The sequence below is a fragment of the Rana temporaria genome, chromosome 10 (assembly GCF_905171775.1).
Source record: "Rana temporaria chromosome 10, aRanTem1.1, whole genome shotgun sequence".
Classification (NCBI taxonomy): domain Eukaryota; kingdom Metazoa; phylum Chordata; class Amphibia; order Anura; family Ranidae; genus Rana; species Rana temporaria.
The window spans coordinates 98,145,322-98,289,500 of record NC_053498.1 but is presented as its reverse complement, the minus strand read 5'-3'; the positions used below and the strand labels follow the sequence as shown (position 1 = coordinate 98,289,500).

Here is a 144,179-nt window from a genome sequence, read left to right as displayed (position 1 = left end):
CACTATCTTACGTCGGCGTAGTGCAAATGGGATGCGCTACGCCGACCTAAAGAAGCGCCCGCCGTACGTGAATCTACCTCTATGTGTTTAAAGAAATTAAAGTGTGACAAATGGATGAATGGAGGGTCCGACAACAAGGTGATGTGTGGATCTTTTGAACTAGTGCCCAGAGTGCACCGCTACAAATGGAGGTCCCACCGAGATCTACTTGCCATCTGTTGCCCCTAGCAACCGTCATTAGAAATTGCTGGAAGCCCGGGGAAACCTTGCTTCTCTCGCCAACTTGGGGATTAATGAGGAAAGGACTGTATATTCGCTTGTAAAATTTACTTTATTACATGTTGTTGCCCATAGCAACCAAAACTCACCTTGTTGCCAAGTGGCGTTACCCCTAGAAACCGCCAGGATCGGCGCTGCCTGCCCGCTCCCTGTATTCAGTTGTACTAATGGACACTTACTATGGTGAAAAGCCCTGCATTCAGTGACTGTAACCAATGTGCTATTACCCGTGGCAACCACGGCGAGCGATCGCGCTCATTGGATTTACAAGTGTGTCCTGCGCGGACACTTTTCACTGTTTGCAGTAAGCTTTATCAATCCTGCTTCCACAGTGAAGGACTATAAATGTACTTGTGGATGTCTACTGTGGCCCTTGGTAACTTAAAGAAACAAGGGGGTGTTCCCTTACAGTAGGACATTGCAAGGAGACTTCACTGTGTTAAACGGTGACTACTGTAAGTTTGCCTGCCTTCAGTCTCAGTTGTGACGCAGTTTTAAAAGACTAAAATGTGTCTGAGCTGTGTCTGCAGTTCATCGGCACCTGCCACCATGTGTCGCTACAATGTCCACGGCCACGAACCTGCATACAGTTCCTCGCACGCTGAACTTACTAGTGAAGGGGTAGAGCTACACCCTGGCGGAGGATCGTTACGGAGACCAGCGAGCTGCGCGCCAGACACAAGGCAGGTGAAGATGGCGGAAGGACGACGGAGAATGCCCGCTACCCATTGGTCACCTGATATGCAGGATCGGGTGCTGGTAGACACCGTCATCTGGCTGAAACTAACTGGAGGACTTGCTTTAGGAGTAGTAGCAGGAGTGGAGTGGCTATGTATGTTGTGCCCTGGATGTCGCATCCCCACAGTCAGAGTAAGCGCCTGGGCCTGGTGCGGCCCCTGTGGAGACCCACTCACCCGCCTAGGACCTGTACAGCAAGAGGCAACCTACTACTCCTTCAATCTACTCACTGGGCTATGTACGCCCCAGCTGCAGGTGCATCAGAGGGCCGTGCATTTCCAACCCCAGCAGTGAGAGAACTTTCCCCAGGCTCGTCCATTCCTGAGTTCCAGGACAAAGTTGATGAAGAGGATGTCGGGAAGACCGTGGCCTGGTCAGGGGCCAGGAGGTGGCTAGTGCTGTTGTGCAGCCTCCGGTTGATATCCCTGAAAAGCCGGCTCCAAGTAAGACCCTTGCTGTGCCCATCTGGAAGGAGCCCATGCTGTCGGAGGGGGATCCCTCAGGTGAGCTGGATGAGGAAAGCGAGGGCCGGGTCATTGACTGGGGTTCGCCCAGTGTGCTGGGAAAATTTGGGTCCCTTGAAAATCTGTTGGTCCTTGGTCCTCCCCGGAGGAAGTCTCTTCTAGTGATGAGGAGCCCTGGTTTACAGAGGAATCTCCTTCAACAGAAACCCCGACCAAAGTGACAGAGGAACCACTACACCCAGCATACTCTCAGGAAAAGTCCCACAGACTCTTCATCAGTCCAACCCTCCACTACAAAAACTAAGGTACCCACCTACCGTCAGTGGGTCAGTAAGGACCCTGACCCCTGTGTCTTGCCCGGCCGGGGGAAGCCTAAGGAGTTGCCCAGGTTTTCACAGATTCAACGGGGGAGGTACAGAGGAGGGTTGACTTAGAGTGGGGCCTGGACTATCCCTATGTCTTCTCCCAAGTTATGGACATTGTTGAGAGCTCCCGGGAGAGATGGGAGAATTACCTAATTTGGGACTACCTCCATGTAACTAAGCCTAAAAGAGTGCCAGAGGGTGAGGCTTTGACTCATTTTAAAGGGGAGTTCCACCCACAATTTCACTTTTTAAATATAAATACCCCTGTAATACACAAGCTTAATGTAGTCTAGTAAAATTAGTCTGTAAACTAAGGTCCGTTTTGTTAGGTTGTTAGAGCATTTAGTTAGTTTATAATCTAGAAATAGACCGTGACCATCTTAAGTGTGGGCATCATGAAGCCAGACTGTATGACTTCCTGGATTTCAGCCTTGCAGATCTCGCACATGCTCAGTGCTGCACAAGCGATGTAATAGGTTTCAGTCAGGTTTCCATAGCAACTAGATTGTCAGAGGAAGTTGCCGCCCCTTCTCTATGCAAATAGGTTATTTGCAAGGACTACTGGGATACATGATGCCTATCCCAGAAAACCTTGCGAATAGCCTTGTGACTTAATAGCCTAGGCTAATAAGGAGGAGGAAGTAATGAAGGACTACAAAATAAAGGTATTTACAAGCAACAAAATAAATAAAAATTGTCCATTCTGAACACTATGAGATTAGGGCATGCAGCACAGACAAACATAAAAAAATGGGTGGAACTCCACTTTAAGGACATCTACAAGTCCTGGTTATGAAGGCGGGTCGGCCTACCAGGAACCACTCTGTCGTCGTCAGAGGGGAGGGGGACGTCCGAAGGAGGTTGCCGGATCCCAGCTTTAACTTGTAGTTGGACTGCTGTGTAAAGTAGCCACAAGTGAGAGCACCTACCAGGACTGCCAGTGATAGCAGGGTTAGGGGTCTCCCCAAAGACAAAACCATGCAGAGATAGCCACTTCTGCCATCCAGGGTGCCTGAGGGGAAGGACGCTGTCATGGACACCAGGATGTGCTGTCTCTGCTCAAGTACCTTTGTTAGTGCCTCTGTGAGAACTCTTTGTGTAAGAACTCGCTATCTGCTTCCAACAGGGACTTTCTTGTTCAAAGCCAGTTGCTAAGTTAATAGACTCATTTGCTCAGGAGTCCCACACATTTATTTTGCTTCTGGGTACTGTGTCTCACAGTGCCCATCAAGAGACATCACCTTCTACTATCTCCGGCCAGAGAGAAGAAGGAGAGAATGTGCTATTTGAATGCTATTCTGTCACCAGGCAGAGGATCATAACCCCCTCTTCACGGTGAAGTGCTAAAATGTGTAGTCAGCATAAAGTTAGTCATTGTGTTTGTTTATGTCTTCTTTTAGGTACCTTTGGGATGGGACGGCTGTCCATCTCCATTGCTGGAACAAATGAATACCTGTGGTAGGCAGAGTATTCCTCCTAAGGGAGCAGTGCTCTGGCTCCACTTATGTCATGTTAGTACAGGGACCTTTAAAGCGGTTGTAAACCTTAATTTTTCACTTTTACCTACAGGTAAGCCTATAACAAGGCTTACCTGTAGGTAAAAAGAATATCTCCTAAACCTGTACGGTTTAGGAGATATTCCCCTCGCAATGCGGGCGGCGCATGCGCAGGAGGGATCCACGGTGGAAGATCCGGCAGCCGCCGGACCTTGCCGATTTTAAATCTCCCGCGCGCGTGACGTCATCGCCGCTCCAGCCAATCACAGCGCTGGAGCGGCGCCGCTCCAGCCAATCACAGCGCTGGAGCGGCGATACCCGGAAGACACGCCGGAGCAAGATGACATCTCGCTCGGCGTGAACCAGGTAAGTGTTGTTCACCTCGTTTTGAGGTAAGTATTTCATAATCGGCTATTATGCGGTGCATACTAGCTGATTATGCATTTTGCCTTGCAGGTAAAAAAAAAAAAAAAAAAAATTGTATATGCGGTTTACAACCGCTTTAAGTCAGGATGTATAAAGTGTACAAATATATATGTAGCACTACACCTGAAGGAGCTGCTGGTTTGTTTTGGGTCTACACTCTGGTTGTCAACCCCTGAAATTTGTCTCAAAACCCTCCCTTGGCACACCTGGTATAGTGGGAATTGTGGACCCCAATAAACTGTGAGAGGGCACAATTCCTGTCACACTACAGTAAATTATGTAAATTTAAGGGTTACCTCGAGTTGAATGGATCCCGCAGGATGATAGAGAGACTGTACACAACTGTCAGCTTAACCAATATAACTCTTTACATGATAAAGGATAAAGCTAAAGAAACACAGATAAAACAATAAAAGACAGCTTGCAGAGCCCTGCAAGAATCAGGAACAGAAATAACAAATAAATACACTTTAATTTATAATGGCCAGAGCTTTTTTTCTCAGAAAATAGTTGCAGGAACTCAACCACGACCCCGTTCAGATTTCAAAAACAGTAGAAGGGTCTTAAAGGGGCATTAAATACCAGGATTGCATTACATAGAGAGTGCAGAGTTCAGGGGGTTACACACAGAGTGCAGAGCTGTCACTTGTAAACACAAAAAACGGACTTCTGTGTTTACAAGTGATTGTGGTGAGCAGGCACCAAAGGGTCTGAGCCAGAGGTGGTGGAACTGAGTTCCCCCAAGTTCCCCCTGAAAAAAAGCCCTGATAATGGCTATGCAGACCTGTGTAAGCATGCAGCAAGGGGATTCCCTCAATAAGGTATACACACTGAAGTACCTCCTTGCCAAGCCTCACCCAGCTCTCACTACTAACAATACTCAGTGTAATAGAACCAATTACTTGATCAACGAGTAAAATGAATATCAACAGTATGCAACAACTAAATAGGTAGTCTTTGAGTAATATAGCTAACTAACGTGGTTTGGCGGGCCAGGCCAAACCTCAATATAAATTATCTTAACAGTTCGTGCACGTATGCGTTGGCGTGCAAAGAAAAAAAACACAATTTGTAATCCAAGGGGAAAAATAGTAACTGGTGGAAATTTCCTGAACAGTCAAATCACAGTGATGAATATCAACAATCCACCCTCCTGCAAGGCAGTCGGTATGCTTGGGCAGGTGCCTGTCTCACCCAACCAGTTCAGGCCTTGTCCTACAGAATCACTCCGTCCACAATCTCTGATCGCAGTCCTTCAAGATGACAGCCTCTGATTCTCAGACAAGTCGCAGGGGTACTGGAGTCCCGTCCGATCACTCCGTCAGAGGTTCTGTCTCTCCTTCTCAATGGCGCTCCGTCCAGTCGTAGATAGGCCGCAATTCCAGCCTAGACTTCCGGGAAGACACCTCGCACAGGTGTCCTGAGTTGAAGAGGCAGTCCAGAGAGCGCGTGCCAAACACGTTCTCTCCCTTAAATTTCCTCTCCCAGCAGGCCGTGCGGGGAGCAAAGTGCTCTGGGATTGTACAGTTGCTCTCTCGGTAATGTAATCTATAACAAGCCAGGGCAAATGGATTCTCTTTTCTTCCTGCACTGAATTTCCCAACATTCTCTGCAGTATCAGGACAAAAGTAAGCAGCAGGTGGTTATAACAAAATTCGGCCACAGGAGGAGCTGAGATCATTCCTGATCAGCAGATGGTAGTCTTTTTATATCACATAAAAAAGGTGATATCCCGCTACACATATATGGTCATTGTGTACATATGATAATTTGCACTTTTGTGCAATTCCATTTTGTTACCTTTCTTTTCCCCCTTGTTTCAAATATTCGATATGGGATGCCTTTCCTCCTGAATTCAGGAGGTATTTTTGTAAATTATTTACTCACCACAGCTGAGGACAGCTGTGATTTTGGTGTGGGGTGAGTGTAGCGCCCACTACCTTTTTGGTATGTGCTAAAATAGTGTTTATTCGCTTTAAACTGTCAGTGCAGGCAAAAATCTAGTCAGGCCTATGCCTTATGCTAGGCCTGGTTGTTTTGATCTGGGACTGGGCGTGTCAGAGTAGCAGTGGGTGTGGCCGCCTGTGCTCAAGCTCTGGAACTCCTCCCCTGCCTTCAGGAGAATCTTCTGGAAGGGGGCAGAGCTGGAGGCTCTCAGTGACAGGCAGCTTGTGTGGCAGCTCTTCCAATCCCCAACTAGGGTTGGCAGGAGGCGGACCTGCTATATAAGCTGAGGTAACATGCCACTGGGGAGGAGTCGTGAGAGAGAAGAATTTTTTTTTTATTAGTGGAAATGCTAAATAGCATTCCCAGTATTGTTATTAGTGGGAATGCTCAATAGCATTCCCAGTGTTGATATTTAGTGGGAATGCTCTATAGCATTCCCAGTATTGTTATTCGTTTAATATTTTTAATTTTTATTTTATTCCGTATGTTTTTTGGCTCTGCGTAACTTCTGCATACTTTCAGCTATTAAGACCATTCAACTTTTAAAATGTTCAGATCTTTCAGCTTATCGTGGGACTTCAACTTTTTTTCTACTATTTATACTTTTTAAAATATTAAGCTTTTAGACACTTTTTTTAACATTGAAGTCAATGAGGGCATGCTTCAAATCCTTAAAACATTCAACCCGCTACAAAAAGTTTCAGCTCCTTCATACTTTCACCTACAGACACCAAACAAACTTTAAAATGTTCACAACATGTTCACAAAATATTCAGCTATCCGGCTATGACTTTTCAGTTTGATATCTTTTACAGTTTTTGTGAAAAAGCAGTTTAAGTTTAGTGAGTTTTTCAGAAAATGTTATCGATTATACAGTGTTTCTATGGAGCTGTTTAGAGTGGATGATGTCATCGCTAGAGCAGAGAGCTTTAAAAAAATGATCTTTATAGAGAGGGAACAAATTGCTCTCACGCTCACAAGATCTACTTGTCATACACATTTATACATCAAAACGTAGGAATTTTTGTCTGGTTTCAGGCAATGTGCTCAGTTTTGTGATATGCCTTTTACTTTTGGCTGTTTGAGCTTCCAAATGACAAAAGTTCCACACTTTCTTCCATTGACTGTCATGTAAAAAATTATTCAGATTTCCCAGTGAAACGCACAGATAACTTATTTTGCTTTATTTGCCCACATTTTTAAGTTTATCAACATAAATTGTATACCAATATGTTCACAAAGGCTGTATGTCTCTAACGGTGAAGTCGCTGTTTCGATAGCATGTACTGTTGTGGATTTATTAAGGTTTGTTTGAAGGGTTCTCTCACTCATTAGGTGTGGGAATTAAAGGGGTTGTAAAGGTAATTTTTTTCCCTAAATAGCTCCCTTTACCTCAGTGCAGTCCTCCTTCACTTACCTTTTGTGGATAAAACCTCTTGAGGGGGAGGGGACGAGCAGACAAGTCAGGACACTCTCTACTTTGCAGATAGAGAAAGGAGCTGTGTGTTAGTGGGCATCCTGCTCGCCCCCTCCCCACTCAAGAGGCTTTCTCCACACCAGGGAGAAAGCCTCGCATTACTGTTTGTAGTTACAGACAGACGAACAGGAAGTGAGGATTTCTCAGAAGAAATAAGGACATTTAAAAGCAAAATCGAAGGATGAGGTAAGTGAAGGAGGACTGCACTAAGTAAAGGAAGCTATTTAGGGATAAATTGTTTTACCATTACAACCCCTTTAATGATCAAAGAGAGGCTTTATAAGTACTGTAGGAACACTGCTTGTATGTCCTAAAGATAGTGTAGTGGTTATGGTGAATGGCTTTGGTGTGGGCATAGCAATTTAGCTATTCAGCATTCCCACGCATTTTCTGTAGGAAATGCATTTCCTAGTAACCTTTAAAATGAGCACTTTAGATTCCTCCCATAGACTTTTAAAGGGTGTTCCACGGCTTTTTGAATTTGCTGCAAACACCTCAAATTGTTTGCTGTTTGCCGAACGGGCAAACAGCCAATGTTTGAGTCAAACTCATGTTCGACTTGAATATAAAGCTCACCCCTACTAGTGATATGCATCTGAAAACTACTAGATGTACTGTAAAATTCCTCAGAATTTTAAACAGAAATAATATATATATATATATATATATATATATATATATATATATACAGGGCTCGACAAATCCCGGGCGCAAGGTCGCCGAGGCGACTAGAAATATGGTCCTGGCGACTTGGCTTGGAAGGGGGGGCAAAAAAGCTGGCACCATCTGGTGGTGAGCCGTTGGTATTACAAGTTATTACCACCAGATGTGTAAGCTGGCGCCATCTGGTGGTGGCCGTTGGTATTACAAGTTAAGCATTACAAGTTAAACAGCAATTCTAATGTAATTTTTCACTATTTTCACTGCCATCTTCTTCCCTCTAATTAGAACCCCCAAACATTATATATATTTTTTATCCTAACACCCTAGAGAATAAAATGGCGATCGTTGCAATACTTTCTGTCATGCCGTATTTGCGCAGCGGTCTTGCAAGCGCACTTTTTTGGGGAAAAAATTACACTTTTTTTAATTAAAAAATAAGACAACAGTAAAATTATCCCCATTTTTTTTAATATTATGAAAGATAATGTTACGCCGAGTAAATTGATACCCAACATGTCACGCTTCAAAATTACGTCCGCTCGTGGAATGGCGTCAAACTTTTACCCTTTAAAATCTCCATAGGCGACGTTTAAAAAAATCTACAGGTTGCATGTTTTGAGTTAGAGGAGGTCTAGGGCTAGAATTATTGCTCTCGCTCTACCAATCGCGGCGATACCTTACATGTGTGGTTTGAACACCGTTTACATATGCGGTCGCTGCTCACGTATGTGTTCGCTTCTGCGCGCAAGCTCTTTGGGATGTGGGCGCGTTTTCTGGCTCCTAACTTTTTTAGCTGGCTCCTAGATTCCAAGCAAATTTGTCAACCCCTGTATATATATATATATATATATATATATATATATATATATATATACACATACACACACACACATATATATATATACACATACACACGCACACAGTATATATAATCTAAATAATTGTGTATATACACTATATAGGGTGAAAGAAATAATAAATAAATGCATCGTCGTCTCCACCTCCCCTGGTCTCGCCATTCAACAGACTTCAGCCCTGCTCTGGGTCTTCTCCAGACCCTGCACTTTCTGCTTCCCAGCTCCACCCCCCAGCTTTTTCCCAGCAGCAGCACAAGATAAGGGGAGTGTACTGTGATGTAAGGGAGGGTGGGGGGCTCTTGGCTACTGATGAGGGGGTTGACATCTGAGGTAAGGGTGGGGTGCTTGAACATCTAGTCTCACAGATAGGATACAACCAGCCATTTGAGGGCAACCATAATGCTGGTGCAGCCCGCAATGAAATTAAGTTTGACACCCGTGGTCTAGGCTGTCTAGATTTGTCAGGTGACTTAGCCGCCTGACAAGTGGCGCTCCGTTCTGTACTATGAAACCGTTCTAATAGGAGCGACTTAAGTTGCTCCGACTTAGAAAAAGATTCCTGTACTACTTTGGCACAACTCCAGGGCGACTTGCATTTACTTCTATACATTCGTGTGCAGATCGCTTTGCAGAGTCGTGCTGCCCCAGTGTGAACCGGCACTCAGTGATCAGACTGTACATTGTAACTTTGTAGCAAGTCACAAGGTGGAGGGCTGCAGCAGATTTGTATCAGACATTTGTAAAGACAGCCAATAATTGCGCAGGTGTGGATTTTCAAGACTTTGACACTTCTGCTTCAGTTACTAAAATATTTTTTTTTTAAAAACAACTAGATAAATAGCGAAGGGTTGCACCCTATATATCCTGCATAATAATAGTAATAATAGATCAGCTTTAACTGTCACTCCCAGTTTGTTTCAGACTGCATTGTCTATTAAGTCGCTATTATTGCTCCCTTCCTTATGGCCACAGCCTTTAACACGCCGTGTGACAATAAAAATGTCATAAATTAGCATTCTATCTTCATAAAAAATGTCCGCGCTCACACCCACTCTGATTACACACAGGTAGATACAAAGTGTTCCTGATGAGCTCTGCCATTTGCATGAGGCCCCGTACACACGACAGAGTTTCTCGGCAGAATTCACCGAGAAACTCGGTCAAAACCCGGATTCTGCCGAGAAACTCTGTCGTCTGTACAGTTTTGGCTCGATGGAGCCGCCGAGAAGCTCGACGAGAAAATAGAGAACATGTTCTCTATTTTCTCGTTGTTCTATGGGAGAAGGCGTCCCGCCGAGCTTCTCGGCGGCTTCATCCCAGAACTCGACGAGGAACTCGACGTGCTTGGCACGTCGAGTTTCTCTGTCGTGTGTACGGGGCCTGAGAGGTGAATGAACCCAAGGACATTGAAGTACTGAGTTTTTATTTTTTATTTAGCCTCTATCTTCTCCTAGGGGCTCTTCTATTATTCTAGAATAGGGGTTCTTAACCATTTCTGATTACAAGCCACAAGTGGATTGCCCAATATATCCCCTGTCCCCCTTCACCAGACTGTCCAAATCACCATTATTATTATCAGTCATATTGGGTACCAAAATAACTTTAAAAAATTGTCAATAACTTTACATATGGATAGCTAGGAACAGAACAGCTGAAAGAAAGTCATAACGATTTTATCATATTTAAATCAGAACTAAAGTTCTATCTTTATTCACTGTGAGCAGGTCCCTTCTTCAATAAAACACACCTACCTGCCTGCTCATAGTGATCCCCAGCATGAGCTTTGCATGAGCAGTTCAGCTTACAGTGGCTGACCCAATCCCTGTGTGCCAGGATGACCAGCTCCTGTGCATGTGTAAGAGCAACATCATCTCATGCCGTCCAATGATGATGGCTGAAAACTGTAACACAGAAGAAAATGTCGGTGCTGCTGAGGGTCTAGTCAGTAAATTGACATATCTGCACAAGTTGGAAGGCGGACCGCAGGTCCGCCTGAATTTGTAGGAGGAGTCGGGAGGTATTTAAACCCGCTCGCTATCCTCCTTCCTGTCGGCAGTTTCTCTCGTGCTGACACGCGTCATTTCCAGGGGCGACCATGTGAGTGAGTGAGAAACTTATATAGCGCAACACATGCAAACTGAATCGCCTCTGGGCGCTTGGTATCCGTTCACTGGGCCCTCAGAAAAGATGGGTCTTGATCTTTCTCCTGAAGGCCAGGTGGTTTACCTCCAATCGGATGCTGGTTGGTAGAGCTTTCCATAGTCGGGGTCCTTGGACCACAAATCTTCGTTCTCCTTTGGACTTGTATCTGGCTTTGGGTATCTGGAGTAGATTTTGGTTGGTGGATCGCAGAATGCGATTGGTGTTGTGAGCTTTTCGTTTTTCGCAAAGATTTTGGGGGGCATTTCCCAGAATACACTTATGCGTTAGACAGAGTGCCTTGAAAGTGATTCTGTCTTTCACTGGCAACCAATGAAGGGATCTCAGAGAAGATGAGATTGATTCCCATGTTTTTTTCCCAGTCACAAGTCGAGCGGCCGTATTTTGAACGACTTGCAGACGAGTGATTTGGTACTTTGGGAGTCCAAGATAGAGGGCATTTGCATAGTCAAGTCTGGAGTTGATAATTGTTCCCACCACGACTGCTATGTCTTTTTTTGGGATGAAGGGAGTGAGTCTGCGTAGTAGGCGCAGCAGATGGTGAGATCCGCTGACTACTGACCCTATTTGTGCATCCATTGTCATGTTGGTGTCGAAGATGACTCCAAGACTTTTGACTTTGCTGCTAGGGGTGATGGTTTGACCCAGAATGGGCGGGGGCGTCCATGTTGTTGTGGGATGAATCTTTCGATTGGCCTGAAACAGGAGAAGTTCTGTTTTTGAGCCATTGAGTTTAAGATAACTCTTAGTCATCCAATTTTCTATCAAAGAAAGGCATTTCTCTAGTCCGAGATAATGATCCTTTTTGTTGCAGTTGCGAAAATATAGTTGTGTGTCGTCTGCATAAGAGTGGTAGAGTAACTTCTGGTTACTGATGATTTCAAAAAGAGGGCAGAGATAGATATTGAACAGAACAGGCGACAATGGGGATCCCTGGGGGACTCCGCATGACACCGTGCGTTTTTCAGAAGTGAAAGGACCAAGTTTTATTATTTGTGATCGGTTTTCCAAGAAGGAGGAGAACCAAGATAAATCACATTCCGCAACTTTGGCTACTTCAGCTAGCCGTGTCAGCAATAATTGGTGGTCAATCGTATCAAAATCTGCGCTTAGGTCCAGCAGTACTAGAAGACGATATACTCCTTCGTCTGACATCACTCCTGCATTTTCGTTTCCTCCGGGTGGCTGTACGGCTGTAGCAGGCTCCGCTTCTCCCCGCTCTCACGTGCGGGGTTCAGGTTTCATTCAGGGGGGCTGAGGGGGGGGAGCGGCCGGCTGCTTATCTGGTTTCTACGGGCCTTGGTGCTGGCCACTGGGGGTGCCGATGAGGGGGTGCGGGGTTCTGGTTTTCGTTCAGGGGGGAATTTGGGTGGGGGAGGTGGCGGCAATCTGGTACCACTGGCCGCTGGGGTGCAGAGTCAGGCACCGAAGTTGGGCTTCAGTGGCATGTGTGGCTGGCCGCATGTGCTGGCATTGGGGGGCCTGCTTCCCCCCCCCCCCCCCGTACAGTAGATAGATGCGGTAGCACCTCCTTCTTTCCCTGCAGTCAGTACTGGCAGTGTTCGGACTCCCCCCCCCGGAAGTGTGCTGAAGGAATCGTTATGTGATCTTCCACTTCATTATCTCACCAGCTTCAAGCATGAATGCTTTGCATTTATTTATTTCAGTGGTAGACCTCACAGTAAGTATGCTGGAGGGAATTTACAATATACGACATTTTCATTCTTCAGGAAATCCCCAGCTGGGGATTTCGCTAGACTGAGATAATACCATCAGTGCTGTAGGTTGGGGGAAGCATTTCCTCAGTTTTCTGCATGGGTTTCCTCCAACGCTCCATACAAGCGGCTTTTACGTTCAATCTCCCCTGTCTCAGGTACTCTTATCTTAGGGAGTTTCACCATCTTGCTAAGACTCTTTACTTTTTTTTTCAGGATTCTGGTTGGAGTCATGATCAATGTTCGGTTAGTGTGTGGTTCAGTCAGATACGGTAGGCTATTCAATTCATTTTTCTCATGTTTATGTTTCCCATGCGTTGCCTTCTCATACGTTTCTCAGGCTAGGTATGTTCTCATGCGACTACGTTTCTCATGCGACTACTATTATGTTCCCATGGTTTTAGGCTCGCATACGATTAAGTTTCCCATGGTTTTATGTTCCCATGGTATCATATTCCCATGGTTATGGTCCCATGTGTTATGTTTCTCATGGTATTATGTTTCTCATAGTATTACGTTTCTAATGCAATTACGTTTCTCAGGCTAGTCATTTTGTCATGCGGTTACATTTCTCATGCAGTCACGTTTCTCAGGCTAGTCATGTTCTCATGTGTTCACGTTCCTCATGCCATTCGTGTGCTCATGCGATCATGTTTTTCACGCCATTACGTTTTTCAGGCTAGTCATGTTCTCATGCGATCACGTTTCTCAGGCCAGTTATGTTCTCAGGGGTTTCGTTTCTCATGCGATTATGTTTCTCATACTAGTCATGTTCTCATGCGATTATGTTTCTCATGCGATTACGGTTCTCAGGCTAGTCATGTTCTCATGGCAGTGGTATAGGGTTAAGTGGAAGGATCTGGGTCCTTAAGCAGCCATTGGATACCTACACACTGGCACTCAGCTGGATGCTCTCCCATGTAGTAGGCTGTCAGGTCCACAGTCAGGTCAATTTCTTCCTCGTGGAAGTTTCCAAATGGGGTCCTGCCGAGCTACGGGAACTGGCGTCACCTTTATCTGTGCTCAACGTCCTGACGGCTAGGGATATGATAGGCCCGGTTATGGCACGAGTAATCGGTCTACCTCAGGGGTTGTTTTAAAACAGTTCTAGGACTTAACTCTTTGTTGCGTCTTGGCTGGTTGGCTGCCCCTTTTCAGTTCCTCTTTCATTGTCATCACATGTCGTCAGTGGGGTAGAGAATATAGCAGGGGATGCTCTGTCCTGTTTAGTTGCCCACCTTTTTCCAGCAGGTCCCAGGCTCATACACCAGTTCCACACCGTCCCGATTTTCCTGCTACAGATGAAGCTGGATCAACTAGTCATGTTCATTTTAGCCTAGGAAGCTTGTGACTCCTGGGATACCTTCCAGGTTTTTCCATCTCGGTATCTCAGGTTCTTTTGCCCATTCAATATCTACTTGTGTTCATTGTCTTTTTTTTGCCACTCTCGGCTCAAGCGATCCTACAAACTGGTGCTCGGTCAGTCTTAGGCCTCGTACAGACGGACGGACTGTTCGCTGAAAACGGTCCGCCGGACCGTTTTCAACAGACATGTCCGCCCAGAGATTTCTGTCTGATGGTTGTACACACCATCAGACAGAAATCCGCGCGTACACGATACGCGGTGACGAGGCCGCGACGATGACGCGGCGACGTGCGCGGCCCTGGAAGTTCAATGCTTCCACGCATGCGTCAAAGTGATTCGACGCATGCGAGGGATGGCGGCCAATCGGACATGTACGGTGACTCTGTACAGACGACCGAACATGTCCGACGGACAGGCTTCCAGCGGACATGTTTCTTAGGCCTAGTACACACGAGAGGATTTATCCGCGGAAACAGTCCGGGGGACCGTTTCCGTGGATAAATCCTCTGGCGGATTTTGATCTCATGGTTGTACTAACCATGAGATCAAAATCCCTGCGGAATTCCGTCCACGGTGACGTGTCGCGCCGTCGCCGCGATGATGACGCGGCGACGTGCGCGACGCTGTCATATAAGGAATTCCACGCATGCGTCGAATGATTACGACGCATGCGGGGGATGGATTCGGACGGATTGATCCGGTGAGTCTGTACAGACCAGCAGATCAATCCGTTGGAATGGATTCCAGCGGATCGATTTCTTAGCATGTCAAGAAATTTTGATCCGCTGGAAATCCATCCCCGGGGACAAAAATCCGCGGAAACAGATCCGCTGGATCGTACACACCAGGGGATTTATCCGCTGGAACCGGTCCGCGGATCAATTCCAGCGGATCGATCCTCTCGTGTGTACGGGGCCTTAGCATGCTAAGAAACATTTGTCCGCTGCAAAACGGTCGGCTGGACAAATGTCCACTGGAAACCTGTCCGGTCGGCCATACACACGACCGAACATGTCTGCTGAAACTGGTCCGCGGACCAGTTTCAGCAGACATGTTCGGTCGTGTGTACGGGGCCTTAGACCGTCTCTTTGTGGCTACTGCGGATGTACCCAGGGATAGGCCACTTTCCTTTCCCTAGTGCTCCCTTTTTCGCTAGCACAGTTCATGTCACATTGCCGTTCCCTGCTGCCTAGATTAGGGTTGCACTTAATGCTTGTACCGGCCGTGTTTTCAGTATAGACGCAGTTTCGGCTGCTTTTCCCCGGGGGGTCTGCATACACGTTGTTGAAGAGTTAGGTTGGTGGGTTTGCATCCATTTCTGAACATATCCCGGATCCACATATTGGGGTTGTCACAGGCTTCCTTGCATTGGCTGATCAAGGTTATATACGGCTACTTTAATTTTAATCTCTTACGAGCTCATCCTACCGTCTTATTTTTGCCCCCTTTTGGGCATATCGACCACGTGACCGCGGCACACCCCAGGTCACTTTCAGTGTTTTCATCCCAGACCTTTCCTTAGCACGATTACCTGAGACTCTGAGTACAAATACATTCCTGACTTGTCACAATATGGAGTAGCAGGATGCTTTTTACATGAATAAATTATGTCTTTTATCAATAAAAAGTCAAGTGAAATTGCCTAGATTAAAGAATTTATAAAACCATTTCATATTGTACCTGCTGTACCATGTACCTGTACCTGTATGAATAAGTATCCGGTTCTCATTGTATTGCTGCCTTTGTGTGAAATCCCTGGTTTTCCTGCCAGCCCCCCTGCTTTCTTATTGAAAACTGACCACACTAGGCAGGAGAACACAGCGTGGTCAGTTTTCTAGCTGTGCTGGGAACTCAGTCTGTTCTCCTCCAATGATCATTTGTCCTGACACCATTCGCTGGGACTATTCACCAGTGTCCTGCTGTTTCTCCTCCCCCAGCTCTCTAAGCTGCTTATGATCACCTATAAAAAAAAAAAAGGGGGAAAAAAGTACTTAATTTTTTTTAAATGTTTGGTCTTTATTTCTATTTTAAATTTAATGAGTTTTTTTTTTTTTACAAGGTAAGGGTTCACATATACTTTAAGACAATATCGTCCTCAATTTTTTTCAGTCTACTCCAGTGAACATTGTAACCTTATACAAGTCACAGGGTGAGAGGCTGCAGCAGGAGCTGAGTTGTGTCAGTTATTTGTGTACATGATTGTGTTATCTATGAGCTGTCATCTCAATCCAGGAAGTACATACTCATCCTGGATGATGCCTGAACAAAGATAATGCTGTCTTTTCGGAGACAATGGCAAATGAAGACATTGTCAGGAGGCGCTCTCTAGGAGAGTTTATAAATACATGGAAGTCTTAGGCCGCGTACACACGATCGGTTAAACCGATGAGAACGTTCTGATGGACCTTTTTCATCGGTCCAAACCGATCGTGTGTGGGCGCCATCGGTTATTTATCCATCGGTTAAAAAAAAAGCCAACTTGTTTTAAATTCAACCGATGGATTCCTAACCGATAGAAAAAAAAAAACGATCGTTTGTAGGCACGTCCATCGGTTAAAAATCCACGCATGCTCAGAATCATGTCTACGCGTGCTTGGAAGCATTGAACTTCGTTTTTTTCAGCACGTCGTTGTGTTTTACATCACCGCGTTTTGACACGATCGTTTTTTTAACTGATGGTGTGTAGGCACAACTGACCATCAGTCAGCTTCATCGGTTAACCGATGGAAAAATCCATCAGACCCTTCTCATCGGATGGACCGATCGTGTGTACAGGGCTTTACATTTGTACATTGCTGATCAAGTATACACTTAACATGAAAAAATATACTGTATCTGATGCTAGGTCCACTTTAATTACACTCACCGAGCACTTTATTAGGAAAACCTAAACGCCCTCTCGTTCATGGAATTATCTAATTAATTTATATAATCTAATAATCACGTAGTAGCAGTTTAGTGTATAAATTATTCAGGAACAGGTCAGGACAGTTTCAGCTGTATCTGAATCTAAAAATATAAATGCAAAATATTACAGATGACTAGTCCTTGGCTGTGGTGACTGCATTTGTTTTCTGTTTTACCACTTGCTTACTGGGCACTTACACCCCCTTCCTGCCCAGACCAATTTTCAGCTTTCAGCCCTGTCAACTTTGCATGACAAATGCGCGGTCATGCAACACTGTACCCACATGACATTTTTATAATTTTTTCCCTACAAATAGATCTTTCTTTTGGTGTTTTCTTTTTAAATTTCGGTCTTTTTTCGTTTATCTTTTTAGCAAAAAATAAAAAACCCAGCAGTGATTAAATCGGTTGCGGTGTGTCCATAAGGGGCGCCCCTCTATCCTGCCACTTCACTATCACCATAGATAGATTCATGCATTGCATGAATCTATCTATGGTCTCAGCTGCCACCCCCAATTCAGGTGCCCGACCCCTTTTCGGGCGCTGGGCACTGGAATTACAGAGACGGGGTATTTTTTGGAAGCACCCAATTAGAGCCATAGGTTCTAATAGGCGTCCAAAAAGGTGAACAGCGGACGCCATGCTGGGCGCTCGCAGTTCACTCAGCATTGTGTTAGGAAAGTAAATATTCAACTTTCCTAACACTGAACTGCCTCTCAGCCAATCAGGTGCTCGGGTCTGTTACCTGTCACCTGTTTGGCTGAAACGACAGGCGTTGTTATTGGACACCACCTATCAGGCATCCAATCATAGCAGAGGACTGGAAGGGAGAAGACATCTAGGAGAGTGGAGGACATCGCCGTGACCCGTTGCCCCACGAGACAAGGTAAGTGCCGGGCGGGGGATGCACACTGGCAGCATTTGATGGGCACACTGGCGGCAGTTGATGGGCACAGTAGCGGCAATTGATGGGCACAGTAGCGGCAATTGATGGGCACAGTAGTGGCGGCAATTGATGGGCACAGTAGTGGCGGCAATTGATGGGCACAGTAGTGGCGGCAATTGATGGGCACAGTAGTGGCTACGTTTGATGGCACAGTGGCTGTGTTTGATGGCACAGTGGATGTGTTTGTATGGCACAGTGGCTGTGTTTGTATGGCACAGTGGCTACGTTTGATGGCACAGTGGTGGCAATTGATGGGCACAGTAGCTGTGTTTGATGGGCACAGTGGCTGAAATTTATGTTTTTTGTTTTTTCAGTTTGTTTGCGCCCCCCCCAAAAATTTTGAGCACCAGCCGCCACTAGATTAAATACCATATTTTGCACAGGGAGCAATGGGCCACTATTCCCCTGTCCAACCACTTTCTCCCTCGAATCCATCTCCATCCCATGAATCACAACATTATCCTCCCCAGAACCACCACCTACAACAGCAGTGCCAAGCTGCCCCTCTCTCCGCTGATCTCTGCTGAGCCGGCGGATGACAGGTTCCTCTCTGTTTACTGAGCGAGGAGAGGCTTGTCCAGTGCCGCTGTCTCCTATGGAGAGATCGGACAAAAATGGACAGCATGTCAGTTTTCATCAGATCTCACCCGATTCGATTTGCCATGGACTGATGGCAACGTATCGCCATCCGTCTGATTTTAGTGGATCGGGTTGGATGTCAGCGGGCATGTCGCAGAGAAGAATTAAGCGGCCGTTTAGGTCCGCCGTAAAAACTGACAGGCGGACATGAACGGTCCAGCAGTGTAAAAGGGGCCTTAGACCTCAGGATGCATTTGTGTCTGTGCACCCGCACCCACATGCATGTCTCATTGGGAGCAGCAGCTGTGTCCATGCAGCCGCTGCATCCCAATTGACAGCTATGGGACTTCTGGCACAGAAATGCACGCAACACTTGTGGACGAGGCCAGGGCAGAACAGTCCCACACAGTGTGCTCGTCCAAGGTATCTCCGATTTGTACCAGCAGATCACACAGCAACAGTACAGTTGTAGAACCCTCTAGCATGCTACTAGTGGTAGTGTAGGTAAAATATAGTTTGGTTCAGGGCTAAGCCTGAGCCATGGAATCTGGGTCAGTGTTCAGTGCTGGATGACTCATCCAGACAGCTCTCTGGTTCCTCTCCCTGGATCTAGAATGTATGAGAATATTCTAGAAATTAGTGGGTGGAAGCTAGAAGGGTTGTGTTGCATATTTAGTAGCCCTTGGCCAATCCCCAGGAAGTGGGCCTGGCAGGGAACTAAGGAGCCCTTAAATAGTCATGAGTCATGCCAGCAAGGGAGTTGGGTGGAAGATGGAGATGCAGTGCTGAGGAAGTCTGTCCGTGGCCCCTGCTGGGGAGGGGGTCTACCTCGAGCGGGGCTCAGGTGGCTGACCTGGAAGGATCCTACCACAGAACAAGTTGGAGGAAGCTTTTCAGAGAGGCAGCGGGATCAAGGAGAGACAGAGTGAGAAGATCAGCATGGTGCAGGTACAGACAAGGGGAGAGACTGCCACATGCAGCAGGTCTCTCTTGAAGACCGCAGTGAGCTTAAGTCTTCAGCCTAGCCCTGGGAGGTCTCCAGTGTGTCAGTCAGGAGGAGTGGGAAGAAGAATCTGCCAGGGGGGCTGATGAAACGGCAGCCAAGAGTAGAGCTGGGATCAAGGTCTACAGGGAAGCAGAAGGTGTTGCAGGAAGCAGTTCACTTCATGTGTGCTACTTTTCCAAGAGAGGTCTATTCAACTGTATTTGTGTAGTGGTCACCTTCCAATAAATTACTAGGTAAACCAGTTTTTTTTTTAAAATAGGGTTTATGTGCAGCTTCTGTTATTTTAGTTAACCCTGTCCCTTCTGGTCTGGGATTCTATAGCAATTTTTAGCTAATGGTTCAATAACCAGCATAGGCTAGAGCTGGGTTAGGCATCTGATGGCTACTTGGTAGTTAGAGGTCAGGTTGCATGGCAGATTAGAAGCTACAAGGAAGTAAGGCACAGAGTAGAATGGGGTGACTCTGAATTTTATTACCCCACCACAGTATCTGCTGGTGAGAAGCTGCGTTCCAGGCTGATTGGGCAGTGGTTGGAGGATCTCCCTATCACCACTGCTCTATATACACCCAAGTATATTTGCACAATTCCGTCAGACTCTTGTTGGGCTCTTTGCTGATAATACCTGTTGGATGTATGTACTGTAAGGTGACCAGATTTTTAAAATGAAATCCAGGGACATATTTTTTTTTTTACTAGTAATGGCGGCAATCAGCGATTCTCTGCCCATAGCTATCGCCACCCGCCTCACAGCCTGGACGGAGGAAGATCACTCCGCCAGAGGAGGCAAGGAGATAAGCAGGCAGGCAGCTGGCTGGAACTTGAGCCAAGGCAGAAGAACATGCAAGCAGAGCTGGATGGGCATGCACCCAAAACTGAAGAAATATTCCCTCCACTCCAACCAGCACATGATCATCAGAAAGGGGCACAGATAATGGAAAAATATTGACCCCCCCCCCCCCCCAAGCAAGTAGGAGCGGCGGAGCACTGACTTTTTGAAGTTGCCCCAGCCCCTGTTCAAAACCAGGGACAGACCTGGTTCAGGGACTGTCCCCGGAAACCATATGGTATAATGTACTGGTATTAATCTTTTCTTGAATAAAGTTTGTATTATTCCCACACTGGTGTGTTTCTTTATTAATGTTATGTTCTGGTTGCAGCAGTTCTTCTGCTCCCAATTACTTTAAATATATTCCTTGTTAATTTTCCAGGAAGGGAATCCCCTGCTTACACAGGCCCTGTCCTGGGTGGAGGTACTGCCAACTTCATTATTAATCACATTCTTCCACTTAGCGAATGTTCTGGTTCTCTTATTTACATACAACTTTAGTGTATTATCCTGTTTGGGGAGGGACATTTTAACCACTTTCATACCAGGCCTATTTTGGCACTTCTCTCTGCAAAAAATCATAATTTTTTTTGCTAGAAAATTACTCAGAACCCCCAAACACTATGGGCTGGATTCAGATACATCGGCGTATCTGTCCGCCCGGCGTAACGTATCTGAGATACGTTACCCCACTCTAACTTTGGGCGCGAGTTCTTTATTCATAAAGAACTTGCGCCCTTAGTTACGGCGGCGTAACATATCTGTTGCGGCGTAAGGCCGCGTAATTCAAATGTGGAAGGGGGGGGCGTGTTTTATGTTAATGTGTGTTGACCTGACGTGATTGACGTTTTTTACAAACGGCGCATGCGCCGTCCGTGTACATATCCCAGTGTGCATTGCTCTGATCATTGGTTTCGACGTGAACGTAAATTATGTCCATCCGTATTCGCGAACATCTTACGCAAACAACGTAAAATTTCAAAACTCGGCGCGGGAACGACGGCCATAATTAACATTAGCTACGCCTCATATAGCAGGGGTAACTATACACCGGAAAAAGCCGAACGCAAACGACGTAAAAAAAAAAAAGCACCGATCGGTCGTTCGTTTCTGAATCGGCATTAATCCTCATTTGCATATTCCTCGCGTAAAAATACGGAAGCGCCACCTAGCGGCTAGCCTGGAATTGCAGCCTAAGATCCGACGGTGTAAAACACTTACTCCTGGCGGATCTTAGGGATATCTATGCGTAACTGATTCTCTGAATCAGTCGCATAGATACGACCGTCGGAACTCAGAGATACGACGGCGTATCAGTTGATACGCCGTCGTATCTCTTTCTGAATCCGGCCCCGTATATGTTTTTTTTAGCAGACATACTAGGGAATAAAATGGTGGTCATTGCAACTTTTTATCTCGTACGGTATTTGCGCAATCATCTTTCAAACATCTTATTTTCTGGAAAAAACGGTTTCATTAATTAAAAAAAAAAAAAAAACAGTAAAGTTAGCCCAAATTTTTTGTATAATGTGAAAGATGAAGTTACGCAGAGTAAATGGATACCTAACATGTCACGCTTTAAAATTGCGCACACTCATGGAATAGCGTCAGTACTTAAAAATCTCTATAGGCGTCGCTTATTTTTTTTTTACAGGTTACCAGTTTAGAGTTACAGAGGATGTCTAGTGCTAGAATTGTTGCTGGTGCTCTAACGCACGCGGCGATACCTCACATGTGTGGTTTGAACAGCGTTTACATATGTGGGCGGGACTTGCGTGTGTGTTCGCTTCTGAGCACGAGCTACTGGGGATAGGGGCGTTTAAAAAATAATAAAATGTTATTTTTTATTTAACGTAATTTATTTTATTTTTACACTTTTTAAAAAAAAATATATATTTTTCACTTTTATTCCTATTACAAGGAATGTAAACATCCCTTGGAATGGTTTGTGACAGGTCCTCTTTATGGAGAGATGCAGGGTCAATAAGACCCCGCATCTCTCCTCCAGGCTGGAAAGGATGAGATTGTGAAAAAAAATCACGGAGCTCATGCTTTCAGCTACGATTGCAGCTTTGTTTACATTCCGGTACCTGAGCGTGACGTCATAACATCACGCCCGGGCCTCAGACGATCATAGAGATGAAGGGTGACCATCTGGTCACCAGTCATCTCTATGCCTCCCATCCGGCGCCGGCAGATCGTTTCTCCGGGTCTCCGATGACACGGGAGAGCCCAGAGAAGCACCGGATGGCGGTGGGAGGGGACGTCTCCACCCATCGCCTATAAGAACGATCAATCGGTGGAACTGCCGCTATGATCATTCTTATAGTGCACCAAATCGCCGGCTAAAGAGATGGATATCTGAATGATGCCTGTAGCTGCAGGCATCTTTCAGATATCCCCACTGAAAGTCCAGGACGTCATATGACGTCCTTGGGTGGGAAGTGGTTAAATAATCCCCCAACCCCCCCAAAAGGGGGCTACACGCTGAACAAATAATAATAAATAATGAATACCTAGACAAACAATAGCAATGGTAGATAATGTTAATTGCTTCCAATACCATCCTATTTTCATCTGTCAACTGAGATTACACATAAGCCTTATGTAACATCAGTTGTATGCTATATTTAAAATCAAATTAGCATGTTGGTGATTTATCACTACAATATGCAAGAGTTGCTCCTCCTATTAAGTTTAGTAATAAAAACACAGTGTAAATGTAATGTACAGTATTATTTCTGAAAATAGAAGAAGGACATGGAGATGTTTGGTAAGTGTTTGCTCTTTTCGTCAATTTTATATTGTTTTGTTATTGAGAATGAAGACAATATTCAGTTTTTGCTTTTTTTCTGCAATTTTTTTTTTTTTTTACATTTAACTGAAATGTTACCATTTTATTGAAGTTCTTTGTCAATGTGTAAAACAAAATTAAGGTAGTTTAAAGTGTTAACTAGTTGTTTTTATAGGTGCAATGGACTTTAAATGGCTCCTGGTGAGCATATTTTACTTGTGTGTTTTTTTTACTTTTTGTATAGTGTACCTAAGGCTCCATTCACATCTAGGCGGACGAAATCGCGGCGTTTTGTCGCCGCAAATCGCGGTACAAATATCGGCGTTTTGTACCGCAATTTGCGGAGACAAAACGCCGGTATTGTCCGCCTAGATGTGCCCCAGATTGACCCCCTCTATGGAGATGCTTCCCATCTCCTAGCCGAACGCCGAAAGACGCCTGAAAAAAAGGTCCGGGACCTTTTTTCAGGCGGCAGGCATCAGGCGTCCGGCGTTCGGCGTGGAGATGTGAACCATCTCCATAGAGGGAAATGTGTTTCCAGCCCTCTGGCGGCAGCGGCGTAGCGCTACAGGCGTAAAAACGCCTAGATGTGAATGGGGGCTTAGTGTTTTTAAACCTTTCCTTTTTTTATATATACAAATATGCATTTTCGGTGCACACTGCGGCTGGATTCACACGTGTTCTATTTAAATAAATGTAAACACTTCAAAACATACCTAAACGTGTATTTACTAATTTTTGTTTTTAACATTTATTATTTTTTATGTATACTTGTTTACAAAAGTATTACTACACATTGAGGCTGGACTCATGCATATGTGTTTTCCCACTGATGCGTTTTCTATATAAATCAAAAGAAAAGCATCAAAATGCATCTCAACACATGCATTAAGACTTACGTTGTTGGGCATTTTCAACATGTGAACTACTATAATACTAAAATCAATTAGTGCAACCACAATATACACACACAAATCCTGTGCTCAAATATATGAAATAAAAATAATAATAATGCTGCCAGCTGAAAATAATTACGTGAAAATAGGCCCCGTACACACACGTCCGAGGAACTCGACGTGCCAAACACATCGAGTTCCTCGTCGAGTTCTGTGTTGAAGCTGCCGAGGATCTCGGCGAGCCAACTTTCCTCATTGAACAACGAGGAAATCGGTGAAAAGTGTACAGACGACCGAGTTTCTCGGCAGAATCCAGCTCCGATCGAGTTTCTGGCTGAATTCTGCCGAGAAACTTGGTCGTGTGTACGGGGCCTCACACTTATCACTACCATAAATAGATAGAAAATGCAGCAGAAATAAAGTATTTTGTACTGAATATCAACACCAAAATATAAAAAAAAAGAAAGAGCTATAGACATCTAATACAATTATAATGAACAAATATAATTCACATATAGTGTAAATTACAGTCCAAACAGTATATGCAATCATCATGTGATACTGTGATCCAAAAAAGTGCTCCATGCTCCATACAAACTAGCCACTCACCTCAAAGTCATGCATTGAATTACCCATGGCCATGGCCATTACCTGAAGGTCAAAATAAGCAGTATTCCCTCAGTGATAATAGCTCTGACAGACTCTTGGCAGATCCTCTTTTCCCATAGGATGGGTACACAGGTTTTCAGGCACTCAGGAACACTTGATGTATATGGGAAGAATAGGAAAGCACACACGATCTAATGCTCTGTTTAAAAGGTTTATTAAATAAAAGAAGAATATTGCACTTACAAAATAGAGCACTAGCTCAAATCAAATACATATATCGACTCTCGGCTCAATGGTAGGATGGCCACGAGATGTTGTGAAACCCAAGGCTCCTATACACGTTAAGTTCAGAGGCAAGGACTACTTCAGTACAACTTCTACTAAAGAAGTCCTTGCCTTTGGACGTAACGCGTATAGGAACTTTGGGTGTCACAACATCTCATGGCCAACTTACCATTAAACCAAGAGTCCGCATATTTGTTTCATACGTGTATTTGAGCTAGCACTGGTGGCAGTGCTCTATTTTGGAAGTGCAATATTCTTATTTTATTTATTGAAACTTTTAAACAGGGAGCATTAGATCTTGTGTGCTTTCCTTTTCTCATATACGGTGGCTGTTCCTGAGTGCCTGAGGACCTGTCTGCCATTTCTATGGGAAAAAGAGGAGTGATGATCTGCCAAAAGCCTACCAGATCTACTCTCCCTGAGGGGAACCCAGCTTATATTGACCTTCTGCTAAAACAGGGGTCATGGCTTTGAGGTCAGTTGCCATTGTGTATGGTAGTAGAAATCTGAGTTATTTGGATTACAGTATCAAATGGTGATTGCATATATTTATTGGACTTTATTATACACCGTTTGTGAACTATCAAATTTGTTGCACATTATAATTTTATTAGATGTGTATAGCACTTTTTGATATTTTGGTGTTGACATTTTGGTACAAGAGACTTATTTCTGCTGCACTGCTCTGTTTTCTATTTATTTGCAATATGTATGGACACATGCATTGAAATGCGTTTTGATGTATTTCAATTGAAAATGTATCAGTGAAGATGGTACATGCTACCTGCAAAAATAGCTTATGTCCCAGCTTCCTGCCCTAAGAAAATCACATATGTTGGCCCCTTAAATCAGATGGTTTTGGATTAGCGTATATAACTTTATATACTCTCCAATTCAGACCAGCCTCAAAAAAAAAAAAAAGAAAAAAAAAAAACAGTCTGCAAAGTCTTATTAGGTCGACCAATAGAGGATGTACTGAGAGAAAATGAAAAAATTGCTAGGATAGCAATCACCAGATCATGGATTGAGGTCTTCATCTATCCCATTCACACAAAATTATTGTGGATCATGATGAAAAAAGAAAACAATAGCACTGTATGCTGGACTTACAGGACAGATGAAGAGGTGGGGAACACCCAGTGCTGGGACAAAGTAATCTGGTGTCTAGGGTAAAAATGGTAAACTGCACCCTCCACCATGACCCGTTTATTAGAAATTAGTTAAGCTGGCCATGGATGTTTAGAATCTTGGCCGGTTCATCTTGGACAGGCCGAGATTTGATCCATGTATGGTTAGGTTGATGGCTCGACTTGGGTTCAACCAGCATGTCGGATTTCTAGCATGTGATTATTGCCAGCAGCTATAACACACTGACTGTGTTGATGGGGATATCAAGTGATTTTCACATCATCGATGGCATGCCTTAGTGTCTTTTTAAGTCAAGAAAATCTTTAACACAATACAAATTAAATTAGGATGAATTCTATCAATCTAGAGTTCACTCACACATTTTAACTGGAATTCTTTTATTAGAGAAACTGAACAAAGTGCTTTGAAATGTTACAAACTTTACATTTACCATACAAATTGATGCCAGTTTACACAAAATTAACTCCCAGGATCAGTGCTAGTTTATATATTATTATCCCCCAGCATTGGTACCAGATTGTGCAATAATAACCTCCAGTATTGGTGCCAGTTTCTGCATTAATAACCTCCAGTATTGGTGCCAGAAAAAAAATATATTTTCATTTCAAATATATGAAGAAAAACTCTTTACTGATCGTCAGTGTAAGCCAAGTGACCCTAGTCACTTTTTCTTAAAGCTGAATACAAGCAAAAATGTTCATTTTAGTTTGGTATAGAGTGGGGAAGGGTTAGAAACACATTAGTATTTGTTGATGGCCCCTTTGGAAAGATTTTGTACAACTTCCTGTCCAGATATATGTCAATAAGGAAATCTTAAGCTGACCATAGATAGTTCCTCCATCCACACAAATGAATGGAGGCATCCCTCCAGCCAAAACATTGTATTCTGACAGTGGGACCCTCCACTGTCGGAATACAATAATCAGTGACTGCAGCCACTGATCACCAATCGTTTTCCAACATTACCGATTGACAAAAGTCTATAACTCAAAAAAGTGTTTCACCAAAAGTGGACTAAAATGTTGCCACCATCCCGTACATGTAAAGAGGGGTCCCCCAAGAAGGGTTGGGATTTTGAAGGCAACTGAATATAGGTACGAAACCAATTTAATAATATAATTTATTAAATATTGTAAAAAAAAGTTAATGTGATAAGCACTAAAATTGCCTGGTCTAAGAACAATATCAATTGGGGTGTGGCCTGGCAGTGGAGAAAGATGGATGCTATCTAGCTGAGCTCTGCAGCACTGACTTTCCCTGAAGCGGCACACGGCAACTAAAAGGTATTAAAGGCACAAAAAGATACTGGAATATCTGGAGTAATAGAGTATCACAATGGGGAAAAGGAAAGTCCGTGGAAGACCCAGGAAATTGGGGTAATTTAAGAATCACTATAGTGATTCTGTGAGGGAAAAATGGCACAGCTTTACCTCAGATCACCACAGGAATCAGGCCCAAGTAACAATGTTTACTCTAAATCCCGTCTCCCTGGATGCCACTAAAAATATCATCTGCACTCTGCGAAATAGCACAGCGCCCTAACGATATTATCCCCACCAAACTGCTGAAGGAATGTGCCGATATTTTGGCACCACCCATCAAGCAGCTGATTAACCAGTCATTCAGGGAAGGCATAGTCCCCTCTCTGTTGAAACAAGGGATAATCAAACCCATCTTAAAGAAACCGACCCTTGACCCCAAAGACCCTGAACATTGTCGTCCCATAACAGGGCTGAACGTTTTCTCCAAGGTAATGGAGAAAGTGGTGGTACAACAGCTGCAACAGCATTTAGACACCCATAATTTGCTTGTGGAACGGCGCCTGTAACGAGACCCTTGCTCGCTCGGTTCCACTCTCCCGACACTCCTCTGCTGCTATTGAATCAGATTGCAGATCGCAACGTCTGATGGTTCGGTCATCCAAGGCTCTGGGATTCGAACTACAGCTATGTGCCGTTCGAAATCCATCAGAACAAACACCAGGCAGGCTGTATGTAAGTTCAAACAGGAAACTCTTTTATTGGATGCACACAACACACTTTTATACAGCAGTTTGAACAATCGCTTTCCTATTGGTCAATTGTAAAGTACATTGTAGTTCTCAATTAGGTCCTGTTAGCCATGCAAATGAGGATTTGAAACAGGGTTAGCAGGGATTGGTCCGATAGCTTGAATAGGAGGACTGATATGTGTAATGAGCAATCACAGTACACAAACAGCCAGACACAGAACAATGCTTTTCCTCCAGACCATGGAGCCGTCTGGGGGGGGGGGTTAGCCTTAAGACAGGGAAGAAGACCCCCCCACTGTGTAACAGATTTCAAAGAGATACACTTCAGCATTCCAAGGTCCATGACAGTGCCAAACTTCGGTACTTAAAAGTCCCAATAGGCGACGCTTTAATTTTTTTTACTGGGTACATCTTTTGAGTTACAGAGAAGATCTAGGACTAGAATTATTGCTCTCGCTCTAACGTTCGCGGCGACACCTCACGTGTGGTTTGAACACTATTTTCATATGTGGGTGGGACTTATGTATGCGTTCACTTCTGTGTGCGAGTACACGGGAACAGGGGCACTTTAAATAAATTTATTGTTAATTTTACAAAAATAAAAAAAAATATTTTGACACTTTAAGCCTAGGTTCACACTGCTGCGAATTAAAAATCGCGGTAAAATGCGCGATTTTACCGCGATTTTGCCGCGATTTCGGCCGCAATTTAATGTAAATCGCGGCCCGAAATCGCAAAAAGTAGTACAGGAACTACTTTTTGAAATCGCAGATGCGGCGTCGCACTGATTAGGACAGTGCCATTGCCGACAATTGCCGCTGATTTGAGATGCGATTTGACATGTCAAATCGCATCTCAAATCGTTCCAAATCGTACCCAGTGTGAACCAGGGCTCAAGAAAAAACATTTTGATCACTTTTATTCCTATTACAAGGAATGTCTGATTTCAGCACAACACATTATCACTTATTCACTAGCGCAACTTTTTTTTCTTTTTGCTTATTAAGGAATGTAAACATGCCTTGTAATAGGAATATGACATGATCGGACCTCTTTACAGTGAGATATGGGGTCAATAAGACTCCACATCTCACCTCTAGACTGGGAAGCCTAAAATAAAAGAAAATTTTTTTTGGAATGCAGAGGCCGGGCGTGACGTCATAACATTGCGCCTGGCCTCCGACGATCATAGAGACTCCGGCGACCATCTGGTCCGCTGGAAATCTCTATGGTCAAGGACCAGGGCCGGCAGATCCATTCTCCGATCGCTCAGGTGAGTCGGTAGAAACACTAAAGGGCGGTGGGAGGGGGGGACGTTGCCTCTCGCCACCCGTAAGAACAGCCACTATGATTGTTGTTATTGTGTAGGGAATCGTCGTCTGAAAACGACAATATCTGAATGATGCCTGTAGCTGCAGGCATCGTTCAGATATAGCCCCACAAAGCCGAGGACGTCTTTAGAAGTCTAGCCGTCGGCAAGAGGTTAATTGCATAGCTACAGCCAAATGTTGCCCGAAAGAACTATTAGAAGCGGTACTAATTACTCTCCCGAAATGTGACAAAGACTTGACATCTTCTTTAAACTATCGACCAATCTCATTTCTCAATTCGGATATTAAAATTTATACCAAAATATTGGCCAATCGTTTGTTAGAAATAACCCCTTACCTGGTCGACTCTGACCAAGTAGGCTTCGTTAAGGGTTGTCAAGCCCCAGACAACACGAGAAGGATGATGTCACGATCAGGCATCAGGCTCAGAGGCCAATAGCTATAGCAGTGGCAGGACAGGTATACAGACAGTCACTTCTGGCAGATAATACAGGCTCCCCTGAGGTGCGGAGTCTAAGTACTAGCTGGTTTTCCCCAGAGCTCCTGATAGTGGAGATGGATTTAGCTGCAAGCAAGTACTAGGTCGCGGTCCTCAAGTTTGCCCCACCAGGGTGTGAGCAAGCCGGTGGAACAGTAGCGGATGAGCAGACAAGGATGAAACAGCAGCGTGGTCAGTAAACAAGCCAAGGGATCAATCACAAGTGGCTGCAGGTTGGTATCAGGCAGAAGAGTAGTCCAGGAACAGGCTGAGGGTCAAACACAGGTGGTTGTAGGTACAAATGGCAGCAGAGCAGACAAATCGCAAGGCACTGGCTGGGAAGGCACAATAACCTAGCAATGGGGAAGTGCTGAGACAAGGCTTTTATAGGAAGTTCATGGGAGGAGCAAGGGGTTCAAGGTTCAACAACAACCAAGACACAAGGCAGAGTATTCCAATGGATCAGGTAGGTTTGTCCAGCAGATCAGACAGGGAGCTGTCCAGCATCCCAGATAGCTCAAAGGGAAGCGTTAATGCCAGACACAGAAGATGTCACAGGTTCAAGTCCAGGTCCTGACAGATGATCAATTTGATTAACTACTTTGAGAACACACCAACGCCTTCTATGCTCCTAGGTCTGGATGCAGAGAAGGCATTCAATAAAGTGCATTGGAAATGTATCTGCAGGACTCTTGAGAAGTTTGGATTTTCAGGATTTATCCATGAAGCAATTATGCTACTTTATACACAACCATCAGCAAAAGTTTCCACTTTAAGAATGTTGTCTAAGACTTTTAACCTCACGAACGGCACCAGACAGGGTTGCCCACTCTCACCCATTATATTTTCTTTGGTAATTGAACCCTTAGCGGAAACCATTAGGTCCAATGAAAATATTTCAGGAATAAAGATAGGTGATAGAATGCATAAAATTGGGCTATTTGCCGATGACATCATTCTATCTTTAATCCCAACAAATCCCTGAACGTGCTACAATCAGTACTTAACTCCTTTAGTAAAGTATCTTATTACAAAATTAAAGAGGAGTTCCACCCAAATTTGGAACTTCCTCTTAACCCACTCCTCTCCCCCTTACATGCCACATTTGGCATGTAATTTTTTTTGGGGGGGAGTGGGGGCTTCAGGAAGAGTGGGACTTCCTGTCCCACTTCCTCCTTCCTGTAGGCGACTAAGCTTAATCGCCTACAGGAAGGGGCTGCTGTAGGCGATCGCCTACGTCACAGGTCCTAGGCGATCTCCTGGCCAATTACACGGCGCAGTGCCGCTCGCGCATGCGCAGTGGGTGCCCGGCCGTGAAGCCGAAAGCTGTCACGGCCGGGTGCCCACACTGAGAACGAAGACGCCGGCCGGGGAGGGTGGGAGAGGAGCGGAGCCCCGGCCGGGCGTCGCTGGAGCAGGTAAGTGTCTGTTTATTAAAAGCCAGCAGCTACACTTTTTGTTGCTGCTGACTTTTAATAAACATACAAATGGCTGGAACTCCCCTTTAACAATCAGAAAAGCATTGCCCTACCTATTAATATATCTAACGATACCTTTACCATCCTCAAAGAAAAATATAATTATAATTTGGATGCATCTTTGTTCACCTATCTAGATATCAACCTTACATTTCCCACAAAAAAACTATATGCAGCTAATTTTCCTAAGTTATTAGACTTGGTTTCTAAAGATTTTCAAAATATAAAACAAACGCGCCTATCCTGGATAGGCAAAATTGCAGCATTTAAAATGAAAACCCTACCCAAGATTCTCTACCTTTTTTAGATCCATACCTATTCCAATACCTTCAAGCTTTTTCAAGATTCTAAATACTAAATTGAGAAACCTGGTCTGGAATAACAAAAAAAACAAGGGTAGCTTTCTCTATTTTAACATCTTCTAAAAACGAAGGGGGTATGAACTTACCTGATATGTATAAATACTACTACACAACACTTTTGGATCAAATGAAATACTGGTTTTTCCCAAATGACGATAAGCTGTGGTTATCCATTGAAAGAGAAATCACCAAGGCAAATTATTTATTTGCCCTGTCAGTGGCTTACATGATATTCCCTGAGGTCATAGTTCCTAAATTGCTTTCCATTAAAGCTACCCTGTTAGCCTGGAAGTTTCTTGTCTCAAACTTCCATGCTCTAGGGCATTTACAAAAGATACCTATACCGCTCAGAACCCTTGACTACTGTAGAGGCCGACTCTCGATGAACAAATGGATTGCTGAGGGCTTTAACTTTTAGGTACACCTTTCCTCAGGATACAAAACCACGATTGATGATAAGTTAAATAAGCTTAACCGTCTGCAAAGCTTTAATCCACATCAGGATTTTGAAGTTCCATCTTTAATTTGGTCACACCTCACCCTTAATAAACCTGTAAAACATAAAAGTATAGCTTTTTTCTATTAAGTTTTTTTCTCAGTATCCTAAATATGAGAAAAACCCTAATATGTATAAATGGGAAAAAGATTTAGGACAATCCTTTTCGGATAAATGTTGGTACAATGCTATGAGAATAAACCAAACTGCAACATCCTGCTTAGAGCATTGGGACAACTCCCAGAAAATATTGAATAGATGGTACCTAACTCCTTACAAATTAGCTAAAATATATCCATCTACATCACCACTATGCTGGCGTTGTACGGATCAAGTTGGTTCCTTATTCCACATTTTATGAAGTTTTAAAAACCTGACCAGTTTCTGGAACTCAATATCCACCTTTATTGCCTCTCTCACAGGCAACTTGTTAAAACTATCACCTGCTATGGCCCTTGACACTTTCCAATTTCAATACAGAATATTAGTGGCAAATATTCTTATAGCGGCTAGACTTACCATAACAAAAATGTGGAAATCAATTGAGGCCCCTAACCTGTGTGATGTCATTCTTAGGCCGGGTACACACGGACAAACATGTATGGTGAAAGCGGTCCGTCGGACCGTTTTCACCATACATGTCTGCCAGAGGGCTTCTGTACGATGGTTGTACACACCATCGTACAGAAGTCCGCGCGTAAACAATACGCGGGGCGTGTCCGCGGTGTCGCCGCGTCGATGACGCGGTGTCGCCGCGACAATGATGCGGCGACGTGGGCGGCCCGCCTTTAAAATGCTTCCACGCATGCGTCGAAGTCATTCGACGCATGCGAGGGACGGCGGGCGCCTGGACATGTACGGTAGGTCTGTACTGACGACCGTACATGTCCGAGCGGGCAGAATTCCAGCGGACTGTTTTAAAACAAGTCCAGGAATATTTGTCTGCTGGGAAAAGGCCCGGCGGGCAAATGTTTGCTGGAATTCGGCCCGCTCGCGCCCACACACGACCAAACATGTCTGCTGAAACTGGCCTGCGGGCCAGTTTCAGCAGACATGTTTGGTCGTGAGTATGGGGCCTTAGAGTCAACACCCAGGCATACTACGAATTACTGTCAGCACTTAAAAATTATAACGTAATTCACTTTAACCACTTGCTTACTGGGCACTTAAACCACCTTCGTTCCCGGAGCAATTTTCAGCTTTCAGCACTCTCACACTTTGAATGTTAATTACTCAGTCATACAACATTGTATCCAAATGATTTTTTTGTCCTTTTTTTTCATACAAACAGAGCTTTCTTTTGGTGGTATTTGATCACCTCTGGACTTTTTATTTTTTGCGCTATAAATGAAAAAAGGCGGAAAATTTTGAAAAAAAAATGGATTTTTCTTAGTTTATGCGATAAAATTTAGCAAAATATTAATTTTTCTTCATAAATTTTGGCCACAATTTATACTGCTACATGTCTTTGGTAAAAATAACCCAAATTAGTGGATATTATTTGCTCTTTGTGAAAGTTAGAGAGTCTACAAGCTATGGTGCAAATCATAAAAAAATTATCACACCTGTTGTACCGGTGCCTATCTCATTTCTTGGGGCCCTGAACACGCCAGGAAAGTACAAATACCCCCCAAATGACCCCTTTTTAGAAAGTAGACATTCCAAGGTATTTAGTAAGATGCATGATGAGGTTTTTGATGTTGTAATTTTTTCCCACAATTCTTTGCAAAATGAATATTTTTTTTATTTATTTTTTCCCCCTCACAAAATTGTCATTGTAATAGGTTATTTCTCTCACATGGCATGTGTATACCACAAATGATACCCAAAAATACATTCTGCTACTCCTCCTGAGTATGGCGATACCACATCTGTGGGACTTTTTCACAGTCTGACCACATACAGAGCCCCAATATGCAGGGAGCACCATCAGGTGTTCTAGGAGCATAAATTACACATCTAACTTGTTGACTACCTATTACACTTTTGAAGGCCCTGGAGCACCTGGACAATGGAAATGCCCACAAAGTGACCCCATTTTGGAAAGCTAACACCCCAACGTATAATCTATGAGGCATAATGAGTCTTTTGAACGATTCATTTTTTTCCAAACGTTTCTGGAAAATGTGGAAAAAAAATGAAAACGCATTTTTTTTATGCAAAGTTGTCCATTTATAAGATATTGCCAACACATAGCCTATACATAGCAAAAATTACACCCCAAAATACATTCTGCTACTCCTCCTGAGTATGGCGATACCACATGTGTGGGACTTTTTCACAGCCTGACCACATACAGAGCCCCAATATGCAGGGAGCACCATCAGGTGTTCTAGGAGCATAAATTACACATCTAACTTGTTGACTACCTATTACACTTTTGAAGGCCCTGGAGCACCTGGACAATGGAAATGCCCACAAAGTGACCCCATTTTGGAAAGCTAACACCCCAACGTATAATCTATGAGGCATAATGAGTCTTTTGAACGATTCATTTTTTTCCAAAAGTTTTTGGAAAATGTGGAAAAAAAATGAAAACGCAATTTTTTTATGCAAAGTTGTCCATTTATAAGATATTGCCAACACATAGCCTGTACATAGCAAAAATTACACCCAAAAATACATTCTGCTACTCCTCCTGAGTATGGCGATACCACATGTGTGAGACTTTTTCACAGCCTGACCACATACAGAGGCCCAACATGCAAGGAAGACCAACAGGTGTTCTAGGGACACATAGCATACACATGACAAGAATTACACCCCAAAATACATTATGCTAAGCAAAGGGTAAACAAAAAATGTACCTGTGGTTTTAGTAGCGCAGTTGTCCACGGGACGATAGCACTGGTCCAGGCAGCAGGCAGGGACTTGGTCAGCAAAAGAAAATGCAATTGTCCAGGCAACAGGCATGATGGCATAGGTCCTACAGGCAGCAGGCAGAAGTAGGGCCTCGTTCAGGACAGAATGGGGACAGGGGTAGAGGCTTCTCCCACCCAAATCTCTTTGAAGCCTCCGGGCAACCAGACCCTAATCTAGAATGAGAAAACAAAAACAATAGTTTTCTTCATCCAGAAAAACAATTCTGGAGCCCCTCACATGTGAGACCCCTGTGCTATGAATCCCACTAGTCCACTGGCAGGGTAAAAGATCAGTCCAAGAGGCAGGCAAAAAGAATGGTCAAACGGTCCAGGGTCAGTTCCAGATCAGGCAGAGGTATAAACAGAATCGGTAGGCATAAGCGTGGTCAAATAACAGTCCAGGGTCAGTTCCATATCAGGCAGAGGTATAAACAGAATCGGTAGGCATAAGCGTGGTCAAATAACAGTCCAGGGTCAGTTCCATACCAGGCAGAGGTATAAACAAAATCGGTAGGCAGAAACGTGGTCAAATAACAAGCCAGGGTCAAATACAGAGCAAGCAGAGGCATAAGGGGTGTAAAGGTAAATGGCAGGAAGTGACTAATAATTTAGTAAGGAATGATAACGGCGGAAACAGCCAACTACGCAGAGGCCTGGTTGGGAAGGGCATTGGGCACAATAAAAACGGGTGTCTCTTCTCACTCCATCTTTGGAGCACACCCGGCATTTTTTTGGGGAATTTCGGCCTGTTGGTCCGGGAGGGATTTTATCTGGGAAGTGGCGCTCGTAGAGTCGGCTTACCACATCGGATCGAATGGTTGCTGGTGGGTTGCTGGGGTATAAAAGGGCAGTGGTGATTTCCTCCTGGTAATAAAGGTAGGATTTGGGTCTTGGAGTGGATTTTCGATATAATACGTAGGTGTTGTATATGGCCAAATTGAATAAGTAAATGGAAACTTTTTTATACCACTGGTATGATCGTCTTGTGGAAAGGTAGGGCTCGATCATTTGATCATTGAAATCGACACCCCCCATGAACTTATTGTATTCGTGGATACATTTAGGTTTCTGGATTTGCCCATTCCTCCTTCTGATGGTAACGCATGTATTGTTGTGGATGGTAGAAAGCACGTACACATCCCTTTTGTCCCTCCATTTCACGGCCAGAACTTCCTCATTGCGTGCACTCGCCGTCTCCCCTTTTCTTAGCTTCTTGGTGACGAGGCTTTGAGGAAAGCCCTTCCGGTTCCACCGTACGGTGCCGCATGCGGGTGTCTTCTTTCTATACAGGTTTCGGAAAAGGGGCAAACTTGTATAGAAATTGTCCACATACAAGTGGTAGCCATTCTCCATGAGCGGGTTTAGGAGTTGCCAAACAATTTTCCCGCTGGTTCCTACATAGTCTGGGCAATTAGGGGGGTGTAGCTGGCTGTCCTTTCCTTCATATACGTTGAAGGCATACGTATATCCGGTGGCTCGGTCACACAATTTATAGAGCTTCACTCCATAGCGGGCCCTTTTGGAGGGAATAAATTGCTTTATGCCGAGCCTGCCAGAAAATTTTACAAGGGACTCGTCAACACAGATGTTTTGGTCCGGGGTAAACAACTGGGGGAAAATTTGGGAAAAATAATCTAGTAGTGGCCGAATTTTATAAAGTTTGTCAAAATTTGGGTCATCTCGGGGAGGGCACTGGGTATTGTCACTATAGTGTAGGAATCGCATGATCATTTGATATCTGGACCTGGGCATTTTTGAGGAAAAGACGGGCATGTGGTAGATGGGGCGTTTTGACCAATATGAACGTATTTCGTTTTTGTGGTTTAGTCCCATACAGAATACGAGGCCCAAAATTTTTTTAAACTCTTCCACTGTAAGGGGTCTCCATTGGAAGGGACGGGCATAATAGGATGTGGGGTGACTGGAAATAAATTGTTGGGCATAGACATTGGACTGGGAAACAATTGAGGCAAGCATGTCCTCAGTAAAAATTAAATTGAAAAAATCTATTGGGGCAAAATTTTCTGTGTCCACTTGGACTCCTGGCTGGGCAGTGAAAGGGGGAATGTTGGCTTCTCCTGAATTAGGAAGCCACAAGGGGTACTGAAGGGAATAGGGAAGGCTGGCATGGGACCTACTGGTACGTGACCTTGCTTGACGAGGTGTTGCGGTTCTGGTGGATGGCACAGCGGTGCTGGTGGATGGCACAGCAGTGCTGGTGGATGGCACAGCAGTGCTGGTGGATGGCACTGCCTCCTTAGCAATACGCCTTCGTCTGGCGGGCGGACCCTCTTCCTCCTCTTCTTCCTCTTCTTCTTCCTCTTCCTCCTCTTCTTCCTCTTCTTCCTCTTCCTCCTCTTCTTCCTCTTCCTCCTCTTTCTCCTCTTCCTCTTCACTGCTAACTACCGGCTCATAGTCAACATCAGATCCGGCGTCTGACCTTGCGGAGGAATCCGAATCGCAGAGCTCCCCGTTGCTCTCGTCGGCCGCAATAATTTCGTATGCCTCCGTAAGTGAAAAAGATCTTTTAGCCATCGTTGGCAATGACAAAAGATGGCACGTGGCACTGATGACACTGACAGGTGGCACTGACGGCAAATGGGACTGGCAGATGGCACGGGCAGATGGCACTGATGGCAGGTAGCACTGATGGCAGGTGGCACTGATGGCAGGTGGCACTGATGGCACTGATGGCACTGATGGCTGACGGCACTGATTGCACGGGCAGATGGCACGGGCAGATGGCACGGGCAGGTGGCACGGGCAGGTGGCACTGGCAGGTGGCACTGGCAGGTGGCACTGATGGCAGGTGGCACTGATGGCAGGTGGCACTGATGGCACTGATGGCTGACGGCACTGATGGCACGGGCAGATGGCACGGGCAGATGGCACGGGCAGGTGGCACTGGCAGGTGGCACTGGCAGGTGGCACTGATGGCAGATTGCACTTATGGCAGATTGCACTGATGGCAGATGGCACGAGCAGGCGGCACTGGCAGGTGGCACTGATGGCAGGGGCAGGTGGCACTGATGGCAGGGGCAGGTGGCACTGATGGCAGGGGCAGGTGGCTCTGATGGCAGGGGCAGGTGGCTCTGATGAGAATGCACTGGCTGGTGGCACTGGCTGATGGCACTGGAAGGTGGCACTGGCAGGGACTGTGGGTAGTGTTTGTGTCACTCACTTTTTTTTTTTTTCACTGTAACGATCGCTGTAACGAGCACTGTAATCTTTCTCTCCTCACACGCGGTCTGTGTGTAAGGAGAGAAAGCCGGCGATGAGAGATGATCTCATTTGTTTACATTCGAGATCATCTCTCATTGGACGGCTAGATCGAATGCTGAATGGCCGCTGTGATTGGCCATTCAGCACGATCTGTGATTGGCTGTGTCCGAGGGACACGGCCAACACAGTTTTCTGCAGAAGCGCGCTCGCGGGGACGCGCTTTCAGCAGAGAAACGGCAGGCCGTTTAAACACGGCCACTTGGCACTTCAGGTCCGCGCTGCAGACGTATTTTTACTATAGCGCGGATCTGAAGTGGTTAAGAAGCACTGGCATGTATGGATCATGCATCCTAAAGCATCCACAGCACTAAAAGACTTGTACGCTCATTTTTAACTACCACTAGGTAGCCTGTTGGTATCACTTATTCCTTGTAGAGACTTATGCTGATTTCATTTCCTGATTTGCTTTGGTTTGACTCGCTAGAATACATTGATTTACTTGATGACATCCTGTTTTCTCTTTTTTTTATTCATGTTAGAATAGACCTGTTCACAGTTTGTTCCCCTAGGGGTGAATAGGTTTATTCTTGGAGGTTTACTAGCTAGAAACTGAATTTAAAGATATGAAATTAAAGAATTCTTTACGATTATTATACTGACTTATTGTATTTATTAAATATGCTTTCTCTATTCCATGTAACTGTAATAGTGTGAATCATGTTATACTTTTCATAATGTCTTTACTTGTTGTTTTATGTTCTGATAACTAAATAAAAAATTGAATGTTAAAAAAAAAGAAAACCAAAAAAAGAAGAACAATATCAAATAACATAAAAGTTACAATAATTCCAAATTGACACTGATGTTGTCTCCTAAATAGAGATTACGCCCGACGTGTTTCAGGATCTTGTCCTTTCCTCAGGGGCATTCCCTTGTGGAGAACAGTGTGCATCTATAACAAAAACATACATTAACGTTGGAAACATAGAGACAGGGGACATGTAGTGATCATTGTTGAAGACAGGAAAGTAATGCTGAACCAACCCACAAGTCATGCGATCAACACCATCAAATATGAAAAATAAAACAAATATAACCTGATGTCAGAGTGATAGTAGATTTACTGCTGTCTGTAGGCCAAGAATAGAGGCAAAAGATCCAAGCGTCAGATTACAGTGATCCTTATTGGGACCCAAAACAGGGGTAAATGACAAATGGCCTCAAGTCTCAACTTTCAATGGACACCCATACTCAGATGTATCATTTAGCGGAGGTTCACCCTCAAATTTTTTTTGCTAACCTATCTCCAGCCTTAATAAAGGCTTGTAGCGTTGTCATTTTTTTTTAATGTGTACACTTTATTCAGCCGCACTTTCGGGTCTTCTTCCTTGCGGGGAGTGGGCGTGTCGCTCTTTTTCCCCGACGGGGAGCTCTGCGCAATGTCTCCTGTGAGTGACTGTTGATCCTCCCAGGAGACAATTGACGTGCGGGTAAAGCGTGTCATTGCCTTCCGAAACTATCCGACGGGAACTCGGCTCTTTACGGCGCTATACGGCACCTGCCATGTAGAGCTGACTGCGCAGGCGCCGTAAAGTGCAGAGTGGGGTTTCCACAGAAAAAAAAGGAAAATAAAATAAAATTCAAAAATTGATACAGGAAAAATCTAACGACTACTATTGTTGAACTGGGACGACCACACATACATTGACATTCGGCTAGTCCCTTCTGAAATTAATACATTTTGATTAATCTATGGCCAGCTTTACTGACAGCAATTCAGACAATACAATACAGTCACCCACAGTCGATCACCAGACTCCAGACTCTCTCTCTGAATGCTTTCTCGATGATTTTCATCAATGAAATACAGCCAGCCTGGTGACCTTTGGCCCCCATTTATCTTAGACGCACTCTCCAAATTTTATGGGACAGTTGTTTCTCTTATGGTCTTGGTTTTTTACCATCCTCATACATTCATTTTACCCGGGCCATGGTCTTATTCCCTCCTAGCTGACAATTAGATGCGCTACATCTCAAATACCCACGAGACATTTTGTGAAGTTCCGAGAATATCCTACTAATCATCACAATTCTATATCTGTTCGAAACTATCCATTTTTGAAATCCTATCCAGTATCTTGGATGAAATATTATTAGCTCCCGAAGCGGTCTCCGCGAAACATGTCGAGCTTGTTTGCGATCTACTATGTATGATAGTCATTATATCTCCTACGAGATTTGATGCTTCCTGTGGATCATTATTGGATAATAGATATGTGCATTCCCGTTCGTACGAATGTTATTTTCGTACGAAAATGTTCATTTTCGTACTCGCAGAATAATGTGTACATACGAAAAAAATAAAGCACCAAAATACGAAAACGACAGGATTACGAATGAGCCGCATAACGAACAACCGCAAATACGAATGAACGATCTGACGAAAATACGACAAAACGAAAACGGCAAAAGAACAAAAATTACATCTATAACAAAATATTTGCATGGGATAACAGACAGCAATTCCAATGACCTCCAGACATTTAATTAAATAATGACCCAACACTCCAGATTATGTGGAATAATATATGGCCCCGGCCTTTATTATTGGTTTTAATATTATTAATAACTTAACAACTCACTTAAAATTCACCATAGGAATTTCATTTAAAACGACTTAAATATATAAATATAACGACCATTTATTCAGCTCAGCTATTAAAGCTCGAGCTGCATTACAAAACCACAACAGGATTTATTAAACTGTCCCCCTTTCATAATAAAATATACATAATTTTTTTTTTTTTTTTTTTTGAAAGGTGACCCACCACATATAAAGGCCGCGACAAAAGGAAAAAGGGGAGGGAGGGTTGGGGAGCTCCTACAGCTGAGGTGTTCCTACGGCGACTGGTACAATTCCAGTCAGGAGCTTCTATAAATAGATTTCCTCTGGGGTCCTTGAAACTCCTCACTCCCAGTTTCAAGGCACCCCAAGGATTCAGTCACAGGTTCTCTGACACCTGCACTTTTAACCTGCAGAAATAAGGGGGAGCCTGAAAACTCCTATGCTGCCGTGATCCCATGAGGAAAAGGGGGGGCATAGAAACCCCTATTCCCTTTTCCCACATGGGATAACAGACAGCAATTCCAATGACCTCCAGACATTTAATTAAATAATGACCCAACACTCCAGATTATGTGGAATAATATATGGCCCCGGCCTTTATTATTGGTTTTAATATTATTAATAACTTAACAACTCACTTAAAATTCACCATAGGAATTTCATTTAAAACGACTTAAATATATAAATATAACGACCATTTATTCAGCTCAGCTATTAAAGCTCGAGCTGCATTACAAAACCACAACAGGATTTATTAAACTGTCCCACATAGCCAGACCGGGCTAAAAGCCCCCCTGGCTACCCCAGACCGCGGCCTGCTCAACACATGTCTGGAGGTCATTGTTCAGAATATCAAGCCCGATATCGGAAAGATGAATACCATCGTCCCGATAAAGGCCCGGGAAACCTCCTTCCAACTCCCAATGACGACAAGAGAACCCGTATCCCAGGGACATGAACTTCTCTACCATCCTATTAATGCGCTTTCTAATTTTTTCAAAAGGACGAAAAACCTCTGACTTCAACCATTTTAGCCTAGGGATGATTTCGGAAAAAACTATAACCGAGTCGGGATACATAGCCTTAATGAAACGAATGACGTGTTTAATTTGAAAAATCAAATTCAAAGTGTTTTGCTTGCCTATGTCGTTACCTCCCAAATGAATGATTAAAATGTTTGGAAGATGATGACTATAAGACATAGATCCCAATTCGGACAAAAGTTCACTCCAAACCATACCTCTTTTACCATGCCAACAGATAGAAAACATGTTAGGATCCAGACCCAAAAACTCAGAATAAACTCGGGTTGATGCTCTTCTTTGTGCCCAAAAGATAAAGGAATGTCCAATGATCCATACCGTACGTTGAACATCTGTAATCAAGTCAAAACAAATTGTTAGGCCTCACATATGATTTGAACGCGTCAGATTTCCACCTACCCAGCTGCCTAATCCTACTGTTGTCCAAACCCAGCCTAGCTGCTTCTGTAGCTGCTCCAATCCGAAATGAATGTGAAGATATTTTCATATCCCCCAAATTTAGCTGACGCAAAGATTTACTGAGAACAGCCTGAAATTGAAAGATTGTCAACGGGGAACCGTTCTGATGTAAAAATAAAAATTCACCTTTTTCGGGCCTATCATGAAGGAATGACTTCATTAGCAACACTGGACATATGAGCTTATTGGAGCACGCTGCCAGCGTGACCCAAGAGCCCTTACCTAACTGATCAGTTTTAGATTGATTAATAAATAACTGCATACTATCCGAGTTCAAAATGACATCCTTCCACCTCAGACCTGTTCTACTACATAGATTTCTAGGAACTAGTTCCGACACTCTAAGGGCCGCAAAAAAACAAACAGAGAATGCGGCTTTAAAAAGGTTGGCCTCATAAGGGGAAAAACAAACCCGATCAGAAACATTACATAAATTCAACAAAATTTCAGGCGTAATAGGCCTTCTTTTGTCCAGCGAATGCGTCGCCCTTCTATAACCCTTCAGAGCTTGACGAACCGAGAAAAAATGAAAACAGGAAGGAAGAGAATTCATTTTCAGAAAAAAGGATATACCCGATAATGTTTTGTTTAAATGGGACCAAGAGTAATTTCTGGCCATTAGACCGTTCAAAAACGCTAGAACCAGCTGTTCAGAAAAATCCCACATATTGTGGTTCACCGACGTGAGGAAGGATTGCCATTGCCACCATGCAGTCTTGTAACCACACCAAGTCGACTGAGCCAAGGATTTAACTATGCTTTCCGAAACTAGAGAATGCTCCAAAGCTGCTGAGGAAATGCAGTCCCAATCCTGTCCGCTTCCGGAAAAAGCTGAAAAAAAAAAACGATCAAATTTAAATCTAGAAAGAGCATCGGCTACTACATTTTCCTTTCCTGGAACATATCTAGCTTTAACCCATAGATTTAAAAACAGACACTTGTAAACTAAATAGCGCAACAAAATTATTACTGGCTTGGATTTTGATGATAGACAGTTAATTGCATATAGAACGCCTTTGTTATCTGTACTACACAGAAGTCTCTTGTTTCGAAAATGCTCACCCCAAATCTCTATGGCCACAATTATCGGAAATAACTCTAGTAAAACACTGTTTTTTAAGAAGCCTTTCCCCTCCCAATCCGTCGGCCATGGATTTGCACACCAGTGAGTCTGCCATATGGCAGCAAAACCTACAGACCCAGCAGAATCAGTAAATAACTGAAAATCCTGGTCTAAAATGAATTCTTCCTGCCATACCGATCGGCCATTAAAATCAACTAGAAATTTTTTCCAGACTAATAGGTCTTCTTTAATTTCACTGGATATCCTAACATGGGAATACGGGGTTTTAAAGCCTGAGATTGCCATATAAAGTCTCCTGGAAAAAATACGACCCATAGGGAGAATTCTACTGGCAAAAGCGAGCAAACCCAATAAGGACTGAATGGTTTTTAAATACACTTTTTTTGACTGTAGAATACTAGAAATTAAATTACACATCTTTTTGATCTTTTCTTGGGGCAACCTAAATTCCATTTTTTCCGTATCGATCGTGATGCCTAAGAATTCAAGACATGTAGTAGGGAAAACTGTCTTGTCATGCGCTAAAGGGATTCCAAAATGTTTGCATATTGTAAAAAAGAAATTTAGCAACGATGAACACTGCTCCGATCCAGCTGGACCCAGGAACACAAAGTCATCAAGGTAATGTAGAACATGCTTCTTGCGCGCTGATTCTACCACTACCCATTCAATAAATGATGAGAAGCTCTCAAAGTAGTAACACGAAAGAGAGCACCCCATCGGAAGGCATCTATCAAAAAAATATTTACCTTCAAATTGAAAGCCTAGCGAATTAAAGCTATCAGGGTGTATTGGAAGAAGCCTAAAGGCAGATTGTATGTCTGCTTTAGCTATCAAAGCAGAACGACCTACCTCCCGTAACATACTAACTGCTTCCTCAAAAGACGTATAGGAGACTGAGCACAACTCATCCCCAATCTGATCATTAAGAGAATGATCCTGAGGGTATGATAGGTGATGAATCAACCTATAACTTCCCACCTCTTTTTTTGGTACGATACCTAAAGGGGACAAACGAAAATTCTCAAAAGGCGGGGAATCAAAGGGGCCAGATATCCTACCTTCCTGAAGTTCTTTTTCTAACTTAACCTGTACTACCGAAGCTAACTCTTCAACTGATTTCAGATTTTTTGTAAACGTGCACCCAAAACCAAGATAGGTAGGTAATTTAAAACCGACCCTAAAACCCTCAATGAGCATTTGAGCCGTCTCCTGGTCGGGATACAACCGTAGCCACGGTTCCATGTTTTGTAGTATCACCGGGGTGATAGCTTTTGAGAAAGGAATCCCTGCCCGATTGTTGAGGAACTACAGCGGGTTTCTTAAAACATTTAGTGACCGGATGCGGGCCCGAACAAAAAGCGCATTCATGCCTAAATCTGCAGGAATTAGGCCATTTGCATTGCGTATCGTTAAACGAAAAACAAATGCCTTTTCTATATGAACCGGTCGAAGAGGAGGGCAGAGTATTATTCAAGCGAGGTGCCATTGGTCTTTGAGGTACGAACAAATTCAGCCAAAGACCCACGTCTTTTTGACCCCACTGGATCGAGGGGTGCACTGACTTTTTTTGTCTAAAGGATTCGTCGTAAAAATACCACGACAAACCTCCAAAAGTTCTGTACGCCTCCAGTATAACATCTACATGCTGAAAAAGTCCCGGGCTTTGCTCCGGAAACCTTTCGCATGTGACGCTCGCATATATAGAGAACGCTTGAAGCCAATTATTAAAAGTCCTCGCAATCGACCTCTTTTTCTCATCGTCATTTTTATCTTTTTCAAAACGTGAATAATATTCCTTTTGAGAAGGCAATAGAGTTAACAAATCGATAAACTCACCACGCCATATCTTGTCTTTTGTACTACCGTTTAAATGGAAACCTAACGGTGACAATGTGCAAGGCATTGCTTCCTTACCAAAACAATCAGGGATTTTTTGAGGTAAAACATTACTTTGAGATGGCTGTAGTAAAACATTACTTTGATGTGACTGTGGCAACACATTACTCTGATGTGACTGTGGAAAAACATTACTTTGAAGTGACTGTGGTAAAACACTACTCTGAGATGAAACAGCTGTATTCATACGTGCATTGAACTGGTCACTTACTGTACTTGAATTAGACCAAACAGAAGCTGCTGCTGCTGCAGAATCACCTGTATTTGGAACCACTTTTGACAGGCTAGAAGCCAGCTGTAAAAGAGCAGATAAGGAAGATAAAACAGATAATTGTTCAAACTCACCAGTATTGACAAACTGTCCTGTCATGGGTACCTGACCGCTCGACAGACTGACATTACATGACCCCCCAGCTGTGACCAAGCCTGGGGACTTGTTTGCTGAAACAGGCGCATTATATTGCCCTGATGTGGACTGCTGAGGAACTGGCAGCTGCCCAGTTCCTGTCGCAGAGCGAGACCTGGTTTGTCGTGCCTCAGCCCTGACAGGACTGACATGTTCTTCTCCTTTCCTCCCAGAAGATGGCGCCGTCTTACCACTCCCTCGCTTGCAGCCAGAGGGTGCCGCTGGGCTGTAAGATCTCTTTCCTGTCTTCTTCCTTGCAGACCGCCCCTCAGTCTCGATGGCCTCTCCCATGTCAGCTCCGCTGTGTTGTGCTGACCCGGAACCTCTCGCGACTCCTTCCTTCCGTCCTCCCGGAGCTTCGATACAGGCGGCCATGCTCACCTCACTCACTTCAGCCGCCGACATTCCTACGGGTGGGACCCCAGTGCTGCATCCCGCAGACGCGTCCGACGGAGGCAATGAAAGACACCTCCGCAACCAGCCCTCGCCGCCTTCGGTCTCAGCCCGCTCCAAAAGTTGCCTCAGTAAGGCCTCCATGCTCTCTAGGTAGGGAAACAGAAACACCTGAGCTCCTACAGCTGAGGTGTTCCTACGGCGACTGGTACAATTCCAGTCAGGAGCTTCTATAAATAGATTTCCTCTGGGGTCCTTGAAACTCCTCACTCCCAGTTTCAAGGCACCCCAAGGATTCAGTCACAGGTTCTCTGACACCTGCACTTTTAACCTGCAGAAATAAGGGGGAGCCTGAAAACTCCTATGCTGCCGTGATCCCATGAGGAAAAGGGGGGGCATAGAAACCCCTATTCCCTTTTCCCACATTCTGTATCTTGTTTGAATCCCCCTCTCTGTTCGTATCCTCAGCCGTATGTTCACACGACATCCACAACAAAAGATTTGCATTCTGTATCCTGTTTGAATCCCTTCTCTGTTCGCACCCTCAGTCGTATGCTCACACGACATCCACAACAAAAGACCCGCACCCTGTATTTTGAATTCCTTTTTTCTGTTTGTATTTTGGATTCAACAGAATGCAAATCTTTTGCCACAGATGTCACACGAACACACGACCGAAAACACCAAAAGAAAAAGGACCCAAAATACAGAATAGAAATCTTTTATTATAGATGTCATTTTCGTTTTTTTGAATGGGCAGTGAGTGTAGTTAGTAAAGCAGCTTCTCTTTTGTGCTGAGTAGTACAGTAAAGCCAAATAAACTTTTCTGTGGATTTTCATCTGAAGGGAGATCAGTTGGCCAGACTTTTGAAGCCAAAAATGGTTTTCTGATGGAGTTTAAAAACGAACAAATTTTCTGAGAACGAACGGAAAACTATAGTTTTTATGTTTGTTGTTAAAAAAGTCTGACCAAGTGTATGGGGCTTAACAATCGTTAATATGGATGAGCCGCGTGTTGAAAGTGCCGCGAATCCCCGCGATATATTTACGAAAGTACAAAATGACGAAAATCCTTTTTCTGTTCGTATCTTCAGTCGCATGCCCACATGACATCCACAACAAATTGTCATAGATGTCACACGAACACACGACCGAAAACACGAACAGAAAAAGGAATCCAAAACACAGAATGCAAATCATTGACGAAAATTCACGAAAATTATTGTCTAACAAGTAACGAACATGAATTAAACAGAATAACGAACGAAAATAAAACGGTAACGAAAATACGAAACGATCGGAATACGAAAAAATCTCGTCATACGAAAAACGAACGGGAACGAACCTACGGAACGATACGAAACAGAACAAAAAAAAAAACGAATTTTTTTTCTGTGCACATGTCTATTGGATAATCACTTTTTGCTGCTTAATACAGTTGTTTCTGTGTTAATCCTTCTGTTTTAATGTTTTTATATGTATTTACTGTGATGTTGTTCCAATAACCCTCCTGGGCATTGTATCAATAAAACTTATTCATATTTTTATAATTGGTGCCTATAAAGTCAATTTTTGTCCATTCCCAACATTTGCTGTTTCAACAATACAATCCTGACAGATCTCCCAACCCATCCCCAGTCTACTAATGAACTGAATGATGTATAAGATCGATTCTCCTCATTTTCTGTCCTAATGACACAACAGGAAGTGAAGGGGATCGCTGTTTAAGAGATAGACAACCTTAGGCTGGGTACACACTGCAGCACAGAGCAGCTCACAGCAGGGGTCCAGTGTGTCCCCGTTCACCATTTCAGGTCCAATTTCAGCCCATGTTCGGACCAGAAACAGACTAGAAGATGCACAGGGCTTCTGTGCAATTCACACCGGAGATGTGTGAACCGGCGGCTCCATAGACATACAGCACAATCTCCTGACATATTCGCAATAGTGTGTACCAAGCCTAAAAGACAAAAAGGGTTCAAACTCTTTCCAACTCTATCCAAATCTCAGAGATCTTTTGTTGGTGTTCTATTTTAAGAACAAGCTAGCACACACCTATACTATAAATACTGGAATGTTGTTTCCTTGTATGTCAAAGCTGATAAATGGAGGTTCCTCTGCTGTTTTTGCCTAATAAAAATTCTTTGCTAATCACATTTAATTGCAAGGTATGTATTGTTGTTTTGTGCTGGCCATTTGCTAATGAAAGAATAATGTGCAAATGAATACGATCGGTCAGATGATTGAGCTGATTGAATAATAAAACCAATAAAAAAAAATTAAAAACAGTGCAACAAACCGGAATTTGCATATAAAGAAAATGTCTATGAATAATAAGTGAAACTAAATTAAATAATAAAATAAATTAATGCACAGTCCTTAAAACTTCCAAGAAAAAATAGGTGATTGATGAGAAACACTGTGATACAATCTTCCATGACTTCTTATAAGACAGCGTGAATCCACCACCACCATAGAATGCAAACTTGCCAGCTGCACAAGCTGTCTGAGCTTGTGGCTAATACCCAGCCAGGGTCTTTAATCCTCCATCACCTCCGGTGACCGATGAGCCAAACATTCCTGTAAACTGTGTATATCCAGCGATCAGCAGCCAGAGATCACCTCGGTGTGAGTATGCATACCAATCAAAAGATAAAATTGAATAGGAATTGCCATTGGTAAAACTGGGTGGTATTTTAATAAATTAAAGATCCATGCTAACAAGCACAGAATGCACAAGTTAAAAAGTTTGTAAGAAAGCAAAGAATGCTAGTACAACACGCCCGTACAAGCGGGACGTAAAACAACGCAGTGACATCAGCACGTCGCTCCTCCTGACGCATTTCTTTAATAATCTGATGTTGTCTTGAGGTGCCCCAGGACGACGGCTCCCAAGCAGGAGTGACGTTATCGCGGCTCTGGTCAGTCACACTAGAGTCCGCGAACCCGGTGAAGATGGAAGTGGCCTCCAGCTCTGACATCTCGGTGCAGGAGGGCTTTGTTTTAAGGTAAGTTTAACATAATGTGCTAGTATGCAATGCATACTAATACACTATGGCTTTACCTTGCAGTAAAGTTGGCCTTAGACAGTTAGTCGAGACCAGCCGAGATTCAAACCATTCATGGGCAGGTTGATTGTACACAAGTTGACCGATCAATCAACCTGGGTACCACCAACCTGTTGGATTGTTCATGTGATTATTACAGCTATAGCCGCTGGCAATAACCACAGCGTTTTCTCCCAGAAGGGATGGCTCCTCTGGCCCCTGGGAGAGCACAATAGCTACGCAGGAGAGATTGAAGAAAAGAAAACTGCACCATCTATGGACGGCTTAGCTTTACATATCTGCATAAACTTCAATGGGGTGCTTTAATACATAACGCACATTAAGGCACATTAGCGTGCGTTGGGTTAGACAACCTATAATGCCGCGTACACACGATCGGATTTTCCATCGGAAAAATCTTCAATGCTTCTGAGCAGGCATCAAATTGTTTCCGAGCATGCGTCGGAATTTTGCGCGTCGGAATTGCTACAGACGATCGGATTTTCCGATTTTTTTCCGGAGAAAAATGTGAGAACAAGCTCTCAATCTTTTGCTATCGGAAATTCCAACAGCAAAAGTCCGATGGAGCATATACACAGTCGGAATTTCAAAAGCTCACATCAGACTTTTGCTGTCAGAATTTCCGATTGTGTGTACGGGCCATAATTGTGAATGGGTTTAAACAGATTAAAAAAAATGACCATTTTGTAAAAACTTTGCATGGTATATGGGTTGTGGTGTGCTGCCATGCATCGTGTGATGGGCTGTCCTGTACAATGCGTTGGGGTACTGTTCACAATAAATGGCACCTCAATGCATTACACTTTTGCCGCGTACACACCATCACTTTATGTGATGAAAAAAAACGACACTTTCTCTGAAGTAAAAAATGACGTTTTTGAAACTTCAATTTTCAAAGACGAAGTTGCCTACACACCATCGTTTTCTCACAATGATCTTGCAAAGTGAGGTTACGTTCCACCACGTTTTACCATTGAAGCTTGCTTCATAAGTAGCTTCTGGGCATGCGTGGATGAAAAAACGTCTTAGAAAACGACGTTTTTTGCTACACACGGTCAATTTCTGTGAAGTAAAAAGTGCACTTTTGAAAAACGACACATAAAATTGAAGCATGCTTCAATTTTTTTTGGTCGTTTTTTACAAGACATAAAACGACGTTTTCCCCCACACACGGTCAATTAAAGTGACGTTTTTAAAAACGTCATTTTTTTTCATCACATAAAGTGATGGTGTGTACGCGGCATTAGAGTGGCTGAATTGCCATGCATTGTGGTAACACAAGCATTTTAGCACTCATGGCCACAATGTACACACATAAATGGGCCCTAACTCTTATGCCGCATACACACGAGTGGACATTCCGACAACAAAACCGTGGATTTTTTTTCCGACGGATGTTGGCTCAAACTTGTCTTGCATACACACGGCCACACAAATGTTGTCGGAAGTTCCGAACGTCAAGAACGCGGTGACGTACAACACAATGAGCCGAGAAAAAGTTCAATGATTCTGAGCATGTGTAGGATTTTTGTGCGTAGAATTGTGTACACACGGTCGGAATTTCCAACAAGAACTTTTGTTGTCGGCAACATTGAGAACCAGCGGTGATTTTTTAACCCCTGCTAGCGGCCGAGGAAAGGGTTAAAAGTGCCCATGTTGCGGAGCTGCCAAAGTGCTTTGCAGGTGCTTCGGCAGCGCTGCCCATTCATTTCAATAGGCAGGGCGTTTTGGGAGTGGTGTACTCAACGCTCCCGCACTGCCCCAAAGATGCTGCTTGCAGGACTTCTTTACCCGTCCTGCAAGCGCACAGCCCCAGTGTGAAAGCACTCTGGCTTTCACACTGGGGAGGCATGAGAAATGCTTTTCAGGTGCTATTGTTAATGCTAAAACGCCTGAAAAGCACCTCAGTGTGAAAGTACTCTTATGCCGCGTACAGACGGTCGTTTTTTGTGATGAAAAAAAACGACGTTTAAAATCATGAAATAAAACGAAGTTTTTGAAACTTCATTTTCAAAAACGACGTTGCCTACACACCATCGTTTTTCCAAAATGCTCTAGCAAAGTGGGGTTACGTTCACCACTCTTTTCCATTGAAGCTCGCTTCATAACTAGCTTCTGAGCATGCGCGGGTTTAAAAACTTTGTTTTAACCACTTACGGACCCCCCACTGTATATATACGTCCTCTTTTTAAACATGGATATCTCAGTAACGGCAGCAGCTGCTGCCACAACTGAGATATCCATGTTTTCAGCTGGCGGCCGTGTAAACGATAACGGCGGTCTCCGCGGCGGATTCGCCGCGAGATCGCCGTTATCGGTGGCGGGAGAGGGGCCCCCCCCCCCCTCCCGCCGCTTTTCCGCGCCCTCCGCCGCTTACCGGAGCCGTCGGTAGCGGCGGAGGAGATCCGATGCTGCCGCCTGGAGAGTGAGGACTTGAGTGAGGGCAAGATGGCCCCCACCCGTCCTCATAGCTCTGCTGGGCGGAAGTGACGTCAAAACGTCAGTCCCGCCCAGCCTCTTAAAGAGACAATTTTTTTTCTGTCATTTTTTTAAATGACAAATTTTCCTTTTTTTTTTTTGCATTTAAGCCTAAATATGAGATCTGAGGTCTTTTTGACCCCAGATCTCATATTTAAGAGGACCTGTCATGCTTTTTTCTATTACAAGGGATGTTTACATTCCTTGTAATAGGAATAAAAGTGATCATTTTTTTTTTTTTATATTTTAGTGTAAAAAATAATAAAATCAATCAAATTAAATAAGAAAACAAAAAAAAATGTTTTTTAAAGCGCCCCGTCCTGACGAGCTCGCGCGCAGAAGCGAACGCATACGCGAGTAGCGCCCGCATATGAAAACGGTGTTCAAATCACACAAGTGAGGTATCGCCGCGATCGTTAGAGCGAGAGCAATAATTATAGCCCTAGAGCTACTCTGTAGCTCAAAAAATGCAACTTATAGAATTTTTTAAACGTCGCCTATCTAGATTTTTAAGGGTAAAAGTTTGACGCCATGCCACGAGCGGGCGCAATTTTAAAGCGTGACATGTTGGGTATCATTTTACTCGGCGTAACATTATCTTTCACAATATATAAAAAAATTGGGCCAAATTTATTGTTGTCTTATTTTTTAATTCAAAAAAGTGAATTTTTTCCAAAAAAAGTGCGCTTGTAAGACTGCTGCGCAAATACGGTGTGACAAAAAGTATTGCAATGACCGCCATTTTATTCTCTAGGGTGTTAGAAAAAAAAATATATAATGTTTGGGGGTTTTAAGTAATTTTCTAGCAGAAAAAAATGTTTTAGTCTTGCAAACACCAAATCTGAAAAACACCTGAGGTCTTTAAGTGGTTAAACGTCGTTTTGCCCACACACAGTTATTTTTTGTGAACCAAAAAACGACGTTTTGAAAAACGACACAAAAAATTCAAGCATGTTCGAATTTTTTTTTTTTCGTTTTTCAGAAGACAATAAACAACGTTTTCCCCACACACGGTCATTTTAAATGACGTTTTTTTTCATCACAAAAAACGACCGTCTGTACGCGGCATTACAGTTGTGCTGCATTATTAGAAGCAGTTGTCAAAGAAACTTCATATTGTTGAGCCTGGTGGCTGAGCCATGAGTTTAATTTCTACAATACTTTTATAATCTTTGTTCCCTCAGTATTTCTCAGCCTGCTGATTTGGACTGGAGCATATGGTCAAAGCAGCAAAAGTTCAAACTTGCTGGAAGAGTGTCTTAAGGATCCGGAGTATGAAGAGATGATGAATATTGCTGTACGTGGATTGCCTCCTGTCCCAAAATCTAATCAGAAACACGTTGTAATTGTTGGTGCCGGGATGTCCGGATTATCAGCGGCAAAAGTATTACAGGATGCCGGCCACAAAGTAAGTTGATGAATTTGTCAGAAGGTACTCATAGACATGGGTAGTAACTCCTTTCCATCCAGTTGCATTATACTGTACCTTGGTAATGTATAATAAGGTTTGGCAACCCTGGCATGTTTGTAAATGTACTGAGTACTGTTAGGACCTCAACATGAATGTGCAAGCATAGCCAAAATGTATATTTTTTACCCCGATATGGCACTGCGTCGCTTTAACTGACAATTCTGCGGTCGTGCGATGTTGCACCCAAACAAAATTTCATTTCTTTTTTTTCTCACAAATAGAGTTTTCTTTTGGTGGCATTTGATCACCTCTGCGGTTATTATTTTTTAAACAAAAATTTTGAAAAAATACGCTATATTTTTTACTTTTTGCTTCAATAAATATCCCCCAAAAATATATATGTAGTACTACCCCTGTAGGAGCTGCTGGTTTAGATGTTGGGTTTTGCACTTTACCTCTAAGTTCATTGTCTAGGGAAGGAAGTCTGTAGAAAATTGCAATGTCCACACAAGATGTAAAACCTTCAACTGTAGGCTTTATTTTCACTGCATAAAACTTATGAAGGAAGTAGAGAGTATAGAGAGAAGGGGAAGGTTCAGGTACGCAGCACAGAATGCACAAAAAGTATTCAAAGTTCCAGTATTCACCACTCACTCCTAAATGTGGGTATTGCTCACCCGGATAGACCCCTCTTACAAGGCCCTAGCAGCTGGAATTTTGCACAGACAGTATAGAAACAGTCTCTGCCACAGACCGTATGAGAACACAGAATGGATAGTCAGGAATCCTCTGCCACAGGTTTTAAAGGCCCGAACTTCTTGCCTTACAGCCTAAGAGACTTTAAGCCAATCCGGCGGACTGTGAGACAATTTGCGTAGCGAATCCCTTTTCCTTAACAAGGTTACCAGGCCTATCCCGAGACATCAGCTTGCCTTGCTTGTCTCCTCCAGGGCAGGTCCTCCCCCGGTTTCCTTCGCTAAGCAGCTTCCTCCACTTGGACGGACAGCTTGGGATCCCCTGTAGAACCATAGACCCCAGCCAGCATAGCTGGGCCTACTCGACAGGAACACAGCCTCAGACCAACGTGGTCCCGAGACTGGAATCACACACACTCACCTCACGCCAGGAGGGCCACAAGGCGAAGGACCCCGAAAAATGGCGTCTGCCCCTTAAGTACCCCCTCCCAGCATGCACAGCAGGGCACCACCCCCACTGGGCTGCTGCCGAGAGGGGTCACCTAACACACTATGGTCTGCTCAAGTTCCAACATGGGCCTGAAGTGATAACGCCACCTACAGGCAACAAGAGAAAACTTCTACCGAACACAACCATAGCCAGAACAGAGGCTAATTTGAATAGAATTGACAGAGTCTGAGCCCAACTATTGGCTCAGACACAACTAAATTTACAATAGCGCCCGCTTGTTGGGAGACCAGCGCTACACATAAAAAACTAATTTCTTTCTCAGTTTAGGCCGATTCTTCTACATATTTTTGTTAAAAAAAAATCGCAAAATAGGGGATAGATGGCATTTTATTATTTTTTTTATTAGTTATGGCGGTGATCTGCAATTTGTATCTTGACTACGACATTAAGGCGGACACATCTGACACTTTTGACACTATTTTGGGACCATTGTCATTTATACAGCGATCAGTGTGTAAATGACACTGGCAGGGAAGAGGTTAAATACTAGGGGGCGATCAAGAAGTTAAATGTGTCCCAGGGAGTGATTCTAACTGTGGGGAGGATGGGCTACCACTGACATGACAGCGATCACTGCTCCCTATGACAGGGAGCAGTAGATCCCTGTTGTCACTAGGCAGAACAGGGAAATATGTCAATATTGGTAACAAAGATAAACCTGCCCTTTCTGTGTTGCCACCACTGCGTTTATGAACAACTAGTGATAATCAAATTGGCAAAAGAGTGAAGCAGCTACTTTTAAAAAATTAAACTGTGAAAAACATATTCTAAAACCCTAAAATTAGTGTAATAAAATATAAGCAGCGCTGTAAACAATGTAAGATGAAATCCATTTTCACAGGTATTCAAAAATAATGCTAATGTCCATAAACATCACCATGTGACAAAAGTGAATATGTGCACAAATTTCAAAATATATATATATAAACAGGGCTTTTTTTCTCAAAAAATGGGTGCAGGAACTCCCTTCTTCCGAGTCACCTCTTGTGTCCACCCCCTACCCACCTCCGAGCACCATTCCTTGGTCCCACCACCTACCCACCTCTGAGCACCATTCCCTGGTTTCATCCCCTACCCTCCTTCGAGCACCATTCCTTGGTTCCAACCAATATCCACCTCACAGCACCTTTCTTTGGTTCCACCCGCTACCCATCTCTCAGCAATGGATACAGAACCAAATATCAATTCATGCTCCTAAGTAATTTGTATGTAATTTGATAATGATAGGAAGTAAAACAGATCCCCTGTAGCCAGCAATAATGGCACACGCCATTGTACATGTTTACTTGCCGAACACGAGAATGTGAGGCCCTGTACACACGATCAGTCCAAACTGATGAAAACGGACTGAAGTTCAGTTTCATCGGTCAAAACCAACCGTGTGTGGGCTCCATCAGTCCGTTATCCTTCGGTCCAGAAATTTAGAACTTGCTTTAAAATTGAACTGATGGACTGGTACCTGATAGGTCAAAACCGATGGTTAGTCCGCAAAAGCATCGGTTCCAAACCCGGGCATGCTCAGAGCATTAAACTTCATTTTCTCTGCACGTCATTGTGTTTTACGTCACCGCCTTGGACTCGATCGGTTTTTGAACTGATGGTGTGTAGGCACATCAGACCATCAGTCAGCTTCATCGGTTAACCGATGAAACTGAACTTCAGTCCGTTTTCATCAGTTTGTACTGATCGTGTGTACAGGGCCTAAGGCAATTAGAGTTGGTGAGTTTTGCATCTGACGGGAGAGGATTCACTGACACTGGGTGTGGTGGAAGATTGGAAGCTATTATCATTATTTTTTCACAAACCCACTTGATGTGTTTTATGGACTTATATTCAATTAATATTTAAACACATTTATATATATATATATTTTGAAATTTGTGCACATATTCACTTGTGTCACATAGTGATGTTTATGGACATTAGCATTATTTTTGAATACCTGTGAAAACGGATATTTCATCTTACATTGTTTACAGCGCTGCTTATATTTTATTATACTAATTTTAGGGTTTTAGAATATGTTTTTCACAGAACAGGGAAATGTCTTGTTTACATCTCTCCATTCTGCCTCTCGGTCTCACAATCTCAGTCCGCCGTACCGGGTCGTACCTGTATGCCCATATGCCTGCCTGTGCCATTCTGCCGATGTATATGTGTGCGCGGCGGTAAGCAAGTGGTTAATAGACAAAGGAAAGGTTAAAGTAAAACTAAACCTTTATCAAAGCACATGTATCAGTGTATCTTAGCTAAGCTTACCGCATGAATATTTGTGCATGATGAGCTTCATAAACTGTATTATATGCACAGGTTATTGTGCTCTGCCCTCGCAATCTGCTCAACCACCATTGCCAAACTTCCAGTCTAAACCTTGAGCAATGCATATATAATCATGGCATGCATTTTATTGTTTTTGTTAAAAAGCATTAAATAACAAACTTGATCAAAAGCAGTATTAAACCCCAAACCAAAAATGTATTATATTGCAGCTTACCAATCATTAGGTGTGGTGACTGTATTAGTTTTCTTTTTTCATTTTTTTCCTCTCTGTTTTCATCTGGTGATCTGGCCAGTAATATACCACCTGTATTAGAGGACATCAACTCTGGATTAAGGAGCACAGGGGACACCTTAATGTCTGGTGCACACTACAAGTCTAAGGCCCCGTACACACGAGAGGATCGATCCACTGAAATTGATCCGCGGATCGGTTTCAGCGGATAGATCCGCTGGTGTGTACGATCTAGCGGATATTTATCCGCGGATATATTTCGGGCCGACCGATTTCCAGCGGATAAAAATTTCTTAGCATGCTAAGAAATCTATCCGCTGGAATCGGCTCCAGCGGATCGATCCGGTGGTCTGTACAGACTCACCGGATCGATCCGTCCGAACCCATCCCTCGCATGCGTCGTAATGATTCGACGCATGCGTGGAATTGCTTATATGACAGCGTCGCGCACGTCGCCGCGTCATCATCGCGGCGACGGCGCGACACGTCACCGCGGTGTAAATTCGGCGCGGATTTCGATCCGATGGTGAGTACAATCCAGCGGATCGAAATCCTCAGAGGATTTATCCGCGGAAACGGTCCGGTGGACCGTATCCGCGGATAAATCCTCTGGTGTGTACCCGGCATAAGGCCCCGTACACACGAGAGGATCTATCCGCTGGAATTTATCCGCGGACCGGTTTCAGCGGATAGATCCCCTGGTGTGTACGATCCAGCGGGTATTTTTCCGCGGATATTTTTCCCCGTGATGGATTTCCAGCGGATCAAAATTTCTTAACATGCTAAGAAATCGATCTGCTGGAATCCAGTCCAGCGGATTGATCCAATGGTCTGTACAGACTCACCGGATCAATCCGTCCGAATCCATCCCTCACATGCGTCGTAATGATTCGACGCATGCGTGGAAGTCCTTATATTACAGCGTCGCGCACGTCGCCGCGTCATCATCGCGGCGACGGCGCGACACTTCACCGCGGAGGGAATTCCGCTGGGATTTTGATCTCATGGTTAGTACAACCATGAGATCAAAATCCGCCAGAGGATTTATCCGCGGAAACGGACCTCCGGACCGTTTCCGCGGATCGATCCTCTCGTGTGTACTAGGCCTAACAGTTCCGATCGGAGCTTCTGTACTATGGCCCCCTCGCCAGAACACTCCGATCAGTGCGCTCTGCCATTGGCCTGGATCGGTCCTCAGATTACAGTGCAGACATCTTCCACCGGGAGCCGCCAGTCACGGCACGACTCCTGAATAAGCGGCCCGTTTCTTCAGTGTGCATGTGGCGATGATGTCAGCAGCAGCGCATATTCTGAATATCTCATAAACAAGTGCAAGTTTAGGAGATATTCATTTAGGTAGATTCAGGTAGAGAAGCCTATAGTTACGGTGGCGTAGCTTAGCGTGTTTAGGCTACGCCGCCATAAGTTAGCTAGGCAAGTACATGTAGGTAGAATCAGGTAGAGAAGCCTATAGTTACGGCAGCGTAGCTTAGCGTGTTTAGGCTACGCCGCCGTAAGTTAGCTAGGCAAGTACATGATTCTCAATGTACATGCCTGCTAATATATGGCGGCGTAGCCTAAAGCGGGCAGGCGTAAGGGCGCCGAATTCAAATGTCTTGGAGGGGGGCGTGTTTAATGGTAATGAGGCTTGACCTCACGTTTTTTACGTTTTTTATTTAATGCAAATGCGCCAGGCGCCTACATTTCCCAGGGTGCATTGCGGCTAAGTACGCCGCACGGGCCTATTGATTTTGACGTGGATGTAAACGACGTAAATCCCGATTCGCGGACGACTTACGCAAACAACGTAAAAAATTTGAATCTCGCGGCGGGAACGGCGGCCATACTTTAACATTGTTATTCCACCTAATAGATGGAATAACTTTAGGCCTGCTAATGCCTTACGGAAACGTCGTAAATCGACTGCGGTGGCCGGGCGTACGTTCGTGAATCGGCGTATCAACTCATTTACATATTCTACGCCGACCGCAATGGAAGCGCCACCTAGCGGCCAATCGGAAAAATTGCAATCTAAGATAGGTCGGCGCAAGCCGTCCTATCTTAGATATGTTTAAGCGTATCTCTATTTGAGCATACGCTTAAACATATGTCGGCGTAGATTCTGAGTTAGGTCGGCTTATCTACTGATAAGCCAGCCTAACTCTACCTGAATCTACCTAATGATTCTCAATGTACTTGCCTGCTAATATACGGCGGCGTAGCCTAAAGCGGGCGGGCTTAAGGGCGCCGAATTCAAATTGGTTGGAGGGGGGCGTGTTGTATGGAAATGAGGCTTGACCTCACGTTTTTTGACGTTTTTTGCTACTGCACATGCGCCGGGCGCCTACATTTCCCAGTGCGCATTGCGGCTAAGTACGCCGTACGGGCCTATTGATTTTGGCGTGGACGTAAACGACGTAACTTCCGATTCGCGGACGACTTGCGCAAACAACGTAAAAAATTCGAACCTCGCTGCGGGAACGGCGGCCATACTTTAACATTGTTATTCCACTTCATAGGTGGAATAACTTTAGGCCGCCTAAGGCCTTACGGAACGACGTAATTCGACTGCGGCGGTCGCGCGTACATTCGTGAATCGGCGTACAAGCTCATTTACATAATCTACGCCGGCCGCAATGGAAGCACCACCTAGCGGCCATCAGAAACATTGCAATCTAAGATAGGACGGCGCAAGCCATCGTATCTTAGATATGTTTAAGTGTATTTCTGTTAGAGAATACACTTAAACATAGGTCGGTGCAGATTCAGAGTTAGGTCGGCTTATCTGTAGATAAGCCGGCCTAACTCTTTCTGAATCTACCTATATGTGTCCATGCACACACAGGCTTTTAGGAGCTGTAAGTGGCATAGGCGTTTTCAAGTTGCAAAAAAACGCGTTCTGAGGACCAGAGTTAAAGCTGTAAAAACGTATGACTCTGCTAAACGCGGCTTAACGCTGTTAAGTTGCGTCAAGCATTTTTTTTTACGTCAAAATCAATGGTTCCCGATGAGAGCCCATTGATCTGAATAGAAATCACATCCAAGTCAGATCATGATGATCCGACTTGTGGTGTGACTTGTGTGCTAAGGATCTTGAAGGGGTCCCGCTCGCGAAAATGTAAAAAAAAATAAACGTGTGGGGTCTCCCACAGGACAATACCAGACGCTTTGGTCTGGTATGGATTTTAAGGGTAATCCCCACACCCCAAAAAATGGTGTGGGGTCCCCCCAAAATCCCTACCAGACCCTGATCTGAGCATGCAGCCCTGCAGGTCAGAAAAGGGGGGGGGGAGCTAGGCCACACACCATCAACATGGGGACTCTGCCTCCCCCACCCCAAAGCACCATGTTGATTCATTCACGTTATCCCTTCTCCTGTTTCTTTCTTCTATCTGCTCTCCCCATACATAAATCTGCACTACACACATTCATGCAGCCTCCCATTTCAGCTCTGGGCATCCTACAGGGTCCACACCCCTGTCTGTCTTGACACCCTTTCTATCCCAGCATGCTTTTTTTCTCCTCCAATTGTCACCTGTCACCATCATGCAGACTCAAACATTCTCTGCACTCCTTTAAGCTGGCCATACAGTAGATGAGTCTTTTTTTAATTTTTTTTTATTGTTCAGGCCAGGGGACCCGGCGCTGTCAGAATACACTGATCGGACTGTGCTGCCCACTGAATGGGACAGGGGGGATCATTTTTGCTGGGATACAAAGACAAGAGAAGACAGACATTGTCTACATTTTTCAAGGTGTAAAGTCCAATTCAAGGACATACAGTAGTTCAAAATTATAGTGTAGTACCCGATACATTTTCAGTCATAATTGGTCTTTGTCAAGTAAAGAAAGCTAAAAGTGATATTAAAGCCAAAAAAATAAATAAAAATAAAATAACAAACATGTTATACTTAGAGCCGGTTCACACAGGGGCGACCTGGGATCCGACTTGAAGTTGCCCCAAGTCGTCCCAAGTCGTGTGGTTGAGAAAATCAATGGAAGTAAATGGAGCCATCTTAATACACACTACTGAAGTCGCTCTCACTTCAGAAAAGGTTCCTGTACTACTTCAATCAGACTTCTAGGCAACTTGTAGGCAACTTGTACCCATTGATTTCAATGGAAGTCGCCTCAGAAGTCGGATCACTGTCTTAACTGAAGCAACAATACAGGAAGAGAACATACATTTCTCAGGAAAACCCCTCCCTCCCACAGAGCTGATTGTTGTTTGATTGGCCACTGGAAAGCCTCCTGTCCTGGAGGCGACTTGAAGTTGCCTTGTACTGTCCTGGAGGCAACTTGAAGTTGCCTTGTAAGTTGCCTGATGATTCATATTCAAGTCATGTCCAAGTTGCCTCCCAAAGTTGTGCTGGAAGTCGTGTTGCCCCTGTGTGAACCGGCTCTTACTTGCTCTGTGTAATTGCTTTGCACAGAGCAGCCCCGATCCTCCTCTTCTCAGGTCCTCCACCAGCGCGCCTGGCCTCTCCCCCCTGCCAAGTGCTCCCAGAGCAAGCAGCTTGCAATGGGGTCACCGAAGCAGGCTCGCTCCCAATGCCTATTCACACACAGAGCTGTGACTCAGTCCTGCCCCCTCTCCTCATTGGCTGTCAAGAGAAGGGCTTTAAATACATAAGGGGTCCATATAGTGAACTTGGTGTTGAGTTATTAAGGTCATCACAGAGGACAAGTGGGCACTCTTTATGTTTGGAGGAAAAGAGATGTAATCTCCAAATATGGAAAGGTTTCTTCACGGTGAGAGCTGTAAAAATGTGGAATAGACTCCCTCCAGAGCTGTTTCTGGCCAGCTCATTAGATTGCTTTAAAAAAGGACTGGATTATTTCCTAAATGTACATAATATAACTGGATACTAACATTTATAGGTAAAGTTGATACAGGGAATATCGTTGCCTCTCAAGGGATCAGGAAGAAATTTTTTCCCTTGTTGGAGCAAATTGGATCATGCTTTGCTGGGGGTTTTGCCTTCCTCTGGATATCGGATTGTGTAAATCGGAATGTATACTTTTTTTTTCACTTTTATAGACTGAACTAGACTTGTGATTATTTTTTCAACCTCACTAAGTAGTTATAAAGGCTCAAGGGTTTTTACCTTCATGCATTATGCATGAAGGTGACAACACCTTCTGTGTTCTGCAGTGCTCCCAGCTACTCCCCCCCCCCAATACTTACCTGAGCCCCATTCCAGTGGCAAAATTAGGATTCGCCTAGGGCAGTGGTTCTCAACCTGGGGTCGGAACCCCCTCACGAGTCGATCGATGATTTGCCAGTGGTCACTGAATCCTGGGCTGTTCATGAAGCCCACATCGATCTCCCAGCCTTTTTGCGGCCGCCCAGCAGAGCTGTCCCTAGAGCCTGTGGCCGCCCAGCTGGGCTGTTCCTGGAGCCCGCGGCCACCCATTCAGCCTCTTCGCAGCCGCCTATTCAGTTTACAGCATGGCTTGGCTGCAGAGACTAGAGGTCAGCTGACTGGTGAGGAATGTGAAGTGGGAGGGGCTGGAGGAGACTCTATCTCCTGATTTTGGCATAGGTGTCACTGCTAGGATACACCACAAAGTTGGAGAACACAGTGAAGCTGGAGACACAGTGAGTAACACTACCTGTGATTATAGTTGCCATTTAAATTCCCCACTACAGTTCTCAGATCAGCAGGTGACCTTGATCAAGAGCACCTAAGTTGGCTGATCAGAACCCACCCCCCACCAACACTGCTACTGATCCCACCCCCCACCAGCACTGCCACTCATCCCATTCCCCCCACCAAGGAGTAAAAAAAGGAATAAAATAGAAAATACATGGAAGGGAGAAGAAGAGGGGGAGGAAAAATTAAAAAGGGAGAGAAAGAATAAGAGAAAGAAGAAAGAAAGATGGCTAGAGAGAGAAATGGGAAAAAGAAAAAACAAGAAATTAGGACAGAGAGATGAAAGGGAAAGAAAGAGTCCAAAGAGAAAGCATGGTACATCCTAAAATGTAGCATAAGGGGTTTTAATACTGTGTACGAGTGGAAGGGACTCAGGGAGCACTAAATGTCCATGGGTTAAGGGCGCAAATTACTTGTCTTGCCTTGGGTGCTGACAACCCACACTAGAATTTTTTTTTTACTGTTAGGGTCCCCACAACTTGGGAAATTTTAGCAAGGGGTCACGGCATTGTGGTTGAGAACCCTAGGCCAGTGGTTGAGAACCACTGGCCTAGGGTGTCAAAGATCCTTGCACCAGCCCTGATCACAACCAGTGAGCCAATGAGGAGAGAGTGGATGTGGGGCCGAGCTGCGCTCCATTTGTGAATGGACACACAGAGCAGTGGCTCAGGAGGCGAGTCTGCTCAGGTGCCCCCATAGTAAGCCGCTTGCTGTGGGGGCACTCGGCAGGAGGGAAAAGCCAGGAGTGCCAGTGGAGGACCTAAGATATAGAGGATTGGGGCTGCTTTATGCAAAACCACTGCACAGAGCAGGTAAGTATGACATGTTTGTTATTTCAAATCAAAAAATTTAATATCACTTTAAAAACATTCTAGTTTTGGATAAGGGGTCAGAACTCTTGTTATGTGTTATTGCTGTCTGTGTTCCACGCTGGGGGGGAATTACTATTGGCCAGACAGTGATTAGAAATCTAAAATTGTAGTTGTTACCAGAACGGATCTATCAAAGGGGACACCTGTTCCATTGGCATCTATCTAAGGAGGGGATTTATCATCATGTCTTGGTGTGTCTCTGGAAAAGGACACTCTCTGCAACAGAACATAGCAATAAAAACGATAACAATAAAGACGAGATGTAAGTCTCTTCAAGGTGGACACCAGTAACAATAAAAACCCAACAGATATTTAACCCTTTCTCACTCTATCCAAAAATGCTTGGCCCAATGTTTTGGTTTAATTGATTGATCTTTTATACTTCAGGTGACAGTGCTGGAGGCCAGTAACCGTGTAGGAGGTCGTGTACAGACCTATAGAGATCAGGATGGCTTGTATGGAGAACTGGGACCCATGCGTATTCCTCCATCTCACAGGTATCTATAAAAAGCTCTTTTATATTGATAAATAAAAGATTTTATTTTACATATAAAGTTCATCTATGTACCTTCTCATAATTAAATGCTAAGGCTGCCAATTCCTAGAGAATTTTCACATTAACACTCCCACTATATAATGTTTCACTCTGTCAATAACATACCTCCCAACATTTTGAGATGGGAATGAGGGACACCTACTAGACATAGTTCACGCCCCCTTAAAAGAGAATTAACAAAAAATAAAAGGTTAATTAAATCCACAAGGGCTTTTTTTTTTTTTTTACCACTACTATACCTTTATATTATATAAATAAAGTAATAATGCGCAACCCACAAACATATAAGTGCAGAAAAAAAGGGGTCGGGGATGACATGCCTATGAAACCGTCTCTCTGTTGCTAATTGTTTCCTAAAACACCCGGGGAGAGCTGCACATGTTAATCATTCCACTGCTGAAGAGTTGGTCATCTCATCGCTGAGGAGTGATTTACAAGCACTGCTGCACCTGAAGTTCAGAACGCCAGATCCTGTCGGCTTGCATGAACCACAGCTCCCAGGTCGGGGATGACATGCCTATGAAACCGTCTCTCTGGTAAGAGGCTTATTTATCTGCACCTTCCATTGTTTTCACCCATACTACATGGATGTAGAGTTTTGTCTATACTGAAGCAAGCTGATCGTTGGTGTCAGAAATTAGGAAGTTTCTTTCCTCCCCCCCATTTCTTGGACTATATATGATTTTATGCATCTGATCCCAACAGTTTATATATTTTTTTGGACTATTTTATTTTTATATATATATATTTTTCTACACAGGAAATTTAACTACAGACTTTATGCTGGTTCAGTTTCACAAATGTACACTTTTTTTCTGCACTTATATGTTTGTGGGTTGTGCATTATTACTTTATTTATATATCCTTAGCTTGCTGAATATTCCAGCGAATTTCACTATTGCAGCACCTAATTGAAAACTTTTTTTCATCTCAAACTTTCACTTATTTTTTTCTATTTGGAATCCTATGGTATCCCAATTAGAACCATATTTTTTGTTTAACACTCACCCATTTATTTGTCAACACGTTTTTTCATTTATTTTTTAATATCTGATACCATTAAGGAGAAGCGCAAATCTACCTTGCTTTATATACCTTTATATTGGCTTTTAACATTTACAAATGCAGAAATTTTGAATTTGGATTGAACGGTTTAGTACTGGAAAACACTTTTTAAAAGATAAAAAGTGCACTTTAATATACAATTATATGGATCAGACCAAAATGAGGGACAAATGAGGGGGAAAGAGGGACATTGTTCCAAATCAGGGACAGTCCCTCGGAACCAGGGGCAGTTGGAAGCCTTTCAATAAGTGCAGAGGGTCTTGTTCTTTCTCAGAAACCTTTATCAACTTTAATATGTGAAATTTGTAAAACGTGCATTTGTTCATTTTTACAGGATTATACGGGAATTCATTAGTCAGCATAAACTGCAAATGAACCCTTTTATCATATCTAATGACAACAATGTATTTATGTTCAATAACATAAGACAACTGCAAAAGGATGTTGCTAAGAAGCCAAACCTGTTTGGGTTTGCATTGACCCCTGAGGAAGAAGGAATATCCGTTGATGACCTATTTTCTAAAGTGGCATTCAAGGTAAATCATACATGTGAGGTATCACCGTGTGCGTTAGAGAGCGAGCAACACCACCTCTGTAACTCTGAACTGGTAACCTGTAAAAAAATAAATACAAATAAAAATTTGCCTATGGAGATTTTTAAGTACTGAAGTTTGGCGCCATTCCATGAGCGTGTGAAATTTTAAAGCGTGACATGTTAGGTATCTATTTACTCGGCGTAACATAATCTTTCACATTATACAAAAAAACTTGTCTAACTTTACTGTTTTGTTGTTTTTTAATTCATGAAACAGTTTTTCTTCCAAAAAAAGGCGCTTGAAAAATGATTGCGCAAATACCGTGCAAGATATAAAGTTGCAATGACCGCCATTTTATTCCCTATGGTTTCTGATGATGATTTTTACATGAAGGAGAGAAGTGCCAGAATAGGCCCGGTATGGAAGTGGTTAAAGCAATCTACTGAGCTTGCCAGAACCACCTTTGGAGGGAGTCTATTCCACATTTTCACCACTTTTACTGTGAAGAAACCTTTCCGTATTTGTAGATGAAATATTTTTTCCTCTAGATGTAAAGAGTGTCCTTAAGACCCCTTTCACACTAGAGGTGTTTTTCAGGTGCTTTAGCGCTAATAAAGCGCCTGAAAAAAACCTCAGCTGCAAACCCAGTGTGAAAGTCTGAGTGCTCTCACACTGGGGCACTGCGCTGGCAGGGTGTCAAGAAAAGTCCTGCCAGCAGCTTCTTTGCAGCGCTTTAGTAAAGGTGACCTCACTTCTCCTAATGCGCCCCTGCCCATTGAAATCAATGTGCAACGCTGCCAAAGCGCCGCTAGCGGCCGAAAGGCCCGCAAAAACGTGCGCCCCGCTAGCGGCTGAAAGGTGCCGCAAAGGCCTAGGGTAATCTTTACCGCCGATTCCCGGCCGTTGCTAGTCTAAAAGCACTCTTGGTCCTCTTGGTCCTCTGTGATGACCTTAAAGCGGTTGTAAACCCGCACCAAAATTATTATTTTTTTTTCTCCTGCAAGGCAAAAGTCATAATGAGCTAATATGCACCGCATATTAGCTCATTATGAAATACTTACCTCGGAACGAGGTGTGTAAAACTTACCTGGTTCACGCCAAGCGAGAAATCATCTCGGGTATCGCCGCTCCAGCGATGTGATTGGCTGGAGCGGCGATGACGTCACTCCCGCGCGTGTGCGCGGGAGATTTAAATTTGGCAAGATCCGGCGGCTGCTGGTCCTTTAGCCGAGGATCCCCCCTGCGCATGCGCCGCTGCAGTCAGCGGCGCATTGCGAGGGGAATATCTTCTAAACCGTGCAGGTTTAGGAGATATTCTTTATACCTACAGGTAAGCCGTATTATAGGCTTACCTGTAGGTAAAAGTAAAAAAAGTGGGTTTACAACCACTTTAAAGTGAATAACTCAACACCAAGTTCACTCACTATATGGACCACCTATGTTTTTATACTTGTTGATCGTATCCCCCGTTAATCTCCCTTTCTCAAGAGTGAATAAATTCAGTTCCTCTAATCTATCCTCATAGCTGAGCTCCTCCATGCCTCTTATCAGTTTGGTTGCCCTTCTCTGCACTTTCTCCAGTTCCCTGATATCCTTTTTGTAAATTGCTGCCCAAAAGTGAACTGCAAATTCCAGATTCATTTTCAAGTCTGTCCTCTTTGGAGTTGGATCATCATTATATATGAACTCTATAATGTTTTTATAGACATTATGGTTCATTGTTTAATTATTATATTTGATTGCCGTTTTGATCTTTATTTGCATGTGGGGATTGTATGGGGATTCTAGTGGTACTATAGCACTGGGTTTTTCTGGATAAAACTCCAAGTATATGCCTAGCTAGACTGTGAAGACACAGTGACAGGAACAGATAGAGTGCCAGTACAAAGCAGACAGACATGAGCAGAGGGAGTCAGACTAGGAGCAACAGCATACAAATACAGACAGGAACAGGAGGAAAAGCCAATGCAGATGGGTAAACAGGATCGGAAAATGATAAAACCTGACCTTCGAGGAAATGTAGACTTCATTGTAACATCTCACATTTTTTTCTTTAGTTTGTACGACACATTGCTGGAGAAAACTGCTCTGGAATATTGGACTCACTTGACAAAGTTTCTCTTCAGGTAAAATTATTAGGCCAAGACAATAACACTGAGAGCACAAATATCCATTGACTGTACACAGGCATCTCTCTAGATGTGTATTTTGCTTTTCACGTATGCAGGCATGAAATCAGCTGTGATAAAAACTGGGCAGTTATTTGCTACACTTACACAAGGGATGTGTTTAGCTGGTTGGGATGTCCAGTACTTTTGTTTTAAAATCAAATTAAAGGGGTTGTAAAGGTAAACATGTTTTTCCCTAAATAGCTTCCTTTACCTTAGTGCAGTCCTCTTTTACTTACCTCATCCTTCCATTTAGCTTTTAAATGTCCTTATTTCTTCTGAGAAATCCTCACTTCCTGTTCTTCTGTCTGTAACTACACACAGTAATGCGAGGCTTTCTCCCTGGTGTGGAGAAAGCCTCTTGAGGGGGCAAACAGGCAAGTCAGGACACTCTATGTTGCAGATAGAGAAAGGAGCTGTGTGTTAGTGGGCGTCCTGACACTCCTGCTCTCCCCCTTCCCCCTTCCAAAACAGCTAAATAAACTTAAAAGACCAAACATTTTGAAAAAAATGTGTTTTTCTTTATTTCTGTTATACAATTTTTCAAATAAATTATCTTTCTTCATAAATTTAGGCCAACATGTGTTCTACTCCAAATCAGTGTATATTATTTAGTCTATAGGAAAGTTTTAGCATTATAGGTACCGTATTTATCGGCGTATAACAGAGTGAAAACAGAGTGAAAATCGCACGTGCGTGTTATACGCCAATATAGTTTAAAAACGGCATTGTACATACCACATATAGTGCCTTGGGAGGTGCGAGCTCAGGCGAGCAGACACCGAGCGAGAAGGTCCCGGTACAATCAGATCCAGCAGACACTCAGATCTGGCGGCAGTCATTCTCCTGCTGATCTGCACACAGAAGCCAGTCTAACTCTCACAGCCCTCATAGCATAGCCATGGTAACGCTCTGCACTGCTTGCGAGAGTTAGACTTACTTCTGTGTGCAGAGCAGCAGGAGAATGTCTGCCGCCGGATCTGAGTGTCTGCTGGATCTGACAGAACTTGTACAGGTACAAATCATTTACATAAAAAGCTGACTAAAAAAAAGAGGGCTGCGGCTGTTGGTGGTCGGAGAGCAATAAATTATATTGCCAGCGAGTGGGGGAAGCAATGAATGACACTGCCAGACAGGGGGGGAGGGGGAGCTAAGAGAAACACACAACACACACTGGCTGACTGGCCCCCCTCCTTGCAAATAGTTTGTATGTCTTTGCCCTCTCTTGTCAGGCATCAGTGTGCACTGGTCTTAACCACTTCAGCCCCAGAAGGATTTACTCACTTCCTGAGCTACTTATTTTGCTTAAAAGTTCAGTATTTACATTTTTTTTTCCCTGAAACTTCCTTCTTAAAATTAGGGTGTGTGTTATACGCCGGCGCGTGTTATACGCCGATAAATACGGTATATATCTAAAAATCAATCAATCCTGATGTATTAACAGCCTATGTAATTCCTTAAGGCCTGAAAATAGCCAGGGCAGTACAAATATTCCCCAAATTACCGCTTTTTGGAAAGTAGAAAGTCCAAGCTATTTAGTAAGAGGCATGGTGAATTTTTTGAAGTTTAAATTTTTTGTCACGATTTTTGGGAAAATTATGAAATTTAACCACTTGCCGCCCGCCCGCCCACCGTCAAATGACGGAGGGGCGGTTTGGCTCTTGTTCTGGGAGGACGACATATGTTGGTGCCCCAGAACAAGCAATATTGCGCGTGTTGCTAGGACACAGCACAACCCAATCTCTGTAAAGAGCTGTGGCACTTTAACCATGCGATCGTCTGTGTCCAATCACAGCTGGTCACATGTAAATACGGAAGTCCCATCAGGTGCTGTTCATCAGTGCTGCCCATCAGTGCCCACCACTGCCACCTATCAGTGCTCAGCAGTGCCTCATATCAGTGCCACCTAATCAGTGCCCATAAGAAAAAGATAAAAAAAAATTGGGTACAGTGTTGCATGACCGTACAATTGTCATTCAATGTGCGACAGCACTGAAAAATAGCCTGGGGGTGAAAGTCCCAGTATTGAGGAGATTAAAAAAAATCACTTTCTTTTTTACATTCTGTCATCAGAGCAGTACAGCGTTATAATATAACGGGTGAAGCGGTGATCAGGGATCTGGTGACAGTTTTTTTTTTCTTTTACAATTAGTTTTTTTACACACTGTGACCAAAGCAATACAGTGTTACCATAGTAGCACTGTACTATGGGGAAGTGATCAGGATTTTTTTTTATTTTTTTACAAATTATGATTGTTTATACCAGTAAATTTCACTGGTATAAGCAACCGATTTTGCTTTATGAAACATATTAATTCAGTGTGTTTTGTTGTGATTAGCTGTGATTGGTCATATCTAATCACATGGTACAGATTCACTGTGATTGACCCTGTCTGTACCATGTGGCCAATCACAGCTAGTGACACAATTGTACACAATGGATGGTATGAAAGGAAGCAATCCATTGTTTACAATTGTCATGTGATCTGCTGTGATTGGTCACAGCAATCACATGGTACCAGCAGCAAGTCGGTACACTAAACATTCATCGGCTGTGTATGAGGAGTGATCCAAGAGAACGTCATGTAACATCCACCCGGATCAACGGAAATCCCACCTGGCTGCCATTTTGCTATAGGCCGGGCAGGAACTAGTTAAATCGTGCCAATTAAAGTAAAAATTGTGGAATAGCTGCATCTCGACACATGTAACCCTGTATATGAACTTTAAGGTTTAGTAAGTTCCCATATTTGCAAAACCCTGATACTGTGTTTCTATTTTTTTCTGCAATAGTCTATTCTGGCGGATGAAGGACATTTAAGTGCTGGTGCAATTAAGATGCTTGGAAACTTCATGAATACTAATAGTCAGCCCTACGTCTCATTTATGGAATCAGCTCTGGATACGTATATTTTTAAAACCCCAAGGTACAATTAAAAAGTAAATACACACATGTGCCATATTTCCCTTTGTACAAATATACATAAACCAAAAGCTCAAAGAGTGGTGAGCTGAATTACCCTGGGCTCCTGGCTTTGGTTTGAGAAGGTTTTGGCAAACTTCAAAGGAGTTTTGATGCCAAATCCAAACCCCACTGAAATCAAACGGAGATGAATCTGTAAAATCAGAACTGCTAGGTTAATAGACAAAGGGTTGTCAAAAATAGCACGGGAGATGGGTGTGGACACTGCTATAGAGAACATGTACCAATGCAAAAAATAAAATAAAAATAAAATTCCATTAATCTGGGAGTGTTTGATTTTTAAAGCACTGACATTTACAAAGAAAAAAACGTGTTTTACGTCGCTGGCAAATGACATTTCCCTCTTGGATTCTTTTTTTTTCAAAGAAAAATGGGACAGAGCCCTCAAATATCCCTCAAAACACATAGGACATAGCATACCCCTAAGATCCACAATGACATGTCATTTGCTGGCAATTTAAACAGTATAATTTTTTGTGAATGACACAGAATGAAAAATGCATGCAAGGCCCTAGTATGGATTTTATGGAAAATTCCATCACAAAAAAACAGGCACGTTGGCAAAGTACCATGCTGGCATCTTGTTGATGTCCCTATGTTGATAAGGACACCTTTGACACGTTTTTAGGACCATTGACAATTAAGGGGTTTACTGTGTTCCCTAGTGTGTGTTCTAAAAAAAAGACTACGTTTTTTTCAACCCGATCATTAAAACGGCCTTGCCTACACACGATCGTGAAACACAAAAATGCTCTTGCAAATCGTGGTGACGTACAACACGTACAACGGCACTATAAAGGGGAAACTTCCATTCGGATGGCTGCTTTAGCTGATTTTGTGTTAGTAAAAGACGATTCGCGCTTTTCTGTCTGTTACAGCGTGATGAATGTGCTTACTCCATTACGAACGGTAGTTTTACCAGAACGAGCGCTCTCATCTCATAACTTGCTTCTGAGCATGCGTGTATTTTTCACGTCGTTAAAGCCCACACACGACCAATTTTTAGAACCCAAAAAACGACAACGTTAAAAACGTCATGAAAAAATAGAGCATGTTCGAATTTTTTTTTGACCATTTTTTAGAACCCGAAAAATGCTCTGAAGCCCACACACAATCGTTTTTAATGACATTAAAAAAAAAATGTAATTTTTTAGAACCCGAAAAACGATTGTGTGTACGCGGCATTACTGTAGGGGAATGAGAGTGACTGGAGGAAATTACAGATCATTGTGCCTAGCTAGTAGGAACTCACAATCTCTCTCTCCTCACAGAACAGGGATAAGTGTGTTTACACCCACACACGTCCCTATTCTGGGTCTCGTGCCCGCGATCGCATGTGGCCGGTGGTCATCACTACCGCCGGCCACGTTAATCGGCACCCTTGCAGTGCAGCGGGCATGCGCACACCTGCTATCCCACTTGAAGGGACCGATTTACAGTTACGGCAGTTCACGGGATCGTGCCGACCTGCCGCAGTATAATGATGGTGGCTGGGCGGCAAGTGGTTAAACAAAGACACAATTTTTGATAAGTCCTTTCATAAAAAACTCACAGTGGTCACATGAAGGGGAGCCAGTCTCTCCAGCTCCATTATTACTAGAGACCGGGACCTATCTTTGTCAGCCTAGTCATCAAGCTCGACGTGCTCAGGGAGTGGATTTTCAGTAAAGAAACCTTGGCTGTTCATTGATGCAAATCTGCAGCTTGTGGGTGTTTAAAGACTACCCTCTTTTGGTGCCACCATATACGTTATGTGGGTGGTAAAAGGTTAGATGGCTAAATTAATATATTTAATGATGTATAGAAATAAATATAGATAAGTATGACCTAATTCCAAAAAAATTCTGTTTCACCAGGTTAGATGAGATCACTGGAGGCTTCGATCAATTGCCCTTGGCCTTGGCCAAACGTTTGGGAAATGTGATCAGATTGAAATCCACTGTAGTTAAAGTCATGAGGAATGAAAAATCAGTGATTGTCCACTACCGTAAAGATAAAACCACTCCTCCCACCAGCATAATCGCGGACTATGTTATCGTAACATCCACCGCAAAGGCAACCAAACGTATTAAGTTCAGTCCTCCTCTGTCCAATGAGAAGGATTTTGCATTGGGTAATATCCACTATGCAAGTGCCACAAAAATCTTACTGAGCTGCACTGAGAAGTTCTGGGAAAAGGATGGTATAGTTGGTGGGAGAAATATCACCGATCGCCCATCACGTTATATCTATTACCCAAGTCACAACTTCACCAGAGGAAGAGGAGTCCTCCTTGCGTCATACACTTTGACAGACGAGTCATCGTTCTTTCTAGCCCTCAGTGATGAAGAGTGCATTGACATTGTTTTTGAAGACTTGGCTGCCATCCACTTGAGATCAGAGAAGGAGCTCCGACGCCTTTGTCCTAAAGCTGTGGTGAAAAAGTGGAGCCTGGATCCATATTCCATGGGTGCATTCGCCCATTTCATCCCGTATCAGTATAGTAACTTGTTTGAGCACCTGTCTCAACCTGAAGGCAGAATATATTTTGCTGGAGAACACACATCACCTCCCCATGGTTGGATTGACTCAGCTATTAAAAGTGGCCTGAAGGCTGCAAGAGCTGTTCACGGAGATGCCAACACATTTCTCCACAGATAGATTAGTTGAATACCGATATGTCAAGCAGTATACTTTAAAAATGCAAAAAAATTATTTTGGTGACAGTTTAATATTATCACCATTCTACATGACTAGACATCTGTGTATTCATTTAGGCTAAGTGCACTAGGGCATTTTCAAAAATGTTATATTGAAGAGAACTATTTATTGGTTGAACTAGATGGACTTGTGTATTTTTTCAACCTGACTAACTATGTAACTCTGTAAGTAGTCATGACTGGACTCATGTTAGAATCATAACCTTTAAAAGTCTATAAAATAATTTGCTGAATACATATCATAAGCATTTGGCCAGCCATCACAAATTCTCAAAGTATTTTGCCTAATATATTTATGTTCTACGTCCATCAGCTCCATCTAGTGGTCATAATGCAGCATTTTTCTGACATACCTCAATCAGAAAAATAATTAGGATCACTAGAAGAAAATGACGATCATAGAAGAAAAAACATATTAGGAAAAATATGGTGAGAATTTGTAACAGCTAGGCGAAAGCTTGTGACACTTGCTCAGCAATAGATATATATATATATTTTAAATAGACCACTTATTCTTTAACCACTTAAGGACCAGACCAATATGCTGCTAAATGACCCAAGGGGTTTTTAGAATTCGGCACTGCGTCGCTTTAACAGACAATTGCGCGGTCGTGCAACGTGGCTCCCAAACAAAATTTGCGTCCTTTTCTTCCCACAAATAGAGCTTTCTTTTGGTGGTATTTGATCGCCTATGCGATTTTTATTTTTTGCGCTATATACAAAAATAGAGTGACAAAAAAAAATCAAATAAAAAAAAAAATCAAATAAACAAAATTTTAGCCAAACATTTAGGACACAATTTATTCAGCCACATGTCTTTAGTAAAAAAAAAAATCGCAATAAAAAAAAATTAGCTCTCTAGCGGCAACAGTGACACTAATACAGCGATCAGAAAAATGATCGCTTAGTGACACTGGCAATAGGGAGTGAAAGGGTTAACTAGGGTGGTGATCAAGGGGTTAAAACTTTATTGGGGGGGGGGGGGTACGGGGGCTACCCTGAACCTAACACTAACTGCCTGTCACACTTACTGTCACACTGACACTAAATGCAGTGATCAGTACATATATGATCACTGCATTCAGTGACACTGTGACAGTGGGGTGGGGGGTGATCGGGGGGGTTAATGTGCCTATGTGTAGTGTGTGTCAGTGTAGTGTTGTGCAGACTTACTGTGTGATGTATTCTGTCCTCAGCGGCGGTTGAAAATACCGCTGAGAGGAGAGAATACATCACTTCCCCCTTCCTGTGTTTACACAGGAGGAGGAAGTGACACACGGGGGAGTGCTCGCATTGGCTGTGAGCGATCCGGAGGGGGCGGACAAAAACAAACAGCCGCCCCCTCGTCCCGGATCGCTCCTGAAGCCACGGAAACCGCAGCATGTACCGGGGGGTCCCGATCGGACCCCCGACCCACGTCTAGGCAGGGACGTACAGGTACGCCAATGTGCCTGTCCGTGCCATTCTGCCGACTTAAATGTACATGCGGCGGTCCGGAAGTGGTTAATTGTTATACCTGTGCAGGTGTACCCGTGAATCATATTTATTTGCCCCATTATTAAATGTCACTTACTTGTTTGTGTCTAGCAGCTTGATTCAGAAGGTCACCTGAATTCTGACCATGACTGCTTTCTCAAGTGTCACCTCACACACCACATACTCTGACTCTAAGACAAGCTAAAGAGCCAGGTACAGGGAAAAATAAATAAAGCTAAATGGGGGCAAATATAATTTGTTATATTTACTCTGCACAGTTTTACAAATTTAAGGCAACATTTTGGGATTTTTAGCATAAATCCCACCAGGATTTGTTTCTTTTTTTGTTAATGGGATGAAGGGAACTGTGCACTAAGGGCCAGATTCACGTATCTGGCCGTATCTTTGTGCGGGCGTAGCGTATCCTATTTACGCTATGCCTCCGCAACTTGGACAGGCAAGTGCAGTATTCACAAAGCACTTGCTCCGTAAGTTGCGGCGGCGTAGCGTAAATTGGCCGGCGTAAGCCTGCCTAATTCAAAATAGGCTGGTAGGGGGCGTGTTGTATGTAAATGAATCGTGACCCCACGTAAATGACGTGCCTAACGAACGGCGCATGCGCGCGCATGCTCAGTATCACGTCGAATTTACTCCATAAGATACGCCAGGCCCAATGCCTGTGACGTGAACGTAACCTACGCACAGCCCCATTCACGTACGACTTACGTAAACAACGTAAAAAGATACGCTTGACGACGTCCATACTTTGCATTGGCTGCGCCTCATATAGCAGGGGTAACTTTACGCCGGACATAAGCCTAGCGTAGGGGGTGCAAGTACGTTCATGAATCGGCGTATCTACCTAATTTACATATTCGACGCGTAAATCTACGGAAGCGCCCCTTGCGGCCAGCCTAAATATGCACCCAAGATACGACGGCGTAGGAGACTTACGCCGCTCGTATCTTGGCCAAATCTATGCGTAACTGATTCTTAGGCCCCGTACACACGAGAGGATCCATCCGCTGAAAAATCTCAGCGGATCGGTTTCAGCGGATAGATCCCCTGGTGTGTACGTTCCAGCGGATATTTATCCGCGGATATTTCCGATTTCCAGCAGATAAAAATTTGTTAGCATGCTAACAAATCTATCTGCTGGAATCGGCTCCAGCGGATCGATCCGGTGGTCTGTACAGACTCACCGGATCGATCCGTCCGAACCCGTCCCTCGCATGCGTCGTAATGATTCGACGCATGCGTGGATTTCCTTATATGACAGCGTCGCGCACGTCGCCGCGTCATCATCGCGGCGACGGCGCAACACGTCACCGCGGTTGAATACCGCTCAGATTTGGATCCGATGGTGAGTACATGCCAACGGATCCAAATCCGCCAGAGGATTTATCCGCGGATACGGTCCAGAGGACCGTATCCGCGGATCAATCCTATCGTGTGTACCAGGCCTAAGAATCAGGCGCATAGATACGACGGCTCACATTCGGACTTACGACGGCGTACGTGGAGATACGCCGTCGTAAGTCCACTGTGAATCTGGCCCTAAGTTTATAAACTTCACAACTTTTTTATATCAATAAAGTTGGCAATGCTGTGCCTTTTTTGATTTACATGTTACTCTCTTTACTTCTTGCTGCATACTTTCCTTTAATTGTATTTCAAGGATGTTGGCAGCATAACACATTCTCAGTTCTCATAATTATCCTTTTCCTATACTATGGTATACAGTATATGTGTTTTATTATACCTACTGGAGGATCTTCCAATGTTTACAGTAGACCTTATGTACTTTAATAAAGTGCTATCAATAAAATTCAGTGCCAAAAGTGCGTTTGCTGTGAGACAGATTCATTTAGCCACTTGGGCAATTACTGTGTACAGCTTTATAGTAAGTAGCTTCACCATTTTTCAAAAGTTATGTTGTGTAGGCATTCATATTGACTCGACTTTGGTCTTTGTTGACTCCAGTGGCAGCTGGTGCTCAATTTTTTGGCGCAAACAAACTGAAAAATTTAGGTCAATCCTCACTGTGCCCATCATATGCAGCCTCACTGTGCCTCATATGTGCCCATCATATGTAGCCTCACTGTGCCAATCATATTCAGCCTCATTGTGCCTCATATGTGCCCATCATATACAGCCTCACTGCGCCCATCATATGCAACCTGTACAGTATGCAGGGTGTACAGTATGTGTAGATAGAGGAGGTGGATGGTATTAGTATATACAAGAAGGAAGATGGGTGTATACATCTATATATACACCCACCTTCCTTCCTCTATATAGAGACTTTCCTCCATCATCACTGACTGCAGATATACATGATCTGTCCTGTATACAGCTATATACACAGTAACAGGACAGATGATGTATATCTTCAGTCAGTGATGATGGAGGGAGGTCTCTATATACAGGAAGTAAGAAGGTGGGTGTATATAGCTGTATAGACTACAGGATAGGACTAGGGTTGCCACCTCATCCCTTTAAAACCGAACAAATATTAATTACACAGGTTCTGTGGCTAATTAAGGTGGTAATTAGACTCATTTGGTGCCTTACCTGCATTAAATTAGCCTCAGAACCTGTGTAATTCATATGTGTTCGGTTTTAAAGGGATGAGGTGGCAACCCTAGATAGGACAGATGATGTAGTCACGTATGTGATAATGATGGAGGAGGGTCTCTCCTCTAAACCAATCTCTGTGTACATATACCCCGCTGGCTCCAGCTGAGTGATCAGTCATCCCCCTCGGGCCCAGTCTGCACTGTCTGCCACTGACTCAGGTGGTGGAGTCTGGTCTATAGTGGAGAGAGGAGAAAGGGAAGTGTGTGTGGAGGGAGTGGAGGGGCAGCTGTCAATTTAAGTGCACTGCTGCTTAGATTACCGGTCCGGCCAAGAAATAGAGAGGCGCTGATCAGGCCTTGCTCCGCTTCCTTCCACTGGTCGATTCAGTATAGCGTTCACCCAACTCACGGCCTAAAAAGAGAGCAATCTTGTTTTGTAGGTCTCCTCCCTACACCCCATTTTCCTTGACTAATTCTGCTTGGGGAATTATTTACGGGACTCAATTTATATCTATGACCTAACTAGTTGGTTTTTCTGTATCTGTGCAATTGGCATTTGTAGACGATAAACAAAGTTGTCAAATTATTTGTCTGCTATAAAACCATAAACAGGAGTGCCCCTTTTAAAGACAGACAGCAATGAGTGTTGCCCTTTCCACACCAAAGCACCTTGACTGGCTACATTCCCTTATATCACAGGATTCTCTTGAATCCTGTTGCAGACTAATTACTTGACTGGGATGAAGGGTGATGGTTACCAGTGGGTATTCCTAACAATATTGTGTTTCCTGCACATGCATAGCTGGCAAACAGCCTATAGGCAGTGCAGGGTTGACCAAGAATGACAAGTTCATCTCCCTCTAGACCAGGGATATCAAACTAATTTTCAACGTGGGCATGCAGTATGATTTCCCTCAAAGGGGTGTGCTACGTTTAGAGTTAGGATTACACTACATACAGTGTGTAGAGTTCAGGATTATGCTATGTACAGAGTGCAGAGTTCAGGATTATGCTACGTACAGAATGCAGAGTTCAGGAGTGCACTACTGTATGTAAAGAGTGCAGGGTTCAGGAGTGTGCTATGTACAGAGTGCAGGGTTCAGGAGTGCGCTATGTACAGACTGCAGGGTTCAGGAGAATGCTATGTACAGAGCGCAGAGTTCAGGAGTGCGCTATGTACAGAGTGTAGTTCCACGGGTGCTCTATGTACAGAGTGCAGCGTTCATAAGTGCATTACATAAAGAGAGCAGAGTTCAGGGGTATGCTAACACAGAGTGCAAGGTTCAGAAGTATGCTGTATACAAAGCGCATCGTTCAGGAGTGTGCTATGTGCAGAGTGCAGTTCCAGGGGTGCCCTATGCACAGAGTGCAGAGCTCATGTGTGCCCTAAGCACAGAGTGCAGGGTTTAGGGGTGTGCTATGCACAGTGTGCAACCCCAACTCAAAGAAGGCATTTATGTTTACAAGTGTAGCGCCCTGCTCCCAAAGATGGGGGCGCTATTTCGAATTTAAGGGATGTCTGGGCTAATAGTTGGGCCTAGACCTGTTGAATTATATACAAATTTGCCTCTGTTCTGGCTGTGGTACTGCCTGGTGGTATTTTCCCTTGTTGCCTGTGGGTGGCGTTACCACTTCAGGCCTATGTTGGAACGCAGGTGTACCATGGTGTATTGGGTGTCCCTCCTCGGCAGCGGTACAGTGGGAGTGGTGACCCCGCTGTGCATGCTGGAAGGGGATACTTAAGGGGCAGACACCATTTTTCGGGGGTCCTTCGCCTCGTGGCCCTCCTGGCCCGAGGTGGGTGTGTGCGATTTCAGTCTCGGGACCACGTTGGCCTAAGGGCTGTGTTCCTGTCTAGTAGGCCCAAGTATCCTGGCTGGGGCCTATGCTTTGAAGGTGATCCTGTGCTGTCTGTCCTGTGGGAAGAAGCCACTCAATGAAGGAAGCCTGACCCGGAAAGGACAGAGCGGGAGACCTTTGGGAGAGGCCTGGTAACTTGATGAAGGATGCACCGTAACCTACAACACCTTACAGTCCACCGGGTTGGCTTAAAGGCTCTTTGGCTGTAAGGCAGGAAGTTCAGGACTTTAAATCCTGTGGCAGAGGATTCCTGACCATCCATTCTGTGTTCTCAGATGCAGGGGCGTAACTAGAAATCATAGGGCCCCATAGCAAAATGTTGTATGGGGCCCCCCAGAGCCGCCCTAGTGTCAATGCAGCGTGACCTGTGCCCCATACAGCGTGACCTGTGCCCTATACAGGGTGACCTGTGCCCCATACAGCGTGACCGGTTCCCCATACAGCGTGACTTGTGCCCAATGCAGCATGACCTGTGCCCCATACAGCGTGACCTGTGCCCCATACAGCGTGACCTGTGCCCCATACAGCGTGACCTGTGCCCCATACAGCGTGACCTGTGCCCCATACAGCGTGACCTGTGCGCCATACAGCGTGACCTGTGCGCCATACTGCGTGACCTGTGCCCTATGCAGCATGACCTGTGCCCTATGCAGCATGACCTGTGCCCCATGCAGCGTGACCTGTGCCCAATGCAGCGTGACCTGTGCCCCATACAGCGTGACCTGTGCCCCATACAGCGTGACCTGTGCCCCATACAGCGTTGCCTGTGCCCAATACAGCCTGGCCTGCCTGTGCCCAATACAGCCTGGCCTGCCTGTGCCCAATACAGCCGGGCCTGCCTGTGCCCCATACAGCATGACCTGTGCCCAATACAGCATTGCCTGTGCCCAATGCGTCATGACCTGTGCCCAATACAGCGTTGCCTGTGCCCAATACAGCCTGGCCTGCCTGTGCCCAATACAGTCTGAACTGCCTGTGCCCCATACAGCGTGACCTGTGCCCAATACAGCATTGCCTGTGCCCAATACAGCCTGGCCTGCCTGTGCCCAATACAGCCTCACCTGTGCAGAGGAAGAGGCAAGCCGGCCGGATCAGCAGAGAGCGGGATTGCCCGCTGTAATAGCTTTCATTTGAATTTCCCGTCTTCCCGGGGCTCATCGTTACATAGCCCCACTCTTAGCCCAACGCCTTTGATGACGTCACATATCCCACACTGGACCGGCGTTCTGTTGATCAAAGGTGTCGGATCAAGAGGTGGAGCTATGTGACATGAGCCCCAGGAACACTGGAAGTTCTAATGAAAGCTATTACAGCGGGCAATTCCACTCTCTGCTGATACAAACAGCTCGCCTCTTCCTCTCCTCTCTCTTCCCCTGGCTGGGAGACCATGCCAGCGATGCTCAAATGCTCTTATCCTCACCGGGCCCCCCTGATCCTCACTCAGCTGCGGGCCCCATAGCGCCCGCGTGGGTCGCTATGGCGGTAGTTCCGCCACTGCTCAGATGGTCTGTAGCAGAGACTATTTCTATACTGTCTGTGCATCATTCAGGCTGCTAGGCCATGTGAGAGGGGTCTATCCGGATGAGCAATACCCACTCAGGAGTGAGTGGTGAATATTAGAACTTTGAATACTATTGTGCATTCTGTACTGCGTACCTGAACCTTCCCCTTCTCTCTATTCTCTCTACTTCCTTCACAAGTTTCATGCAACAAAAATAAAGCCTACAGCCCATCTCTCATTGACTTGAACATGGCCACTCTGATTGGTAATGTTAGCTCTCTCCTCCCTCCGGGCGTATCTCCTCCAAGATTGAACAATTTCTTCTTAACTTAATTTAGCCTAGCTCAGCCCCTCAATAGCACCTCCCCTCCTGAGTTAACAAGTTAGTGATAATTTGTTTGAAGAGAAATTAATTAAAGCGAAGGTCGTCACCTTCTCTTAAATGGGGCACTTAACTATGCATGGCAATAGCCGGGGGAAATTGTCCCTTCCTGAACAGATGACAGAAATATTCTCATCATATCAAACACCCTTTGAAATGGATAAATTGTTGGTTAGCAAGGAGGAATACAAGGCCTTTATCTAGCTAATAAATTTGGCCTGACAAGTCTACACACTCAGATGGTATCTCCTCCTGGCAGGGCTGGACTGGGACAAAAATTCGGCCCTGGACTTCATCCAGACCGGCCCACTTTAATTCAATAAAATGCTGCCCCCACCCCCCCGAAAAATCACGCCCACCAAAAGGCCCCTACATCCATTATTGTATATCATGAGAGGGTGAGAGAGAGGGAGGGTTGAGGGAAAGGGGGTGAGAGGGGGTGAGTGTAAGAAAAAGAGAGTGAGTGTAAAAGAAAGGGGGTGAGTGTAGGACCCCTTTTTACACTGAGGCCGTTTTTAGGCGCTTTTGGGCGCCTGTAAAGCGACTGAAAAACGCTTCCGCTGCAGTCCCAGAGTGAAAGCCTGAGTGCTTTCACACTGGGGCACTGCCAGGGCGTTAAAAAAAGTCCTCCAAGCAGCATCTCTGTTTTAAAAAACGGCCCACTGAGCCATCGGCCCACCGGGAAACTCCCTGTAGTCCCTATGGCCAGTCCATCCCTGCCTCCTGGCCAAATAGCTGAGCATCTCCCATAACACATCTTCACCCAACATTCTTGCATGTCAAAAGGGAACTGTTAAATGGATTAGATCTTCTTAGGCAAAGCCTGTCATATATATTTACATCTAGGCAAGTTAACCCCTTACTGAAACAATATTACATACACACTATTCCTTTTTTTATCGTTCTAAACTATATATACATGTATATACAAATATTCCCAGTTGCTAATGGAGATTACTCATAAACTCCTCATAAGGCAACAGTCTGATCAGGAAGAAGACATTATTAATGGAAATGTCTGGATACATGGATTGAGCACAAGAAAAGTAAATGACTGTAGTTTTAATGGAAAGCTTTGATATTTTTGCAAAAAAAGTACATGGATGCTATATTGGAGCATAGGGGAGCTGGAATTTAGAAGAAAAAAAGTGTACAAAGGTGAACTTACCCTCTAACCACTTCTCGACGGCCGTACGACTATTGGCGGCCGCAGGGTGGTTCTACTTCTCCGGGGCGCCGTCATTTGAGGTCCGCCCCTTTCCGCGTTCCCCGTGCGCGCTCCCGAGCGCGCAGCGGGGAACTCCTGTGCTGGCCGTGTCCTTTGGACACAGCCAATCACAGATCGCCGTGAACGGCCAATCGGAGTGGCCGTTTGCTAGGCGATCTGTGCGGCCAATGAGAGATGATCTCATATGTTTACATATGAGATCATTTCTCATTGCCAGCTCTCACAGACAGCGGTGCTGTCAGGGAGAGAGGAGACCGATCTGTGTCCCTTATACATAGAGACACAGATCGTCACCTCCCCCAGTCACCCCCCTTCCCCCACAGTTAGAACACTCAATAGGCTACACATTTAACCCCTTCCTCACCCCCTAGTGTTAACCCCTTCCCTGCCAGTCACATTTATACAGTAATTAGTGCATATTTATAGCACTGATTGCAGTATAAATGTGAATGGTGCCAAAAATGTGTCAAAAGTGTCCGATGTGTCCGCCATAATGTCGCAGTCGCAATAAAAATCGCAGATCGCCGCCATTACTAGTAAAAAAAAAATTATAAAAAATAATAATTTTTTTTTTACTAAAAATATGTAGAATACGTATCGGCTAGACTGAGGATAATTTTTTTTTTTAAATATGTAGAATACGTATCGCCTAGACTGAGGATAAAATGTTTTTTTAAAAAAAAATTGAGCTATTTATTATAGCAACAAGTAAAATTTTTTTTTTTTTTTCAAAATTGTCGCTCTATTTTTGTTTATAGCGCAAAAAATAAAAACCGCAGAGGTGATCAAATACCACCAAAAGAAAGCTCTATTTGTGGGAAAAAAGGACGTAAATTTTGTTTGGGAGCAATGTCGCACGACCGCGCAATTGTCAGTTAAAGCGACGCAGTGCCGAATCGCAAAAAGTCCTCTGGGCAGGAAGGGGGTTTAAGTGCCCAGTAAGGAAGTGGTTAAATACAAGCTGGCACACTCTGTTTGCAGCAGACTGGGAGGATGAGCTCACAGTGCCTTTCATTTTTTGTCAGAAGCACTGAGCTCAAGGGACAGCTTGGAGCATTGGACCAATGGTAAATTACCATTGACCCCAGCTATCCAACAAAAATGCTGCAGTGGAGGCTGTCCTCTCACTGCAGTGTCATAGAAGGGAGCATATGACTAAGGCCCCGTACACACGATCGGTTTGGTCCGATGAGAATGAACCGAAGTTCATTTTCATCGGACCAAACCGACCGTGTGTATAGGCTATCGGTCTGTTTTCCTTTGGTCCAAAATCTTAAAACATGCTTCAAAACCGAACCGATGGACCGCTGCCCCATCGGACCAAACCGATGGTTAGTACAGAAAAGCATCGGTTCAAAACCCGCGCATGCTCAGAATCAAGTGGACGCATGCTTGGAAGCATTGAACTTCGTTTTTTTCAGCACGTCGTGTGTTTTACGTCACCGCGTTCTGACCCGATCGGATTTTGAACTGATGGTGTGTACACACATCAGACCATCAGGCCACTTCAGCGGTGAACCGGTGAAAACGGTCCGTCGGACCATTCTCATCGGTTTTGTCCGACCGTGTGTACGGGGCCTAAGAGACACATGCTCCCTTCCAGCCCAACTTAACTAGAAAGAAAAAACATGTTTATATGTGTAAGATTGTGTAAGATTTACCCACAATCTCTGTTTTTCTTACACATTTAACCACTTAAGACCCGGACCATTATGCAGGTTAAGGACCTTGCCCCTTTTTGCGATTCGGCATTGCGTCGCTTTAACTTACAATTGCACGGTCATGCGACGAAGCTCCCAAACAAAATTAGCGTCTTTTTTTCCCCACAAATAGAACTTTCTTTGGTGGTACTTGATCACCTCTGCGGTTTTTATTTTTTGCTATAATAAATATCCCCCAAAAAATATATAAAAAAACTTTTTTTTCCCTCAGTTTAGGCCGATAAGGCAATAAGCGTTTATCGATTGGTTTGCGCTAAATTTATAGCGTTTACAAAATAGGGGATAGTTTTATTGCATTTTTATTACTATTTTTTTTTTTTTACTACTAATGGCGGCGATCAACGATTTTTTTCATGATTGCGACATTATGGCAGACACATTGGACAATTTGATACATTTTTGGGACCATTGTCATTTTCACAGCAAAAAGTGCTATAAAAATGCCCTGATTACTGTGAAAATGACAATTGCAGTTTAGAAGTTAACCACTAGGTTGCACTGTTGGGGTTAAGTGTGACCTCATATGTGTTTCTAACTGTAGGGGGGCGGGGCTGGACGTGTGAAGTCAGTGACCGTCTTTCCCTATATCAGGGAACAGACGATCACTGACACTGCCACAATGAAGAACGGGGAAGGTGTGTTTACACCTCTCCCCATTCTTCAGCTCCGGTGACCGATCGCAGGACGCGACCCCAAGGCTGGGCCTTAAAGAGACACGTACAGGTACGTGATTGTGCCCAGCCGTGCCATTCTGCCGATGTATATTGTCGGTAGGGGGTCGTAAAGTGGTTAGGAGGGAGAATGAGAAACTCCTGCTGCTGAAAAGGTACTGTTTCAATCAAGCTAAATCATCTATTTACTGTATATGTTATATGTTATAACATAATAATTTATTATGTATCTATTTACTCTGAAATTACTGGTTTTATAACTTCAAACTTGAGTAATATGTCCGTTAAGCCACTTGCTTAATTACAGTTTTTGAAAATATAGTAAATTACCTTAACCACTTGACAACTGGGCACTTAAAGCGGATGTCTGAGGAAAAAAAAAATATTAAAAGCCAGCAGCTACAAATACTGCAGCTGCTGGCTTTTAATACCAGCACACTTACCTGTCCTGGAGTCCAGCGCCGTCCGCAGCAGAGGACGAGCGATCGCTCGTCACTCTGCTGCCCCCACCGCCATCATCGGTGAGGGAACCAGGAAGTGAAGCGCTACGGCGCATGTGCGAGCTGCGCTGTGCTGACTGGTTCCCGCTGTGTTCTGGGAACTGTGTGTTTTCCAGAATCGGACGTCCTGCCCACCGTCTACCCGCAGAGTGTGTGGCTGGAAGTTGGTGCAGATACCTGTCTTTAGACAGGTATCTGCACCCCCCTCCCCCCTGAAAGGTCTAAAATGTGACACCGGAGGGGGGGAGGGTTCCGATTAGGGGACGTTCCACTTTAGGGTGGAGCTCCGCTTTAAACCCCCTTAATAGCCAGACCAATTTTCAGCTTTCGGTGCTCTCACATTTTGAATGACAATTACTCAGTCATACAATACTGTACCCATATGAGATTTGTGTCCTTTTTTCACACAAATATAGCTTCTTTTGGTGGTATTTAATCACCGTTGTCTTTTTTTTTTTTTTTTTTGCGCTATAAGAGAAAAAAAGACTGAAAATTCAGTAAAAAAAAAAAATTTCTTTGTTTCGGTTATAAAATTTAGCAAATTAGTAATTTTTCTTCATACATTTTGGCCAAAATGTATACTGCTACATATCTTTGGTAAAAATACGTACAAATTGGTCTCATCTGACCAGAGCACCTTCTGCCACATGTTTACTGTGTCCCTCACATGGCTTCTCATAAACTGCAAACAGGACTTCTTGAGGCTTTATTTAAAAAAAAAATTCTTGCCACTCTTCCCTAAAGGCCAGATTTGTGGAGTGCACGACTAATAGTTGTCCTGTGGACAGATTCTCCCACCTGTGCTGTGGATCTCTGCAGCTCCTCCAGAGTTACCATGGGCCTCTTGGCTGCTTCTCTGATTAATGCTCTCCTTGCCTGGTCTGTGAGTTTAGGTGGTTAACCATGTCTTGGTGGATTTGCAGTTATGCCATACTCTTTTCATTTTCGGATGATGGATTGAACAGTGCTCCGTGGGATATTTTTTTATAACCTAACCCTGCTTTAAACTTCTCCACACATTCATCACTGACCTGTCTGGTGTGTTTCTTGGCCTTCGTGATGCTGTTTGTTCACTAAGTTTCTCTAACAAATCTCTAAGGGGCTTCAAAGAACAGCTGTATTTACAGTATTCTGAGATTAAATTACACACTCTATTTACTAATTAGGTGACTTCTGGAGGCAATTGGTTCCAATAGATTTTAGTTAGGGGTATCAGAGTAAAGGGGGAATACAAATGCACGCCACATTTTTCACATATTTATTTGTAATAAATGTTCAAAACTGTTTATCATTTTCCTTCCACTTTACAATTATGTGCCACTTTGTGTTGGTCTATCACATAAAATCCCAATAAAATAAATTTACGTTTTTGGTTTCAACATGACAAAATGTGGAAAATTTCAAGGGGTATGCATACTTTTTCAAGGCACTGTAGACATGCACAATACCACCAGGTCTGTTAAGCCCTTTGCTGATAATATCATTGGGTGCAAATACTATAATTAATCTTTTCTTATATAACGTTTGTAATATTTTGACACTAGTGTACTTCTATATACTTATGGTTAAAGAGGAAGTAAACTTCCTCTGCTTACATTTACCTATAGGTAAGCCTATAATAAGGTAGTGAAAATAGGTAGTGAAAATATCACATGTACCTTTTAGGAGATATATAGTATAAATCCAGACAGTGATATCACTTGCACATGCGCTCTGAAGGAATGGACACAGGTGCCATGCTGTGAATGGCTCCCACGTGAATATAGGGGAGTGACGTCATCACGGCTTCGGCAAATCACAGTAAACCCAGAAGAAACTCCAGGAAAAATTTCAGCCGTCTCAGCAGTGTGCGGGCGCCGCTGAGAGGGCTTCGTTCTCAGGTAAGTATTACATAATGAGCTAGTATGCGATGCATACTAGCTCATTATGCCTTACTCTTACAGTTTTTTCCCCTTTTTTTTTTAAAACTGGGTTTACAACCTCTTTAATGTTATGTTCTGGTTGCAGCAGTTCCTCTGCTCCCAATTACTCTGAATAGAATACTGGTTAATTTCACAGAATGGGAACCCCCTGCTCACACCTTTCCTGGGTGGAGGCACTGCCAACTTTCTAGTCAAAGCCACTCTTCCACTTAGCAAAGGTTCTGGTTCAATTATTTACCCACAGCTTTAGCACAATATCCTGTTTGGGGAGGGCCATTCTTCATAATCCCCCCCCCCCCCAAAAGAGGGCTACACGCTCAAAAAACAATAGTGAATAATGAATATCTAGACAATAGTAGACAATGTCAATTGCTTCCGATATCATCATAACTATTTTCATCTTTTAACGGAGATTACAGATAGACCTTACTGTGGGTTGTAACATCATCAGTTGTAAGCCATATAAGATCAAATTAGCACGTTGGTGATTTATCACTACATTATGCAAGGTTTGCTCCTCCTATTAAGTTAGTAATAAAACCACAGTGCAAATCTACAGTATTAGTTCTGCACAGAAGAAGGACATGGAGAAGCTTGGTAAGTGTTGTTTGCTATTTTTGGTAATAATATATTGTTTTGTTTTTAGGAATGAGGAACATTTACCGTTTTTGCTTTTCGAAAATTTCATTTTTTTTTACATTTTACTTAAATTTTACAATTTTAGTGAAGTGCTTTGTCAATGCAGAAGAAGAAATGAAGGTACTATTTGGGTGTTTTCAGAGGTACAATGGGCTTTAAATTGCTCCTGATGATCACAGTTTATTTGTGTGTGTTTTCTTCCCCTTTTTATATGGTGTACTTTACTATTTTTAAAATGTTTCTTTTTGTTGCTGTTCTTGTACTTTTATACAAAATATGTATTTTCAGGTGCATGCAGAGTCTGGATTCACACATGTGCCCCCTCCCTGAACTGTTTTCTATTTAAATAAATATAAACACATAAAAACACATGTATTTACTATTTTTAAAACATTTCTTATTTTTTTATGTGTACTTGTTTAGAAACGTATTACTTCTGCGTACACATTGAGGCTGGACTCACACCTATGTGATTTCCCACAAATGCATTTTTTTTATATAAAACAGTAGAAAAGCATGAAAACACGTCTCATTAAGACTTGAGCATTTTCAATATGTGTTGATGTACAGTATTTACATTGAAAATGTACCAGTGGAGATGGTACATGGTACCAACAAAAACAGCTTCTTATGTCCCAGGTGCCTCCCCTAAGTGTTTCAGGGGATGTGGACAGGAGGGCAGAGAAAATCACATATGGTGGACACTCCTGAAAGGTGAGTGGTTTTGAATTACGCATTTGCATTTAGAAGTGTTTTTATTATTATTTTTTTTTTTTTCAAATAGTGAAAAATGAAAAACGCCTGTAAACGAAACGCGGCTAAAAGTGAATTACCGCGTTTACAAGCTTTTACAGGCGTTTGGGGTTTCAAATCCCTGTGAACATCTGTCCTGAACGCATTTTTTTGCTTTCCAAACCATGGGGTGGATTCAGTAAGCAATTGCGTCTGCGTAACCATAGTTACGCAGCGCAATTGCTTAGTTGCGCCGGCGTAACGACTTTTCTGTATTCAGAAAGCTAGTTACGCCGACTGCAGCCTAAGATATGACTGGCATAAGGCTCTTATGCCGTCGTATCGTAGGCTGCATTCTTACGATGGCCGCTAGGTGGCGTTCCCGTAGTGGTCAGCGTAGAGTATGCAAATTGCATACTAACGCCGATTCACAACCATACGCACGCCCTACGTACGCAGTTTACGTCGTTTACGTTCGTCGGGTTCCGCCCAAGGCTGCTCCTGCTATTAGCAGGAGCAGCCAATGCTAAGTATACCCGTCGTTCCCGCGTCGCGATGTTTGAAAATGACGTCGTTTGTGTAAGTGAATCGTGAATGGCGCTGGACGCCATTTACGTTCACGTTGAAGCAAATGACGTCCTTGCGACATCATTTGCCGCAATGCACGTCGGGAAAGTTTCCCGACGGAGCATGCGCACTACATTCGGCGCGGGAACGCGCCTAATTTAAATGATCCACGCCCCCCTACGGGATCATTTAAATTACGCGCCCTTACGCCGGGCAGTTTTAAGGAGCGCCCGCGCAAATTACGTAGCTACTGCTTCATGAATGAAGCGTAGCGCAGGTAATTTATGGAGGCGCAGCGTTAAAACGGTACGCTGCGCCTCCGTAAGAGGGCGCAAGTCGTACCTGAATCCACCCCAATGCTTCTAAACTCAACAGCCTAGAAATGACTATAAACGACCTTGTGTACATGTACCAACAAGAAAACACAGAGGAGAGTTCAAAGGTAGCTGTAGAAAAATGCCCAACTGCTCCTAAACGTCCGTATACCAGCAGCAGTGTACATAAAGAGCATATAACTTTATGTACTCTTTAATTGAGACAAAATTTCAGAAAATCCCTCTGGCAGGACTTATTGGGTCGACCAAAATAGAGGCTACTGAGACAAACTGAAAAAAATTACTCCACCTGACAGAGATGTGTGATATGACAACTTATAGTGCCGGGTGCAGGAGTACAGGAGCGCTCCAGCACTTGGCACCCCACTGCCACTCTGCAAATACAAGTCAGGCAACAAGGTGTTCTGATCTGGACAGTGGCGGTAGCCTGGCAAAATCTGTGCTGGGCATTTTCATCCACTCTCAGGCAGACTGCTTGCAATTTTGGAGTCACTGCACTTCCTTCCTTTCTTGTTTTTTCTTATGTTTTTTTTTAAGTGTACCCATTTATACTTACCAATATTTTGTTACATTTTGTTCAAATTGGACAAAGGTTTCCCTGTTGCAAAGATTACATTTCTACATGGAAATAAGTAATGTTCTCACAATATTAAAATGAACTCAGGAATGGGTGCTATGCTCCTGTTCAGGAATAGTGTTGAGCAGAATACGCCATATTCGATTTCGCAATATATCTCGAATATATAGTCGAATATTCGAGATATATTCGCTAAATTCGAATATTCGTGATATTTTATCGAAATGAAATGATTGCGAATTTTCGCTATTGCGAATGCGAAAATAATTGCGAATTTTCGACAAATGCTGTAGGAGCACTCTGATTGGCTCAGAATATTCGTGATATTTTACAATACAAAATAATTGCGAATATTCGGCAAATGCGGAAGGAGCACTCTGATTGGCTCAGAATATTCTTGATATTTTACAATACAAAATAATTGCAAACATTCTGCAAATGCGGAAGGAGCACTCTGATTGGCTCAGAATATTCTTGATATTTTACAATACAAAATAATTGCGAATATTCGGCAAATGCGGAAGGAGCACTCTGATTGGCTCAGAATATTCGTGATATTTTACAATACAAAATAAAAAGTGTTTTGCATTGGTGGTGATTCTTTACTCTATCCATCTGTCACAGCCGTTTGTCAATCAAACACCTTGAAGATTGAACACGTTCATGCTGCATGCTTTGGACTTTTTTTCACTTCACATATCAAAGACATTTTTATGAAAGATTATTTTTCTATTATTGGGACTATATTTCTTTATATATTTGTTTCACTGTGTATTTCACAAGTTATTTGCGCTTGCTTATTTTATAATTTGCCCACATATCTTGTCACTAGACATATTTTTTATTCTTGTAGAGCGACTCCATTTTCTGTATTGTATTAATTTATGTTGTATAACATTTTTGAGTTGCTGCTGTATTCTCCCCTTTTTTTAAGGTATGCGCAATTTTTTCCTTCTTACAAAAAAAAATAATATCAAACATACAAATATTCATAACAGAAACATACACAAAGCCCCCCCCTTTTGCATCAGAGACAATCAGAGTTCTCCTACCACAGTTATCGAAAATTCGCAATCATTTTCGCATTCGCATTAGCGAAAATTCACAATTTGTTTTTTTTATATTCGGCAACATAAAAGGATCGCCTCAGCTTAGCTACTCGGCCCATGGTCTCTAATCATACCAGCAATGCTTTTAGACGTCGATAGGATGTGATCTGTTTTAAAAATAAAATTGAAAAAATGCGAATATTCGGAATTGCGAATATTCACCGCGAAATTCGAAATATATCGCGAATACTCGAATATGCTATATTCGAGCCGAATATTCGCAATACGAATATTCGTGAGCAACACTATTCAGGAAACCTTTGTGCAATGTTTATTTACAACATGTAACATGCAAAAGTATATTTGTCATATTTTGCATGTGACTCTTTTTTTCCAAAATGATTGAAAAATAAAATGTATTGGGGGGAAAAATACACAGGCTTAATTTACACCCAAAACAGAATTTAAAACCTGACAGGGGCCCATATTCTCTCTAAAAATCCGCGGGCTGCGCTTAAGGCACTTACACTCCGCTGTCCCAACTTACAGGAGCAAGTGTTGTATTCCCCAAACACTTGCTCCGTAAGTTGGGACGGCGGAGTGTAAATGCCCCGGCGTAGCCTGGCGGATCTCCAAGGGGGCGGCTTGTATTCAAATTAAGCGCGCCCCCGATTCTAATGAACTGCGCATGCGCCGGGCTTCAAAAAGCCCAGTGCGCATGCTCCAGTTCTCGGCGGAAAACGTCAATGACGCCGACGTGTGCGTCATTGACGTAAAGTCGTATTCAAGAACGACTTAAGGAAACGACGTACCCGACGAAAAAACACGACGCGGACCCGACGCCATCCGTAACATGGTCTACGTGGGACTTGCGGAAACTTACTCCTCATATAGCAGGAGTAAGTTTCCGCTTACGCAAACGACATTAGCGACGGTTACGCGACGCAAACTCGTTCGGGAATCAGCGTAGAAGGACCATTTGCATACGCAAATGAGTCCTTCACGTAAATGCCATCTAGCGGCGGCCGGCGTCATTACATTTAAGATCCGCCAGTGTAAGTGACTTACAGATGGCGGATCTTAAGTGTATCTATGCGAAAATGATTCTAAGAATCAGTCGCATAGATACACGGGCCAAAAAAGGGAGATACGATGGAGTATCCTGAGATACTCCATCGTAACTTCTATGAGAATATGGCCCAGGGTTCTTATCCATCACCATTTGGCCGTTTGGAAGGATCAAATACCTGTTTCCCCTCTGCCCAATGTGGTTTCTACCACTGCCTTTTACATTCTGTAGTAAAGTTTGAGCCGGTGGGAGAAACCACAGCTTGCAGCAGGGGAGCAAATATTCCACACAATCTGCAATGTGGAGTGCTTGTAGGGGGTGCAGTGAGGAGGTGAAGTTTTAACGAACAGGCTGCCAGAAATTCAAGTATATTCCCTATTATTTTACAGGTATGCTTTGAACTATAAAATTACCTTGTGCTGTCAGTGTCACTTTAAAGATCTTGAGGTTGCAATATCTTCTATTCTATTTTTACCAGATTTTTTTTGTCATATAGTTGAACTTGCAGGATACTAAGTAATAGGTGTACACATCCTCTTCTGCTTATGACAGACAGACCTTCAGCTGTGTGCCATTTCACAGGTCAAACATATAGGATATTCAGACAGAAGCGTTGAGGCATATTTTGCAGAACCCTTATCTAAAGATTTTTGTAAGTAGCAGAATGTCCAACAAGTATAATATTTGAGAACAGCCATCAGGTGTAGCATACAGGGACGCAACATACAAGCATTTATTGAGTAGAAAATGAACACCACATTTTATCATGCCAAATGCATTGTAAAAATAAAACACTAATGCCAGGCTCACAGTGGATCAAGAAAAAATAATAGGTCATAGTAACAATAAACAACAGGCTGGGTAAGCATTCTATAGAAATGCCAGCAAGGGCCAACCCATATAAGATTGCATTTTAGAGTAACGTAGGCCCCATATGGTGCTGCAGCAGGGAGAGTCAAGTATGTTTGATGACCTTAAAGCTCAGTTTGGGTTCATTTTTTTTAAAGCTGTCCAATATGTGAAAAAAAAAAAAAACAGCTCAGGCTGCAATAAGCACATCCTAATGGTATTTTCCCCCACTGTATTTTTGTTTTTTTGTCACTAATTGTCATTCAACTGAGGACATATGGTGAGTGCAAGGCGTTATGGACCCACCCCCTGACGGGGCGCTAACACAACACCCTGCACTCACAGTGTAAGGATGGATCATCGAGGACTGTCTATCGCTGGATAAGATACGAGGAGAAAGAGGACCCTGCGCTTCATGTGGCTATCCTATACTGTGTTTCCCTGAAAATAAGACCTACCCCGATAATAAGACCTAGCATGATTCTCGGGGAGGGCTGTAATATAAGCCCTACCCCGAAAATAAGCCCTAGTAAAATCTGGTAATTTTTTTTTCAATCCAACTTGCAGATTGATTACACCGCCATAAGGTGTGCGTGTCTCCTTTTGTAACTGCACTGTGCAAAACACCCTATTTACAGACTCGCCGGAGGTCTTCTACTCTCCTCCTGGCTGACGCCAGCGTGACAGCGGCTCCCCCCTCCGCTCTCCTCCCATCTGATGCCTGCAGGCCCTCCCTCCTCAGCGCACAGAGCGGGTCGAAGGCAGCGGGACACCGGCTCCCCCCTCCTCCGCTCTCCTCCCGCCCGCGGACCCCCCTCCTCAGTGCACGGAGCGGGCCGACACCAGCAGGGATCCCCGTGCAGAGAAGAAAAGCCCAAGCAGACCATGCGACACCCAGTGGAGCTGCAAAAAAGGTATTTTCCACAAAACAATCACAAAGGGAGACACACTACACCCCACACCAGCACAATTCCTACAAAACGAATTACATAATTCTATAAGGATGGATTTTAAGATGTTTTTTATGACAAAATACTGACTCCTGACCTGACGGGGAGGGGGAGAAGACAGGGGGCACAGGAGATGGATAAATGACACAGCAGAAGCACTATGTAATCTATCATGCTTTAAAGGAAAAGGATTTTTTTTTTTTTTAGAGTTACAACCACTTTAAGATCATTGTACATACCGTAAATAAATAAGACATCCCCCAAAAATAAGCCCTAGTGTGTTTTTGGTTGCCAAAATTAATATAAGACCCAGGCTTATTTTCGGGGAAACACGGAAAAGGTAATTATTATTCAAAACAGAGCATAGCATACACAAGGGTGGCCTTTGGGATTAAGGGGGTAGAGGCGACTGGGGGTCAGAGCCCGAAGTTGGGCTTTAACAGTCACATTGCTAAACTCACACTGGAGAATATGATCCTTAAAACATTTTTTTTACTGTTGATTTAAAATATATTAAAATATTAAAACTCCTTACTGATCTTCAAGGTAGACCAAGTGAGCCTAGTCACTTTTTCTGGGGAAGGTTTAGAACTACATTTAGTATTTAGTAATTTCCCCTTTGGATTTTGTACAACTTCCTGTCCAGATCCCTGTCAGTAAAAAAATCTTAAGCTGGTCACAAATGATTCTTCCAGTCACACAAACGAGATGGATGGAGGAATTCCTTCTGACAAAATATTATATTCTGAAAGAGGGACTCTTCCCTGTCAGAAAACTCTGATCAGTGACTGCAGCCACTGATCACCAACAGTTTTCCAACATTACCATTTGACAGAAGTCAACCTAACAACCGACTTATGTCGAACAGGGACAACCACACATGGATTGACATTCAGCTGGTCTCTTTTGAACTGACCAAATTTTGATTATTCTATGGACAGCTTTACTGACAGGGATTTAGGCACCAATACAATCCTGACAGATGTCCTAAGCCATCTCCAGTCTACTAATGAACTGAATGCTGTCTAAAGCCTGGTACACACAATGAGATTATCGGACAAATGATCGTCCGTTTTTTTTGCATGCTAGTGTCCATATTGAAAATGAAGAGGTTACTAATGTAGCGGGTGCCGCTCAGCCCACCTGCGGCCCCACTCCTCTCGCTGGCCGCTGCCAGGACACAGACCCTGACACACTCTCATAAGGAAGAGCATGCCTGTCAGCACCTGCGGGGGAATTTTTCCCCCTCCCTCTCCTCGCCTTAAACTGGCAGGGGGAGGGAACCAATGAAACTCAAGAAATTGGTGAGCGGGCACTTGCCCAATTTACAGAGATACAGAGACACTGCATGCAGACAATGTTGCTTATTTTGCCTGCACTTGTAGAACATGGGTCACACTTGCACCCTGTTAAGCAGTCACAGTGTTTACCTTGCTACCCGGATACTGCCAGCATACTACATTTCACTCTATCAAACAGTGCATAAACTAAAGTGGCTAGCTGAAGATTCAAGGCCTTCTTCTTCCAAGGGTCTGAAGTTACTGCTGCCATACGGGCACACACACATACCCAGGGCTTAGTATATGTAGTGTATGGGACAGAAGGGAGAGGTCTGACATAAGAAGGGGTCATTCCTCTGGCCTTCTCCTGCCTGAACTCTCCGAGCCCAATTTAGGTCGAGTGGTGGTAAATCAGTCTCATTGTTTGGCATTTTGTTATCTGTCAATTGTTAAAGTGCTTGCCTCTGCTCTCAGGGTTTTTCTTCTTGAGGAGTCCCCTGAAAGCAGACAGACAGTACCATTGCTCTTAATTCTCAGTCATTATTACACAGTTGCCTTACTTGAGATATATTTGTCTAGCTATATTGTTACTGTTTGTAGTTGTTGACTTTTACTTTTTATTTGACAGGCTGGAACTCCTCTTTACACTATGTTTTAAGGAAAGCTCCATATGTAATATGATATAGTCTGGGTTCCATTGGAAGATAAAGAGCAAAGATATGATACAGCTGATAGGAATATACCAATTGGAAATTCATATTGCCTTCTGTGTTTAATTATCGTTGCTGTGGTTAGAGCATTATGTAGAACTAGACAATGACATGTGTCTCATTTTATATATGTAGACACAATAGAGCTGACTTAAATCAGAATATTTTTATATAGGCCTTGTTAAAATTAGTAAAAGATCATTTAATATATATATATATATATATATATATATATATATATATATATATATATATATATATATATATATATATATATATATATATATATAAATAACAGCACTACAGAGAATTCTAGCAGAATTATCTATAAAATATCCTACCAAAAATATAGTACAGGCCAGGAGCTCAGGCACAGCATAAGCAGAGGGCCACATGATGGGGTTTGTCCAGAGAGACTATAGGCCAGTGATGGCGAACCTTGGCACCCCAGATGTTTATGAGGGGTGTCTGTACTGTGGGGGGCTGCACTGTAGGGGTGGGGATCTTCACTATAGGGGTGTCTGTACTGTGGGGATGGGGGTCTGCACTGTAGGGGTGTCTGTACTGTGGGGGGTGGGGGTCTGCATTGTAGGGGTGGGAGTCTGCACTATAGGGGTGTCTGTACTGTGGGGGTCTGCACTTTAGGGGTGTCTGTACTGTGGGGGTCTGCACTATAGGATGTCTGTACTGTGGGGGGTCTGCACTGTAGGGGTGTCTGTACTCTGGGGGTCTGCACTATAGGGGTGGGGGTCTGCACTATAGGGGTGTCTGTACTGTGTCGGGTGGGGGTCTGCACTGTAAGGGTTTCTGTACTGTCGGGGGCTGCACTGTAGGGGTGGGGGTCTGCACTGTAAGGGTTTCTGTACTGTCGGGGGCTGCACTGTAGGGGTGGGGATCTGCACTATAGGGGTGTCTGTACTGTGGGGTGGGGGGGTCTGCACTGTAGGGGTGTCTGTACTGTGGGGGTCTGCACTGTAGGGGTGGGAGTCTGCACTATAGGGGTGTCTGTACTGTGGGGGTCTACACTGTAGGGGTGTCTGTACTGTGGGGGTCTGCACTATAGGGGTGGGGGTCTGTACTGTGTCGGGTGGGGGCCTGCACTGTAAGGGTGTCTGTACTGTTGGGGTCTGCACTATAGGGGTGTGTGTACTGTGGGGGGTGGGGGTCTGCACTGTGGGGGGGTCTGAACTGTTGGGGGGTCTGAACTATTGGGGGGGGTGTCTGTGTAATGTAATGGGGTCCAGAGGTGCAGGGTGCTATGAAATAAAAAGGGGTCCAGTGGTGTATGGTGCTGTGTAATGTAAAGGGGTCCAGTGATGCAGGGTGCTGTATAATGTAAAGAGGTCCTTAGGTGCAGAGTGCTGTGTAATGTAAAGGGGTCCAGAGTACTGTGTAATGTAAAGGGGTCCAGTGGTGTAGGGTGCAGTGTAATGTAAAAGGGTCCAGAGGTGCAGGGGGCTGTGTAACGTAAAGTGGTCCAGAGGTGCAGGGTGCTGTGTAATGTAAAGGGGTCCAGAGGTGCAAGGTGCTGTGTAATGTAAAGGGGTCCAGAGGTGCAAGGTGCTGTGTAATGTAAAGGGGTCCAGAGGTGCTGTGTAATGTAAAGGGGTCCAGAGGTGCAGGGTGCTGTGTAATGTAAAGGGGTCCAGAGGTGCAGGGTGCTGTGTAATGTAAAGGGGTCCAGAGGTGCAGGGTGCTGTGTAATGAAAAGGGGTCCAGTGGTGTAGGGTGCTGTGTAATGTAAATAGGTCCAGTGATGCAGGGTGCTGTATAATGTAAAGAGGTCCTTAGGTGCAGGGTGCTGTGTAATGTAAAAGGGTCCAGAGTACTGTGTAATGTAAAGGGGTCCAGTGGTGTAGGGTGCAGTGTAATGTAAAGGGGTCCAGAAGTGCAGGATGCTGTGTAATGTAAAGAGGTCCTTAGGTGCAAGGGGCTGTGTAACGTAAAGTGGTCCAGAGGTGCAAGGCGCTGTGTAATGTAAAGGGGTCCAGAGGTGCAAGGTGCTATGTAATGTAAAGGGGTCCAGAGGTGCAAGGTGCTGTGTAATGTAAAGGGGTCCAGAGGTGCAGGGTGTTGTGTAATGTAAAGGGGTCCAAAGGTGCAGGGTGCTGTGTAATATAAAGGGGTCCAGAGGTGCAGGGTACGGTGTAATGTAAAGGGGTCCAGAGTGCTGTGTAATGTAAAGAGGTCCAGATGTGCAGTTGTGGAGAGGGGGTACACAATAGTGACAAAGAGATATTGAAGGCTACAGAGGTATGCGGGGGGCACAGAAGGGTGTTTTTACATTTTAAGGTGGGGGGTGCCAGATATAGGATCTGCCCCCGGTGCCAAATATTGCACTGTATTTTCTGTAAAATATATATGCATATGGGTGTATCATTTTTTTTATTTTTTTTGGTGGGGGAATGAATCTTGGGTGGGAGTTCCCACACTTTTTCCCCCAGGACTTGACCCCTGATTATAGGACACTAATAAGTGCCAAAACTGAAATCATAAACACTCTCTCTGCTTAGTAACACTGACAGCCAATCACCTCTCAACCCTGTGAGCTGTAGTTAGGGAGGGGCCTATCTCTTTGCCTGCTTGTCTGCTTCTCTAAATAAAGTAAAGAAACATAGCACCAATTTATAATATTCTATTGAGGTTTATTTTACCATTTTTAAAATTTGAAAATGAGAGGTATGCTATCAAAAGAAAGGTCTAAGGGGTCACACCAAAAATATTAAAACCAATCTTTTCAAGGATAAAGAAGCCTAACAAGATAACCAAGAGGTAAGAAACAAATTGGATGGTAAATAATTGTTCAGAGGGTATTTTATGGCTGATTTAAGACACGGGTCAAAACCGACCCGTTAACATCATGGATAGTAATAGCAAGCTAACATAAGAGGAGGGTTAAAGTTGTGCTGCATTATGAGAGGCAGTTACTGGAAAAACTTCATATTGTTGAGCCTGGTCGCTAAGAAATAAGTTTAATTTCTCACACAAGTTGCATTTATCATCCTAGTCTGAGGCCTAGTACATCAAAATCCGCCAGAGGATTTATCCGCGGAAACGGTCCGGAGGTCCGTTTCCGCGGATAAATCCTCTGGCGGATTTTGATCTCATGGTTGTACTAACCATGAGATCAAAATCCCCGCGGAATTCCGTCCGCGGTGACGCGTCGCGCCGTCGCCGCAATGATGACGCGGCGACGTGCGCGACGCTGTGATATAAGGACTTCCACGCATGCGTCGAATCATTACGACGCATGCGGGGGATGGATTCGGACGGATTGATCCGGTGAGTCTGTACAGACCAGCGGATCAATCCGTTGGACTGGATTCCAGCGGATCGATTTATTAGCATGTCAAGAAATTTTGATCCGCTGGAAATCCATCCCCGGGGAAAAAAATCTGCGGAAAAATATCCGCTGGATCGTACACACCAGGGGATCTATCTGCTGAAACCGGTCCGCGGATCAATTCCAGCGGATCGATCCTCTCGTGTGTACGGGGCCTAAGAAACAAACACAAAAGTTCCCAGGGTGGGGTCTCCATTACATATATTCATATTTTTATGGTTGGTTAGTAAAAATATTATCTACAGTACTTCATAATCTCTTTGTTCCCTCAGTATTTCTGGGCCTGCTGGTTTGGACTGGAGCATATGGTCAAAGCAGCAAATATTCAGACTTGTTGGAAGAGTGTCTTCAGGATCCGGAGTATGAAGATATAATGGATATTGCCATACGTGGATTGCCTCCTGTCCCAAAATCTAATGCGAAACACGTTGTAATTGTTGGTGCCGGGATGTCCGGATTATCAGCGGCCAACGTATTACAGAATGCCGGTCACAGAGTAAGTTGACGAATTTGTCAGAAGGTACTCAGACATTGGTAGTAAAACCTTTCCACCCAATTATTATTATTATTATTATTATTATTATACAGGATCTACAGTATATAGCGCCAACAGTTTGCGCAGTGCTTTACAATGTTAGGGCAAACAGTACAGTTACAATACACAGGGCCGCCATCAGGGGGGTACAGGCAGTACACCTGTAAGGGGCCCCCGGATGACAACCCCCTATTTTTATAAAAAAAAAAAATTATATATATATATATATATATATATATATATATATATATATATATATATATATATTTATTTATTATTATTATTATTATTAAAGGGCCCAGAGGTCCCCAGGGCCCCGGATGGCAACCCCCTTTTTTTATAAAAAAAAAATGTTTTATATATTATTTTATTTCTTTTTTCTTTTTTTTTTTAAATAAATGTTTATTTTTTTATTTTTGTTTATATATATTTTTTTATTTTTATTTTTTATTAAAGGGCCCAGAGGTCACCAGGGCCCTGGATGGCAACCTCCCTTTTCTTTTTTCTCTTTTATAAATGTTTCTTTTTCTTTTTTTATATATTTTTTAAAAAAAAATTTTAATAAAGAGCCCAGAGCTTTCTTTATTTTTTTTAAAGGGCCCAGAGGTCCTGGATAGCAACCCCCCTTTTTTTGTAATTTCTTTTTATATATATATATATATATATATACCTATATTTATATATATTTTTTATTAAAGGGCCCAGAGGTCCCCAGGGCCCCAGATGGCAACCCCCCTTTTAAAAAAAATAAAAATAAACATATAATTTTTATATATATTTTTTATTTATTTCTTGATTTTTATTAAAGGGCCAAGAGGTCCCCAGGGCCCCGGATGGCTACCCCCCTTTTTTATATATATTCTTGTTTACTTCTTCTTTTTTTGTAAAGGGCCCCCCCCGCTTCTCAATTCGCGGCAGCCCCCCCCGCTTCTCAATTCCAGGGGGTAGCAACCCCCCCCCCCGGTGCTCCAGGGGGCCAATGCCTGAAGTTGTGTAAGGGGCCCCATAATTCCTGATGGCGGCCCTGACAATACAATTCAATACAGGAGGAATCAGAGGGCCCTGCTCGTTACAGTTTACAATCTAGTATAATAAGGTTTGGCAACCCTGGCATGTCTGTAATTGTACCACGCATTGTTAAGGCTTTGACCTGAAAAATGTTTCAAACAAATGAAAGGTTAAAGTAGAACTAAACCTTCAATATAGTAAAGTGCTGAGGTATATCAATATTATAAAGTGATGCCTTCGTCCCATTAAATTATTGTAGAGAAAAGGGAGGCTTGTGGTGGACTATAATGGCATCATATGTGCAACTGATAAACAGTCGATATTATAATTAAAAGGTTTTTATTACAAAAATAGAAACATTCCATAACATTTACAATAAAATATCAAAAAATATAAAATATTAGCCAACGATAAGTTGATTCATGGTTATCACAACTGATATTTTCTATATGTACTCTCAAAGTACCTGAGCTATATTGCCTCTCATACATTTCTATTAGTTGCCAGTACAACTTGTGTATTATACGTGTATCCTCAAAGTACCTGAGCTACACTATCTCTCGTATGCAATTAATACTTGTTACTACAAATACAATTTACTACTTGCTTGACAGAAGTATAAAATACTTATAGGCCTCATCCTAATTGTTGAACATGTTCGCTCTAACTTTTATATGGTAGGGGTTGATGCTATTTCATAGCATCTCCCCTAGTGGCCTAAATACATCTCTACATGCTAAGGTTTATATGATGTAGAGAACCCCCAAACTCCTGTTGCTAGGCGTGACGCCTGGGGTCCCTACTGATAATCACCTGCATGTAGTGGTGTATTGGGATATTGACCTTGAACTAGTTTTAAATGCTAAGCCTTGGTCGCATGTTGTAATGAGTCCATGCTTAGTAGCTCAACGCCTTTCTTTATGTGACACAGAGATGTATAGATCCCCCAAACTCCTGTTGCAAGGAGTGACGCCTGGGGCCTAATACTGAGTTGTCGCATAGAGAATCAAATTGAATTCCTTGCTAACTGTAGTTGTGGTTCACGCCGTTCACCAGTGCTGTTACAATGCCTAATGTACCACCAGCCACAGAATACAAGGTTGTTTGCTGTCAGGTGAACGCCTGTGGGCTAATTTATGGGGCCTGTAATGGCCAACACTTACTTCTGTATCCGGTGAATAGCTTAATGTACCTCCAGCCATAGAATACAAAGTTGTTTGCTGAAAGTTGGGGCTTGTAATGGCCAGCACTTACTTATGTATCCTGTTTTTCACTTAATACTTCTGGTAGGTCAGTGTCCATGTTGTGGGACTATTTGTGCACAGCTAGTAAGTATTTTGTGGCTACAAATATGACCTGAAGGTTTTTAATATTCGCCTGCCATTAAAGTCAATGGGACCCGCCGCAAACTTGCGGTTCGCGGACATTTGCGATCGTTCGCGGTTAGTGTTCGCAAACCGTCCCATCGGATGTTCGTCCATCACTAGTAATGCTTACTGCATGAAAATTTGTGCATGATGAGCTTCATGAACTGTATTATATGTACCGGTTATTGTGCTCTGCCCTCGCAATTTGCTCAACCACCATTGCCAAACTTCCACTCTAAACTTTGAGCAATGCATATATAATCATGGCATGCACAGATTACATTTTATTGTTTTTGTTAAAAAGCATTAATTTAAAGCACCAAAACCAAACATTTTTATATATTGAAGCATACCAATCATTAGATTATTGTATTAGTTTTCTTTATTTAATCTTTTTTCCCTCTGTCTTCACCCAGTGATCTAGCCAGTAATACACCTATTGTAGTGGAGTGCCCCAACTCTGGATGAAGGAGCACAGGGTTCACCTTGACAGCAGCATTGTCCAACTGGGGAGAGAGGAGCGTTAGGCTGGCCATACATGCATTGAAATTTGTCTGGTTCTTCAGGGACTGGCCAAATAGGGAACCGTGTATGGGCAAGGTAGTTGAACAGTGGCGGCTGCTCCATAAGGGGGCACAGAGGTGCCGCCCCTCCTATCCATGTGTCTGGCCCCCTTATCTACATACAGGGCGCAGGACCATGGATTACAATGGAGGGGGGTGCCATAGGCTTTAAAAGGCTTAAAAAAAGGGTGGGCTCTGGGCGCAGAGCACACCCACTTGTGTGGCAATAGCAAATGAATATTCGCTATTGACACACTGATCCTCCTCCAGGCCAATCAGGAAGCCCCTATTGACCAGGGAGTCTTAGGACTTCCTGGCCAATCGTGTCTCAGGGCACACTTCCTGTGTGGTTGGGAGGAGGATGTACCATTGTGTGCTCTGGGGAGCGGCCCGGCTCTTCCTTCCCCCTACTGCAAGGTAAGGCACATTCAGAGTGTCTAGTGTCTCCCACGGCAGACACTAACATTTTAATCACCAGCCACCACTGATCAACTTCTGTACAACTGCCCTGTTGGATTTTTGCCGCTCGATCAGCACTGATCAGAGTATTCTATGTCAGACGTAGCGCGTACTTAGCATGACGTCAACCGCTTCCATCCAATGAGACGGAAGCAATACGAAGCTCCGTTCTGTGTTTATGAGCCAGTGCAGATCGTTTTACACATGAGTGTGACTTTAAGCCCTCATGCACACTGGACGTTATAATTAAATTATAAAAACGCCAGTAGCTTTGCAGTGAGTTTTTCAACGTTCTTGCAATAGCATTTTTTTTAGCTTTTTTTTTTGCGTTTTTCAGCGTTAGTGTTTTTTAATGGTTTTGAATATTCTCTAATGTCGTGTACACACGATCGTTTTTCCCGATTAAAAAAGTCAGATGGACTTTTTCAGCGGAAAAAGCGATCGTGTGTGGGCCCCATCAGACTTTTTTCCATCGGTGTAAAATATAGAACATGTTTTACATTTTATTCCATCGGAAATCCGATCATGCGGCATAAGTGCTCAGCTGCCAATTAATTTGTGTTTTATCTATTCTGTTTGCTCCGATTGTACTTGTTGCTAAATTATAAGCTCAGTGCGGAGGATTTCCCCATGCACATGAGTGGGTGGATGGGTGAATCAAGTCAGTTTTTTTTTTTTTAGTTCAACCCGCTGGTACAAAAAAAAAAAATGACTAATCTATGGGCTGCTTTAGATCTACTAGCAGATCTAGATGCACAAATTGAAGCCAAACTCCAGCAAATACTTTATTAACTGTTATGCCGCGTACACACGATCATTTTTCGGCATGTAAAAAACGTTGTTTTTAAAAAATGTCATTTAAAATGATCGTGTGTGGGCTTCACATCATTTTTCAGGTTCAGAAAAACGAAAAAATTCTCGAAACATGCTGCATTTTTTAACGACGTTTTAAACGATGTTGTTTTTCGGTTGTAAAAAATTATCGTGTGTGGGCTAAAACGACGTTAAAAACCCGTGCATGCTCAGAAGCAAGTTATGAGATGGGAGCGCTCGTTCTGGTAAAACTACCGTTTATAATGGAGTAAGCACATTCATCATGCTGTAACAGACAGAAAATCGCGAATCGTCTTTTACTAACACGGAATGAGCTAAAGCAGCCCCAAGGGTGGCGTCATCCGCATGGAACTTCCCCTTTATAGTGCCGTTGTACGTGTTGTACGTCACCGCGCTTTGCTGGAGCATTTTTTTTAAACAATGGTGTGTGGGCAACGTTGTTTTAATGATGAAGTTGGAAAAACTTTGTTTTTTCTACATGCCAAAAAACTTAGTTTTTTTTTCATGCCGAAAAATGATCGTGTGATCGTGGCAATCACAGTTGTAGCACTACCCCCGGAGGAGCGGCTGGTTTGTTTTGGGTGGCACATTTACTTCGTGGCTCTCCAAATTCCTAGGGGTGTATGGTGCATATTGCAGCAGTAATGGAATGTCTGCGACAAGTGTATTTTTTGTGCTCTTTATTACCCAGCTGGGTAAAAACAATAAACTTGTGGTGAAAGGATAGAGTTGAAGGAAGTAGGAGAACAGCAGATTCAGGCGTAGTATAGGAAACAGTCCTGCTCCCATGTGTAACACTTTTTGCGCCACTCCTGCCTGAGTGGACTTAGTGTACCCGGACAGGCCTCTCTCACTGACCTGGCAGCCGGAGCATCACTCGAACCTTTTTAGGGAAAAGTCTCTGCCACAGACCCTCCTGGAATGAACTCAGGGAGAAACCTCTGCCACAGGCCCTCACTGATTGTGCTTACGGAGACGATCCTCCTTGAATAAATTACGCCTGGATCTCCTTCTTCTAGTCACTCAGGTACCGACTGACAGGTGATCAATCCTTCAGTGTCCGGCTACTTTGATCCCCGGTGGTTTGTCGAGATCCTTTTGGATCGCCAGCCTCTCAATGGCTCTCCTCAGATGGACTCCCCACCGAACAGCTCTACCGCTTGGGATCTTCAGAAATGGGAACACAGTCGACCACTGGGCTCCCCGCCACAGCTTAGATGCTCCGGACCAACATGGTCCTGGAACCAGGAACACCGCGTGGCACGCGCACCCTGGCCAGGTAGGCCATAATGCCGGGGGGCGCCGTGGTGCAGTCTCCCTAAAGGTGGGTGCCGCACATGGTGAAGAAGACGACCCAGACTCAATGGCGTCTGCCCCATAAATACCCTCTCCCAGCATGCCCAGCGAGGAAACTCCCCTCTGATTGGCTGCTGGGAAAGAGCACCCAAGTCTCGACTTTACTGCTGTCACCTGTTGTCCTGGGGTGGAACTACACCCCAGGAACAACAGAATGAGCCCACAGCACAGCCAAGCTGAGACAGAGACCCTATTTTGAACACAATAATCTTGATCAAAGTTAACTAACACTCTGATCCCACTCTAAATGTAAACAGCACCGGTACTTGGAAGTAACCAGGCGCTACACAGTGAACAATTTTTTTCATTTTGGAATAAAGGTTTTACATACAGGTATATAAATAAAACCACCCCTGTCAGTTGAAAATAGTTTGTCTCATCCCTGTAACTGATACATCTGCCAGACAGCTAAAACAACAGACTTACTGGCTGGCTCAACAAATCAAAATAGAAGAAAGAAAGCCTAAATATTAAAACAAATGTGTCCATCACATCTAAGAATTGGTAAACTGCAATATAATAAATATTTGCTTTTGCATTTATTACCGCTTTAAACTTCAGCTAATAAAAGGACACGTATCGGTAGCTACAATCGTTTTGTATTATGCAAATAGTAAGCAAAGAAACATAATAAATTATAAAGACAGGTTACACAATGCAATGTTTAGACTTGCCCAAAGTAGCCTTCTAGGATATATTCTAAGAAGATTAATTGTTGACTAACTATTGTTCGGAATCGTTACAAATAAAATAATAAATGCAGTCAAATGACATAACCAAATTAGACTTTATCTAGATGAGTGGTTGGCATATAAAAAAGGGTTTACAGTGGTATCAGTGTGTAAAGGTGAAATAGGATGCCAATATACTGTAATCAAAGTTGAATTCCATACCAACAACTGAATATACAGATGAACTACATGAGAGCTATTTTACCTGCCAAAGGATTTGTATTTCTGTACACCTGGTCCTGACTTTTCACAGCTCTGCCACACAGCACAGCCCTGTCTGCCAGAATAGAATACCTATTTTTTTCTGCTACAGTTAAAGCAGATCTTTTACATCAGTTACAAAATTTGCTTATTCAAGGTTCTCCCCCCCCCCCCTCCTAAAATGCTGCAAAAAAGAACCTGTGATGGGAAAAAGTTATAATATACTTGCCTTTCCATGACTCCTGTAGTGCAGGCAATGACATCCTCCTGCTGACAAGAAGAAATGCTGAGTAGTCCAAAGCTGCAGCACAGTGCACAATTATCCAATCCTGAGATTTGGGTAAAGCCTCGTACACGCGCATGGTTTTCTCTGCAAGAACCAGCAAGAAAACTGCTGGCAGAGCTTTCTTGCCGAGTAAACCGTGCGTGTGTACGAGGCTTTGAGGTTTCTCGTCAAGAAAACTGACCAGAATCTAGACGAGAAAAATTGAGAACCTGCTCTCTATTTTCTCGTCGTGAGATTCTCGGCAGTGTTTTCCTGCCGAGAAACCAGAGTGTGTGTGTATACTTACCTCTCCATGGAAACCCCCGCATGCTCGAAAATGACTTTGCACGTCGCTTCCAAGGCATACGTAGGGTGAAGCAAGATTGCGGCGATGGCACCGAACGTGACAAGCGCATGCTTGTCATAGTCGATGACGTCACCGCGTTCGTGCCATTCGAAAGAATGGCGGTTCTTTTGAATGGTGTGTCTGTACACTCGGCCGGAGAGAGATTCTTGCCAGGAATCTCGTCAGGAAAAACAACGTTTTTTTTCCTGACGAGAATCTGGGCCGTGTGTACAGGGCTTGACTCTGTATTCTCCATATTTGCCTGGAAGGAGGGTGATGTCGCCCTCACCAAGGTGCTGCAGAAAGAAGTCAGGGAAAAGTAAGTAGGTTATCTAACTATTATGTAAGAGGCTGATAACAGATCAAAATCAGGTACTTACTAGGGATGAGCCCGATCGATTTGAACATCCGGTGTTTGCCTGTTCGCCGAACAGCGAACATTATGCAGTGTTTGCGGCAAATTCGAAAGCCGCGGAACACCATTAAAGTCTATGGGACACTAACATGAAAAATCAAAAGTGCTCATTTTAAAGGCTTATATGCAAGTTATTGCCATAAAAAGTGTATGGGGACCTGGGTCCTGTTTTTTTTAGGAACAGTGATTTTAATAATGCTTAAAGTGAAACAATAAAAAATAAATATTCCTTTAAATATCGTTCATGGGGGGTGTCCTTAGTATGCCTGCAAAATAGAGCATCTTTCCCGTGTATAGAACAATACAACAGCAAAATTACATTTCTAAAGGAAAAAATACATTTAAAACTGCTCGAGGCTATAATGAATTGTCGGATCCCGGCAATATACTGTAGATAAAAATCATTGAAAAAACACGGCATGGGTTCCTACTCCCCTAGTCCATTACTAGACCCTTTGGGTCTGGTATGAATATTAAGGGGAACACCGCACCAAAATCCATACCAGGTCCTTCAGGTCTGGTAATAATATTAAGGGGAACCCTTCGCCAATTTTTTTTTTTAGCGTAGGGGTCCCCCCAAAATCCATACCAGGCCCTTCAGGTCTGGTATGGAATTTAAGAGGAACCCTGCACTAAAATAAAAAAATAATGGCATAGGGGTCCCCCCAAAATCCATACCAAACCCTTATCCGAGCATGCAACCTGGCAGGCCGCAAGAAAAGGGGGGGGACAAGAGAGTGCCTTTCTCTTCTAAACCATACCAGGCCACATGCCCTGTGGTCCCCCCCCAAAGCACCCTGTCCCCATGTTGATGTTTTCATCGTATATGTCACCTCCTGGTCTCCCAGCTGAGCTCCCACTGCTGGGAGACACGTCTGCGGCACTGTAAGAATCCAAATCCCCAACAAGTGGTTGGGATTTGGATTTTCACGGCCCCCCTATCCTTGCACCCTGAGGCGCTTAAGCCGCCTCATGGTAATACCAGCCCTGCACATCAGCAATCACCATTCATCCCATGCTCAGAGGGCATGTATTACCAACTCCAAAAAAATGGATTGCCTAAATCCATCAATGAGCTGAGAGTTGTGTGTGATCCTGACAGAGGTTTTTTTTATCCACACAGGGAGCCAGGATAGGAGGGGAGTGCATGGTGAATTTTACCGCCCCCCCCCATACTGGCACCATAAAGCGGCTGCCTAAGCTGCCTTATGCGAGCGCCAGCTCTGCCTTTGATCATACCCCAAGGACACCAATGCTCCTGCCCCTCTCCCTCATTCACTTTATCCCGTCTCCTGTTTCTTATTCTATCTGCTCTCTCCATACATAAATCTGCACTGCACACATCCTTGCAGCCTCCCATTTGAGCTCTGGGCATCCTGCCTGTCTTGACACCCTTTCTATCCCAGCTTGGTTTTTGTATCTCTTCCAACTGTCCTGTCGCCATCATGCAGCCTAGCACATTCTCTGCAGTCTTTTAAGCTGGCCATACAGTAGATGAGTCATTTGTTTTTTGTTCAGGCCAGGGGACCTGATGCTGTCAGAATACACTGATCTGACTGTACTGCCCACTGAATGGGAAAAGGAGGATCATTTTTGCTGGGATACAAAGCATTGCAGCTGCAGTATGTGTATACCCCCATATAGCTGCCTTTGCAGCTTGGGTGGATGGTAAAATGGCCACTCAACCACCTTTTTTTTACCGCCCTCCAACCAGGCCTTGGGGCTTGTTCACTTGGATGGGTGGGGGCAGTAAAAGCAGGAGTATGAGCTGCAGTTTTACCACCAATTAGACACAGATGGCAAACCTGACAGTGCATTTAAAACTCCTTTACTCTTTCCAACATAAAAAAAAAAAAAAAATGTTTAGGCTTTATATATATGTACATAGGAAAGTAACTTTAACAAGACAGGAACATCTTTATCTAAAACAGGTGGCTAAAAATATATCTATAGAAGTATCGCGTCATAAGCCTTATGGTAGAGGAACTAGCTAGCAGGTGTCCCTGCTTTGGCAAACCTTTATCTGTTTTGGACCTCTGAATGGATGTGGCATTACGTACAGTTGGCCAAAATATATATGGGCTGGAACAATATACAGTATCTCACAAAAGTGAGTGCACCCCTCACAGTTTTGAAAATATTGCATTATATCTTTTCATGTAACAACACTGAAGAAATTACACTTTGCTACCCACCATTGTGTCAGCTCCGTTGTCTGCTGGATCTTATATACCTATGGGGCGTGGCCATCTTATGACATCATCCAAAGACCACACCTCCTTGTGACGTCATTGATGTGTGACAAGGTTTCTTTGGGGTGGGGTGCTCACTCGATTTTCCCCTACCTTTCCTGGCCTGTCAGTCAGCATGCTCAGATAAGGGTCTAGTATGGTTTTGGGGGGAACCCTACTCTGTTTTTTTTTTAAATGTTGGGGTGGGGTCCACCTTCAAGATCCATACCAGACTCAACGGGCATGGTATGTATCTGGGGGGACCCCATGCTGTTTTTTCTGATAAATTTGGTGTGAGGTTTCTTCCATACCAGAAGCAAAGGAATAGTTTTGGGTAAAAGGACAAGTTGCAATCATCTCAAAGTCGGATCAAAGTTGAATCCTGTTCATTGAAGTCGGACATGAAGTCGCAGGACAAATTTGGATCGGAAGTCATGCAACGTTCCTTTGTCAGAGCACACAGTAAGTGCATAAAAGTATAGTATAGTACCTGATACATTTTCAGTCATCATTTTTCCTTGTCAAATAAAGAGAGATTAAGGTGCACTGATGCATGAAGGTAAAAAAAAAACCTTCTGTGTTCAGCAGCTCTCCCTACTTACATGAGCCCCATTCCAATCCAGCAATGTAAATGACAGCCTTAGCTCTCCCTGGTCTCTCCCTCCTCATTGTCTGAGACAGCAGCGGTAGTCATTGACTCCTGCTACTGTCAATCACATTCAGTGAGCCAATGAGGAGGGACTTGGGGTTTAGAACATCTGCCAGACCTTTTTTGCTGTTGGTGTCAGGCACTTCTTGTTGAGTTGGCAGATGTAAGTCTCTTCAAAGTGGACACCAGTAACAATAAAAACCTAACAGATATTTAACCCTTTCTCACTCTATCCAAAAAAGCTTGGCCTAGCGTTAAATTGATGGTGGGTATGATTGGTGTTATTGAACACATTACAGGACTCAAATCTTTTAAACTTCTTTTATACTTCAGGTGACAGTGCTGGAGGCCAGTAACCGCATAGGAGGTCGTGTACAGACCTATAGAGATCCAGAGGGCTGGTATGGAGAACTGGGACCCATGCGTATTCCTCCATCTCACAGGTATTTAAAAAAAGCTCTTTTATATTGATAAAAAAAAATTTTTATTTTACATATAAAATTCATCTTTGTACTTTCTGATAATTAAAAACGAAGTTTGCCACTTCCTAGAGGATTCATATTTTCACATTAAAACCCACACTATATAATGTTTCACTCTATTAATTTGTGCAGAGATTCCAGCTCTTTCCCAGAAAACGTTATTAACCTTAGTATGTGAAATACGTAAAACGTGCATTTGTTCATTTTTACAGGCTTATACGGGAATTTATTCGTCAGTGTGAATTGCAAATGAACCCTTTTATCATATCTAATGAAAACAATGTATACTTGTTCAATAACATAAGACAACTGCAAAAGGATGTTGCTAAGAAGTCAAACCTGTTTGGGTTTGCACTGACCTCTGAGGAAGAAGGAATATCCGTTAAAGACCTATTTTCTAAAGTGGCATTCAAGGTAATCATTGTGTCTCAGAAAATACTATGTCCCCAGTACTGGTTCACAGTCATGGATAGCAGGGAGCAACTACTGCCCCTATCTAGGGGTTTTGGGAGCTCTTGGGGGTGAAGAGATGTGATGACAGGAGTACAGTGTATATCCAAGATAGAACAGAACAGAAGAGCAGGTGTAGGATCAGAGCAGTCAGATTATACATCATTGGCAGGTATTGACCAACTAATTTCATCAGACTGCAAGAACCAGAAACACCCACTCTTCAATAAAGGTATCGATGGACTTGTGCGGAAGGACAGCTCCCAATATATATATATATATATATATATATATATATATATATATATATATATATATACACACACACACACACTGGCCACTTTATTGGGTACATCTGTTAAATTGTTTGGTAACACAAATTGCTAATCAGCCAATCACATGGCAGCACCTCAAGGCATTTATGCATTCTAGACGTGGTAAAGAGGACTTGCTGGAGTTTAAACCGAACATCAGAATGGGGAAAAAAGGGGATTTAAGTGACTTTGAACGTGGTATGGTTGCTGGTGCCAGATGGGCTGGTCTGAGTGTTTTAAAAACTGCTGATCTAGTGGGATTTTCACGCACAACCATCTCTAGGGTTTACAGAGAATGGTCTGAGAAAGAGAAAATATCCAGTGAGCGGCAGTTGTGTGGACAAAAATGGCTCATTGATGTCAGAGGTCAGAGGGAAATGGGTGCACTGGTTTGAGACGATGAAAAGGCAATAGTAACTCAAATAAGCACTCATTACAACCAAGGTATGCAGAATACCATCTCTGAATGCACAACACTTTGAACCTTGAAGCAGCTGGGCTACAGTAGCAGAAGACCACAAGGGTGCCAAGCCTGTCAGCTAAGAACAGGAAACTGAAGCTGCAATTTGCACAGGCTCACCAAAACTGGACAATAGAAGATTGGAAAAATGTTGCCTGGTAGGGTCAGAATTTGGCATAAACAACATGAAAGCATGGAGCTATCCTGCCTTGTATCAACGGTTCAGGATGGTGGTGGTGCATTGATGTGGGGGATATTTTTTTTTTTGTTTACAAACGGTTTTTATTATGAAAAAGGTCAAGATATAGGAAAATTACAGTGGTAATATATATACAAGTGTATTCATTCTGATAGTACATTATACAAGAGAATTGACTAATCAAATGAAAATGTACATTGTGCTTATGAGCGAACAACCATTTACATATTCAGAAAGAGTAATAGTAGTTAACACGCTCGGTTTTCTCGGCAAGAACCAGCAAGAAAACTGCTAGCAGAGCTTTCTTGCCAAGTAAACCGAGCGTGTGTACGAGGCTTTCAGGTTTCTCTTCGGGAAATCTGGCCAGAATCTCAATGAGAAAAATAGAGATCCTGCGCTCTATTTTCTCATCTGGATTCTTGTCGGCCTGTTTCCTGACGAGAAACCCGAGAGTGTGTATACTTACCTGTCGCCGTGGAAACCCGTGCATGCTCGAAATGACTTTGGCGCATGCGCGGTAGCTTCCACGGCATAGATAGAGTGAAGCAAGATGGCGGCGACGGCATTGAATGTGGCGTTACCGCGTTCTTGCCTTTCAAAAGAACCGCGGTTCTTTTGAAAGGTCTGTGTGTACACTCGGGCGGCAAGAGATTCTTGCCAAGAATCTCGTCGGGAAAAACAACGTTTTTTTCCTGACGATATTCTGGCCTGTGTGTACAAGGCCTTAGTCTTAAACAAGAGATGAAGAATCACAAAGAATCCATTTTTTTATGTATATGCATGGAGTCATATAATGTATGATGTATCCTTTCTGATAATTTAATGAGAATCTGTGGCCAGGGTACATTAGAAGAGCGACAATTAAACGCAATTGCCCAGTGGATAGAGCTAAATAAGGTATGGATTAATCTAGTACTAACTATTGGTATATCTTGTATGGGAGAGAATAAAATACATATTTGAGTTGTTAATGGAATCTTTGTAGGAGATATTTTTTCTATTATAAGACTTGCATTATGCCAGATGTTTTTTAAATGAATGAATGAATGAACTTATATAGCGCAACACATGCGAACTTTATTGCCTCTGGGCGCTTAAATGGGGGCAATCCCAAAATATATGTAGTAGTGTCCCATGAGTGGGGCAGCCTCTAAAACAGAGTGGGGATGTTGATGGGTAAAATGAATTGAGTTTGGCAGGGGTGAGATACCATCTGTAGAGCAATTTAGTGGCTGATTCTCTAATAGTGATTGTTTTGGTGCATTTGTGTAGATCTGTAAAGATTGTGTCCCATTGTTCAAGGGAAAGCGATATATTTAGATCTGATTCCCATTGTTGCATGGGGTGTGATTTTTCTGGCATATTGAATTTGTTTAGGTTTTTATATATCTTGAAAATGAAACCCTTGTCACGTGGGGACTCTGGGGAGAAAATGCAAACCTGCTCGAATTGTGAGAAGGGGGCGTGGAGTATGAGTGAGTAATATTTTTGGTAGAATTGTTTTATTTTTGTATAATTATCATATTCTGTAGGTGCAAGATCATATTTTGTTTGTAAGTTAGTGAAGGAGTGGAATGAATTGTTGTGGATAAGCGATTTTAGATTTGTTAGATTATGTAGTTTCCATATTTTTAATTAATTTTGATCACTATCTGGGGGAGCGAAGGGCGGATCACCTAGAAAGGAAGCTAGGGGAGGGACAATGGAGGACATGTTAAACTTAGTAACATGTCTGTTCCATAATTGAAGGGTGCGAGTGACAAATACATTTAAAGGTCTTATTTTCTGTGGTGGAGTAGTCTTGGACCAAAGAAGTCCTTGTAGGTGGAATGGGAGGATAGATTCTTCCTCGATGGGGCATACCATTGGGCTAATTGAGTGAATCTGGCTGATAGGTAATACAGCCAGAAGTTTGGGATATTGAGGCCTCCTTTTAGTTGTGGTCTGAACATAAGGGAATAGCTAAACCTGAGTTTTTTGTTTTGTCAACTGAATTTATTGGTCTCTCTCTGAAGAGAATCCCCCCTTATTTAGCAACATTAAAAATGCACTCAAATTATGGTCATCATACCAGATTTCATTTCAGGAAGAATAGTGGATCACTTTGCTGTATTCTTTATGGTGGAAATCAATTTGATAGGACTAAAATACAAATATTACACCCACGCTTAAACCAGATATATAAAAGCCGTTAGCAAAAATGTGTTGATCACAAATACTGTATTTATTGGCGTATAACACTCACTTTTTTACCCTGAAAATAGAGGGTGAACTGTGCCTGCGTGTTATACGCAGGGGGCTGTGAAAAGTTTTTTTCCTGAGACTTCCCTCTTAACCACTTAAGACCCAGACCTTTATGCAGGTAAAGGACCTGGGCAGTTTTTGCAATTCGGCACTGCGTCGCTTTAACTGACAATTGCACGGTCGTGGAATGTGGCTCCCAAACAAAATTGGCGTCCTTTTTTCCCCACAAATAGAGCTTTCTTTTGGTGGTATTTGATCACCTCTGCGGTTTTTATTTTTTGCGCTATAAACAAAAATAGAGCGACAATTTTGAAAAAAATGCAATATTTTTTACTTTTTGTTATAATAAATATCCCCCAAAAATATATAAAAAAAACGTTTTTTTCCTCAGTTTAGGCCGATACGTATTCTTCTACCTATTTGTGTTAAAAAAATTCACAATAAGCATTTATCGATGGAGATAGTTTTATTCCCTTTTTAATTTTTTTTTTTTACTACTAATGGCGGCGATCAGCGTTTTTTTTTTCGTGACTGCGACATTATGGCGGACACATCGGACAATTTTGACACATTTTTGGGACCATTTTCATTTTCACAGCAAAAAATGCTATAAAAATGCATTGTTTACTGTGAAAATGACGGTGCAGTTTAGGAGTTAACCACTAGGGGGCTCTGTAGGGGTTATGTGTGACCTCATATGTTTTTCTAACTGTAGGGGGGTGTGGCTGTAGGTGTGACGTCATTGATCGTGTTTCCCTATATCAGAGAACACACGATCAATGAAGCTACCACTGTGAAGAACGGTGAAGCTGTGTTTACACACAGTTCTCCCCGTTCTTCAGCACCGGGGACCGATCGCGGGACTCCAGCGGCGATCAGGTCCACGGGTCCCGCGTCCGCGGTCATGGCGAACCACGGCTGGGCACTTAAAGAGGACGTACAGGTACGTGCTTGTGTCCAGCCGTGCCATTCTGCCGATGTATATCTGCAGGAGGCAGTCCTTAAGTGGTTAAAGTTAGGGTGCGTGTTATACACCTGTGCGTGTTCTACACTGATAAATACGGTAGATAATACATCAAATGAACCTTCAGAGCTAAAAACAATGGGCCAAATTCTCAAAAAACCTGCCTAACTTAACTTTCAGCAGTTAAGTTACACAGGCGTTAAATTTCTACCTAAGTGCCCGATCCACAAAGCACTTACCTAGAAATTACACGCCGTGTAACCTAAGTGCCTCCGTCGCAAGGCGGTCGTCTGATCGAGGGGGCGATTCCTATTTAATTGAGGCGCGCTCCCGCGCCGGACGTTCGGCGCATGCGCGTGACATCATTTTTCCCGACGTGCATCGCGCGAACGTACTTTACGCCAGGCTTTGTGGATCGCGACGGGACAATAAAGTTGCGTCGGGTAAAAAAAAAAATACGCGCTGGGAAAAAAAAAATCGAAATTTTAAAAAAAACGCGGCGATCGAAAAAAAGGTTTGTTTTTACAAGGTCTAAACAGTTTAGGCCTTGTAAAAGCATCCCTAATTTTACGCATGCAAAACGTAACTTACGCAGAAAACACAAAGCTAAAAAGCTTTGTGGATCTGCCTAAGTACTCATTTGCATACGCAAAGCGGCATTTCGACTCGAAATGCCCCCAGTGGCGGATGCGGTACTGCATCCTAAGATCCGACAGTGTAAGTCTCTTACAGATGTCGGATCTTATGCCTATCTTTGGAAAAATCCTTCTGAGGATCGTTTCCAAAGATAGCCACAGGGATACGCAGGCTGAACAGCAGTTCCGCCTGCGTATCTCCTTTGAAGATTTGGCCCAATGAACCATAATGTCCATATAAACACTACAGAGTTCATACATAATGATGATCCAACTTCAAAGAGGGAATCCCAGCACCATCTCCAGTGTCAGAAAAGGATCTACACATTATCGAGTCATTCATGCTCACTTGTTATTCCACTTCCAAGGGATAAAGCTGCACCCTTCTACCAGAGGAGGCACCAGGATGCAGGTTTTACCAGCCAGGTTTTAAGTGGTAATACTCCAAGGTAACAACAAAAACCTGGGGAATGCCCAGGGAAAAACCAAGCCTACTTACCGACCAGCTTGCAGAGAACCAATTAACCTGTCTACAGTATGCGTTAAAAACAGGGGTTCGGCCCGCACGCATTTGCAAACGCATGCGTGAGCCACAGAGCCGCGCCAAGGCACCCTGCAATATCTGTGGTCCTAACACTAAACAATGAGCGTCCCCACAGTGGAGGCACATGCATTTTAATGGATAGACAGGGGCAGGTGAACTGAAGGGAAGCCACCCCTCCTTTAAAGGTACAAGAGCACACCAAGCACCCAGCATGTAGCACAATGGCTGCAAAGGTGTTGGTGCACTGATGGACCAATAAAAACAATACTCCAAGGTATCCTGAACATCCAGTCTCCACACAGGCACAGAATCACTTGTCTCACCATAAAAGGGCCACGTCGTTCGGCGTGATGACGTCAAATGTCACATGTCGCCTCTTATGCGTTTCGTCACCCCTGATGACGTCAAATGGTGACGAAACGGGTAGATTGGAACTTAGGACATCATAACGCCGAACACCACGCCCTATGTGGGGATTATCCAATGCACATTTCCATGTACTTATGTAAATGTACTTACCGTTATAATATAGTGGTTTCAAATGTGATACATTGGTAGCTTCCTTTATGCTCCTATGAGGTATAATTCTATTTATGGTGAGACAAGTGATCCGTGCATGTGTGAAAACTGGCTGTTGAAGATACCTTGCAGTATCATCGCCTAATACCTGGCTGGTAAACCTTGATCCTGGTGTCTCCACTGATAGAAGCCCAGAGAGCAACCCTATCATGCTTGAAAGTGGAATAACAATTGTGCATGAATATAATTTGAGGGTCATTGCTGTTTGGTAAGCAGTTTGTCTGTATCACTGTGGTGCTGTGTGTGTGGAGCCTTTTTCCTCTTTGGAGTTGGATTATCATCATACTAAATAAGAACTCTATAGTGTTTATATGAACATTATTGTTCATTGTTTTTAATGCAGCAGATTGATTTAATTTTAAAGAACTGTTCTTCACTTCAAATTGATGCATTGCGGTGCCGCCGGTAAAACGCTGCTATTTATACCGTCATTTTTGCAGCGCTATTTGGCCGCTAGCGAGGCACTTTTAACCCCTGCTAGCGGTGGAAAAAGGGTTAAAAGTGTCACTGCATCGGCGCTTTGCCGGCGGTTCGGCGGCACTGCCCATTGATTTCAATGGGCAGGGGTGCTTTAGGAGTGGTGTATACACTGCTCCTACAGCGCCTCAAAGATGTGGATTTAACTATTCATTGAGATAGATCTCAATAAAGAGTTCAGTCTTTCTTCATCATATGGCAGTTGCGCCAATTGTGATAGGATGGGGAAGGTTCATATTTAATGGCCTTTTCCATGGAGACCATATAACCTTTTTAATAAACGTTCAACTAGGCCTTTCCTATGACTTCAGGGTAGTGCCTAAAATATTTACAAGGTCAGCTGCATAGATGTGAACCCCAAATGTATTAAAACATGGACGGTGTTAGTAGGCAGTGTACTTTTCTGTAGTGCAGAGTTTGGTGTCAGTAGGGCAGCGGACAATGTAAGTATTTTTTTATTTATATATATTTTTTTATTATTATTTTTATATTTACAATTTTTTTTAAAAAAATTCAGGAGCCCCATTGAGGGGGCTTTGGTGGAATATCAGCAGGGGGAATCTGCGCCGAACAGGGTGATTAGGGTGTGCCCAGGCACACCCCCTGCGCACACCTATGGTCAGCTGTGAAACTTTTTCAAATGATTCAGCCGATTCAGAAAATAAATCCTGTATTTGTTGGAAATATTTCTGAGACAAAATAGTTACTTGGATATTTGTCCAATAACTTCATTATGTTTGATAAATCATCATGGAATCCTGCTTCCATGACATACCTGTAAGGAACAAAAATGTGTCTTTTTGCCTACTGTCTAACTTACTCACACACAGAGGCACATTCCAAAGGACTGCTTGTTGTTCTTCACTGCAAGATTTTGGCTGCAAGATGAAATCACAGTCACCCCCCCCCCCCCCCCCCTCGTCCTCCTGCCCTTAGTCAAATGAGGTGTTTAATTCAAGGATTTTTTTTTTTTTACTTTTCAACAGCGGCGGCTGGTGCTCAAAATTGTTGGGGGGGGCGCAAACGAAAAAAAAAAATTGCAGCCTCACTGTGCCCATCAAATGCAGCCACTGTGCCATCAAACGCAGCCACTGTGCCATCAATTGTCACCACTGTACCATGCCATCAAACGCAGCCACTGTGCCATCAATTCGCACCACTGTGCCATGCCATCAAATGCAGTTACTGTGCCATGCCATCAAACGCAGCCACTGTGCCATCAATTGTCACCACTGTTCCATGCCATCAAACGCAACCACTGTGCCATCAATTCGCACCACTGTGCCATGCCATCAAATGCAGTCACTATGCCATGCCATCAAACGCAGCCACTGTGCCATCAATTGTCACCACTGTTCCATGCCATCAAATGCAGTCACTATGCCATGCCATCAAACACAGCCACTGTGCCATCAAATGCAGTCACTGTGCCATGCCATCAAACGCAGCCACTGTGCCATGCCATCAAACGCAGCCACTGTGCCATCAATTTGCACCACTATGCCATGCCATCAAACGCAGTCACTTTGCCATGCCATCAAACGCAGCCACTGTGCCATGCCATCAAACACATCCACTGTGCCATCAATTGTCGCCACTGTGCCAATTGTCACCACTGTGCCCTTTAATTGTCGCCACTGTGCCCATTGTCGCCACTGTGCCCATTGATATCACTGTGCTCTTTAATTGTCGCCACTGTGCCCATTCATGCCGCTGTGCCAATTGTCCCCACTGTGCCCATTGTCCCCACTGTGCCTATTGTCGCCACTGTGCCCATTGATGTCACTGTGCCCTTCATCGCTGCTGTGCCCTGTAAAATGCCCCTCCCCACCCGGCACTTACCTTTACTGGAGTAAGCCATCCATGTCCCTCGATGTCTTCTCCCGCCCTCGATGACGCTTCAGCCAATCAGGTTACCGGTAGCCAGAACCGGTCAACCTGATGGGCTGAGACGCCTGTCAGTCTTATCCAAGGAACGCACCCCCCCGTACGTTCCCTGGATAAGCTTCCGATGTAACGATGTAACTAATTTAACCCGATATCCAGAAGGACTGAATTAGAGGACATGACCACCAAACGTGTAGCATAGAGCCCTCCTCTCTTTTACATCTCCAACATCTGTCAGACATCAGGGGTGAAATTTTATGCAGAATTGTAGGGGTTCTATACCATCTGGTAATGATCTTGAAGCCACTTTCTTGTGTGGCCACATTTAGTGATCCTTTCTGTGCGTAAAGATAAATTGTCTCACAGTCTTCCTCAGTCAGTTCTATGTCTAGATCTCTTTCCCATGCTTTACAGGATGAGCTGGAGAAGTCAGTGTCGTCTTCAAATAGCGAATTGTAAACAGTCGAGATAATATGTCTGTGTGGGGACGTTTTAGTGCAGAGATTTTCTAGCGAAGTGAGGGGTCTTTTCCAGTGATGGACGTTTTCATTATTGGTTAAAAAGTGTTTAATTTGAATATAGTTCCATTGAGATAGGAGGGACGGTTTGATTTCTTTTAAGATGTCCTCTCTAGAGAGGAATTTCCCATTTTTAATAAAGTGTTTTGCCAGGACCTCTTTGTATGGCCATTGATGTATTGGAAACGATTTTTCCATGCCTGGGGGAAAGTCAGGGTTATGTTGTAGCGGTGTCAGAGGGCTGAGCCATGGAGATTGATTTTTTACTTTAAAAGTGTTCCGGAAGCATTCGAGTGTAGGTCCAATAAGGGGATGTGTTTTTATGAAGCTTGAGTGATACTTAGGATTGATCCATGGTAGAGTTTTTAACTCATGAGGGTATTGCGCTTGTTCTAGGGAAACCCAGTCTTTCACTGTATGATGTATATTCCAGTCTACTATTCTCGTCAGTAGGGCAGCTTGATGGTATTTCCTAAGGTCAGGTAAGGCTATACCACCCCTGCTCTTGTGTAAAATTAGTCGCGAGAATTTGATTCTAGGGGACTTACCCCTCCATATGAATGAGGAGCAAGCTTTCCTGAATGCGGCGAAAAATTATAGGGGGATTTTGATTGGGATTGTCTGCATAATATAGAGAAACCTTGGCAGGATGGTCATTTTAATCAGGGAGGCTCGACCGAACCAGGATACATTTAGGGCGTTCCATCTTTTCAAGTCTTCCTGTGTCTCTCTCAGAACGGGTTCGTAATTGAGATGGAAGAGGTCTTTTAGGTTTGATGAGATTTTAATTCCTAAGTATGTGATACCGTGGCTGGCCCACCTAAATGGGAAGTTTTTCTTGCATAATTCTACCTTATCATTGAGTAATGAGATGTTGAGGGCGTTGGATTTGGAGTGATTAATTTTAAAATTTGACAGTAAATGGAAGTGTTCTAGATCTTTTAGAAGGTTAGGTATGGAAATATGAGGATTCGAAAGAAAAAGAAGCATATCGTCAGCGAAGGCTGCAATCTTATTTTTTTTGTCATGAATCTCAATTCCCACAATGTCTCTATTTGACCTAATTTTATTAAGCAGGGGTTCAAGTGTTAGGACAAATAATAGTGGAGACAGGGGACATCCCTGTCTGGTTCCGTTGCGAAGGTTGAAGGCGTTCGATAGGTGGCCATTGACTCTGACTCTTGCTGTTGGACTAGAATACAAGACCTTAATAAATGATCTCATTTGAGGCAAAAAACCTATATGTTTTAGTACTGCATCGATAAAATCCCAGGCCACTAGTATGTGTAGTCCTTAGTCTGAGGGTTCAGAATTCTCCATGTGTCATGAAGCATGAGGTCTTGAAATTGAATCTTTATTTGTTTTAGGGCCCTAAACGGTAAGCACGATGAACCATTTGAGGTATCTATAAGAGGATTTAAAGGAGTGTTAAAATCCCCTCCAAAAATCAGGGTTCCTGAGGCGAAAGTTGTTAAGAGATCTTTGATTTTGCAGAAGAAGGCTACCTGCCTCATGTTTGGGGCATAGATATTGGTGATAGTGATGGGGTGCTGATTCAGCTTCCCTTTCAGAAAAATATAGCGACCTTCGGGGTCAATCAAAGTGTCTACAATTTGGAATGGGGTCTGTCTGGATATCAATACTGAAACACCTTTTGTCTTACCAATTGGATTGGTAGCGTAAAAAAGGAAGTTGGAAATCTTTTATCTTTTATTATTGGAATCTTATCAGATTTAAAGTGGGTTTCTTGTATAAGAATGATGTTGACTGTTCGTTTGGAGAATTCGTTAATAAGTTTAGTTCTTTTTTCAGGGATGTTGAGCCCTTTTGCATTTATGGATGATATTTTTAGCGATAAAGGTATAGAGTGAACTTTGTCAGGAGGCATTTTGTTGATTTATGAGTATCTAACTTGGTTGCCTGAGAGACAGACAAAAAAAAACAAAAAACAAAAAACAGGGAAAGTGGGGGTAAGGGGATCGAAGCAGATGGGGGGGGGGAGGGGAAGAACCAGGGATAGATGTAGTCTCACTAATCTATCCTAACTTTGAGGATACGGTTGGATCAAAGGGTGGTGTGGTAATCACCCCTTGTGTCGGTGCGAGGACTGTATAGAGCCTGATGGAGCTATAATAGAGATCGTTTATACTTTGTATTTATCCTTTCCTTTCTTTTTCTCTCTACCTTTCCTTCCCTAATCTTGTCTTTCTATCCTTTTCTATAACTTCTGTTTGGTCAGGCAGTAATTTCAGGCAGTTTGGAGCTGCAAATAAAAATAAATGCAATTGGCCGTTAATTAAACATCTGGAGCATATATAGAGGAGATGCATTAGTGAATATACCCGCAATCTATTTGTATTCTTTATCTGTGTTTTAAATGTAAGTCTTGACAGATATTCATGTTTAAGGTTTGAGGTACACATGTATCTTACTATTATGCAAACATTTCGATAACTGGAGAGATAACTGGTTATAAATTAACCATGAAGTGATAAAAATCCGCCACAAGATGGCAGTATTGTAACAGAGACATCAAACTTGTCTATAAAGATGTGAACACCAAAGCTTATTCTATGGACTCAAGATAGAGTTCCTCTTCCTGCAACAACAATGCAGCTTCAGACACTGTAGATGGCGCTTTCAGAACCCGTTGATTAGTAAATATAGATTCCTTTTAGGTTGCCTATGGTTGATTGCATAGCTGTACATTAATTATCATGTGCCGTAAATCGTGACAATTACCCCAATCGTACTATCAAGCATGAAATCAAGTTACACCCCATATAGGTGACTCCAAAGTATTTTAAGTATATATTGAGGCCCTTATCTAGTCAGTGTGTAAACTGGGTGTTGAGGCATTAGGTGAGTGAAGCTGCATTGCACTCCATCCTATATATGAAAAGAAAGGTCACATGGATTATGGAACAAGAGAAAAGGGTCTGCTCCATGTTGGATAAGTCTACTCTTTTCTATGAAATCTGGGAACCTTGGTTGGAATACATGGGGATAACTTATACTCCGTGAAGGTTTTGATGACATCAGTGTCTTTTGGACGATGCTGGTAGATGGCAGGCAGGTTAATTTTCTATCTCTCCTGATTTTCTTCTGGCTTTCTTTTTTCACTTCCTCTCTTGTCTTTTGTCACTCTTTCTTTTTTTCTTCTGATTCTTCTTAGGTTTTATCTCATTATTTTATCTCTGGGGATAGAATCCTTAAGATTTTTGGTCCTCAGTTTGTTTTATTTTGAAAAGATAAGTTTATGTTTAAGTAATTGAAGGATTCTACCAAACCTTTGAAATAATTAGATTTGATGGGGATTCCGAAAATTTGTTTTCGGTTATCGGAGAGTTCCAGTAATAGTTATTGGAGGGAGGGAGGGAGGATTGGAGGTTTTGCTCAACCTCTTGGACACAGAAAGTTCCCGTTAGGGGTGTCGGAGAGGTTGATGCACTCCGGATATCTTATCCTTTAATTATTCTAAGTAATTTAATCTGGTACACTCAATTAGTTTTATCCCTTATATAACTTATTGTGTGATAACGCTAGACCTAGGAATTCCTTGATATATGAAAATATTCTGTTTCTCTTTCAAGTTTAAAGTATTACTTTGAAATAGTCTTTTAATTTAGCTTATGTGAACTGCCTTACTTTCACCACATGGTGTAGAGCATATATGATGGATAGATATAAGTGGCAGTTAATAAGACAGGAATGATTATTATGAATTGAAATGTATTTAAATTATTATATTTCTGCGTGCTATTGACTTATTTCTTGCTAATTTAATACAAATGTATGTATTTATTTTATTGAAAATAAACTTAAATTTGAATGAAAAAAAAGAAGCTGCATTGCACTTTCCTGTTCAATCTATGCCTAGATAATCGAAATAATTAAACACAATGGGCTAATGGTGACCTTCCAAACCCTGTGTAAAAAAAAAAAAAAAGGTCTGCATGCCATACTCAGTACTATATCTGACTTCAAAACTTACACGATTTGACACCTGAGTCAGCTTTTCACTTTTTAGTTTTTGACAGGGTTCTGGATTGGGGTCCCTTCTTCTAAAAGAAGGATTTTTGGATTGGACAATGAGAAAATTTGATACATTTTTCCATCTGTTCTGTCAATACCCCAAATTGAGACTGCATCTGATCTAACCTGTCATGTAAACTTCTATTTTTTCAATGAACCCTTGTGGGTGGGTTTTTGAACATTAGAAGCCTGGAGCTTTTTAGACCCATGCGATTCAGAACTACTTTAATCTTTTGTCTGATTAGGTTGATTATCTCTGTAATGAGTAGACCGCTTTATTATAAACTTTTTAATTGCGTTTTCAGAAACAAATGGTATCTTTTTATCACCTAGATTGGGTTTAACCTTCCGTTGATTGGGAGGACCTGAGTTTTTAACAACTTCAGTGTAAATACTTTTTGGAGACTCAAATTGTCCCTGATTCTTTTTAACCTGAGCCTCAGTTATTATCTGAGCAGGCTTTTTAAACTTATCCTGAGGCCTACCAATGTTTTGTAAAACAGTAAAAAAGGAAGGTGCTCTCTGTTATTGGCCAATCCAGACTATTTTTGGAATGGTAATCCCGGGCCATAACAATTTTTAAGTTATTTGGTAAGGCATCATAAAACAGTTGGATAAATTCATAGCTCTCAAAATCTTTTTTTTTTTTTCAGCCAAGCTATAGGCATTCTTGAGAACAATTCTTTGGTATTTTGATTCGGCCTACATTTCAAAGTATAAAGGGTCCTTCTGGCAGCAATAGCTGACTATAGGGACCAAGTTCTGTCTTTATTTCCCATTCTTCTTTGATATAAGATATCACTTAATATTTAACAAATTCTCAGTTTTTTCTGTGATGCAGACCAATTTCATTTTCTGCATCATCAGGACCGGCTACACTATGTGGGGGACACAGCAGCCATGTGGATGAAGGTGCTATGATCACATGAGACCAAAATTGAACTTTTTGGCCTAAAAGCAAAACGCTGAGTGTGGTGAAAAACAAACACTGCACATCACCCTGAACACACCATCCCCACTGTGAAACATGGTGGTGGCAGCATCATGTTGTGGGGATGCTTTTCTTCAGCAGGGACAGGGAAGCTTGTCTGAGTTGATAGGAAGATGGATGGAGTCAAATACAGGGCAATCTTAGAGGAAAACCTGCTAAGAGTCTGCAAAAGACTTGAGACTGGTGCGGAGGTTTACCTTCCAGCAGAACAAAGACTCTAAACATACAGCCAGAGCTACAATGGAATGGTGAAGATTAAAGCATGTTCATGTGTTTGAATAGCCCAATCAAAGTCCAGACCTGAATCCAATTGAAAATCTGTGACAAGACTTGAAATTTGATGTTCACAGATGCTCTCCATCCAATCTGACAGAGCTTGAGCTATTTTGCAAAGAAGAATGGGCAAAAATGTCACTTTCTAGATGTGCAACGCTGGTTCTACAAAGTGTTGACTCAAGGGGGCTGAATACAAATGCACGCCACACTTTTCAGATATTTATTTGTAAAAAAAGTTGTAAACCATTTATCACTTTCCTTCCACTTCACAATTATGTGCCACTTTGTGTTAGTCTATCACAATAAAATATATTTGCAAGTTTGGTTGTAACATAAAAAATTTTGGACAATTTCAAGGGGTATGAATACTTTTTCAAGTCAATGCATATATTGTATTATATACAGTTTGTTACACAAATTTTGCACTTCAAAATTTTGAGTATGATTAATTTTTTCACATTTATTATATTTCATTGCTGTTTGATCTTTATTGCATGTAGGGATTGTTTGGGTATTATGGTGGTACTACAGCGCTGGGTATTTCTGTATAAAACTAAAAGTATATTCCTAGCTAAACCCAACGCTGTATCCTGGCCTAGGCCATCAAGGCCCAGGCCTAGAGCAGCACTTTGCTGGGGGGCAGCACGGAAAGAGTCTCTGCCGGCTTGTGCTACACTGTTAGTGTAACACAAGCTGCTTCTAATTTTGACTGTCCTATCATCCGGGATCACAAACCTTCCTCACTGTGCTATACATTTTCTGCTGCACCATAGGCATGGTTATATCTTCTTAGGCTTCTTTCACACTATGGATTGTATGTCCGTTTTATAATATCCGTTTTACACCTATTAACGGACGTTTATTAACGGATTTAATAACGGATACATACGGATAAATATTTTACCATTCTTCCTTTATTGAAAACGGATAATGTTTATCCGTATATATCCGTATACATCCGTTATATCATTCCTTTCTAACGTCCGTTAATAAAAAACATTTCACCCTTTCTTGAAGTCCAGCTCCAGAAGTCGTATGGATATTCAGGGGAACCCCGCCGTCAATTTAAAACAAAAGTGACGTGCGGTTCCCGGTAAATATCCATAACCAGACCCTTCAGGTCTGGTATGGATATTCAGGGGAACCCCGCCGTCAATTTAAAACAAAAATGACGTGCGGTTCCCCCTAAATATCCATAACCAGACCCATTATCCGAGCACGTTGACCTGGCCGGCCGCAGAAAAGAGGGGGGACAGAGTGCGGCCCCCCCTCTCTCCTGAACCGCACCAGGCCACATGCCCTCAACATGGGGAGGATGTCCCCATGTTGATGGGGACAAGGGTCTCATCCCCACAACCCTTGCCCGGTGGTTGTGGGGGTATGCGGGCGGGAGGTTTATCAGAATCTGGAAGACCCCTTTAACAAAGGGGACCCCCAGATCCTGACCCCCCCTGTGTGAAATGGTAATGGGGTACACTGTACCTCTACCATTTCACGAAGGAAGTAAAAAGTATTGTAAAAAAAACACACTGACACAAAAGAATAAAGTCCTTTATTAAAAAAAAAAAAAAAATACTCCAGCGCTGAAAAATCCACTCGTTCCCGGCTTCCTGCGTTGTCCTGATCCTGCGACGGGTGCGGGTGATCTCCCGCGATGAGAAGATCCAGCGTCGGGTGATCTCCGCTCCGGCGATGTGAAGATCCATCCATCCGGCGCAGCAGCATCCCGGACCTCCTCTCACCGCTGGGCACAGCCCAGCGAATGAGCGGCTGAAGCTGTGACATTTCTTATATAGAGGAGGCAGAGCCACCCGTCACGTGACCCCGCCCCCTCTGACGTACCTCTGCTACGTCACTGGGGAAGACCAAGAAAAGGAAAGACCTTTTCTCTTCTCGGGCTTACCCAGTGATGTAGCAGAGGTACGTCAGAGGGGGCGGGGTCACGTGACGGGTGGCTCTGCCTCCTCTATATAAGAAATGTCACAGCTTCAGCCGCTCATTCGCTGGGCTGTGCCCAGCGGTGAGAGGAGGTCCGGGATGCTGCTGCGCCGGATGGATGGATCTTCACATCGCCGGAGCGGAGATCACCCGACGCTGGATCTTCTCATCGCGGGAGATCACCCGCACCCGTCGCAGGATCAGGACAACGCAGGAAGCCGGGAACGAGTGGATTTTTCAGCGCTGGAGTTTTTTTTTTTTTTTTAATAAAGGACTTTTTATTCTTTTGTGTCAGTGTGTTTTTTTTACAATACTTTTTACTTCCTTCGTGAAATGGTAGAGGTACAGTGTACCCCATTACCATTTCACACAGGGGGGGGGTCAGGATCTGGGGGTCCCCTTTGTTAAAGGGGTCTTCCAGATTCTGATAAACCTCCCGCCCGCATACCCCCACAACCACCGGGCAAGGGTTGTGGGGATGAGACCCAGGGCCGGCCTTAGGTGTTCAGGCGCCCTGTGCGAGCTAATCCTGTGGCGCCCCCCGCCACCCCCCCCATTTTCACCCCCTGGTCACCTAAACATACACAAAGAGGACAAAAATATCTCAGCCCTGCTATAAGTCGCTGATCTCCGCTATTACTAGAAAAAAAAAATCATAAATAAACACAGATGATGGGGCAACCATTACTCACATTGACATCAATGATGGGACACAATATCTCTCAATGACATCAGTTATGGGGCACAATTTCTCCCATTGACACCAAAGATGGAGCATTGTTTTTTCCCCACTGACATCAGCTTAAGTTACGCAGTGCACATTGCAAAAAATGGCCTGTCATGAAAGGGGGGGGGGGGGGGTAAATCTTCCAGAGGTCACGTGGTTAATCCGTGAAAATGTTTTGCCCAGAGTTTTGCGCGCACACACATACACCATACATTATATATGTATATATATCAGACCCCCCTCCACTAACTACAGACCCCCCCTCCCGCAGTATGGATCCCCCTTACTAAGAACAGACCCCCCTTTCTCAGTACAGAACACCCTCCGTCAGTATAGACCCACTCAGTGTAGAATCCCCCCTCTTAGTGCAGACCTCCCATCAGTATAGATGTCCCCCCTTTAGTGTAGAACCCCCACTAGTATAGAATCCCCCTTAGTGCAGACCCCCACAGTATAGACACCCCCCCGTCAGTAGAGACACCCCCCCGTCAGTAGAGACACCCCCCGTCAGTAGAGACACCCCCTCGTCAGTAGAGACATCCCCCGTCAGTACAGACCCCTCCTTCCATGGCAGCCGACAGGGGGTATCACGGGCACCAGCACACAGGGGGGCCCGGACAGCAGGGGGTTTGGAGTGGGGGCAATAAAAGAGGAGGGGGGACAATTACAGAGATTGGGGGGGCAATTACAGAGGAGGGGAGGTAATTACATAGATGGGGTGCAAATAGAGAGGAAGGGGGTGCAAATACAGAGGAGGAGGTGAAATTACAGAGGAGGGGGGTGCAAATACAGAGGAGGGGGGAATACAGAGGAGAGGGTGAAAATACAGAGGGGGGATAATTACAGAAGAGGGGGGAATGCAGAGGGGGGGCAATGAAAGAAGAGAGGGGTGAAAATACAGAAGAGGGGGGAATACAGAAGAGGGGGGGAGAAAATACAGAGGAGGAGGGGGGAGAAAATACAGAGGAGGAGGAGGGGGGGTGAAAATACAGAGTAGGAGGAGGGGGGGTGAAAATACAGAGGAGGAGGAGGGGGGGTGAAAATACAGAGGAGGAGGAGGAGGAGGAGGAGGAGGGGAGGTGAAAATACAGAGGAGGAGGAGGAGGAGGGGAGGTGAAAATACAAAGGAGGAGGAGGAGGGGGGTGAAAATACAGAGGAGGAGGAGGAGGGGGTGAAAATACAGAGGAGGAGGAGGGGGGGTGAAAATACAGAGGAGGAGGAGGGGGGGTGAAAATACAGAGGAGGAGGAGGAGGAGGAGGAGGAGGAGGGGAGGTGAAAATACAGAGGAGGAGGAGGAGGAGGAGGGGAGGTGAAAATACAAAGGAGGAGGAGGAGGGGGGTGAAAATACAGAGGAGGAGGAGGAGGGGGTGAAAATACAGAGGAGGAGGAGGAGGGGGTGAAAATACAGAGGAGGAGGAGGGGTGAGGGTGAAAATACAGAGGAGGAGGAGGAGGAGGGGGGGTGAAAATACAGAGGAGGAGGAGGGGGGGTGAAAATACAGAGGAGGAGGAGGAGAGGGGTGAAAATACAGAGGAGGAGGAGGAGGGGGGGTGAAAATACAGAGGAGGAGGAGGGGGGTGAAAATACAGAGGAGGAGGAGGGGGGGGTGAAAATACAGAGGAGGAGGAGGAGAGGGGTAAAAATACAGAGGAGGAGGAGGGGTGAAAATACAGAGGAGGAGGAGGGGGGGTGAAAATACAGAGGAGGAGGAGGGGTGAAAATACAGAGGAGGAGGAGGGGGGGTGAAAATACAGAGGAGGAGGAGGGGGGGGGGGTGAAAATACAGAGGAGGAGGAGGAGGAGGAGGAGGAGGGGGGGTGAAAATACAGAGGAGGAGGAGGAGAGGGGTGAAAATACAGAGGAGGAGGAGGAGGGGGGGGTGAAAATACAGAGGAGGAGGAGAGGGGTAAAAATACAGAGGAGGAGGAGGGGTGAAAATACAGAGGAGGAGGAGGGGGGGTGAAAATACAGAGGAGGAGGAGGGGTGAAAATACAGAGTCCAAACATAGGGGAGAGAGAGGTGACAGGCAGCTGCTTGCACGGAAGTTTTTAACAAAATAAATGCTTAAATACAATCCACTCACTCTTCTTGTGAGAACTGTAGGCATGTCAGTGTCTGTGAAGTCGGCTGTCCCATTCTCCCCTCTGATCCACACTGCTGTTGAATCACTGGAGGAAACAGAGCGCGGGAAACTGTGAACTGTCAGCCTCTGTCACTAGCGTAGCCACCGCCGCGTAGCCGACTCGCACACACTGACTCAGGTCAGCGCCGCTGCGGGGCGGGGGGGGGCTTACTCCGAGACCAAGTCCCCCTTCAGATGCCGCCCGCAGGCGCAGCGGCACACTCTCTCTCTGGGCAGGCGACTCTCTACGTGCGGGCGACTGTCCGGGCGGCGGCGGTGACTCAGTGAATTTTCCGCCCTGTGTCCAGGGCGTGTGAGTGTCAGCGGGCGCGACGCCCCCCCCCCTCTGCAGCGCCGATGTGCCGTGCCCGTGCTGAACAGTGACTCGGGCGGCTTCTGTCCCATTCAACACATCTTTAACAGCAAACTGACTGCGAGCTGTGACAGCCGTACGGCGCCCATGTTGTCCATGACGCCTTGTGCGGTCGCACAGCCCGCACAACGCAAAGGCCGGCCCTGATGAGACCCTTGTCCCCATCAACATGGGGACATCCTCCCCATGTTGAGGGCATGTGGCCTGGTGCGGTTCAGGAGAGAGGGGGGGCCGCACTCTGTCCCCCCCTCTTTTCTGCGGCCGGCCAGGTCAACGTGCTCGGATAATGGGTCTGGTTATGGATATTTAGGGGGAACCGCACGTCATTTTTGTTTTAAATTGACGGCGGGGTTCCCCTGAATATCCATACCAGACCTGAAGGGTCTGGTTATGGATATTTACCGGGAACCGCACGTCACTTTTGTTTTAAATTGACGGCGGGGTTCCCCTGAATATCCATACCAGACCTGAAGGGTCTGGTTATGGATATTTACCGGGAACCGCACGTCATTTTTGTTTTAAATTGACGGCGGGGTTCCCCTGAATATCCATGCTCAGTAAAATTAACGTCCGTTAACATAACGGACATTTACGGAGACATTTACTAACGTCCATGTGCCATAGACTTCAATGTTAAAATATAACGGACGTTAATATATCCGTTACTTGCAACGGACAAAAAATTTACAAAAAATAGTGCAAGACCCGTCACATATTCCGTTATAACTAACGTCCGTATGTTATAACGGACTATTACGGATCTTTACGGAACATAAAAAAATCCCATAGACTTTAATGATATTTTATAAAGGACGTATAACTTCCGTTTTTTAACATTATCTGACGGATTTGAAAACGGATTATTAAAACGGGTTTATTTTGTAGTGTGAAAAGGGCCTTACTCTTCTTCATATAATTATCAGAAATTTGTGCTTAAAGTAGAACATTAGGCAACCCTTTTTTCTTTAATTTTGGATAGAGTAAGGGCGGGTTATAGTCCCTGTCAGTTTATTTTTTACCATCTCTGTCCCATTGCAGAGATTTACCTTCACTTCCTGCCCCATAGCCAAACAGGAAGTGAGAGGAAATCTATGCAAATTAAGTGAATCCTCCCCAGGCCCTAAGAACTAGTGTCCCCCACTCAAAAATGTCAGAGCGGGTCTTAAACAGAAAGGGGTGTGGCCTTGATAGGAAGGGGTGGGTCATATTTAAATTAGGGGGTGCACAAGTTTAGTCAGGCCTGGGGCAGCACAAAACCTAAATACACTACTGGCTAGACCAATGAAGACACATAGACAGGAACAGAGTGCCAGTACAACACAGACAGACAAGAGCAGATGGAGTCATTATTAGGAGCAACAGCATACCAATACAAACAGACAGGAACAGGAGTAAAAGTCAATGCAGATGGGTAAACAGGATCAGAAAATGATAAAACCTGACCTTCAAGGAAATCTTGAAAGCAGGCAGACAAGAGCAGATGGTGTCATGACTAGGAGCAACAGCATACAAATGCAAATACAAACAGTCAGGATGGGTAAACAGGTTTAGAAGCCCTAAACATGACATAACCTGACCTTCACGGAAATCTAGTATTCATTGTAACGTCTCACATTTTCTTTCTTTAGTTTATACAACAAGTTGCTGGAGAAAACTGCTCTGAAATCTTGGACTCATTTGATAAGATTTCTTTTCAGGTAAAATTATTAGACAATACCGGTAGCACTGAGAGCACAAATATCCCTTGACTGTACATCTGTGATCTCTCTAGATGTGTATCTTGCTTTCCAGATTAGCAGGCATGAAATCAGCTGGGATATAAATTGGGCAGTTATTTGCTACACTTACACAGGGGCTGTTTTTAGCTGGTTGTGATGTCCAGTATTTCTATTTTAAATTCTAAACAAGGCAAGTTCCCATCTTTACAATATGTGTGGAAAGGAAGTGAATTTCACTGCTATAAGCAACCATTAGTCTTGAATGAAGCTGATTAATTCAGTGTGTTTTGTTGTGATTAGCTGTGATTGGTCACATCTAATCACATGGTACAGATGGGTTGTGATTGGCCCTGACTGTACCATGTGATCACTGTGACCAATCACAGCTAGCAACACAATTGTATACAATTGATGGCATGAAAGGAAGCCATCCATAGGTTACAATTGTCATATGATCTGTTGTGATTGGTCACAGCAACCACATGGTACTGGCAGTAGGCACAGCCAATGACAGATTGCGCTGCATGGCCGCATGTGAGGCGTGATCTGGGAGGACTCCATATAACGTCCACCCAGGTGAATGAACGTCCCGCCCGGCCGTCATTTTACTATAGGCCAAGTGGAAGCTAGTTAAATTGTGCTAGTTATGTAAAAATTGGGAAATAGCTGCACCACCCGGATGAACGAACATCCCACCTGGCCGTCATTTTACTATAGGCCAGGTGGAAGCTAGTTAAATTGTGCTAGTTAATGTAAAAATTGTGAAATAGCTGCAGCTAAACACATATACCCTCGTACATGAACTGTGCTTTTATTTTTTTCTGCATTAGTCTATGCTGGCGGATGAAGGACGTTTAAGTGCTGGTGCTATTAAGATGGTTGGAAACTTCATGAATACTAATAGTCAGCCCTACACCTCTTTTATAGAAGAAGTTTTGAATACGTATATTTTTAAATTCCCAAGGTACAGTAAAAAAAAGTAAATGCAAACATGTGTCATGTTCCCTGTATTATACTTTATGCAAATATATATCAACCAACAGCTTAAAGAGTGTTGAGCGGAACTGCTCTGGCTTTGGTTTGAGCAGGGTTCGGCAAGCTTCAAAGGAGTCAAAGGGAGCCGAACCTGTGAAATCAAAACTGCACATTTTCTATGCTAATAGACAAAGTGTTGTCAAAAATGGCATGGGGGATAGGTGTGGACACTGCTTTGTACCAATGCAAAAAAACAATCCATTAATCCAGGAGCACTTATTTTTTAAAGCACTGACATTTACAAAGTAGAAAAGTGTTTTATATCGCTGGCAAATGACATTTCGGTCTTGGCTTTTTTTTTTCCAAAGGAAAATGCAATAGAACCACGAACATCCCCCAAAATAAATAGCAAACCCCTAAGATCTACAATGAAATGTAATTTGCTGCCAATTTAAACAGTATCACTTTATTTTTTATTTTGTAAATGTCACAGATTGAAAAGAAAATTGTGTGGAGTCTCCCTCAAATTGCATACCAGACTATTGAGTCTAGCATGGATTTTATTGAGAATTCCGTCACAAAAGAAACAGGCACATTCGCAAAGTACCCCTCTGGCAAAGCACCTTGTTGATGTCACTGGCCCAGATTCAGGTAGAACCACGCAATATTTGCGTGGGCAAAGGGCAACGATTTTTGCTCTGCGCCCACGCAAATATTTCGATTTGCCCGCGATTCACGGAGCAGTAGCTCCGTAAATTGCGCGGGCGCTATGCTAATTTGCCCTGCGTAAGGGCGCCTAATGTAAATGATCCCGCCGGGGGCGGGAATCATTTAAATTAGGCGCGCTCCCGCGCCGAGCGAACAGCGCATGCTCCGTCGGGAAACTTTCCCGACGTGCATTGCGGCAAATGACGTCGCAAGGACGTCATTTGCTTCTAAGTGAACGTGAATGGCGTCCAGCGCTATTCACGAATCACTTACGTAAACGACGTGAAATTTAAATTTCACGAGCGGGAAGGGCGGCTATACATTAGCATTGGCTGCGCCTACTATGAGTAGGAGCAGCCTTACGCTAAAGTCGCCATACGGAAACTCCGTACCTTGCGTGCGCAGGGCCCGCGCAACTTTTGTGAATCGGTGGTAGTATGCAATTTGCATACTATACGCCGATCACAATGGCCGCGCCCCCTAGCGGCCAACGCAAGAATGCAGCCTGAGATATGAAGGCATAAGGAGGCTTATGTCTGTCATATCCTAGGCTGCAGTCCGCGTAGCGATGTTCCTGAATCAGGGGCATTCGCTACGCGGGAGCAAAACAGCTATTGCGCAATAGCTTCTTGAATCTGGGCCACTATGTTAATAAAGACAAGGGCCTTTTCCCCACAACCCTGGCCCAGTGGTCGTGGGTGGTCTGCAGGTTGGGGATATGGGAATTTGAAAGCCCAGTTTAATAAGGGGGCGACTATATATCCCTCCCAATGTGAGTCAGGCCCCATGCACACGAGACGCTGGTAAACGCGTGTTCGGAGGCATTTGGACAGCTTTTTCAACTGCCCCTGAACACATTCAATGTTATCCTATGTGTCCATGCACACAGTCACGTTTTTCGGCAAACAATTGGGTTCAGACGCAAACGTTTTCGCGTTTCAGATGCAAAACGCCGCTAAACGTGGCAAAACGCTGGTACCGTTTATAGGCGTTTTTAAAGGTGACCTATTTCTTTACATTAGAAATCTCAAAAATTATGGCAAATTATGAAAAACCTTTAAAAAACATAAAAAACTGTAATTGCTTGCATTGCATTGTGGACAATCCACCACTTGTGGCAGGTGACATGGCCAGGTGACGTGGCCAGTGGACAATCCACAACTTGTGGCAGGTGACATGGCCAGGTGACGTGGCAAGTGGACAATCCACAACTTGTGGTAGGTGATGTGGCCAGGTGATGTGGCAGGTGACGTGGCCAGGTCATGTGGCAAGTGGACAATCCACAACTTGTGGCAGGTGATGTGGCCAGGTGACGTGGCCAGGTGACATGGCCAGGTGACATGGCCTGGTGATGTGGCAAGTGGACAATCCACAACTTGTGGCAGGTGACGTGGCCAAGTGATGTGGCCAAGTGATGTGGCAAGTGAACAATCCACAACTTGTGGCAGGTGATGTGGCAAATAAAGTGGCCAGGTGATGTGGCAAGTGAACAATCCACAACTTGTGGCAGGTGACGTGGCCAGTGACATGGCCAGTGGACAATCCACAACTTGTGGCCAGGTGACGTGCCAGGTGATGTGAACATGTGACGTGGCAGGTGACATGGCCAGGTAACATGGCCAGGTGACATGGCAAGTGGACAATCTGCAACTTGTGGCAGGTGACGTGGCAAGTGGACAATCCACAACTTGTGGCAGGTGACGTGGCCAGATGACATTGCCAGGTGATGTGGCCAGTGAACAATCCACAACTTGTGGCCAGGTGACGTGGCGAGTGGACAATCCACAACTTGTGGCCAGGTGATGTGGCCAGGTGACGTGGCTAGGTGATGTGGCCAGGTGACGTGGCCAGTGGACAATTCACAACTTGTGGCAGGTGACATGGCCAGGTGACATAGCAGGTGACGTGGCCAGGTGATGTGGCAAGTGGACAATCCACAACTTGTGGCAGGTGACGTGGCCAGGTGATGTGGCAGGTTATGTGGCCAGGTGACATGGCCTGGTGACGTGGCAAGTGGACAATCCACAACTTGTGGCAGGTGACGTGGCCAGGTGATGTGGCCAGGTGATGTGGCAAGTGAACAATCCACAACTTGTGGCAGGTGACGTGCCAGGTGATGTGAACAGGTGATGTGGCAGGTGACATGGCCAGGTGACGTGGCAAGTGGACAATCCGCAACTTGTGGCAGGTGATGTGGCAAGTGGACAATCCACAACTTGTGGCAGGTGACGTGGCCAGGTGATGTGGCAGGTTATGTGGCCAGGTGACATGGCCTGGTGACGTGGCAAGTGGACAATCCACAACTTGTGGCAGGTGACGTGGCCAGGTGATGTGGCCAGGTGATGTGGCAAGTGAACAATCCACAACTTGTGGCAGGTGACGTGCCAGGTGATGTGAACAGGTGATGTGGCAGGTGACATGGCCAGGTGACGTGGCAAGTGGACAATCCGCAACTTGTGGCAGGTGATGTGGCAAGTGGACAATCCACAACGTGTGGCAGGTGACTGGCCAGGTGATTTGGCAAGTGGATAATCCACAACTTGTGGCAGGTGACGTGGCCAGGTGACATGGCTGAAATGGTTAAATAATACTGTTTTTTGAGCTTAGGGAGGCCAGTGGACAATCCACAACTTGTGGCCAGGTGACGTGCCAGGTGATGTGAACAGGTGACGTGGCAGGTGACATGGCCAGGTAACATGGCCAGGTGACATGGCAAGTGGACAATCTGCAACTTGTGGCAGGTGATGTGGCAAGTGGACAATCCACAACTTGTGGCAGGTGGCGTGGCCAGATGACATTGCCAGGTGATGTGGCCAGTGAACAATCCACAACTTGTGGCCAGGTTATGTGGCCAGGTGACGTGGCAAGTGAACAATCCACAACTTGTGGCCAGGTGACGTGGCTAGGTGATGTGGCCAGGTGACGTGGCCAGTGGACAATCCACAACTTGTGGCAGGTGATGTGGCCAGGTGACATGGCCTGGTGAAGTGGCAAGTGGACAATCCACAACTTGTGGCAGGTGACGTGGCCAGGTGATGTGGCAAGTGAACAATCCACAACTTGTGGCAGGTGACGTGCCAGGTGATGTGAACAGGTGATGTGGCAGGTGACATGGCCAGGTGACGTGGCAAGTGGACAATCCGCAACTTGTGGCAGGTGACGTGGCCAGTGGACAATCCACAACTTGTGGCAGGTGACATGGCAGGTGACGTGGCAAGTGGACAATCCACAACTTGTGGCAGGTGACGTGGCCAGTTGACGTGGCAGGTGACATGGCCAGTGGACAATCCACAACTTGTGGCAGGTGACGTGGCCAGTTGACGTGGCAGGTGACGTGACCAGTAGACAATCCACAACTTGTGGCAGGTGACGTGGCCAGGTGAAATGGCCAGGTGACGTGGCAGGTGAAGTGGCCAGGTGACGTGCCAGGTGACGTGGCCAGGTGACATGGCACGTGGACAATCCACAACTTGTGGCAGGTGACGTAGAGAGGTGACATGGCAGGTGACGTGGTCAATGGACAATCCACAACTTGTGGCAGGTGGCATGGCCAGGTGACGTGGCAGATGACGTGGCAAGTGGACAATTCACAACTTGTGGCAGGTGACGTGGCAAGTGGACAATCTGCAGCTTGTGGCAGGTGATGTGGCAAGTGACACGCTAAATACAAGTACACTGCTGCTCTCTTAGCTGCTACTCACTTTGGTCTCACAAAATGGCTGAAATGGTTAAATAATACTGTTTTTTGAGCTTAGGGAGGGTCTTATGATGTTTCTTAACTAAACGCTTATAAACGCAAACGCGGTAAAACGCTGTAAAATGCAGCGAAATTTGCGGCAAAACAGGCGGTTTAAACGCCAGTTTTTGTGTTTGAAAACGTGTTTAGATGAGTTTGTATCTGCGTCTCGTGTGCATGGGGCCTTAGGGATACTAGGTACATTTAAAACAGTAAACAGTAAAAAAGAACACAAACAGTATTTGACAAGTCTTTGATGAAAAAGACCTCCAAAATGTCCCACAATGTACATTCACTGTCAACTATGTTGTCCAGGGATGTAGATCCATGTCAGTTAAGATGCCTGTCAACTCATCGAAACAAAGAAAAAAAAAGCGCCTGCCAGGACACGTCTAGACTGTTTGTTTGCTTCCCACCAAATGATAGGGTGAACAGATGACAGCTGTTATATACATCAATGCTGTATCCTGGCCTAGGCCACCAAGGTCCAGGCCTAGGGCAGCACTTTGCAGGAAAGAGTCCCCGCCGGCTTGCGTAGCGCCAGTCTTATGGGGTGGACTGGGCTGAGAGGCAAATTAGTCTAGCACCCCCATAAAGCGGCTGCACTGCTTCCGGTATGTGGGCGACCGGCATTTCGCTACTGTGGGGGGGCGGGGGGCTTGGGAGGTGCTGCTTCTAATTTTGACTGTCCGATCATCCTGGACCACATACCTTCCTCACTGTGCTATATTTTTTCTTTTCTGCTGCACCACTGGCATGGTTATATCTTCTTAGTCCTCGCCATAAAATTATCAAAAATTTGTGCTTAAAGTAGAACTAGGCAACACTTTTGTTTTTCATTTTGGATAGAGTAAGGGAGGGTTATAGTCCCTGTCAGTTTATTTTTTACAATGCCTGTCACATTGCAGAGATTTCCCTTCACTTCCTGCCCCATAGCCAAACAGGAAGTGAGAGGAAATCTATGCAAATTAAGGAAATCCATTGCCCCCCCCCCCCAGGCCCTTAGAACTAGTGTCCACACTTGAAAATTTCAAGGCAGGTCTTAAACAGAAAGGGGTGTGGCTTTAACAGGAAGGGGTGGGTCATATTTAAATTAGGGGTGCATGAGTCAGGCCTAGGGCAGCACAAAACCTGAATACACTACTGATATACATGGGTGTGGGGTCTCCCGTGTGATGTCATTGACCATATATAAACATGACCATATTGGTCAATGATGTCTAGGGATCACAGAAATACCAGGGTCCTAGGGGAGAACACAGGAATACAGTTTACTGTGCATGTGCAAGTAAAAATCGGAAAAGCATCAAAGCCCATCTCCCTCTGGCAACATACTTATTTTTTCCAGAGGATGAGGTCATTTTAATATTCTTTAAGTGTATAGTCATAACTTTTAATTTTAGTTTGGATATTGTAGTAAAAGGTTTACTATTTGCTGTCTGTGTTCCATTAGGGGGATTTCCCTTTAATTTCCTAACATAGAGAGATCTATTCAGGTAGAGAAGAAATCCCATCTTAGACAGTTGTCACTGTAAATTTAGGATTTTGCATTACTTTCTTTCAATAAAAATATGACAGGGGTTCTAACATTTCTTACGTTATCCAAAAACATTTTGGACAAAGTTACGCTTTTCCACAATTCTTTTTGTGTTGAGGTCCCCCATTAAAATCTATATCAGACCTTAATCTAGTATAAGGGTCTGGCATGAATATTAAGGAGGATCCCACCAAAGGCACAAATATTATTGGGGAGCCTCACACAAAAAAAACCCCATAAGGTCCCTCAAAAAAATCCACACTAGACCAGGCCCTTGTCCGAAACATGCAGCTTTGCTTGCCAGGAAAGGGGGAAAGAGCATACGAGCAGCCCCTTCCTCACTGAACCATACCAAGCCACATGCCCTCAACATACAGGGGTACTTGGCCAGGGGGACTTACCAAAACTCGGAAGCCCCCTTTAACAATAAGCCGGCAACCAGATACCACCCCCCATATAAATGAATAAAAACAAAGACAATTTTTAAAACCTTTAATAAAAACAAACAAAAAAATCACAGTGGAGACACTATTTCCTCCAGCTCCATTATTACTAGAGACTGGGACCTGTCTTTGTCAGCTTAGTCATCATGCTTGGTGTGCTCAGGGAGTGGTTTTTCAGTACAGAAACCTGTACAGATATACAGATATACTGCGGCAGAATGACTCTCCTGGGCAAAATCCCGTGCCCAGGAAAGCCACTAGAGGGCACACAAGCGCTGCCGGAAATCCCACGCGCACGCTCGCTGTACAGAGGGGAACTTGATGCATGTGGACGGTGGGCGCGATCTCTACAAAGTATAAAAAGTGATCTGTCATCTCTCCTAGTTAGTTCCCCCTCATACAGTTAGAACACAGTGAGAAAACACACACTTAACCCCTTGATCGCCCCCTAGTGTTAACCCCTTCCATGCCAGTGACATTTATACAGTAAACAGTGCATATGTATAGCACTGATCGCTCTATAAATATTCAATGGTCCCAAAAATGTGTCAAAAGCGTCTGATCTGTCAGCTGCAATGTCACAATACTGCTAAAAATCGCTGATCACCGCCATTACTAGTAGAAAAAATAAAAATGCCATAAATCTTTTCCCCATAGTTTGTAGACGCTATAACTTTTGCGCAAACCAATCAATATACGCTTATTGTGATTTTTTACCAAAAATATGTAGAAGAATAAATATTGGCCTAAACTGATGAAGACATTTGTTTTTTAAAAACATTTTTGGGGATATTTATTATAGCAAAAAGTAAAAAAATATTGTTTTTTTTCTCAAAATTGTCGCTATTTTTTTTGTTTATAGTGCAAAAAATAAAAACCGCAGAGGTGATCAAATACCACCAAAAGAAAGCTCTGTGTGTGGGAAAAATAGGTACAGCATTGCATGACTGTGCAATTGTCAGTTAAAGCGATGCAGTGCCAAATTGTAAAAAGTGCTCTGGTCAGGAAGGGGATAAAATCTTCTGGGGCTAAAGTGGTTTTAAGTGGTTGAAAATGGTAAAAGATTACATGGCTAAATTAATATATTTAATGACTTATAGAAATGAATATAAGATGAGTATGACCTAATTCAAAAAATATTCTACTTCACCAGGTTAGATGAGATCACTGGAGGTTTTGATCAATTGCCCTTGTCCTTGGCCAAACGTTTGGGAAATGTGATCAGATTGAAATCCACTGTAGTTAAAGTCATGAGGAATGGAAAATCAGTGATTGTCTCATACCGTAAAGATAGAATCACCCCTCCCATCAACATAATCGCGGACTATGTCATCGTAACATCCACCGCAAAGGCAACCAAACGTATTAAGTTCAGTCCTCCTCTGTCCAATGAGAAGGATTTTGCATTGGGTAACATCCACTATGCAAGTGCCACAAAAATCTTACTGGGCTGCACTGAGAGTTTCTGGGAAAAGGATGGTATTGTTGGTGGGAGAAGTATCACTGATCGCCCATCGCGTTCTGTCTATTACCCAAGTCACAACTTCACCGGAGGAAGAGGAGTCCTCCTTGCATCATACACTTGGGCAGATGAGTCATTGTTCTTCCTATCCCTTAGTGATGAAGAGTGCATTGACATTGTTTTTGAAGACTTGGCTGCCATCCACTTGAGATCAGAGAAGGAGCTCCGACGCCTTTGTCCTAAAGCTGTGGTGAAGAGGTGGAGCCTGGATCCATATTCCATGGGTGCATTCGCCCATTTCATCCCGTATCAGAATAGTTACTTGTTTGAGTACCTGGCTCAACCTGAAGGCAGAATATATTTTGCAGGAGAACACACTTCAGCTCCCCATGGTTGGATTGACACAGCTATTAAAAGTGGCCTGAAGGCTGCAAGAGCTGTTCACAGAGATGCCAACACATTTCTCCACAGATAATTGAATTGCATATGTGTATGAATATCAATATTTCTTGGTTCTGGAAATATACATTCTATGTAAAGCAGTGTACTTTAAAAATTAAAAACATTTTATCTTCAACTAGTCATGATTGGACTTGCGTTCGAATCATAACCTTTAGAAGTCTATTTATAAAATAATTTGCTGAATAAATATGAAAAGCATTTGCCCAGCCGTCACAAATTTTCACCATATTTTTCATAGTACGTTTATTTTTAATTATCATCAGCTAGTGGTCATAATGCATCATTTTCTTGACATACCTCAATCAGTAAAATAATAAAGGCCACTAGAAGGAGCTGACAATAATAAAAAATAAATGTATTAGGAAAAATATGGTGAGAATTTTATGACTGCTTTGTAAATTTGTTCAACATTATTTTTTAGAAATAGACCCCTTGGTCTTAAATTGTTATACCTGTGCAGGTGTACCCATCATTCATTTATATATGCCCCTTTATTAAATGTCACTTTTGTATTTGTGTCTAGCAGCTTGATTCAGAAGGACAGAGGTTACCCGAATTCTGACCACGGCTGCTTTCTCAAGTGTCACCTCACAAACTACATGCTCTGACCCCTAAGACAAGCCGAAGAGTTGGGTAAATGCAAAAGTAAATAAGGCTAAGACCCCTTTCACACTTGTGCAACTTAAATCAATACCACTAATAACATCCCCCATGGTCAGTAATTACCACATCTATTGAGCAAGTAAAGACTTATGTAGCAGTATTGACACCCCTCTGGCATAAGAGGAGAATGTGGCATGTATGGCTCATTGGATTCAAGGACGTTACAGAGCTAGAGTTTTGCTGCCCAACAGGTGACATGACTATACTGTAATTCTAAATATAACCACTACAGTAGGTGTTTGTGATATTGTGTTTTTAGCATGACAGCATCGCGCTGATTCTCGGCGACATGGTGCCGAGATCTCGCACTCACTGGAATAGTGACAGCACATTCCAACGTGCGCGTCATAGAAGCGACGGGAGATCCGACTTGGATTCCCGCCAATTCTACACGTGTGCAGCGTATATCAGAGCCCAGTATCAGAAATTAAGCCTAGAGCCACTTACAGTACTAAAACAGAGACAAATAACAAAAAAACACATATAACATTTAAATAGTCCTTATTTCCTGAGCCAACGACTCCTATAAACATAAAGGGAACTATGATAGTGCAAAAAATTTACTTCCATGAGAGTGACTAAAAAACAACAAAAAAACATGAAAATGCAAAAACTATGCAAGTAAGTAAAAAAATCCCAACAGAATATCTGTCTGTCCCTGTCTCGCCAGTATAGCAAACTCAAATAACAAAAACCAAGCTGGAGGACTTAAATCCCAGAAAAAAACAAAAACTTGGATTAACTTCACTCCATGAACTCCACAGAGGGGAAAGTTGAAGTCTTAAAATTCCAGTCCTTGAACAAAATTTCCTCTGGAAAACTCCAGATCCCACATACCGAGTCTGTATATGATATGAAAGTTTGCTATGCAATAAAAGTGATAAGGCGTCGGTGCACTTTTGTGGGAGTGCACTGAGGCCTCTGAAGCTCAGGGGAAATATCGGGGAAAAAGTTTCATACCAAAGCTGAGGTTGATTCCTGGCTTTAGCCAGGATAAGGTCCCAGTAATAATGAAATGGACTAGAAATCGCCTGAGCGACGACCACTGCGGGTGTGGGCCTGTCGGGTCCCTATGGGCACACTCCACAATGTAGGCAGAAGATACCTGCATCAGCTTAAGGATATCTTTGAAGAAGGCTTCTGCAAAGCTAATGGGGTTTCACCCTTCCGAGCCCTCTGGGAAACCCACTAACCACACATTACGGTGCAGCCTGTTTTCTGCGTCTTCAGAACGAGCCATCAAAAGCTTTACTGTGTGCTGCAACTCTTCTAAATTATGGTTGGTGGTGACAGCAGTGTCCCCTATATCAGAAATACAGCACTCAGCAGTAGTTAACCAGCCCCTAAACGTATCTAGAACCTGTTTGAAAAGGCCGCATTCTATTGCCAGTGTGTCTACATGGCCCATTAGCGTTGTCTTGCTGGCCTCTATGGCAGCTAGGATGGCCGTGGTGGAGGCATCGTCAGTCAGGTGCTCCGTACCTGCAGGCTGTGAGGTGTCCCTGCCTTCCTGATCCATGGCTAGTAGCAGCCGCAGGTAGGTCTTCACTGCCACTGTCTGCCCGACTCGCGGAGTCTGAGGCAAGATGGCCACCACACGTATCATCCCCGGGGGCTTGGAAAGCGGTTGTTAGCTGGCATAGAAGGATTGGGGTGGAGTCCCCAACCTGGTGGCGGCAGTTTGCTGAACAGAATGGCACTGGAAACAGGAGGTGTTTAGGTAGGATTCTGCAGCATGGGAGTCAGAGCGCTCTCTAAGACGTCTGCTCTCCTTCACATCTGGTCACGCCCCCATGTCAGGGTACTTTTTACTAGAGATGCACCGATATATCGGTGGCCGATACATATCGGCCGAAAACAGCTATTTTGGGGACATGCCGAAACAGCTTTAAAATTGCCTATATGACTAGTGGCTGCAGAGCGGTAAAACACACTGAAACTGTCTCTGCTCTGCTCGCACACAGCCCCGCCTCCTCCTAACCACGCTGTGATAAACAGAATGCCGTTCTAATGCTGAGATGTTTTCTGTCTATCACAGCGTGGGG

At 43.9% G+C, this 144,179-nt stretch overlaps 2 protein-coding genes across 2 annotated transcripts; both read left to right on the top strand.

The window, feature by feature from the left end:
• The first annotated feature begins 22,954 nt into the window (after positions 1–22,954).
• Positions 22,955–73,864, top strand: LOC120915366 (L-amino-acid oxidase-like). Its single transcript, XM_040325796.1, has 7 exons — positions 22,955–22,991; positions 52,831–53,054; positions 63,692–63,801; positions 65,260–65,461; positions 67,519–67,587; positions 70,423–70,556; positions 72,469–73,864. Exons 1-7 carry the CDS (start codon positions 22,979–22,981, stop codon positions 73,250–73,252), a joined length of 1,536 nt encoding a protein of 511 aa, XP_040181730.1. The 5' UTR covers positions 22,955–22,978; the 3' UTR covers positions 73,253–73,864.
• Positions 73,865–87,205: 13,341 nt separating this feature from the next.
• On the top strand, positions 87,206–141,586 carry LOC120915365 (L-amino-acid oxidase-like). The gene is made up of 7 exons (XM_040325794.1): positions 87,206–87,748; positions 99,524–99,747; positions 110,545–110,654; positions 110,906–111,107; positions 132,059–132,127; positions 132,979–133,112; positions 140,701–141,586. The coding sequence occupies exons 1-7, from the start codon at positions 87,736–87,738 to the stop codon at positions 141,482–141,484; spliced, it is 1,536 nt and encodes a 511-aa protein (XP_040181728.1). The 5' UTR covers positions 87,206–87,735; the 3' UTR covers positions 141,485–141,586.
• The last annotated feature ends 2,593 nt before the right edge of the window (positions 141,587–144,179 follow it).

Excerpts from the sequence above, each read along its gene's own strand:
- LOC120915365 (XM_040325794.1), top strand. Across the intron at positions 99,748-110,544 it reads TACAGAATGCCGGTCACAGA|GTGACAGTGCTGGAGGCCAG; the intron begins GTAAGTTGACGA and ends TTTATACTTCAG. Across the intron at positions 110,655-110,905 it reads CGTATTCCTCCATCTCACAG|GCTTATACGGGAATTTATTC; the intron begins GTATTTAAAAAA and ends TCATTTTTACAG.
- LOC120915366 (XM_040325796.1), top strand. Across the intron at positions 53,055-63,691 it reads TACAGGATGCCGGCCACAAA|GTGACAGTGCTGGAGGCCAG; the intron begins GTAAGTTGATGA and ends TTTATACTTCAG. Across the intron at positions 65,462-67,518 it reads TTTCTAAAGTGGCATTCAAG|TTTGTACGACACATTGCTGG; the intron begins GTAAATCATACA and ends TTTTTTCTTTAG.